Below are 142,514 nucleotides of genomic sequence, written 5' to 3'. Positions count from 1 at the left end.
CAAACTAAATCCCGCAAACTCTGTCCGATGGACACGCATGCGGACCAAGGGGATCATTGTTATTCCTAGGGGTTTTAAGGCATCACCTTTAGATGTGAGATCCAAATTAGAGAGCGGGTAGCCAGCTTGAACATTTTAGTAGAAAGATGCATGTTTATGAAGAAAATTACAAAAATTATAAGGTTACCGAACTTGACGTGGTATGTTAGAAGTTGTGATAATACAATTAAATTAAATCCGCTTGTAAGTTTCATTTTTGCAATCTCTTTATTGGCTTAGCATCGCATTTTATATGATCCAAATCAAGTTGAAGGGTATAATTATTCTGGTTTTCCTCTTTTGTTGTATGATTGAGTTTTGACTCTACCTTCAGGCTATTTTTGTTCCAAGTTGCCACAACTTCTTTTTGCAATACTTTCTTTTGTAGATAGATTTTTACTTATCAAAAAAGATAAGGATGTTTACTGGCATACACCATGAATTCTGTTTCCCAATCTTTAAATTCTCTCTTCTCACAATAATGTATAGCACAGGTAGGAAGCAGATGCATAAGATTGTGCAGGAAGGATTCAGGCATCAACCTGCTTCACCCGCTTTAGATGACAAGAAGAAACCAGAGGATCTTAAAGTAGTGATGCAGGAGCTGCAAGCAAAGGAGGATGGAGTGCAGGAAGACACGAATAAACCAAAGCAAGGAACTAGAGCATCAGCCAAATCAGTCAATGGATCCTCTGCTGTTCTGAAGAAGAAACCAAATGACGGCAAAAAGGGGTCTGATCTTTTAGAAACGGATAAGAAAAGAGTTTTTATTCGGTCTCGGCTATAAAATGACCTTGATAATGATATGCCTAAAGTATCGCAAATTGTACTGCTAACATGTAATGGACATCATACAGGAATGTTTAGGATTTGGGTGTATTGGTGTCAGGATACGTGAGAAAATAACATGTGTATGTGTTTATTTCCATTCCTTTACTATCTTTGTTTCTTTCACTTTATTGTTTCCCTTCGCCACTTTCTCAGATTTCTTCCTCTCAACTGCTTAATCTTGCAAGAAAACAAAGAGCTATTTCATGTTGAAGGCCCTGCCCAAGCAAGCAGTCAACAATGATTGCTTGCTGCTCAACCTCCAGCATCCAACGCCCAGCGCTCAACTGTCCATTGAATGCAAATTAATGCATTCATACGTGAAGCGATGCGCCTATAAATTGAAACTCCATGCGAAAGCTTCAGACACACCCAAGAAGAAGAGAAAAGAGAGAGAGCCCGGAGAGCTCTGAGAGAAAAGAAGAGAGTTGATTTGAGTGAAGTGTGATCTTCCTCCTCTGTAATATTTTCTTGTGTACCACTATTTAAATAGTAAAACTCTTTTCTGTGGATGTAGGCAGTTGCCGAACCACGTTAAATTCTTGGTGTCACTGAGTGCGTAAAGTGTACTCTTTTATTACCGTTTTTATCCATTTCGCTGTGTTGATTTCCCCAACAAGTGGTATCAGAGCGATTGTTAGGAAGAGTTTTTTACAGAAAATTCGTTTTTAGTGAGTAGCTCAGTTTTCAAATTTGAGCATACCACTGTGTTCGTCTCATCGAGACAAGAAAAGCGGTGAAAACCAGAGGCCAGACAGACGCTACACGCTCCCCCACGCGCCATCTGAAGATCGGAGAGTAAGCCCACTCTCGACACGCGCCACACGCGCCAAGGAGAGGCTCAAGCGCATGATACCCACTCTCAGCACGTCCCGCACGCACTCCAGAGAGTCTTGCGCGTGAATTCCACGCGTACTTGAATCTAGAAGGCACGTGAGATACACGCGCCTACGCGTTCCACGCGCACCAGTGAGGTTTCGGCGCGTGAAGAACACGCGCCTACGCGCTATTAGTCGCGCCACGCGCTGCACGAGCGACAATGTTCCTATTTTGGTTCTTTTGCTCATTCATTATGCTATCTGAGTCTAATTTTGACGAAACAAGACTCGTTTCCAACAAAATCAAGCGTTCCAGACACAGCGGTGCTGTCCGTATTACGATATTTCATCTCGAAGATCCTGTACTTGCATTTTGTATTTAGAATCAGTCTAAATCCATGGAGGATTCAGCATCAGGCGCCATGATAAAACTGACTGCCTCAAACTACAGTCTTTGGAGACCCCGAATGGAGGATCTCTTGAACTGTAAAGATCTGTTTGACCCTTTGGAAGATGAAGGGAAGAAGCCAGATGAAGTTACGGATCAAGTATAGAAAAAGATGCACAAGAAGACTATTGGTCAGATCAGACAATGGATTGACCATAGTGTTTTTCACCACGTGGCCCAGGAGACAAATGCATATAACCTCTGGAAAAAGTTAGAGGATATGTATCAGGCTAAGACTGCTCGAAACAAGACCCTCTTGATGAGACGGCTTGTTAACTTGAAGTTGAAGAGCGACACCTCTGTTGCCGAGCACACTAGCGAGTTTCAAAACCTAGTTAACCAGCTCGGATCCGTCAACCTGAATCTTGGCGATGAAGAACAAACCCTGCTACTTCTCAGTTCCTTACCACACAGTTGGGAGACGCTAGTGGTCTCCCTCAGTAACTCTACTCCATATGGCAAACTTACCATGACGATGGTTAATGATGCCCTGTTTAATGAGGAGGCCAGAAAAAAAAAGAGACAAGCATGAATCAAACTCATGTCCTTGTCACTGAGAGTAGAGAAAGGCCTCGAGGTAATGATAGAGGGAGAAGTGGAGGCAGAAACAGAGGGAAGTCTCAACCACGTGGAAGGTCCAGCAGTAGCAGGAACCAGCAGACGGGTAACATGAAGTGTTACCATTGTGGCAAAGAAGGCCACATAAGAAAAAACTGCTGCAAATTTTTAAGGGAGCAAGGTCAAAGCAGTAAGTTGAAGTAAGAAGATGGTGAAACCCTTGTCACTCTTTCGGGAGATGTGGCAATACTCTTCACCAATGACGAGGCGTGTCTGCACGTTGCAAGCCATCATGTTGAGTGGGTGGTAGACACAGCAGCATCATACCATGCCACTTCTCATAGTGAATTTTTCACTACGTACAAAGCAGAAGACTTTGGTACTGTAAGGATGGGGAATGCTAGTTCCTCGAAGATCGTGGGAGTTAGCGAAGTGCAGATAAAAACCAACGTTGGTTGCACCATGGTGTTGAAAGATGTTCGACACATTTCTGACCTTCGGCTCAACCTGATTTCGGGAACAACCCTTGATCGACAGGGCTATGACAGCTACTTCAGCAATGGCGCTTGGAAGCTGTCACAAGGTGACATGGTTGTCGCCCGAGGACACATTTGCGGTACATTGTACAAGACCCATGTGAAGATTGGTTTTGATAGCCTCAATGCAGCGGAAGACGAGGCTTCACCGAATCTGTGGCACAAGAGACTTGGACACATAGGTGAGAAATGGTTGGATACGCTTGTGAAGAAGGCACTCATCAAAGTTGCCAAAGGAATAGCGTTAAACCCTTGTGAGTACTATTTGTTTGGCAAACAACGCAGAGTCTCGTTTAATTCCTCTATGAAGAGAAGATCAGAGTTGTTGAGTCTGGTACACTCTGATGTATGTGGTCCCATGGAAGAAGAGTCATTGGGAGGTAACAGATATTTCGTGACATTCATTGATGATGTTTTACGAAAGGTCTGGGTGTATGTTTTAAAGTTAAAGGATCAGGTCTTCGAGCACTTCAAGAATTTCCACACCCTAGTGGAAAGAGAGACAGGAAAGAAGTTGAAGTGCCTATGAACAAACAATGGAGGAGAATATACTTCCAAAAGGTTCGCTGCATACTGTGCTGATCGCGGTATTCAACATGAGAAGACGGTCCCATATACCCCTCAGCATAATGGTATAGCCGAAAGAATGAACCAGACCATCATTGAAAGAACAAGATGCATGCTCAGTATGACCAAGTTACCAAAGCCATTCTGGGGTGAAGCTGTTCGTGCTGCTTGTTACCTGATCAAAAGATCACCTTCTGCACCACTGAAGTTTGAAGTTCCTAAGAAGGTTTGGTCTGGAAAAGATGTCTCTTACTCTCACCTGAGAGTATTTGAGTGCAAAACCTTTGCACACGTATCCAAGGAGCTGAGACAGAAGCTCGATGTCAAGTTAACTCCATGTATCTTTGTTGGATATGGAGATGAAGAATTCGGATACAAGTTATGGGATCCAGTGACAAAGAAAATTGTCAGAAGTAGGGACGTTGTGTTCCATAAAAACTAGAACATAGGAACTGAAGCTTCCTCAAGAGAGCTTAGTTCCTGTACTCCAAATCCTGCACCATTATAGTTTGCCACAGATAATGAGGATATGCAGAAGTAGAAGAAGCAGCTCAGGGTGTCGAGCAGGGGGAGCGAGAACCCTCTCCACCAGCAGTTGGTATACCACCACAAGGGTTAGATGGTGATGAACCTCCTTTGGTTGATGAAGCTCAACCAAGAAGATCGGCAAGAGGCCGCCTACTGATTCCGTCGAGGAAATATCCAGAATCAGACTATATTCTGCTTACTGATGAGGGAGAGCCGGAGAGCTTCTAGGAAGTTCAAACTCATGCTGATAGAAGCCTATGGGTGCAGGCAATGCAAGAAGAGATGAGTTCTTTGCAGAAAAATCAGACCTATGAGTTGGTGAAACTTCATGAAGGAAAGAAAGCCCTAAAGAGCAAATTGAAGGAAAGAAAGTCCTAAAGAGCAAATGGGTGTTCAAGCTGAAGAAAGATGGCCAAGAAAAGCTGATAAAGCACAAGGCCAAATTGGTTGTCAAAGGATTCAGCAGAAGAAGGAAATTGACTTTAACGAGATATTTTCCTCGGTGGTGAAAATGATGTCAATCCGAGTCATACTTGGATTGGTAGCCAGCTTGAATTTGGAACTCGAACAGATGGATGTGAAGACAGCCTTTCTCCATAGAGACTTGGAGGAGGAAATCTATATGGAGCAACCAGAAGGGTTTGAAGATCCAGGGAAAGATCACTTAGTCTGCAAGTTAAAGAAGAGTCTCTATGGCCTCAAGCAAGCGCCGAGGCAATGGTACAAAAAGTTCGACTCATTCATGATGAGTCATAGTTACAAGAGACTTGTTGCAGATCAGTGTGTCTATGTTCGAAAGTTTCAGGATGACAATTTTGTCATACTCTTTCTTTACGTTGATGATATGTTAATCGTTGGTAAGGATAGGTCCAAAATTAACAAACTAAAGAAGGAACTATCCAAGTCCTTTGACATAAAAGACTTAGGCCCAGCACAGCAAATTTTGAGCATAAAGATTGTTCGTGATAGGAAAGCCAAAAGGGTGTGGCTATCACAACAAAAATATGTTGAACGGGTCATAAGACGTTTCAACATGAGAGGTGCTAAGCCAGTCAGTACTCCACTTGCTAACCACTTCAAGTTGAGCAAGAGTTCGTGTCCTTCTTCAAAGAAAGAGATTGAAGAAATGGAAGCAGTCCCCTACTCTTCAGCAGTAGGAAGCCTGATGTATGCAATGGTTTGTACCAGACCAGATATTGCTCATGTTGTAGGTATGATGAGCAGATTCCTTTCAAATCTTGGAAATGATAATTGGGAAGCAGTCAAGTGGATTCTCTAGTACCTAAAAGGTACATCGAAGATGTGCTTGTATTTTGGGGGAGCTAAACCAGTTTTGGAAGACTATATAGATTCAGATATGGCAGGAGATCTGGATAGCAGGAAATCTACTTCGGGATTTCTCTTCACGTTTGTAGGAGAAGCTGTCTCTTGGCAGTCAAAATTGCAGAAGTGTGTTGCTTTATCTACAACTGAGGCAGAGTACATTGCCGCAGCGGAAGGTGGGAAAGAGATGTCGTGGATGAAGCGTTTTCTCCAAGAACTAGGGGTTAGTCAAGAAGACTACAAGATACATTGTGATAGTCAAAGTGCTCTAAATTTGAGCAAGAATTCAATGTACCACTCCCGCACCAAGCATATTGATATCCGCTATCATTGGATACGCGAAGCGATGGAACAACAACTATTGAACCTTGTAAAGATCCATACGAAAGAGAATCTAGCAGACATGCTGACGAATGTGGTTACAAGTGAGAAGCTTGAGCTATGCAAAGACATAGCTGGGATGGAGAGCATCTAGGCAAACGGGCATGGAGGGGGAGAATTGTTGAAGTTCCTGCCCAAGCAAGCAGTCAACAATGACTGCTTGCTGCTCAACCTCCAGCGTCCAACGCCCAGCGCTCAACTGTCCATTGAATGCAAATAAATGCATTCATACGTGAAGCGATGCGCCTATAAATTGAAGCTCCATGCGAGAGCTTCAGACACACCCAAGAAGAAGAGAAAAGAGAGAGAGCCCGGAGAGCTCTGAGAGAAAAGAAGAGAGTTGAGTTGAGTGGAGTGTGATCTTCCTCCTCTGTAATATTTTCTTGTGTACCACTATTTAAATAGTGAAGCTCTTTTCTGTGGATGTAGGTAGTTGCCGAACCACGTTAAATTTTTGGTGTCACTGAGTGCGTAAAGTGTACTCTTTTATTACTGCTTTATCCCTTCCGCTGTGTTGATTTTTCCAACAATTTCAACTCTTTTCCATTCTTAGCGAGATGTGACATAAATGTGCAGCCTCCTTCCCAATGGCTACTGGACTAAGGGGCTTGAAGGGTCTACTTCAATCTCCCCCCTTCTCTCTGGACCTCTGGTGTTGGGTAAGTGGGGTTTTTCGACTTGTAAGATGATGCGAGTCATTCTTTTCAGTTTTCCTCTTGTACTTTCCACTTGACTTCTGCCATCTTACTTTTCCTCTTGCGATCGAGAGTCAGAGGGATGGCGATCTGGGACTACATTTCCTGCTTGGATAAGTATGTGATAACCGTCATGCTCTATTTTCTTTTGGTAGCAGCCTACAACTAATTCCACTGTCTAGCAAATTTAGGAGCAACAATATTCTCTGTTGCTTTAAATATGAAATATGGGATACATTCATATATGAATTCGAGCACTCATATTATATCGAATCCCGTTTTCCTGGAACCTTGCAACCTTGCGGTTCTCGTCACTGGCCACATCGACCTGGTAACTTTCATCATCGTCGGTTCCCGTAATCAAGCCTTTTTTTGTCCCTGTAACAATAGCAAACGGTTTTGTTAAAGATGTTAGTTGTCTGCAAAAATTTTGCTTAAATCTAAGAAGTTTCAATTAGAAATTTCTATAATATTTATTGATATGTATCTAAATATTTCAAATAATATTGAATTTACAAAAAAATATTATAAGATATATTTATGAATAATTTTATTTAAAAGTCTTTACCTCACGCACCTGCCAGTTTTCATAATTTGATTTAAAATAAAAGATATATTTATATCTATGTTATAAGTACTTGAGCATCAAATGTCACAAATATACACGTGGGTGTGCATGTGTGTATACATGTATACGTTTCCATACCCTTTGTTCCTTAACTATTGCACTCGAACTTTCTTTGGACTTCCACACACAGACAGACGCGCTCTCTCAGAAACTCTTCAGTGAACCGAACACCGATGGCGGTCTGGTAGGCGCCGCTTATCTCGTTCGGCATTCCTCCCCTAAAACGGCTTCCTCTGCTCAAGCTGCTTCCCTTATACATAGGCGCGGTCTCGCCGGAGGAGGCGGTAACCTGTCATTCCTTTTTCTTTCTTTAGGCCATGTTTGGTTGTCGAGGAAAACAAATAAAGGAAAGAGAATAAAAGCGATTATTTTTTTTCAATAAAAAAATCTGACAATTAACTCATGGATTTCAGTTGAATCCTCCGTTCTTTTTTTCGCTGCTCTTGAGGGCTATTTGAATTTGACGCATTCCATGGAATTCAGTTGTCAGATTTCTCTGCTAATATATGAGACCTAGAGTGCATTGATTTATTTTTGTGGTTATAGTACTCGTGTAAACATTTGTTTACTTGGAGCATATTGCAGATCATCAGGGACCTCCAAAGGTGAACTTTTGGCAGGACCCATTGCATCCATCTAGATGGAAAGAAGAACACGTACGTAATCCCTTGCAGTGAACTTTGTTTTATTAGTATTTAAAATATCAACCCAACGAGCTCTTGTTCGAATGAGATTCTGGGAACAAACTAGTGATGCTAGTTAGTCTAATTAGAGGTTCTATATACGTGTGTGTGTGTGTGTGTGTTCAACCTTTTTGTTGTTTTCAAAGTTGGCTGAAGAAATGCTTTTATCTTTTGCAGTTTGTGATTGTCTCTTTTGCAGTTTTCGACATTATATTTGAGCTGACTTGCCATGTTTATTTGCTGGAAGTTGGAGAAAAATCACACTAGCTTTTTTCTGGGGCTGTTTTAGGGGAAGTTCAATGCCCAAACAGTCCTTAAAACTTTGGCATGTAAAAATAAAGAGAAATACTTTAAAAGTAAGGGTAATGAGAGACGGGCCAGTTTGGGCTGCTTTTGGTCATTCTACTGTCTCCAACTAGAAGTTTGAGAGAATTCACATCCTTGCTTAGAATAAGCAAAAAACAACCCAGAAAAGTTATTTTCTTTCCATTCTCTCTATCACGAATTAAAAAAAAAAAAAAAAAAAGAGTAACCATAATAATTATTAAAGATGCAATATTAACATATACTTAAATTGAAAACTTTCGTTTTGAGTATTTTTCATCTCAATGAAAAGAATCAAATCAAAATGCAAAAATATTACGTTATTAACATTAGAATAAAAGATCTAATTCAGATGTGTCTCCTTCGGCCTACTTTAGATTGAGCCACTAGGCAACTCAAGCATCGTCATGAATTAAGAGTCACAACCTTGTACGAATTCATCGACACTTGGATCATCGAATTATGCTTGAACAACCACAACGAAGAAAACGACAACAAATTAATTGTAGCACTTGTTTTTTGTTTCAGGAGACGACTAGCACAGATTTTGCCTTAACGACTAGCAGCACCATTTATTAACTAAACGACCTCTAGTGTAGATTTTCATAGCAAATATGATATCATGGCACTGCCATGCACTTGCCACGCACATAGCATGAACTTTCAATGCACGTTCTCAAAGAAGTTTTACCTAATCTGGTTTGGTAAAACTTGTAAACGGGAAATTAAATAAATATCAACTAGTTTAAAACAAGTCCATGAGCGCCATATTATCATTCAAATTTTTCTATATGCTCACTAAAATATCAGAAAGTATTACACTGGAACAAGACGACCATTGGAATTAAGACAAGGAACTTTAGGCCCGCGAATGATATGCAAGAATACAACATAAGAAACATCACTGTCAAAACTTATATTACAGCTGCGATGTCAGTTTGCTAACCAATCCTCTCAAGCAATAATGGCCCTGTTCATTGAGGGTGTCTCCAGTTCGGTATGACAATATACCTCCATCAGAGGTTCAGGCTATAATGGCTTTAATGGCCTTAGTCTGCATCTTTTACATCTGCTTCAACATCGACAACTGCCATAGAAGAACCTTTCCCTGGAAAATAATGCAGGTACTGTAAACTAGATGAACACATGAAACTTTACATATATTGATCGTATAAACATCACATTTAATCCTCTCAAAGAAAAAGAAACAACTAGCATTGTGGAAAGTACCTTTTTTGGTACGGGAAAAATCCTTGAAAGCCTGCCCAAATGTTGTTGATTGGTTGGAGAACTTCACAGAGTCCCTTACAAACTCATCACCGACCACTGAAATTTAATTGGGATGTCTCAAAACCTGACAGAAATGCAGACATATGTATTCTACATGTAAACTAAGATATATTAATTCAAATGTAGGAGACAGATGAATTGCACCAACAAGGACATTGGTTGGAAAAGTCCATGCTATCCATCTTTATAGATCAATCAAGCATATTCCTTGTCTAGCGTCATATTTTAGGTTCCATGTGACTTTAGAGTTTCACTAGTTTGTTCCAGTCAGGGCCATCTCAAAATTTTAAACAGAACAATGATGATTGAAAAACTTCCATGAGGGGTAAAAAGGCATCGAGAGCTCACTCCACAAATAGCAAAGATATTAAAGATTGTAATGAAGACTTGACTTCTATCAATGCTTGAAGTACCAACTCTAGTTCATGCTTGAAGAGTGATTATTGATGGTGAGAATCAGGTAAGTGGAATTAGCTTGAATCATTTTCAAATGGCACTGGAATTTGGGGCATGTGAGCCCAAGGGAGCACAACAAAAAAGTGTTAACTCACCACCCATAATTGATGACATTATTATGCAAGCTTATATTACACATAATGAGATAGGGATAACTTAAAACTGCAAACACATGTAATTAAAGCAAAATATCATTATGCATTATAAAAATGGCAACATTTGGCAGAAAAAGAAGCCAACTGTAGCTTCGAGAGAAAATTCTAAAAACAAAAATGACTCCACTTGATAGCTCTACAGCTTTGATGAAGTTAAGAGTCCAATGGCTATATACAACTAAAGGACTGACATAGCAAAAATAAGCATTTCTGCAAGTTAAACACCCATTGTCAACAAATGGAGCAAATTGATTAGAGGAATTTCACGGATTTCATCAAGTATAAAACTGAATATTTAACACTACCAGAGAAAGGTTGACTGCAGAAGGGGCACAACTGCAAATCATCATTTAGAGAAGATCTGCAAAAGATAACATTATTGTCCAGGTCAGAAAACTCATTATGCATTCTGATCCACAATAATACAAAGCCAAGTCTCTGCATTTGAGTTTTATGTCGTAGAAGGCCTCGATATCTCTTACTTGAAAACTTGAAAATCATTTCCACAGTTTGGGCACTGCACATACACCATATATGAAAAGGAAAAAAAGAAAAAACAATCAATAGAGGCACAAAACAGAAATGGTTAAATGATCACTCCTTCACATTCTAAAAGTAACACAGAAAATAGTTTATACTTAACAGACAAATTTAAGCTTTTCATGTATTTTGCAATGGATCATTCTTCAAACACAATATCTGTTAACATGGTTTAAGTTCACTCTTTGCATATATGGCCAAAACTCATTTGAAATTAACATGAAGTTCTATCACTAGAAAATTTATACAAATTATGTCATTATAAATAAATATGGCCAAAACTCTTTGCAGATACGTCCAAAACCCATTTGAAATTAACATGGTTTAAGTTCTATCACTAGAAAATTCATTTGAACACAGCTCAACCAACAGGTGTAAGAAATTCTTTTGCTATCCTCAGTAATTGAACAATCTTAGGTCCCAAAGTTTTATAAAGTGCAATATTACGTAATTGGAAGTCTAGACTAAGAAGAAATTTTGAGAGAAAGAAAGGCAAGAGCAGAAAACTAAAGAAGCCTCACAGTGCCTTGAACCATATCCCGTCCAGCCCACCAGAGGAAAGCACCCAAGCCAACGATGGGTAAAAGCACTGCAAAGAGCTGTATATGATAAAACATGAAGCAATCAGATTCAACCATATATATTGATGTCACTTGTCAGAGCCAACAAGTTATAAAATGTCTCAAGAGTCCAAACAAAATTATGCTATTAGACGATTCAGACGTATACCAGAAGAGTATACATATTTATTTTCCCTAGAAAAAAATGAGATTCAAGAACCCCGGACCTTCAAAAGAATCACCAGTAAAGCCACATACGATTATATAATAACAAAAAACAAGCAAAAACAGATTATCTATTGCATAGGCAGATTAGCTTTGTCAAATCCCATAACACGAATACAAGCAAAATAAAACAAGCAGAATAGTACTAGAGATTCGTATTTTAGTTGAATAAATACACAGGGAAGTACGAGAGAGAGAGAGAGAGGTACCCAAACGGAAACAATGGCATCAAGAACCCAACCAAGCTGCCCAGTCATGGAAAGATAAGTCAACCCAATAGCCAAAGCAAGATTTCCCAGAATCCTAGCAGTGGCACCATCATCTCTCCCACCACCGCCGCCGCCATTAAACCCGAAACCCTGATTAAACCTTACCAAAACCACTCTTTTCTTCATCTTCAATCCCTCCTCTCGCACTAAAATCCCATCCTGACCCCTACTTCCTGCTAAGAAAGACCACCTCTCCCTATAGGCCCTCAATTTGAACCTGTTGTGATGCAAAGAAGCAATCTTTGCTCTCGATAAGGAGCAACAGTTAGCGGGTTTCTTGTATGTGCTATAATTTTGTAAGGTTTCCAACCTGAAGGCCGAGATATTAACGGAGATTTGCAACAGTGGCGTCATCGCAAATATGCTGACTACAAACGTCTATAGCAATGGTTTTGGATAGTTACTGGGGATTTCATGGTGGCTTAATAAAACGGAATAGATTTTTCTGGTCGGCCTTTGGTTACTCACGCTCTCTCTGGACATATGCTTTAGTATTATCCTCTGGGATGGATACCACGTGTGCTTGAAGTGAACAGTTCCGTTCGGTTTTTAATTTGGACAATTTGTTCGCTTCCCATTTCAAACTTGGATGTAATCCGTGCGATTTGCCCTGTTTTGTTTTCGTATTATCTTATCTAATTTTTATAATTTTTTAAAATTTTTAAATAAAATATAATAAATAATTCTAATTTTTTAAATTTTAAAATAAAAATTATATTAAAAAAAATTATATTCTAATAACATTTTATCTGTATAATCAAATGAAACTGCTTGTAAACTAAAAAGCAATTTGAAAATAACATGAGAATGTAAATATAAATTTTATTTTTTTGGCTTAAGACGCATAATTAGATAGATGTCACGTTTGTAAAAACTATTTGCAAATTCCTCTTATTTATAACATTTAAATCGGCAGTCTTTTGTTTTAAGCAATTACCCATTTCTTGACGAACGATCAGTATTTCCAGCAGACCACAAAAACGTTTCGACCGAACCAAAATGCAGTGATAATTTATACACCGAGTGTATTGCTTTATGTTTTTCTTTACACAATTAAGAACATTTAGGAATGCAACAAACTCATGACAAATTAGCAAATCAACTTCTGCAATAACACCTATCTCGTCCGACATATTTCGTTTGCCACAATGTATTTAATATCCGATGTCCTTTCGAATCTGGATTTCTAGTTTTTTTTTTTTTTTTTCCTTCCTTTTTTTTCATGCCTACGTGCAAAAAAAGCAATTTCCAATTGATCACCTAAAGAGACAGCATACAGATAACAAGAGCAGAAACACACTTGCGCCTAATATTTCTCAAATGCCTTGGGTTTCTTTCTTCTTTTAATATCCTCTAGCTAAAAGTATAAAAGTCGAAATTATTTAGATATAGGTATAGCATGGGTCATATAAATCTGACTTAGTTCAGTCAATGATATTTATCGGTACATTCAAGTTCTCACCCATATTTATGTAAATTCCAAATCACTCTTTCTTCTTATCTAATTTTGCGCTTGATGCAACATCATCTCTGTATGGCGCAACGTTGTATGCATATTGCTGAAAAGCGGAAAAGAAAACCATCTCCACACACACCAATACATTTTGTAGGGCTTCCTCAATGTTCTCAACATCTAGCCAGACATGATGAGATCGGAATATGCCCAATGCTACAAGAATATCAAGTACAACACCCTGCAAAATCGACCCAAGAACCTGCTTTGTCAAACAGATAAAATAAGTTTTCTCACATCACACTTGTACAGCATGTCAGCAACCTCGTTCCCCATACAACCATATACATGTCCCCTCGTTGGAAATGCCAGTGGTGCATTAAATTTTAATAGAACAGCAAAGGGGGAAACTTTATTCTTGATGTTTGGTTCGAAGACAAGGTTACATGGTGCTAAAAACCTCAAGAACCAAGAATGCTACATGGTTGACACATGCTGCTGGTGATAAGAGCCAGCATGAGGTTTCCAACATGTACCGAAAAGGCACTATGTACATCATTAGATAGCTCTTGGCTCAATGAAAAACACATAGGAACAGATCAGATCAAAGATATTAACACAAATAAATGTGCTGTATCTTCCTTATGGCTAAACACGAGGTAGAAAGATATGTAATCCATACTGACTCAGGAAAAAGCATAGCATTGCTTTCTGAAATTCTAGGTGGATGCATATTTTAACTCAACAATGTTCACTATTCATGCAGACATCCCACATATATTCCTAGTGATCAAATTGTTTGCAGAACAAATTACCTGCCAAAAGCAGAAGAAGACAATCCCTTTGATGCATAAAAACTTAGCAAGCGGTTTATTTGGTGCCAACTCCTTTGCAAACACATGGTAGAAAATGACAAGAGAGTATAAAGCCAGTGACACTGAAATGTTAAGAATGATGCTGAATGTCCAGCTGACCCAACTGGGATAGGCTCCAAGAAGTTGAAGAGTTATCATCAAGATTGAACACAGGGCGAATCACAACAAACTGCCATGTCCAGTACTTGAGAAGCTTCAATGTATTGTGGTTCAGAAGAGCAGTGCGGGGCTGCATTTGGTAGGTTACTACGAGTCAGAACCCAGAATCTAACCGTATGATATGCAGGCTAACCAGATGCTTGTCACACATTGACTAATTTACTCCACCATTTGGAAAAAGAAAGTAAGCATTTGAATATTGGAAAATAATTTGTGAATGGTCTCAGCTTCCATGATTTCCTTGCAACTATTTCTAGTTCTTAAATAGGTGTATTCACTTGTATACTTCCAGTGTACCTGGGCTATTCCTACCTTTATATCAATAAAATAACTTATTACTTATAAAAAAAAATAGCAGAAAATAATTTGTGCAGATTTAGGGTGTGCAAGCCCCGTGCCCCTTTAAAAAAAAGTGGGATCCACCTGGGAAAAAATTACAATTTTTTATTGTAGGTCCTAATCTTTTCCAAAGGGACTGCATGAGGCTTGCTGCCATGCATGCCCTACACCTGTATCTAGTGTTACTGGCTGGTGGTCTCAGTCATAACACAAATTATTTGAGTGATACGCAATTAAACTTGAGTTCTTAATTATGAAATACATGCTTTATAGAAACAGAGGTGCAAACACTTCCACTCTACTGGTTAACCTGAAAAAGCCATTAGCCCAGCTAGCAGCAACTTTATCTAGAAAATGGGCAACATATCCAAGTAGTGTCGATATCATAAGGGCATAGTAGAATTAGAGTTAAAAATGAAGTATATTCGTTGGTCGCTCTGATTAGCGTACTGTTGATGCCATCATGGATGCAACTTAAACATTCTAATTTACAGACATGCCTTTAATCCTTGTTTAATGGCCCCAATTACAACTCTGTATGTATGCTATGGCCCTTCATTAGCAAAAGGGCTGGAACAAGAAAGCCTCTCCGCTAAAGAGTGTGTTTGGGAAAAAAAAGTCCAAATTCTAAGGCGTTATCATGTTGCTTTATCTTATAAAACAAATTATCAGAAAAGAAAGAAAGTGAGAAACATGCAAAGGCAACTGGCTTACCGCACAACGTATGATCCATTAGCTTATCTCATGAATCATCACCCTCATGTCACAGATTGAGATAGGTCTAGTGCTTAGATCTTATTTTTCGTAGAAGAAAAAGGATATCACAAAATATCTAGACTAATAGAACCTGACAATGCAAAGATGTAAAATTATGGGTTTTAGACTTTCAGTAGTCCACAGATGCATCATATGTCTGTCTGAACATGTTTTTGTGTGTGTGTGTGTGTGTGTGTGTGTGAGAGAGAAAGAGAGAGAGATGCCCCAAAAAATGATACAAGTGATTCACCTGAAAAAGAGTCATTGGAAATGAATGGTGAATCTCTCTTCCTTTGATTTCATCAGGCACTATGTTTTTGCAAATGGATATGTTCAAGTAGCTGTACATCAAAGCCAAGAATTTAGCTATAACCTGCATTCAAGAAACTGAAAAACTTAGCAGCAAGACAGCAATTTATTAAATAAGTAATACCCAACAAATCTTCATTAGGAACTTCACCTAGAGGGAGGGGGGGGTGGGGGTGGTTGTTTCACCCTAGATTGTAATCTTACCAAGACCTCGTAACATTCCTTAATTGAGCCCAAGAACATAAAAAAGGCCTTGGTCCCCTGAAGATCTAACAAACCAACATAGGAGTCAATAGCATATATGGGGGCCATAAGTGTGATAATTATAATAGCTTTCTGCTCCTTTGGCTTCTTCCAACAGAAAAGATGTTCTGAGATAAGCTGTGCTGCAAAATGCATAGTAAACATCACACAGATGGTGGATCCCAGCAGGGTAACTTGGCCAGGATTCATAGTAATTATATCGATTGTTTTTTCTTTTCTTTTTTTGATAAGTAAAAAAAGGTATTATTAATCGAAGAATTGATTGTTCACCACAGGGTAATATAGAATTAGTACCTGCAGAAGGAAGCAAAGCTAGTTTAGGTTATCTATGACACATTGAACCCAATACTCTTACAAAGTAAGGTCTACGAGCCTAGTATCATGCAGAAGCCTATTAAAACATGATTCAATAGAATATATGGAACTTCATGACGACAAAGCATGCTATGAAAATTACCACTCGAATATGTTGGTACCCGGAAACTAATTTCATCTCTCTCTCTCTCTCTCTCTCTCTCTCTCTCTCTCTCATATTCACTAGATGTATAGGATACTTTACATCTTACATTATCAACCAACTGAAGCAACAGCTAGCCATTAAATTACGAACTGCGGGGATTAACAACGCATAACATGTAACTCACAATCACTCTTATCCAGGAGGTAGTTCATATAAAGTCACATTGCTTTTCTAAGGCAACCATTTAAGCTCATTAGTCAACAATTGAGCTCTATAAGGGCTGACTATGTGTATACGTTTCAGTTTTATTTCTTTCTCCGAATCCTCAGCAACGAAAGAGAAAATTAGAAAACTAAATTCACACAGGAAGAAGAAGAAGAATCAATGTACCGAATGAATTACGATATAGTAAGAAACAATAGCTTTATAGAAAATCAAGATTCTAAAGCAGCACTCACAGTGGCAACTGAAAGAAAGATTAAAAAAATTTACTTATCATCAAAAGAAACTCAAGCTAAATACATACTCTTCAGGAAATCTTTACAGAGGCTGGACTAACGGTATGTTTGGTTGCTAAGAAAAACGCAGAGCCAACCAGACCAGATTGGAAATGGAACGACTTCTTGTAAAAGAGTCAGTTTTTCCTGCGGTTTCTTAGTAAAAAGAAGCTGGGAATCGAAATGAGAGATTACTTCAGCTAGACAACGATTCTGAATGAATAATTAATGACCGGGTGGAGACAGGCATTGGCAGTGGGACTGTGGGTGGCCCTATGGTAAGAGAATGCGGTCGCTTTCGCTTTCTGTCAGCCATTCGTTTGGAAACCTTCTTTAGGTTTGAATTTGGTTTTAAGTTTGATGGTTTAAATTGCTGAGAGAGGGAACATGCGGGGATAGCTCAGTTGGGAGAGCGTCAGACTGAAGATCTGAAGGTCGCGTGTTCGATCCACGCTCACCGCATTTTAGATTTTATTTATTTCATTGTTTTCAATTTTTTTTCCTCGTCGCGTCTTTCTATCCCAACATGCATATATCAATGCAGCTTCTTTCATACCATGACTTCCACAATGTTTCTCCTTTTTCCTCTAGGATTCTCCCACGTTATCACTTCGAGGAAAAAAGTACACTTGTCGTGGTTTATGGTACAGCACAGATAAGATATAAGGTTTTTTTTTTTTTTTTTTTTTTTTTTAAGCAAACAAATTTTATTAAAAAATAAAAAGGCGATACATGAGGAAGAGGTAGTGTTCCTTAACAAACACCCCAATATAATTTTTTGGTCTCCACCCATGCCCTATAAAGATGGTTTTTAAGTAAGCCACCGCTAGAGGCAGTGTAAGCTGTGGATGAACTGCAATTTGTTGTCTTGAGATATTTTTTGGAGAGATCTACAGTTTCTTTTTCAAGATCATCGATTATGGAAATTGACAACGTAGTAGAAAGATCGACATCAGATGGATTGATCTGCGGCGGATCATCTATTTTTCTGCACCTCTGTGGTGATGCGTGAAGGTCACGTGCCGATGTTTGGAAGGTGAGGTGAGGTAGATCTGAAAGATCGTGAGGTGGAGAATTTGCTGGTACTGTGTGTGTAGCCAGCGAAGTTGTCGGGGAGCGGCGGCGTGTCAAGACCACGCACTGAAGCAAGCTACGCTTGAGGGTCACACGTCGAGATTTTTGGCGCGATTCCGCGTCGTCCCAGTAGATCAGCAGCAATAGGATTGCGTGATGAGGCATGTGTCGACTAATGGTGGCCGGAGTGCAATAAATCTGACGAAAACCGAACCAGTGGAGGGGAGGAGAGAAAAAAATACTGTCATAGAAGCATATTCACACAGTGATAGTAGAAAGGAAATGAAGATGGAGAGGAGGATGAAAAGCATATCACAGCTCTCACCCTCCTCTCCGGCTGGGGCAGTCAGAGTGATTTGGACTTGGACTTTCTAGAGAGAAGGCGAGAGAAAACTGCTAGCCCAGAGTCCTTAATTTGCATGCATGGCTTCAAGCTCAGATAAGATATAACTTTGTCGAAGGCAAATGTTACGATCGGAATGAATGCACACCAAACTAGCAATAACGAACGTATGAAGATAATTCAGGGATAACTTGTGAGAATTTCAGTTCTATATTCTCTACAAGTATACACCGTTCTCATGTTTAAAGGCGACCGGTTGACTTGAATCAAAACTGATAAATAAAGAGAGATTGTTATGGGGGAAAAAATGCATGCCTCCTCCAGCAGGGCTCTTAAGAGTCTTTAACTCTTTATATATGAGTGAAATAACGGCTCCCTTCACAGCTTGCCCCAAAAGAAAGGCCTTCTTCACCGCTTTAGTCAGTATGTGGCACGAGAAACTGCTTTCTGTGCACGGGGGAAAAAATATAATGAATTCTATTATCGCTTTAGTGGTAAGGTTTGCCTTGAAGTAGATGCCCCTCCTGAAAATTCAACAGTTCTGCCATTGTTGGGAGTGGCACCACTTGACAGTTCAACTCAACTCTTTGCTAACAGGTGAAAAAAGAGTCGCTGGAAGATTGTCATCGCAACACCTTGTGTATCCTCATAACCCAAAATGGATTTTAGCTTATATGTATTTTAAAACCTCTTCAAGAACTAGTCCCCACTGGGTCCAATGTGTGCCACCCTGCATTGGAAATCATGCAAAAAGTTTAGGATACAAGAACAATTCAGTAAAGAATAATGCTACGAGCATGGAGAGTTTTCCGCGGAACATGACCACTATCGGATGATGCATAAAGTCATATCTCCCTTCTCATAAAAATCCCCGCATAAGCAAGCATGCAAGAAACATTGGCTCGAAAAAGAATCAACAAGAAACAAGCACTCGCCTGGCAGTATACAGCAAAAGGCTCTCTTAACGGTCCATCACATGAGAGCTCACTGGTACTCCCATCAATGAAGGTTCCATCAGCAAAGATCACCTGAAAAATAACACAGACTTCGTGTCAAGTTACCTCAACAAGGTTTAATAAACATCTTTGTAGATTTAAGTAAGTCTTGAAACCTTTTTTTTTTCTTTGGTCAGAATTATCGGTTGATAAGTCTTAAAACCTAAATCACATGCACCCAATAAAAATATAAATAAATAAATCATCTCTAACGATAACCTGTTAATTGGAGAATTGGCACCACTTTTCACAGATATTCTGTTTTAAGAAATTAACATGGTTGGGCTGCTAAGATATGTGAATCTTCATTCAATTCATGAATCATTCACCATATTTTCTTAGAAGTCGTAACATGATGTAATAAGTCAAAAGTTGGGACTTGCAATTTTTTGACTAATGTCTGCATAGGAGAACTGCAGGTTCAAATTACCATTTACACCATCATATTCCTACATTTATGTGGCTGGGCCAACTATGTAATTGTACATGAATAACTCTAAGGTGCCTCCTTTATGCGAATTGCATTGAAAGCACTTGATGCCAATAAAAGCTTAAAGGAGCTTAAGACATGCAACATAAATTATAATACTCCAGTGCACCTTCCACAATATAATTTAGAGGCAGCTCTTGCACTCACTGAAGCTGCAACTGAGATCTTGCAAGAGGGAATTTCACAAAATGAACACACAAGACATTAACACAATTGAATGTAAAACTTAATATCGCCAGACCTCAGATGCATATCCAGGAGTTGTGCCCGCAACTGGTTTCGTAAACGAGGCAACTGGGGAGCTTCTCTGAACAGCCTCACAGAAAGCAAGGAGACGCTCACGGCTCCCAAGCTGTACAGCCTGCCATTACAGAGTGAATGAACAACTTAAAATATTTTCACAAGTGTTATTATTTTATGGGCTAATCAGAACTATGGAGTCAATTAAATTATCCACTTAGATTCATTATGAGTACTGATTGTTTTATAGAACTCATTGCTGGGTGCATGTGGAACAACTTTCACCCAAGCCAACCCACGATCATTATTCAAGGCACTGGGGACCTTACATTATCATCTCAGCATATCTTATTCTGAAGGGTGTTTAAAAGAACATAAAATGCATGTAGTAAGACAAACCTGCACTACATCATGGCGTTGGACACGAGGAAGCGGCAGCACCTTGTACCCTTTAGATGCCATAACTTCAGCGAGCAGGAAGGTCCCCTTAATTACAGAAGACAAATAATTCACTGCTGCATAGAGGTAACAAAAAAAACGTGAAATAAAAAAAAAAAAAACAGTAGCCAGTACCTTGATTGCTTCACCAACCATTTGAGGTGAAAGGAACAACCCCTGGAAAAAAGCTCGCATAATGTCACCAGGAGTTGAACCACAATCAACCCCAAGCCCTGGTGCAGAGAGGCGAGCAGCAGCTGCTTTCACCCATCTTTCTCTTCCTGCAACATATCCACCACATGGCGCAATGGTTCCACCAGGATTTTTTATTAAACTGCCTGCAATCAAATCTGCACCCTGGCCAGACATTGAAAATATTACATTACCCTTATAAAGAATCAAGTGTGAAAGATATCTCACATACCACCATGGGAGGTTCAATGCTTTCCACAAATTCACCATAGCAATTATCCACCATCACCAAGCAATTAGGATTCTGGATCTGTATTTGTAGAAATGCCAGGAGGACAAGAACAGGGTAAAATATCAATAGTATAGAAGTTATATGCCAGATCGAAAAAATTGATAACATTTAAGCGCCTACTACAAGCAATGAATTTCACCATCTCAAAACGACTACAGATGATGTCCTAGTAACATTCATCTTTGGGGGTGAGGATGTTGGGGCAGGCAGCATTTCCTCCTCAACTTTAAATTCCCAAGCACAAAACCATTAAATTGAACATAATATTTGGTCACAACCCATTGAGACATTTAATTTGGAGTAATACCAGCTTAATTCAAGGTTTCAGTAGTAGCCATATCCAATCAAGTTTCTACCATTTCTGCCAAGGGACATTATTAATGCAAGAAGATAATGCATCCACCATATCTCAAACCCTGATGGGTTTCATTGTTGCATTGACCCCACTTTTACAGACAGACTCCCAATATAATACAGTTCAAATGATTCGTATTGCACATCTGAAGGCTCACCTTAATCATCTTGATTGCCCTCTCTATTTCATTTACGCTTAAACTCTGACGCCATGAATAACCGCATGACCTCTGGATGAGTGCACATCTTGTTTGAGGTTTCACAGCACACACAAGTGCATCCCAGTCAAGTCCACCATCCTCAGCAAGCTGAAATATTATAAGACAGTTGACAATCGCAAGGAAATATTCTACTAATGTTGCTTTTACATAGAAACATACCGGAACTTCTCGGTAGTTCACTCCAAAATCTTTCAGGGAACCTAGTCCCTGGGAGTCTCTCTTTCCAATAACTTCTTCCAATGTATCATAGGGAGCACCAGCAACTGCCAAAAGCTGACGATGATGTTAGTTCAAACCAGAAACAAGTTTTCAACAGAGTGAAAGTGTGGATAAAGTCAAAATAATAGCTCACCTCATCTCCTGGCCTTAAAAGAGCAAACAAAGCACATGTGATCGCATGAGTACCTGAAAAAAACTGATAATAGAGGAATGGGGACTTAAAAAATGAACCAAACTACTTGTAATTAAAGCTCATAACGACAATATGTCACAAACCTGTGAGCGGACTATTGCGGATTCGGCACCAACAATTTCTGCAAAAGCTTGGTCAAGTGCTTCACGTCCCCCAGCTTCTTCATGGCCATAGCCAGTGCATCCGCCAAAGTGCTGATTAAATAGTGAACAAGTATATTTCCTGGAAATTAGTACCGAAGATCACAACTGCCTGACTTTAGTCTTTATAGGCGTTAGAAAATAGAAATGTAGCCTTTCCCCTGTTTGTATTTAACTCTCAAAGTTAGAAAATGAATGCAGGAGTGCCAACAATTATTAGAGGAAGAAAATTGAAACAAGAAAAATTTATGAGCTAGACGATTGATATCCATTAAATTGAAGTGGTAACTTATTGAAATCTGATTGCATGCAGTTAATATACGTTCAAACTGGAAACATGTTATCTTTCGAATTTCCCCAGGCTTGAAAAACAGATCCTCGACCAGAAAATGTTCCCTCACTAGAGATATCAAAATACGGACAATCCAAGTGTTTTCCCACAGCAGGGAACGTATAAGAAGCCTTAAGAACGAGGGAAGTACCTGGCACCAAATTGGCATCCAAGTACCCATGTAATATCGATATCTAAATGAAGCACAAACTTACATGAGACCCAACTCGAGCATTCTGGAAAGCTTTCAGAACACGGGCAGTATTGCGGGCCACCAAATTATCAATGGCTCTGAACTCCGAGTACAAGGAGTCCACTGCTTTTACGACCTGCATTGCAGAAGAATGAAAAAAAAAATCTAGGTATTAGCACCCAACGCAGCATTAAGCAACTTTAAAATTATGGGTTTCTGAAAGCAACACGAGCTGAAGCAATTTAACCTCCGGTACAAAGGGATGGTCCTGAAGATGAAGATCTTTACGATTATTACGGCTGCTGAGGGAGACTGGGACTCGAGAGCTTGAACGAACTGTAGTTATGGGTCTGGAAGCTCGAAGAGAGTGCGTCGGATACGCAGGAGAGGCGCAGGATAAGACCCGCATTTTCGAGCAATTGAAAGGGATGTCTCCAGTCTTTAGGCCTCTCAACTCGAGCAAGCACTGATTTTGTAACGAAAATAAGATCCCCTTAAAATCGACCCAGAAAATATGGGCTCACGCTCAAATGTGAATCCAACTGAGGTCTGTGCTAAGTTCTAACAGCATAGCTAGCCCATTAATTAAATTCAATCTTTTTTTTCTATTATTTTAAATTTTGTATTTATATCCACTCTTTTGAGGAACTGGTAATAATTATTAAGCAATTCTGCAGTATATATAAAGTATTCTCAATCTAATATCACAGAATATTATATAATTAAAAATCAATAGTTATGCTATGCCACCTTATATAATCTTTATCAAATACTCCAGATTTACTTTATAACTATTCCAGATATGCATACAATTATTTCGTCCTTCTAATCATGTCAACAAAAAAATAATAATTTCCAAGGTTTCAGTGTTGACAGTTTTCAATCTTAATTGCTCGTTTCTGCTTAACATTTATTTTAGGTAGTTATTGAATTAATATTTGATCACAATATAGGACATCTTCCTTAAATGAAAATTGAAGATAAGTTGTCTTCGTTTTCATTGAATCATTATTATATTTACATAAATGACCATTTTGATGAATACAAATAAGTCACGCAAGGTGATAGGGGTGGGCGGCGGTGCCCTACCACTCGTCCGCCTTCCCCATCGGCCGACCTCTGCTTGGGCTGCCAGGGTGGGGTGCAGGCCTCCGTCCTAACTAGAACACCCACGCGAGGACGAGGCCTAGGTCTGCCCACATATATATATATATATATATATATTTAAAATAATTATTTTCATTAATCAAACGGCATTGACGTAGTTTTGAAATTTAGTTAAGTACTATATAAAGTAAACAGAACCCTAAATCTCTCTCTCTCTCTCCCCTTATGCCGTTCTCTCCTCTCCTCTCTTCTCTCTCTCCATCTGTCATTCTCTTTGAGTCTCATGTCTTCTTCTTCTTCTCCTCCACTTTTTCTTCTTAAAGCCTGAAGGCTAAAGCTTGTGAGTCTATGACTGCAAGACACCCACGGGCCATAGGGTTGCCGTGGGTCTGAGACAACGAATGGTCGTGTGTTTGTGAAGAGATCCACAACCATTTGTGGCCATGGTCTTGTCGGAGCTTGTGATCTTTTTTGAGTTTATATTTTTCAATTTGTGTTTGTATATGTTGAATGATGGATTTTAGGGATGGATTTGTGATTCTATGGATTTGTTGTTGTTTTCTATTGGTTTTGGATTTTTTTCGTTATTTTTCGATTGTTTTTCACCCTAGGTGGGTGGTGGGCGAGGTGGGGCAGACAATTGTGGGAGCCAATCCGCCCCTAGCATCCAAACGGGAGCACCTTCCTATGAGGAGCAGTGCCAAGGTTCAAGGGCTCAAATTGTCTCCCCGTCCATGCAGAGGCGAAGGGCGGGACAGGGGCACCCTCCGCGCACCCTCCGCCCGGGAGTGTGGATAGCATCCCTATAATGCGATCCATCTCCCCATGTAATATAGTCGAAGAAGCGTAATTATATCACCATTCATGATTTACTTCTAACACTTGCATTTTATGCTTTAAAAAATAAATAAATGCTTCTTAGTTATGGCTAATTGAGAGGAGAAAGTTGTTCAAAACTTTGAAGATTTATCAAATATATTTGCAAGGACTTGACTCTCTTCACTCGCACTCATAAGGAGAAATCAGTAGGTAATTAGGCCATTGAACTTCAAAAACAGCACAAGGAGTTATTTGGAAGCAGACCAATTTTGCTTAAAGTGGCCAAAGGTATGTCTCCAATCGTTTAGTTTTGTTCCTTTTTCTCATCAGTAGTTCAAGATCACTATCTCAATTATATCATGTTTCAAATTGTATTTACTTTTTGCTGGATCAAGTGCTCAATGTAGTTTATGAGATTTTGTCAATCTTTGCTAAAAAGGAAAATGCACCTGTAATTCAGACCTTTCAAAGCAGCATGGTTGATCAAGATCACAGTTATATATTAGGGAAGCAGCAAGAAAGCAGTATTCGTCAATTCTCGTCAATCGGCATGCATGTGAAGATAATCTTTTAATTTTTCACTTTTAATATATAATGAAGGCATGAACTTTATGTCAACATACATGTAGATAGTCATATATACCGGTTATATATATATATATATATATATATAAACAGTACAATATTAGTTCATATTGATACCAAAATATTTCGTTTTAATAGTTAGCTAGTTAAACCGAAACAGTCACTAAACGGAATTTAGGACTTTGGTTTTTATTGATCTCAAGTTATTTGCTTTTTTTTTTCTTGAGTAATACTACATACAGTTGTGGAGTGTACAAACGTCGTGCAGTCATTTTGAAAGAGTAAAGTCTACTATTAAAAAATTAATTTTTTTTTATGTGGATTCTGTATTTATTCATTTTTTTTTTTTGAAGTGATTGTGCAATGCTTGCGATTGCACATTCACAACTGCAACTTTCATTTCCCTTTTTTCTATACCATGGTCATTTGGTCATAAGCATTCATGCATGGTAATCAATTAAAAGTGATGTAGGTTATAGTCTGAACATATTAATTAGTTCGATTCTGTTGGTTGTTGAACAGCGAGGAAGATTAAAGATTGAGCTCATACAGAGCAAATATTCATTGTCTTCTTCTTTCTCATTAATTTCTTTACTCAAAAGGTTTCATAATTAATGAGTTGTAATCCAGCAATAAAGAAGAGATACGAAGGAAAGCTAATGATGATCATGAGCCCCATTCATACATGGACCTTACAGAGAGAAATTAATTAAGTAGTGCATGCATGCAAGCGCTGTCAATTTGAAGCTGTAACTTACCATAAGTGTAGTCTACAATTATGTTGAGACTCTTATAAATACCATGGTATTGCGTTAGCAATGCCTGCAACACACATTAGCACTGAAATATAAGATTAGGATCCCTGATCTTATAAGCTTTTGAAAGAGCTAGCTCTAGCTCTAGGGTTTAGATTACAGAAATTCTAATCCTTCTGGTGAGTTCCCCGTATTACTTTTTGTTGGTGCACAAGCATTTGACCTCGAGAAAGCCTAGCCCTCTCTCAAGCTCACTCATGTCGTTCAGTTTTTTCCAAGTGAACATGCTTGCATTCGCATTCGCATCCCTAACTACTGTGAGCTAGACGACTCACATGTGTATAGTATATATATGTGTTGTTCTTTTTAGCCTTACACACACATGCACATATTATTGGTGAAAGGTTTAAATCGTCTTCTGTGTGAATATAACTCATCAACACAGTCACAGGAGTTAGGGATCATGAGGAGACGATTGCGATCATGTTAAACGAGGAATTAGAACTAAACGACATGAGTGAGCTTGATAGAGGACCAAGATTTCTTGAGGTCAAATGCGACTGCACCAACAGAAAGTACGGTGATTTCACCGGAAGGCTTAGGATTTCTACCTGTGGCCATGTTGTGATCGCTTGCGAGTCCAACCCCAACTGTCCGGAAGGCAAGTTTCTTTGTCCAAATTATTTGTCACCTTTTATATTTATTTGTTCATATTTTCCAGAATGGCAATGGTCTCAAGGTTTTTTTTTTTTTTTTTTTTTTTAAGTGGGGTAATATTGATTACTATATCATGATCATGAATAGTAAGTCGATGCATGCAGTTCTCTACATAATTTGAAGCCTTTGAAAGGCTTTGCGCTATATATGTTTATTTATAAATGTATATTCATTAGCTTATTGTGATGACCAGCGACTTTGACTCCTGATAATTTCCTAAAACATTGCGGGAATGAAGGGACGAGAAGTTGGAAACGCAACATTTGGGTCATCGTAAACGACGAGAAGGTTGCTCTCCAGATCAAGGTCGGTCTACTCCAGTACTACAAAAATGCATCAATATATATGAATATCAGTAGTACTGACTCAAAAAGCTCCGAACGTGAACGAAAATTTCATCGCGATGAATTCATAAAATGTTCAACATGTAATAAGGAGCGCATGACGTTTCGTCTTCGAAATCGTGAGCAACGTCTGATATTGTGTCTGTTTCGGCTGCCTCAAGTGCCCTATGGACTCTGACTGCCGCACATGTGCCTGTGAAATCAAGAAATGGCACACTTGCCTCAACAAATGGGGCCAACACAAAACTTTGAAATATTTAATTAAATAGGTTAAAGTGTAAAGTCAAGGTCGAAATCAGGAACTCTATTTTGATATCATGTAAAATTATCAATTGTTTCAAAAGTTTAAGCTGATGGAAAAATATAAATTTAATTATTTACATTATATTCTTAAGAATATGTATTTCAAGAAGAATTTTGCCTAGTATAGTCATTCTTCTCTGTTTTTTTTTTAATTATTATTTTTTTTATTTTTTTTATCAAGCATAAGTGCAAGATAAAGGAAGTTTTGAGAGCTCAAAATTTTCTGTACTCATGATGCAAAATATCAACGTATGCCCAAAATTAAACTCCTTAAAAACGATTTCAGTAGTAGCCATATCCAGTCAAGTTTCTACCATTTTTTGCCAAGTGAAATTACCATCTTAATCATCTTAATTGCCCTCTCTACCTGATCATTGGCACTTAAACTCCGACGCCATGAATAACGACATGACCTCTGGATTGGCGGAGACCACGATCGAGCATGTTATGATCTCAGTCAAGTCCACCATCCTCACCAGGCCTTAAAAAGGCAGACAAAGATTGCATAATTAAAATCAAATTTGTTTTTTTTTTTTTTTCCCGTTCTATATAGATATCCACTATTTCTATAAATAAATGATTATTATATAATCTTTAAATAAGTGTATTTAATATTTTCAATCTATCACAAGATGTTATAGCATTGAAAATTAGTGTCATGCCACTCAACTCAAACATGAATGTAAGCTCTGATTTTTGTTACAAATTTTTATAAAATAAGATCCGCGTAAAGCCGGCCCATAAGATGTGGGCTCCAATGTGAACCCAATTAAAGTAAGAGATCTGTGCTAATTGTAAAGCTAGCCCATTAATTAAATTCAAACTTTGTTTTCTGAACGAGTAATTATTATATAATTTCGATATATATATATATATATATATCTATAGTATTCGCAATCTATCACAGATTCACAGGATACTAAATCATTAAAAATTATCAGTTACTTAAATAATATTAATGATATAACACCTTTATGTAAACTCACAGATTGCTTAATAATTGGGCCTAGATATATACAAATTTATTTCATCTTCTATTTATGTCAATAAAAACAAATTTGTTTAAATTCCTAAGCTGACGGTAATTGACAGTTTTGAATCTTATTTACTCATTTTTATATGACATTTATTTTGGGTTTTGATTGGAAGTATTTCATCACACATTAAAGAAAGACAACATCTTACATGAACGGTTGATGATCATAAATTGTCTCATATTTGTTGATTTATCATTATTTATACTTACACAAGCAATTATTTTGACGAATACAAATTGGCCACGTGTAATGCAGTCGAGGCAGCATAACTGCACTGCCTTTAATTCTCTTCTAACACTTGGATTTCATGCTAAAGAAACCAAATAAATGTGTCTAATCTGACTAATTAGGAGGAGAAAATTGTTCAAACCTTTGTGTACTTACTAGATATGTTCGTGAGAATTTATTTATAGTCTTATTTAAATGGATGTAGCTCTCTTCACTTAAGCATTAAGAAGAAGGAGAAATCGAAAGATTACACCATTTAAAGATCAAAATTTTCATTTTAAAAAGAGAGACGCTACGTCGATTGAAAGCTAAACTTCAAAACACCAGAAGGATCAATCAGTTCTTTTGAAGGTCAATCCCAAATTTGCTGAAAATGGCTGAAGGTACGTAATAATTAGTCTCCATTCTTGTAGAGTTTTATTGCTTTTTTTTTTTTTTTTTGTCATCAGCTGTTCATCAAGATCTAATACATGAATGTTGAAATTATATGTGAATAATTTCACAAAATCTTTATCTCAATATCATGTTTCAAAATCATGTATTCACTTTTTGCTGGATCAAGTGCCGATCATGTATTATATGAGCTTTTATCAACGTTTTTGTTCCTTTTACGAAGTGATCAGTCTATAATTAATAAAACCTCGAATCTTGATCTAAGTTTAGACAGTCATTCATTAGCACACGTACAGAAGATAATGATCTTTTAGTTTTGATTGTTCTCGAGTTATTTGCTGTTTTTCCCTATAACATGCCCGCCGGCCACTTGATTAATTAGTGATCTAATTCAGTAATTTGCTGTTAAACAGCTAGCAAGGAAGATTAAAGAATAAGCCTATCTAGAAAAAGTATTCATGCTCTTCTAATTTTGAAGTTAATCATGTGCCGCATGCATGGAGCTGGGAATTTACGAACAGAAATTAAGTACCTACATGGAACATTAAGTACTGCAAGTCAATTTGGAGTTGTAAGCTGTCATGACCATAAGCATAAGTGTTGCCCACAATCTGTGTTCACAGTATTAATATTGTTGAAAATTAAACGTTAATTAGAATTAATACTGACTATAATATTGCATTATTAAGACATGCAACAAACCCGCGCATGGTAAATTAGGAATACATATATATATAGATTAGGATCCCCTTATAAAACTTTGAAAGAACTCAAAGATTTATAGAGTTCGATTCAACAATCCATGCAAATCAATATATTCAACAGTTGATCCTTTTGGAACCATTTGAAAAACTGTTGGATATTTTGATTCACATTGTTGAATAAAATTCTTTACCTAGAGTAACAGAGTTCTAATTTTTTACGTAATTTAGGGCATCCAACTATATATTTATATATATATATATATATATATTTCACTAATTCACCATGCGTGTGTACGTTGCATGATGCATGTCTTAATAATGCAAATCGTAACATGCATGATATAATTAATTGAGAAGTGTTACAGTCAAGAAAGGATTACATAAAAATAATCTCACAAACTGATGTGGTTTCATGTGATCTGTCAGATCTGCTTTACAATAAAAGTAACTTTACAATCTAACGAACCACATCAAGTCATTTCAGTTTGTGAGATTATTTTTGTATAATCACTTTGTAGTTAGAGTATTTCTCATATTAATTTAGATCAAATATTATAAGATCGATCTATATATCTTACACGTACTGAGAGTCACAGGAGATAGGCATGCTGAGGATGTGAATGCAATCGTGTTCGATGATGAAGAGCTGAACAACATGAGTGAGGTCGAGAGAGGGCCAGATTTTATTGAGGTCAAATGCGGATACACCAATAAAAAGTACGGTGATTTCGTCGGAAAGCTTAAGATTTCTGTCTCTGGTCATTTTGTGATCGATTGCAAGTGCTACCCCGAATGCTCGGAAGGCAAGACACTTTCTCCAACTTTGTCATTTTTTTATATTTTTTTGTTTGTTCACATTTCCTGAATGCCATATAATAATGGCCGCCTTAATGCAGCTCTTTTTTTCTTTTTCTGACTGGGATATATCATGATTATAATATGAGTTTCACTCTATATATTATATACAGTTATTTTGGCGTATTTTTTGTATATTTTATTGATGTGATTGGTCAAAACAGTTATTTTATATATATAAAAAAAAAAGTGACATAGCCAATCACATTAATAAAATCCGCAAAATGACTGCACATATGTAGAGTTTTTGTTATAATATCGACTATATGATAAATGGTAAGATGCAGTACTCTATATAATGTGAATTATATATTTGCAAGGCTTTGCATGTGTTGTGTGTATTTATGAATTATCTATACTCTCTTACAACATGAGTTAAAAAAAAGTATTAATTAAATAATTAAATTTATCTATTTCCATTCATTTAAACCTGTTTCACCATCTTCTCATGTGATGTAATTTATTGTGATAAACAGCGACTTTAACTCCTGATAATTTCCTCAAACATTGCGGGAAATTAGGGACGAGAAACTGGAAACGTAACATTTGGATCATTGTAAACGACGACAAGGTTTCTCTCAAGAAGACCGTTCTGCTCAACTACTACAGAAATGCATCAAATATCAGTACCGACTCAAAAAACTCCAAACGTGAACGAAAATTTCATCGCGACGAATTCATGAAATGTTCAACATGTAATAAGGAGCGCAGATTTCGTCTACGAAATCGTGAGGAACGTCGGATATACCATGATGCCTTGGCCAATGAGAGGTGGAGATGTGTTGATCGGCCTTATGATAAGTATATGTTTCTCTCCATTTTGACATTATACAATCTCGTTTTAGTTACATAAAATTTTTTGTTTATTAAAGTTGTTATCATGCACATATCTCATTTAAGAAGTTCTAGATAGACTGTCAGACCTGTTGATATAACTGCGTTTTTTATTCTTATTTGTTTAGGATAACCTGCGCTGATGATGAAGAGAGGGTATGCCGTAAAATCTGCAGGGGCTGTCCACGTTCTGCGACATGCACGGGCTGCCCCTCTTGTGTCTGTTTCGGCTGCCTCAAGTGCCGCTTTCCGGACTGCGAATGCCGCACTTGTGTTGACTTCATACAGAATGCAGAACCTTAATTAGGTCTGGTCCCCAGAGTCATCGATCCTTCTTAGCTCTGTTTGTTTGATCAAGTTCAAAAGAACGGATGTTTTAGTTCTCAAAAGTCCTTGATCAGTTTTGTTTTTGTCTTGAAGAAATAATTATTGTGTGGTATACAAAATATAATCTGTCTGTTTAAATTGTTGCGTCAATTAATGGCTTGGAACATCAATGAAAGCATTCTCGCTGCAAGTCTTTCTGTTTTTTTTTTTTCCCTAATAAAGCACGCTTAGTATTAATAGAAAATAAAAATAAATACATAATATTTCAAGGTAGATCATTTCCATCGTCAATATACAAAATGCACTTGGGTAGAATATCTAGGAGTATACGATCAAAAGATAAATTGGTCGCTGCCTATTTGTGCCACTGAGTGCACACGTCGATTTTGTGTGATTGATAAATTTTCTGAACACTCAAATCGCCACAAAGGTATAGATTTTGACGGATCTCATCTACAATTCAAGTGATTTTCCAGAGAATCCGCATTCTCGTTGTAAGTCTACTCTGATCATTGTATTATTCCCATTGACTTGTGTAAGTACCACTCATATTATGATGCAAGAAACGCAACAAAGGACATGGGAAGGGACATAATAAATATAGGTTTTATGCCCATTTTCCCGGTCAATAAGTTTAGAGCCATGTCCCTTTCACGTGGAGGCTAGGAAGTGAAAGGAGCCCTTAGTCTGCCGCTGACACCGGTGTCGCGGCGTTTTCGTGCGCGCAAGTATGGCTTGTTTTCTCAGCCCCTATAACGTAGAAAAGCAAACGAGTCTGGGAGATGACAACGCCTTTGTCATACATACGCGCTTTAACCCAAACCCAAATGATCATATGCCACCCTAGCAACCAAAGAAAAAGCCTTTTGACCACTGAAAGGCAGTGTTAGTTGTCAAACGACTCTTAAATCGGAATTAGATTAAACCCCCAAAGCATTGACCAAGATTTTAAATCCCGCAAAGCATTTAAAGTATCCAACGAGGGCCATGTTCCCCCTCTTCAACTTGAGCTAAAAAAAAAAAAAAAAAGCAAATTGAGAATCTTAAGAAAGAATACTTGGTGTTAAGATAGATAACAGAATTAGAAAAAGTCCCACTTGTTAAAAATTGATCTATAAGAAGAGCATAGATCACGAGAGAGCCAGTCACTTTGTGCCACACCATCCGTAGTATTCTTCTACCATTGAAGACGAAAGTCATGGAGATTTTTAGCAGGAATGGGTTACTAATCATTCTTCTGCTCTTCATATCTGGCGCTGTGCATATCGATGCAGAAACTAAAACATGCACCAGTAAAGGTAGCCCATGCCGATTTATAAAGATGCCCTGTCCATCCCAATGTCCTACATCATCACCAACAAACCCGAAAGCAAAAGTTTGCTATGTCAACTGTAATTCACCCGTATGCCAAGCTGAGTGCAAACGTAAGACTATCCTCGTATTTATCTACACAATTAGTTATCAGCTTTATATATTATGAGTAGTCATTGTTCTTCTTTTTCCATCATATATATTGTCCTAGAACCAAATTATATACCACAAAAGTTTTACTAATTGCAAGTTTTTTTTTTTCCAATTATCATAGATCGCAAAGCAAACTGCAACGCACCCGGATCAGGATGCTATGATCCCCGTTTCATTGGTGGAGATGGCATCGTTTTCTACTTCCACGGCAAGAGCAATGAGCATTTCAGTCTAGTTTCTGATCTCAACCTCCAAATCAATGCCCGCTTCATCGGACTCCGGCCAGCAGGCCGAACCAGAGACTTTACTTGGATTCAAGCCCTAGGTCTCCTGTTTGACTCCAACACTTTCTCTCTTGAGGCCACCCGAGCGGCGACGTGGGAAGACGAAATTGACCGTTTGAGATTCACTTACAATGGGAAGGAGTTAATGATACCAGAAGGCCATCTCTCTGTATGGAGAAGCCCTGAAAACGACCTTAGAGTGGAGAGAACATCCAACAAGAACAGCGTCATAGTCATACTCCCTGAGGTTGCAGAGATATCAATCAATGTTGTGCCCGTAACCAAGGAAGATGACAGAATCCACAACTATCGGATACCTTCAGATGACTGTTTTGCTCACTTGGAGGCACAGTTCAGATTCTACGGCCTATCCTCGAAAGTCGAAGGGGTTCTTGGCCGGACTTACCAGCCGGATTTTGTCAATCCGGCAAAGCCAGGGGTGGCTATGCCAATCGTGGGAGGTGAGGACAAGTACAGAACCACATCACTCCTCTCAGCAGATTGCAGTTCTTGCATGTTCTCTCCGGCTGAGGCGTTGGATCAGAACCACTCGGTAGTGATGGAATATAGCATGCTAGACTGCACCAGCGGAGCCACCGGTGGTAATGGGATTGTTTGTAGGAAATGATTACGAAATTTGGCATATCAAATAATAAATAAAAAGTAATGTTTCTTCCATCGCGTGTGGAGGTTTGTTAGTAGAAACTAGAAACTAGAATGTGAGCTGGTTGATTTTGTGTTCTCTGTGCAATGAATATCCAATTTAGTACTTTTTTTTTTTTTCTTGAAATTTAAAAACATTAGGGCTTATTTGGTAACACAAACCATCTTATCTCAAGATTTCCTATAATTTTCTTCCTAAACATCTTTATTCAAATGCAAACATTTTTCAATTTCAAATTTTCAATTTTATTATCTAATCATTACATAATCATTATAACTTTATCAAACTTCCAAACAAAACACAAAAAATAATACAAATTTTTCAAATTTTTAAACAAAGATAATATTAAAATTTTATTTTCTAATAAAACATCTTAACTCAAACTATTTCACTATTATTCATAAAATATGCCACTATTATCCATAGATTTTTCATCTCATAATATCTCTTAACTCAAACGGAATAGCTAAATGTCTAACATAAAAGATGCGAGTCATTTTTAACCAAAATATGTTTTGAGTCATTACATAATAAATGAAGTCTTCAAAAAAGCATCAATATTTGTAACATAGATGGTGAGAATTAATAATGTGGTTAAAAATGAGCAAAACCCACTTTAGAAGAACTAAGGATCCTATTCTTTGGATTGGACAAGTCTAAACTAAGTGGTCACGTTGTCAGCCTTTTGTTGTTTGGTTTGGGTAGTGAGAATATTTGAGAAGTATTGAGAATATTTGTAAATAGTAATAAAAAAGTAATGATAAAATAATAATTAAATATTAAATAGTAGTAAAAAATAGATGAAAAATAATGAATAGTAAAAAAGTAAATGAAAAGTAATAATAAAGTAAAGAATAATAATGAGAGTACTTGAGCATGCATGCAATGATTGAAGTAAACTGGATGCATTTCAGTATGAATGAAATACCCTTGGAAAAATACTCGGAAAACTTCAGGGCATCTGGATTTCTGATCTATGGATCTTATGTCAAAAGTGGGAAGGACCTATGGAATTAAAAAGTAAACATCAAACTCATATTTCCTACCTGCAATGAGTTCCTGGTAATTTAAGGAAAGTGGTAGATCGTTATTAGAAACGTTAAATGAAAAACATGAAGGGATCAGCAAAGTAACCAACATAATAAAAAGATAAATACGGGGATTACACAAAAATAATTTCACAAACTGATATGGTTTAATGTTATTTGTCAAAATGTAAAGTTACTTTTTATTGTAAAACAGATCTAACGAATCACGTAAAATAACGTCAATTTGTAAAATTATTTTTGTATAATCTCTTTGTAACTGTAACACTTCTCAAATAAAAATGGAAAGAGATCATAACCCGTGAATTATTTTCTATATTCTTTTTTGTGGAAAAACGATAATATAAAGTGCAGATACAACACATCTTGTAACCGCGGAACCCGCAAAGGTAGCCGGAACAGAGATAAGAAGTCAAACCAAGACAACAATCTAATTTTTTATGGTACTTACCGTGCAATTTCTGATGGATCAATTGGCACCCACCACTCAACTATATTACAAACTAAATAAATGGACGAAAAATTAAGGTAAAAAGTACAAGAATCATGAAAATTAGAAGTACCCTTCAACTTCAATCATTCCTTTGTGGTCTTTGGTCTTACTCTACTCGCCGAGATGACCAATGGCCAATTTCTTTCGCAGGACATCCCTTGGCAAGGATCAGAACAATATGAAAGCCATATCTTCTCATCTTCCACGAGGATTTACTAACTGAGAGAATACAGCACTTGTGGCAGCATCTTCTGCATCGTCATTTTCTGTGCCAGAGTTCCCTCCATCAACCATACTTATGCTGTTATCAAATGGTTCGAGCGGTGTTAATGGGATTCCAGAAATGTGGTTTGTGCTGTTATCTTCTGGTTCCATTAGCGCAGATGAAGTCTCCTCAAGCTGAAGTGCATATTCAAGATTCCACAAGACATCTCCCATTGATGGCCTGTCAACCCCATACTCAGCCAGGCACTTCTCAGCTGTCTCACCAAACTTCTTAAGAGAAGCCGGATTCACCTTCCCCACCAGATTCGGGTCCATGATTTGATCCAGCATGCCCTTCTTTTGCCAGCTCATCGCCCATTCTGCTATATTGACTTGCTCCCTGGGGAGAACAGGGTTTAAAGCCGGTCTAGTGCAGAGGACTTCCATCAGGACTACTCCAAACGAATACACATCTGATTTCTCGGTAAGCTGTTGCCTTCTAAAGTATTCAGGGTCAAGGTAACCAAAACTACCTTTAACAGCGGTACTGACATGGGTCTGATCCAGAGCCGGACCAGTCTTTGAAAGGCCAAAATCAGCAACTTTGGCTACAAAATTCTCATCCAAGAGAATGTTGGTAGTCTTCACGTCTCGGTGAATTATGCTTTGAGCTGCACCGGTGTGTAGATAATGGAGCCCCCTTGCAGCACCAATGCAAATTTCAAGTCGTTGCTTCCATGATAAAGGTGGTAGATCTGTTCCATACAAATGGCTCCTGAGGGGTCCATTAGCCATGTATTCATACACAAGAATCATTTCTGACCTTTCATCACAGTAGCCAATGAGAGACACAAGGTGACGATGGCGGAGCTTGGATAACATTTCGATCTCAGTTCGAAATTCAGCAATACCCTGTTCAGATCTGGGGTTCCCTCTTTTAACAGCCACTTTTGTGCCATCCTCTAGAGTTCCCTTGTAAACCCTGCCAAAACCACCTACACCAAGAAGTAGATTTTCATCGAACTTGTTCGTTGCATCCAAAATTTCTTGGAACATGAAGAACCGGCCAAGACTGGAGGAAGCCAGTGAAATACAGCTAGCTGTTCCACTCTTTTGGGAAGCTGTTGACATTTTTGTCATGGTCTGAGAGTTTCCATACAAGGGCAAAGGCAGCCATGGGTGCTCTTGCTGAGTAGTCTTTGGCTTGCGGGCTACCAAGCAACAATAACACAAACCAATTAGTACAAGTACAACTGCAGCTGCAGCTCCTACGATAGAACCAACTATTATTCCCATATTGCTCTTCTTTGAGGGTGAACTAGGAAGGAGACTCTCAACAGATAAAAGCCCATTCAAGCTCCCAACTTCATTGCTGATCCTCATAATCTCTAGCCCATTCATGATGGCATCAGTGGTGTCTGCCACAGTGTCCGGACCAACACTCACAGTCAAAGTATGTGAATTTGCTGGGGAGTTGGAAACAAAGTCTTTATAATAAGGCACACCCAACTCACCAGTAAGAGATGATAGATCAAAACTACGAAGAGCAATATCGTCATTTATGAAGAGATTGAAAACTAGATTGTTTAGAGATTTGCTCACAATATCACAGAAATGTACCCGAACAAAATACATGAAGTTTGGGTCGACAGAGAAGACCCAAGTTATGTTGAAGTTATCATTGGGTACATTTGCGTCTCCCATCGTTTCAGCAGTGGCATAAACCAAATTAGGTGCTGTTTCAGGGGTGACCGCAGCTGGATACATTATGTTTGCAGGGCTGACTGACACATTCTCTGCAGAACTGTTCACATGGAGGTACTTAACATCATTCTCCCAAACCCTTCCAAGGGTATCATTTTGAGCGGTCAGTAAAGGACCCCCCATATTTAGCCGGAAAACAGTTTCCAGAGCAAGTTCAGAGAGGCCATTGAAAGGAGTAGAGGGATTTAGAGCCAACGCCTGGTCCGGGAGCACCTCATCTGGGATAGAGACAACTTCAATTGCATTGATAAACGCAACCGAATTGTTAGAAGGAACGAAAGTGAGAGTCAAGGTATCTGAAGTCACATTGATTGCGTACTCCTTAAACATATAAGAGCCATTGTACTTATTGAACGTGAAGTTGTTCAACAGCACAAAATTATCAGTGACTACAGACATGGAGGCAGAGGTCAAGTTTTCGCCTGACTTTGGAAGAGGGTAAAAATAGAGGCGGACCCAATGCCGACCTTTCCGCTCAATTTCAAATTTATAAGAAGCCATGCCTGAGAAAACTCGGGCAGATTGGTAGATTGGAGGCGGAATAGTAGAATTGGAACTGGCAACACTGGAATTGCCACTTCTTAGGACAAGTGAAGAATGCTCTGAATCAGAAACAAAAGTTCGATCTTGGAATGTTACATTTTTTGAGGAACCACAAGCAATTAAGTAGTTATCGACAGGAGTGAATGAGGCACATGATCCATGACCCATAAAGAGAATCATAGCCAGAACCAGGGGTACCAACTTCACTGCTTTCATCTTCGCCCTATCTAAGATCTCAGATCCAAGAAACCTCATAAACCAAACGGACGCCTGATTCCTAGTTAAATTAGCAAGCAATGAATGGCACGATCAAGTTCAAAACTAATAGACAACCTAGCTCCCACTCCACCGCGATCTGAGAGAGCCCAATTCCGAAAGACCCCAAATAGACCGCAACAAACGCTTTCGGTCCCAAATGCTACAAACTCGGTTCCCCGGTTCCTTATCGCCACAGCCCCTCAACTTCACCAAACACAGATCTATCTAACTGAATGTATAACCAAGATACCCTGCATTTTAAGGAACATACGAAGCACTGCAATCTTTTTTTTTTTTTTTTTTTGAGGAACGAAGCGCTGCAATCTTTACAGCACAAAACGATACAAAAGCACAAACTCTGCTCAAACATTGACCATGCTAGAATCTCTCTGATATAGACAGATAAAGTTAGAGCCTTACCTCTTCAAGAGCGCAGAATGCACAGAGTCTGACGAACAATGAAATGAGTCTATACCGAAGCGGGAAAAAAAAAAAACCCAGCTGTGGTTGCTTGAACCCACCCATGAAAACTCATCAACCACATCTTTTGAGTGCAGCTACCACTTCCTTTTCCAGGCTGTAGATTAGGCTGTCATATACGGAAAGAAGAGGACCCCACAAGAAGAGGGAGAACTAAGGATATGAATATTCAAAGCTCATCCCACTCCCATAAAACCAGCTGTTCTATGAAGGATATTGTAGTTTGATTGTGATTGTCAGAATCTCTGAAAATATTGCAAAATTATAACAGAAAACGCCATGAAAGTTCTGTTACTGTGCTTATAAATAGAAAAATGATTTGTAGAAATTTTAAATAGACAAGTTCTTTATAAAAAGGTAAACTCTATTTTAAAACAGTATAAAAAAAATTATTATATATTAATAAAATTCATTATTTTATAAAAAACTTGAATAAAATTTATCTATTTAAAATTTACATCTAACATTCCTCTTTTAAATAAGGCCAGAGATACTTTTTATATGATTTTCGAGCCTAAGCTAGGATTACATTGCTATGCTGGGTCCAACGACCACTGGGACCCCCTTCTACGCGGCATTGAGAGACATAGGAGGCAAATTTGACGGCGTGTCGTAACAGAATCGAATGCGTTTGGCGACCGCTTGGTGGCGCCCTCGTTCGATGGCGTTAGTCGCGCGAGGTTTTGCTTAGGATCATGGCTTTGGGTAGGGGTGGGGGCCCCCATACCCCACAATCCCATCCCCATCCGCCCCGTCCTGCCCCAACCCCCACATGGCAGGCGGGCTACTCCACTCCATTCATATGGGGGTGGGGGGCGGGATGACCCCAGCGGGACTCCGTCCCGCCCTCCACTCCGCTCCACACATATAAAAAAAAATATTTATATATATAAATATATTGTATACAGGTATATACAATTTATTAAAGATTTGAAATTATATTCAAGTTATTAGACTTAGTAGTAAGTCTCACATTGCTTAAGTATGATTATTGTATTGCATTGACCTCATATATAAAGGTTGACCTAGGAAGTCAAGACAATCCAAATTCTAACTCTAATGAGTTTAAGTTGTTTTGTATTTATAAATTTTAATTTATAATTTTAATTATATTATAATTTGGATCCAAACAAATATTTTTGGACCAAATTTTTTTTTTAAAAAATCCAATGTGTTGGCCTAGGCGGAGGGTGGGGTGGATGGAGTTTTTTCCTCCACCCCACCTTGGGGGATAGGGGGAAAAACCCCACCCCCCGCATGGTGCGAGGCGGCATGCGGGGAAGGGTCCCCTCCGCCCCGCACCATGCGGGAGGTGGCCCTACTTTTGGGAATGAGTAATGATAGTTAGAGCTTTAGGGCATTTGCAGTGAGTTAGAGCACTCTCAATGGCTTTTGTATTATACAAAAAATGTAAATTATTTGAAGAATTGTTCTAAATATGAGTTTCATTCGATTATGTAAAAGGAATTGTAAAATACAATTAGCTATAATAACCCGCTACATGTAACGGGCACTGTTCGTTCTGTAAAATTTTATTATTATTGATATTTTATTTACTCCCTTATTTTCTTTTACTTCGATTTTTATCATGTAACCAAATTCTTTTTATTGTTCATCATTTGAAACACTCATTTCATTTTCTTCTAAAAAATATCTTGGAAATTTTTTAAACCAATTTTTTTATATTTTGATTTTATTTTTAATTTTTATTTGACTTATATATTTTTGTTTTACGTGTACAGGACTGAATTATTTTACATTATATATTAAAAAAATTGCAAATATAAAAATATATATGGATATTGTAAATTTATTGGTAGAAATGAAATATTTAAAAAGAATAAAAAATCATATTTAAACGATAAAGATAAAAATATATATAAGTTGATGGATGACATATTGTAAAAGTCAGTATGTAAAATAAAAAAAATTAAATTTTGGTGATACATTTTAAATTATAGGATAAAAAATCTATTGAAAGTGCTTTTAGTTATAAATAAAATTGAGTTAAAATTTGGCTAGCTAGCTCAAAACATATTTTATAACAAACTACGTAAATAAACAGTAAATCTATCCATTGTTATTTATGCTGACCAACTCTAGTCAGTGAAGTTGAGATGGTCTCAATCTATCTCATTCAATCTTATATTATCAAGGACTGTATACACTGTATTATTAGCATAACTCCTTATCTTCTCCCTCTCGCTCTCTCTCTCTCTATCTCGCCAAAAAAACAAGCATCCAAATTTGATTTTCGGAGGAGGACCTCCTTCTCCCTCTCCTTCTCTCATTTCTCATTCTCCCTCTCCATTTCCTTCGCTCATATCTTGGTTTATTTTTCTTCTTTATAAAAAAGTCAGATCTATAATTTTTCGAAAACTCTCAAGAGACACATCAGCATAAGAAAACTCACAAGCTGCAAATCGTTTGGAGGTTAGTGGCAGTTTTGCAAAAATTATCATGTGTGGTCCTCATGCACTACTTGCAACTGCGTGTGGTCCTCACAAGGCACCCGCCACACATGTCGGATCACCGCAATCGTCACCACCATATCTCTCAGATTTCACTTTTGTGGTTGAAAACAGAAAAGCTTGTGGCCTTCACGGCCGTCGCAGATTTTGAAATCTACCAGAGTTGGTTCAAACTATAATTCATTATTTTTCGTTCTTGTTTTCTTTTGTTTTCTTTATTGTATAGTTAAAATAAAAAACGGAGTTTGTCACTGGGATAGTTTGTCCGCAGAGGTTGAATCCTCAATTTTTATGAAAAGCGAGATTAAGTTTTTGTTTAGGCAGAATGCTATCTCTTAGATGTTTATCCGTAGAGAGTATTAACAATAATGAAATCTAGACCAGTCCAGTAGTATACCAGTGGAGCTCCAAATGGTTGATATGGAGATATTCCCGAATGTATCCGGTCATGGATATAAGTTTCTCTTGATGAATGAATGATGATATTTCCCTTAAAAAAGAAAAGAAAAGAAAAGAAAAATCTCTAGTCAATGAAAGTGGCTAGCTATTTACTTTTCTATCATTATTTTATTTTTTTCACTCTCTCATTTTGGGGCTCTCTCATTTTGGCGCCCCTACCATCAACCAAAGCCTAGATTTTTCCTTTCACATTTCACACAACTTCATCTCTTTTGTAGCTTAACGAGAAAATAGAGAAGGTCGAGCTTAACGAGAAAATAGAAAAGGCCGAGCTTAACGATTTTTTCTCCAATACAATTTTTAGAACAACCACGTGAGTTTGATCATTCTTCTTCCTTAACAAGTTGTTTTGCTATCTCAATTTTTTTTTTCAAAATATGAATCAAGAAGTATCATTTTCCAAAAAAGTGAATGATCTATTGGAAGAAAATGAATAAAACTATTTTATAAAGAAACTTAAGTTGAATAAAATTGTTGAGGAAATATTCTGTTTTATAATAAAAGAATATAAACGTTGGGAAATATATTCGTTAAAAAATATATTCGTTGGAAGAATGCGACCGTGGAAAAATTATATCAGTTAGAATAATTAAAATAAATGAAAAAGCCAAAATAGATATTTTAATGGAATAGTAATAGATTTTAGAGATTTTGTTATTTGAAACTGTTGAAAAATGACTAGCTAAATTACAAAAAATGAATTTTCTAATCAAATTTTAGCTAAAACATAATTAGGCCACTACTAATGCTCTAACAACCTATTCACAACTTACAACTTAAAATAAAAATATATATTTATTAGATTTAATCACATCAAATTAAAAGTAAAAGTTAAAATGAAATTTAAAAAATATCTTTCTATTACATAATTGTATACAAGTTGTTATTTAGTTGGAATGCTATCATTATTAGTGACAACACATTGATTTTATAAAAATTAATTTATATGTAAATTAATTTGATTTTCTGTAATCAATTAGCTACATCTACTTTACAATGAAAGTAATTTTATAATTTAACGTATAATTACATCAACTCACATCAAATATTTATAAGTTTACTTTTATGAAATACTTTTGTGACTATTTTTTTTTTAAATGGTTTTTTAAATGATCAAACAGTTTAATTTATTGTACTCTAATTAATGGAGATTAAAACGAACTAATTAATTGTATGTATGGTTATTTACATAAATCTCAATGAGCTCATGTATATATTTCCATAAACAAAGAAAGGTCTTGGCTTGGTTGTCTTCCACTAATGACTCTAAAACTAGCTTAATTAGTGACCATACAATCTGTCGTTTCAATGACCAATCATGCACGTAGATGATCTGTTCTACAATTTGATCTTAAAATGAGTCGAACAATGTAAACTTAAATGTAAAAGCTAGCAAAGCATGAGCTAGCAGATGACCCAGCCTGAATCTTTCCTTTTTATTAATAAATTAAAGCTGTGCCTTGAGTATGCAATCTTTTATGGTTGCTCAGTCTTTCATATTATAATTAACAAATTTAATAGCAAATAATTTTAAGGTTTCGTTTGGTTACCAAACTCACCTCAACTCATCTCAACTCATCATTACAACTTTTTCAAATCTCAATACAAAATATAATAAACAATTCAATTTTTTCAAATTTCAAAATAATAATAATATTAAAAAATAATATTCTAATAATATTTTATCATCACAACTCAACTCAACTCAACTCACTTCAACATCCACACACACCCTAAGAGAAGATGCTTTGCAAACCGTGTCAAGTGGCCGTACGTTACTTGTTTGGCATGAAGTGGCCCCAAAATGTATGACACCTAGGGCTAATTTGGGTATTGGAGTGTTACGAGAATCTTTTACTATTATTTATTATTTTATTATTATTTTATATATATTTTTATTATTATTTACAATTATTTAATATTTTATCATTATTTTTAACTGTTATTTACAAAATATCTTATATCACCTCCATGCCCAAACGTAATCCTAATCTACTTCATATATGCATTAAGTTAATGTAACTTGTTGATCTATTTCCGCCGCATAGGAGCACATGGCCACGAGCACTATCGTCCTGATTGTCAAGCTTCTATATATATATTTAACAATTTTCAATTTTGACTAATGAAGGAAGCTTTTGTTTTTTATTTATTTTTGGGTGGGTTGGGGCCGGGGGAATGAAAGACGGTCTGGTTTGCTTTTAAGATTAAAAAATAAAATTTTGAATATTTTAAAAACTTTTTATCTCATTATTATAATTTTTTTTAATTTTTATATAAAATAAAATAAATAATTTAATTTTTTAAAATTTTAAAATAAAAATAATATTAAAAAATATTTTTTAATAATAATTTATTTAATTTTATAATTTTAATTTTAATTCATCTCGTTTCATTTCTCAAAACAATTGAAAATATCTAAGCTGGATATTAATTCGCAATCAAATCACGACATAAGATTCTGAACATCGAACATGCGAAAGACAGGCCGATGCAGGATATTCACGTACGCCAGCATGCATTAAGGTGGACCAAGAGCCTCAAATGCAATTTACAAGTGAATTCAACCATGCATACGTAAAAAATAAAAAAAAAATAAAAAAAGTCAGCAAATATTTTTTTTAAAGTACTTATAGATTTTTTATTGGCCGCGCGCATCGATGTTTTGAGATTATGGTTTTTATTTTTTTAAATAATAAATAAACATTGATTGAATAAAATAAGGATATATGAGTCGTAATTAGCTGTTAATTAACGCAAGCATTCTCTAAAAAGAGAGATGGGCACCGTCATTCACGTTGATCAGTTCTTTTTTGACTTTTTTTGAAAGACAGTCATGATTAGCTGTCTATGTAGTAGGACTGGAAAAAAACCGACGATACCGGCAGCTACCGATGCAAACCTCCCAGCCGCATCAAGAACAGACCTGAAACGGTCGGTGTGCGGTAGAAATTTCAAGAAATCGACGCTCAACAGTTCAGTCTCGATTTGAAATTAGACCAGACTGCTGAACCGACCAATATAATAAAATCTTTTTTTTTAATATACCCTTATCGAAACGACGCCGTTCCACTTAAGTTTAAGTAGAACGGCGTCGTTTTAATTAATAAGTATTACAACAGATATTAGAAACGACACCGTTTGACATTAAACCAAACGGCGTCGTTTCAATAAGAGTCTTCCTCTTCCCGAATAGCCTTCTTCCCTAATTCGATTCTACAACTCTATCTCTCTCTCTCTCTATCTATCCTCTGTAACTCTCTCTCTCTCTCTCCTATGCATCTCTCTCTCAGTCTCTCTCATTATTCTCTCAGTAGAATCGTCGAGAATCGACGTCGACCGAGAACTGTCTCGATCGGTGTCCTCCTCCCCGTTGACCGGTTACGATCGGCGCCTCTCCCATTTTTTCAGACGTCGGTAGGCGTCGATTTTGTCCAAAAACCGTGCCGACGACGTCAGTTTTCACCCCTACTATGTAGTACTAATATGTTATCGAATTTTTTTTTTAATTAGTCACTATTCACTATCCCACACCTAATAAAAATATCTTCACATCTTATAAAAAATATATATATATATATAAGTATGAGGTATGAGAGTGAATAATAATTCATGAATAAAATTCATATTTTCTCTCACTTGACATGCACAATAAGCCACCTCTTTGCTAGTGGCTTACAGGCTATCTTGCAACTGGTCTGCAGGTCACCTGGGAAGGGGTGCGTGTAAATGTTTTCTTTTTCTTTTCATGAAACTATGGAGCTTGAAGAAACTCATGGTTTTGACTCTATGGAATACTCAAATGTTTTGTTTTTGTTTTACATTCTATGTTGTCACTTGCCATTAAATTTCTTTTTGAAGAGTAATATTTGCAATTCAAGAGCATATGCAACCTTCCATATTCTCTTTAAAAAAGTGATAAATTTAATAAAATTTATTTTTTAATAACAACCATATTTTTTTCAAATAAATGGATGAAGCCTTGCATACATTATAACTGTATCTAATATTACTATTTATTTTTACTTGGTAAGGCTTTCACTAGTTTATTGAATAAAACAATGTAATTGACAAATCTTACAAATCCATCGAGTAAATTGATAGTGTTGAAATGTAGGAAACCTTCTTGGCAAATGTAGAAGAATATCAAAACGAATTAAGCCGTACCATCAATCTATATTTTAAATATTTCATATTTTCTTAATAGAATAAGATTGAATTATAAAAACTAATAATTTATTTTTCCTATAAACTTAGCTTGGAACTCAAAATTTATTGTATATAACACCCTAAATATTTTATAGTTTTGCTATAGGCAATCGGGGGTGGAACCCCCGGGGAATCGCACGTCAACCGAGATATTAAAAAAATAAAAAATAAAAAAGTGAAAGAAATCAATTAAAGAGAAAAGTTTCAAACCGAACGGATGTTGTTTTTCATTTTACACCCTCCAATGATACGAAGCCACGTTAGCTTTTTAATATCCTAACTATAGACACAAATACACCTGATAAAACTTATTTGACCAACTTTACAAGTCCGTCGTTCTCAAGCTTTTTCTTCCCCATCAGTCTCTCTCTCTCTCTCTCTCTCTCTCTCTCTCTCTCTCTCTCTCTCTCTCTCTCTCTCTCTCTCTCTCTCTCTCTCTCTCAGCTCTATCCTAGTCATTCTCTGGACGTAGAGGTTAGGTCTGAGCCTTGGAATGGTACCGAAGTAGATTTGTATCATGGATTTGTGCCCGTCGTCGATGAATGGGAAGTGTGATATGTACATTGGGTTATCGTTCGTGATTTTCTTAAATGATGGTTTGATCCGAAACTCAAAACTATGGAGGTGAATTAGATAGTATTTGCTCTCGTTATAACTTCGTATTTGTCGATTCATTTCCCATCTCCATGTCTCTTCCAGATCTGCCCAACTTGACTTCCTCTGTACTCACCATTTGAGAAAAAAAAAATGGAGTTGTCTTTCACAGGTTTTTCAGTCGTCTTTTTGCTGAGAAGGAGATGCAAATTCTTATGGTGGGTCTTGATGCTGCTAGTAAGACCACCATCCTGTACAAACTCAAGCTTGGAGAGATTGTGATCGCCATTCCCACCATTGGCTTCAGAAGACATTGGAATATGAGAACATTAGCTTTATTGTTTGGGATGTTGGAGGCCAAGACAAGATTCGACCTTTGTGGAGAGATTATTTCCAAAACACTCGGGGCTTATTTTTGTGGTTGATAGCAATGATCGTGACCATGTGGTTGACGCTCGAGAGAAAGGGAGCGACGAGGGGTTGGGGGGAAGGGGAGAGAGAGAGGAGAACATAGATTGGGTTTGGGGAGGGGGGGAGACAAAATTAAAGAAGTTTCACTGCATGCAATTGTATTGTTAATTTTGTTAGAATCCCTACGTGTCTTATTATTAGTGGTTGGGTGTAAAATAGTGAAAGGCACCCGTCCGACTCCTAGCACCACCCTTGAAAAAAAATGAGGAAAATTTTGTGGAAGACATCTTCGTCTGTCCAGGCCCATTGATTTCTTTCTTTTTGCTTCTTGTATTAGGTTTGGATAATATGTGTGTTTAGTACTTGTGGGAGCTCACGATGTTGCAAGTTTTTGTTTGGGGTCATTGCCAGAGTATTGTCTGTGTAAGAGCTTGCATGTTAGATTGGTGTGGGTTATTCTTGGACAGGTACTTCCTTTTTCTACCCCTTATTTTCTCTTCGAGAAATGTAAATTTATTTGAGATAGAATGGAAACAGCACCTCTTATTCACAAATTTGTAGTCTTGAGGGTTTTATTCCTGATCTGAAGTCTGGTTTTGAGAAAAACTCAAAAACTAGGTCATAAATAAATCATCAAGGTGCCTGAAATTTGACCCTAACCGGAGTCTGGTAGCCGGGAAAGCTCAGAAGGACCAACTAAGGCACGTGGGGGGCTAAGATTGTGTTTCTTTCCCAGTTTAAAATAAAAGCGATGATGAGATTTAATTCTCACCCGTCTGTTGTTTGTAACATATGTATTTAACAACTTCAAGGGCAGGGAGGGAAAGTTTGGTAAAAACTAGATCTACATATTAACAGATTGATGAGTTTATTTGAAGCCTCACAGCTAAGTGTAGATGGAGAAGACATACTCGATAAAGCTGGAAGCTTTTGCGAGCAACTTCTGAATGCGTGGCTAAGACATCTTGGTGTGAAGACGACGATAGGGAGATAGAGTATTGAAGGGGTAGAAGAGGAATGAAGGCTGGAGTCCAGGGGTTGAAGACGAATGGAGTGTGACGAGGTCGGAGGCCAGAATGTCGAGTTTCATTTTCTTAGAGGGCAACGGTTCCCCTACAGTTCCTCCTCCCAGTTGCATATAGTATTTTTCAATATTTTATGTGTCTATATAGAACACCAATCACGGATTGGGAAAACTAAAAAGTAAACACAAATCTAATGGATGTTTGTAGTTTTCGATTTTGTTTAAAAACACATGGGCTACAAAAATTAAGAATTATTTTTGGGATTGAGGAAAAAAAACAACTTTTGCATTTCTTTCCTAATTTGAATTTTTAATCCGGTGGGGAGCTAGTGAGAGCACTAATATTAGACTAGTCAACATTTTGATTAATTTTTTTTTAAAATCAATTGCATTAGAGTAGTTAAATCACTTCAAGTCAAGTTATGAACTACAATAAATAAAAAATGAAAGTCATATTTTAGTGAGTTATTATTCACCAATTAAAAGAATATTTTATTAAAAAATATTCTCTTTCTCTTCTTTTCTTCTTCATGTTAAATAATTTATTTAGACAGTAAAAATTAAATTATTAATTGATATATAAAGTATGTTTGTAAAATATAAAAAAAGTTAAAAAAATATATATTAAAATATATAATATTATATTATTATTGAGTAATTCTATATATAATTGTGAAGTACATAAATATTACGTAATCATTTTGAAAAAAATAAGATTTATTATTAAAAAATTAATATTTTTATATAAATCTTATATTTTATTAATTTTTTTTAAATCGATTACAAGATGATTGCATAATTTATAATTATAAATATTTTATTTTATTATTATTTTTATTTTTAGATAACTAATCTTTCTCTTCAAAAATTTTAATTTCAGTTAAAACTTCACGACAACTTCGCCAATGCTCTGATTGGACCGAAAACATAAAGGGTAACGAAGGGGACAACCTCCTACAACCGTCAGGCAGGTGAATGCCACGTGGGTGATGTCATGCCTATGGATGGCACGTCATCTATTGCCTTTTGATTGTGGGCCCGCTCTTCTCCAACCTTCGGGTACTTCGTCGAACGTAACGAAGAGATTAATTTAACTAAAACTAGTTTATTTTTAGAGATGGGATGAGATAAGAAGAGATAAAATAAGATTAAAATTAAAAAATTAAATGAAATATTATTAGAATATATTTTTTAATATTATTTTTATTTTAAAATTTAAAAAAATTGAATTATTTATTTTATTTTATATAAAAATTTAAAAAAATTATAATAATGAGATAAAATATTTTTTGAAAATAAACGAGACATAAGTTCTAGAAAAACGTCGAAGAAAATCAAATAAAAAAGTTCTGAGAATTATTTGCTAACGTAAACCAAATTACTCTCTGATTGAAATTGATTCTATGGATTTATCAAAAAAAAGAAATTGATTCTATGGATTTTAAATAAATAAAAAAATAGTACTACTTTGTAATACTTCGATATAGCACTAGAGGAAATATAGCTAAATAGTATGGGCTCAATTCGAACCATACCAACCCAAATAAACTTGGGCCTTCTCGTTAGATACCAAATCATATCCTTCATTTTATTTTTATTAAAATAAAAAGTAATGAACGAGAACTTCATCATGCAAGTCAGAGGCTGCCTTTGCGAAATTAGGCCCATCAATGAAATTGGGCCTGAATACTGAAAGGGCTTCACTGGAGACCGTACTTGTTTTCCTAATAAGCCTTCGGCTAATTTATTGTTAAGAGTGGGAAGGAGATTGACCGATTCATGGACGGACAATGGAAAAATTTTAAAAAAAAAAAAATGAATAAAATAAAAAGAGCGTTAAACATCTTATAAGCCAATCTAGGGAAATGAAAAAGACATGACTGCTAATGATATAGTCTTTTTGGACTGAGTGCATTAATCACGCATAAACCCACAAGACGTATGCAGTTAGCTGCTAGGCCGGTATGAGGTGGGGGATGAGTATCGCTTTCACAATTTTAACTGTAATTGAATTATTAATTGAATTATAACAAGCTAGCTAGTGATCAACAATTGCACTCTATGGGGAACTGATATTATTAATTTGCACCCCCTATGATTTATCACATGATAGAATTAAAATTGCTTAACATGACTACCGATGTTTAATGATATTGTTGTGAAATAAACCACATCCATCAACATCGATAATGAGACAGACAGTGAAATAATTATAAAAATACAAGAATTAAGCGCACACATATGATACACAAATTAATGTGCCTACGTTTACAGAGTTGTGCAGAGGATTTAATTGTACTTAAGAATCACAAAATACACTCTGAAGCGAAATCTCGTTGTTCAGAACCCTCAAAACTACTACACTATTCATTAAGTACATATTTATAATGTCACACGACAGAAATCCTAATTTTCACTTTTTTGTATTATTCACTTGAGCAGAGTGTCAAATGCGTCTCAAGCGAACTCTCTGTCCTGACATTTGCTCAAACGAACTCTTTGTCTGAACTTTGCTCAAGTTAGCTGTCGCGCAAATATCAAGTAAACTTTTTGTCTAGCACTTTTCGAGTCGTAAACAGTGCCAAGAATTTCCTCTGGGGCATTGCCCCTAGTATTGGCCCAAGCCGAAGCAAACATGGTCAGGCCCCTTTGAAAATCCATCAAAAAATCATAATGCATCATTGTCAAGCCGGGTCATCAAATCGAATCGACACACTAACAAATCAGACTCAAACCCAACGTATATGTCCCGTCTGATATGAAGAGAATGTAATGTAATGTATTTGTATTTGTAAAATGTTAGTATAATATGTCTGTGCATTTCAAGATTGTTTGATAATTAGTCCCCCATGATTTGTAAAATGCAGTATGGAAGCCTTCTAACTATGTAATTGGAAAGAGTTTCTTTTATAATCTTATCCGAAGTTAAAGGACTCAAATAAAAGGGCGGAGTCATATGACATTAAAAATCTCAAGAAGAATTTTTAAAAGTTGTGTATAATATTTTCGTGAAAGGGGGTATATATGATCTATTAAGTAGAAAGTTTTGGATTAAGACAGCTTTTTTGGGATTCTACGAAGGTAGTTCTGATTTTTAACTTTTTTTCTTTTTGCTTAATTTTGAGGCTGTTCATCATGGGCGTCTTGTGCCAAAATTCTTAAGGCACGTTTACTTCTTCAAGATCTTTGTGGTTTCAACCATTTCAGATTGAAGGGTGCAATCTTGGCGTGACCAGTTAAGCCTGTTCAATATTTAAAAAAAAAAGAAAAAAACAAAAAACAAAAGTTAAAAGGAGGTTGATCTTGTCTCGTGGTGTGCAGCATCCTTTGATTTGGGAGGCAGAATGGATAATTAATGCTGTTACTCTTCTCTAGAGAGAAAACTAGATAGGAGCGAGAATGAAGTAAAATTAATTCGTTTGGTTAGATGAGGTAAAATATTTTAAATAATTTTAAAAATTTTAAATTATGATGAAATGGGATAATTTGTAAAAAAAGTGTATTTGACTAGTGAGATGAAATGATTTTAAAATTTTTAGAGATTTGATAAAGTGGTGAGTTCTACCAATTATTGAAAAGTATTTTTAATTATTGAGTAGAAAATATTATAAACATATTAAAAATAAATAATATCTATTATTAATTTAAAAATTCATAAATATTTTAACTTTTCCAAAATATGATTTTATATTATTATATTATGACCTATTTATTACACTATTTTATAAAATTTGAAATATATTTTTCTAATTATATATTACAATAAAATAAAAATCAAATCAAATAAATAATTATTTTATATATTAAAAATGTGATAATTAGCGTTAATATAGTATATTGTAGAGGCTAATGAAACTCTATAGCAGATCAATTACAGCGATATTTTACGGTACCAATGGCTGAAAAATCGGAAATGAGATAAAATTTGGTTTTCTACCGTTTCGATATATAGACAGATGAAAGATAAAGTAAAGCTCATGTGAGATTGTTTGTATCTCATCTAGCATCCAAACCGGGCCTGCATTTGATCATTCGAAATCTATAAAATCACATAGAGCCAAACAAACGAAAGCTGGAGAGAAGAAGAGGCGGCAAGGCCGCAAGGGTACTTGTAGTTCTTCCAGAACAACCTGGAGTTGATGACATTTTGTATGCCGGAAAGAACCTAGCTCCACAAAAACGCCATGACACTCACTCTGAAAGAACAAAAACAGAAAATGCAAAGCACAAAAAACGTATTAATCAATCACCCAGTTAGGGTAATAATTCCACCTTGATTAATTAATTATCTTCCACGCAGAAAGCGAACTAGAATATGAAGTCAGAAAGCCACAAAGCTCACCGTACAGCTTGAAGTTGTTCATCTGTAAGATTTAAGAATAGCTCCACAGAAAGTACACATGATAGCTTTCCAAGACTTCCAATAAACCGGTACATAACAAAACCGTGTCGCCGTTATCATGTCGCCGACGCTGGCTCCTCCACCGCACCTGGAGCAAGTTCCGGCCACCGGCTTCGTGCTCCTCACCTTCCTCTTCTGATCCACCATGAAACAGAAGCAAACCATCGAACTCTGGGAAAAAACATCAAGCCAATCAGCTAGCTAGCTAATTGCACATGCACGGAGCTCCAAAGTATTGTATACAAGACAACTTAGTACGTACGCATGAGATGGATATGAATTTATGTAAAGATGTTTAAAATAGTCTGATTACCACAGCGTTGGAGCTATCGCTGGATGGGCGACACGTGTGTTGGCATTAGATCATCATCGGTATAGAACGAGTAGCTCGATTTTTTTTGCTCATGCTATATTAGCCGTTAACCGTAAACCTGCGTAGGGGGCTCATGACGAGAGTGTGGTTAACCGCCACGTGTTGTGCGTGCAAATGCGGTAGATGTGGTTCGCTGGGTAAATAGTAAAGAGTAATTATTGCGTGAGATGTTACTCCAACCTACTCCACTCTTTAGACACGTATAGATATTTTAATTTTAAATAATAATCTTCAATTTAAATAAAATTATAAAAAAAATCGTAAGGATGTTTTTTTTTTTTTAAGGATGCTAGCTAGGTAATAAGATTTAGTACAATAATACTTCTTACCATGATTGAGGCTAGGTATGGGTAATAGGAATATTTAAGAAGTGTTAAAAATATTTGTGAATAATAATAAAAAAATAATAATAAAATAATAATAGAATAATAAATAGTAGATAAAAAATAATAAATAGTAAAAAAATAAGTAAAAAATAATAATAATAATATTTGAGATACTCTTGTATCTAAACGTATTCTGAGACACGTACACGAGTCGTATGAGTTTAAGCGAGCGAAGAAGATAGCCATCGTTACGACACTTTCGTGAACCAATGTGGTCTCAACTGTCGTCCCATTCAAATAGGATAAAAGGCGTCGGTGCCATTACTCAAGATGTATAATATTCAGGCGATATTACTGACATGAAAGATACGTGTCATGAATCACTATAAATAAAATTAAAAAAAAAACAAGTATATAATAAAAAATAATAATAGAATTATTATCTTATTATTATCTATTTATTATTCCCTTTATATTTATTCTTTTAATCTTTTATTTTATTTAATGATTAAATAAGTGAATATTAATAAAATTATATATATATTTTAATTTTTTTAATAATTAAAAATATTAAAAAAATACTTAAAAAAAAAATAAATAAATAAAAAAATTTGAAAGTCTTTAAATGATAGGTAAGTAGCAAAAAAGTAATAATCATATCACAATCCTATAATAAATTCTTCACATCGATCGATGTGCCGACGCAGATATTATTACTGCGATATTGGGCCATTGGCCTTCAGGAATGGTTCTTCGATCTGGCCGGGCAATTAATGAGAGTCAGTTCGTGGCTGGTTTGTTTCTAACATTAAAATCTAAAATTTTAAAAATCTCTCATTTTATTATTATAATATTTTTAAATTTGTACATAAAATAAAATAAAAAATTTAATTTTTAAAAATTTTAAAATAAAAATAATATTAAAAAATATAATTTAATAATATTTTATTTAATTTTTTAAATTTAATCTCAATTCATCTCATTCCATCGCATCTTATTTCGTACCCGAAAACAAACGAGATTTAGTCTATAGTCAAGATAACTTTTCCTCGACTGTCCAGTCGACCCGAATATTTCTATCTCACTTAAGTTCTTGATCTATTATTCGCTTATATATAAAGATTTTATTTTTATTTTATTATAATAAGGTTGTATTGTTCTTCATTTTTATTTATTTATTTTTAAATATGAGCATTTACATAATTAAATGAAAATAAAATATAATAAAGTATAACATTTACCCTGCATTCGTATTTTTGTTTGCGTGTTTATTTGATCATGTGTAACAGTATATAAGATTGAGAAGAATAGTTGTATAATGGATAGTAGTAATTTGTATTGAATCAGATCTGTAAAATAAAAGGGATAATGCTCTCTTCGAGGGGGAGCTCCTCCAAACAGCGTGAACAGTAAAATATTCCAGAATAGTCTCTCTACTCCTCACAACAGACTCATATACTAGTATTATGAAATTACTATAATGTCCCTAATGTCACTAGGCCTAAGGCCACTTGGAAATTAACTAAATGTCTAATAAGGCCTGCGGCCTCATGGTCCACGACCCAGGTGCTATCTTAATCTTCCAACTACAAGGCCCATGGCTCCCAAAGCCTTCACACTATGCCTCAGACATGAAGACACGAAAACATAAGCTGACTTAGGGTTCACTTCAACAACAACCAGTTTCTTCTTCTCATTCTATCGGCGCCGTGTGACAACTCTCCTCCCCTTCACAAAACCTTGCCCACAAGGTGAGGAAAATTGGAACAAAGGACATGGTAAGGCTCCCACGAAGCATCTTCTGCAGACTCTCCATGCCATCGGATCAATAGTTCCACGAGAGGTTTGTTGTTCACTTTTCTCATCCTTCGGTTTAAGATCTCTTCCGGTTCTGGCTTAAAGCTTCCATTTTTATCGATTTGAGGTAGTGTAGTGATGGGGCTAATGTGCTGACCCACCTTCGGTTTTAGTTGAGAAACATGAAACACGTTATGGATCTGGGCGGAAGGGGGTAATTTCAGTCGATATGCAACCTCACCGATTTTTTTTTTTCTATCTGATAGGGCCTATAAAAACGTGGTGAAAGTTTGAGATTTTTCCTTCGGATGAGTGACGACTGTCGATATGGCTGTAGCCTCAAGAAGACCCAGTCCCCTTCACGGTAGTGTCTCTCCTTTCTTTTCTTGTCAGCGTATTTTTTCATCCTATCTTGGGCCTTGACTAAATTTTGCTTCAACAGGTGCCACAGTTGCTCTCGGTTTTGCAAGGTCAGCTCCACTTCTTCTACTCTTGCCGTGCCTTTAATGTAATTGCATAGCTTAGGGGGTGCATAACCATATAGCGCTTCAAAAGGGAAAATCTTTAGAGATGCATGTTGACTGGAATTATAACACCATTCTGCAAGTTCGACCCATAGTGCCCACTCTTTAGGTCTGTCTGATACATAGCTTCTCAGATAATTCTCCACCCACTTGTTAACAGCCTCGGTTTGCCCATCTGTTTGAGGATGATAGGCAGTACTGAAGGCTAGTTGAACGCCCTGTAAGGCAAAGAATTCAGTCCAGAATTTGCTTGTAAACGTGGGATCTCTATCCGATACAATAGAGATAGGCATCCATGTAACTTAAAAATGTGCTTCAGGAAGAGTTGGGCTACCCCCTTAGCTGTATAGGGATGGGACAAGGGCACAAAATGGGCGTATTTTGTAAACCTGTCAACAACGACCCACAATGTATTGAACCTCCCTGAGGTTGGTAAGCCTTCCACGAAGTCCATGGTAATTTCAGCCCATGGTCGAGATGGTACGGGTAAGGGCTGCAAAAGCCCACTTGGAAGGGTATTATCCACCTTTACCACTTGACACACATCACAAGCTTTCAAAAAATTTTTTACATCAGCTTTCATGCCTGGCCAATAAAACTCTCTTTGTACGCGATGAATGGTCTTGTCAAAGCCCAAGTGCCCCCCCATGGGGCTGCTATGCAACAAGCCCAACAGCTTGTCAATAAATGGGTGGTCAGCTGGAATATACATCTTGTTTTTGTAAAAAATGATTCCATTTCTAACTGTATAGGGGTTGTTCAAGTCATCAGCTTGGTACTTGCGCAGCAGCTCTTGTGTCACTGGATCGGCCCCATATAAGCCCTGAATTTCTGTGACCCAATCCCAACTTGGTAGTGATAACATCGCCACTGTCACTTCTTCAGCGCTTTCTTGTCGTGAAAGGGCATCGGCCACAACGTTCTCCTTACCCTTCTTATACTGAATTAGGAAGTTGTACCCCATCAACTTAGAAATCCATTTTTGCTGCATATTTGTGCCTACTCTTTGATCCAGCAGAAACTTTAGACTTTGGTGGTCAGTTTTAACTACAAAAGTCTGCCCTAACAGATAAGGCCGCCATTTTTGCACAGCTGAAACTAGTGCAAACAACTCCTTCTCGTATGTCGACATTGCTAAAGCCCTTCCTTTTAAGGCTTTGCTGAAAAAAGCTATCGGCCTTCCCCCTTGCATTAACACCGCTCCAATGGCCTCCCCTGAGGCATCACACTCTATAACAAAAGGAGATTGAAAATTAGGTAAGGCTAGCACTGGTGGCTGTGTAACAGCCTTCTTTAATGCTTCAAAGGCAGATTGGGCCTCATTCCCCCATGTGAAACTGTCCTTTTTTAACAAATCTGTTAAACGGGCAGCAATGGCTCCATATCCCTTAATGAATTTACGATAGTACCCCGTCAACCCAAGAAAACCTCTTAAGGCCTTAACGGACTTTGGGATGGGCCAATCCAACATTGCCCTCAATTTTTCTGGGTCGGCACGTACCCCCTGTCCAGAAATGAGGTATCCCAAATACGACACTTCTTCACAACAAAAACTGCACTTGCTCAACTTGGCATAAAGTTGATTACCCCTTAAGGTGTCAAAAGTGGCTTTTAAATGACCCAAGTGAGCTGCCTCATCTTTGCTGTAAATAAGAATATCATCAAAAAAAACTAAAATGAACTTTCGTAAGTAAGGTTTAAAAACCTGGTTCATTAAACTCTGAAATGTGGATGGGGCATTTGTTAGGCCAAACGGCATCACTAGGAACTCGTAGTGTCCCTCATGTGTGCGAAATGCCGTCTTAGGAATATCTTCTGATTTGACTCGTATTTGATGATAGCCCGACCTTAAGTCGAGCTTGGAAAACACCCTAGCTCCATGTAATTCGTCAAGCAGCTCTTCCACCACTGGAATAGGATATTTATCCTTTACTGTGGCCTTGTTTAAGGCCCTGTAATCCACACACAGTCGCCAAGTTCCATCGGCCTTTCTCACCAAAAGAACGGGTGAGGAATAAGGGCTTTGGCTTGGGCGAATAACCCCTGAGTCCAGCAACTCTTTAACAATCTTCTCAATCTCGTCTTTTTGAAAATATGGATAGCGATAGGGACGCACAGAAACTGGTTGGGTTCCGGGTTGGAGGGTAATGGTATGGTCATGGGAACGAGTAGGGGGTAAGCCTTTTGGTGTGGAAAAAATTTCTGGGTATTGATGAAGTATTTGCTGAATGTTTGGTGGTATGGTAGGCTGGCTGATTTGTGGGTCAATTAAGTGTAGCAGCACCCCTTTGTTTTCCATTTTATTGTGTTTTTGAACTGGTCCTTCTTCTATCCATGTATTCATAGTGAGCCCTTTTAACTGTACAACATGATTTTGGAAAGTAAACTGCATAGTGAGCTCCTGAAAATTCCATAAGATGGAGCCCAATCCTTGTAGCCATTGTATACCAAGTACCATGTCACATCCCGCCAATGGTAATACATACATATCCAGCTGAAACATTTGCCCTTGAATGGCCACATTCACCGCCTTTACTTTCCCTTCACTGTCTAATAAGTCACCATTAGCAACCTTAACTCTCACCTTTTCATCATAAACAGGGAGTGTAATGCGGCCCAAAACTGCTGGGTCAAGGAAATTGTGGGTGCTTCCGAAGTCTATGAGAATGGTAACCCACTGACTTCCCAACTTTCCCTTTACTCGCATTGTTTTTGGACTTAAGGATCCAATAATTGCATGTAATGATATCTCTGGTGACTTTTCAGGATTCAAGCTGCCCAACAACTCCTGTGTGTCCCCTATTGGTGCAGCAACCTCTGCTTGTTCCTCGATGTCTTCCTCCACCTCCTCAATCAGATAGAGCCGTGGTGTTTGGCAACGATGGCCAGGATGCCACTTGGCCTCACAATGGTAACATAAACCTTTTTCTCTCCTTGTTTTCATTTGGCTTTGGCTGATTTTGTGGACTGGAACTACAGCATTACCTTGGTAAGTGTTTGGGGCAATAGTATGATGGTTGGTGTGTGTTTGGCTTGGTCTTGGCTGGTATGGATTGGGTAACAGTTTAAGAGATGGTGGGTCATTGTAATGGGGTTGTTGGTGTCGTGGGTTTAATTTCTTATGGAGAGAAACTTTCTCCTCCTGAATTCTGGCCAGCCCATAAGCTTCCATTAAACTATTTGGATTAAACATCCTAACAGTTAATCTGATTTCATCCTTTAAGCCACTGAGAAAGCAGCTTAGCTTATAAGACTCTGATAATCGCCGTAGCCGATTAGACAATGCTTCGAAATTAGCCTTATATTCCTCCACCGTATCCACTTGTCTTAGCCTAGTTAATTGTTCCATAGGATCATCATAACTAGAAGGCCCAAATCTTAGCAATAAAGCTGTCACAAACTCCTCCCAACCAATCAACAAACCTGATTCATCTAAATCTTGAAACCAAACTAGTGCCTTACCCTCCACATGAAAGGACACTAACCGTAAACGGTGTTGTGGAAGTGTATTGTGGAAGGTAAAAAACTGATTCACCTTGTAGAGCCAGCCATGGGGATCATCCCCATTGAAAACAGGAAAAGCTAACCTTACAGCTCGAGGTTGAACATCTCCTGGGTGATTTACCAGCTGCTGATTTATGGAACTATCTCCATTGTTGCTTGGTCCAGTTGATAATATTGTGTTAACTTTATGCAGATCTGACGCCATTGTAGAAAATTGCTGCATCATAGCTTCCATCTGCAGCCTCATTGCCTGCATCTCCACGCTGATTGTAGTAAACTGGGAATCGGTCTGTTGGATGTGAACTTCTGTCGAACGCTTGAAGGATTGAAAGCCTTCATTGAGATCTTTGAGTCTTGTGCCTTCAGCCATGATTTCAAAAGCAGGAAAGGGGCTCTTGATACCACTTGTAACAGTATATAAGATTGAGAAGAATAGTTGTATAATGGATAGTAGTAATTTGTATTGAATCAGATCTGTAAAATAAAAGGGATAATGCTCTCTTCGAGGGGGAGCTCCTCCAAACAGCGTGAACAGTAAAATATTCCAGAATAGTCTCTCTACTCCTCACAACAGACTCATATACTAGTATTATGAAATTACTATAATGTCCCTAATGTCACTAGGCCTAAGGCCACTTGGAAATTAACTAAATGTCTAATAAGGCCTGCGGCCTCATGGTCCACGACCCAGGTGCTATCTTAATCTTCCAACTACAAGGCCCATGGCTCCCAAAGCCTTCACACTATGCCTCAGACATGAAGACACGAAAACATAAGCTGACTTAGGGTTCACTTCAACAACAACCAGTTTCTTCTTCTCATTCTATCGGCGCCGTGTGACATCATGCATGTATAAGTAGTACCGTTAGTTGAGTCGAACTTATTGGGTTCAAAGATCAAACTTCAAATCTGTGCAGCTGTAAAGCATCGAGCAGTACACGCATAAATTTCATGAAGTAGATGTGGATTTTCACTTTTCGAAAGAGGGTACGTTTGGATGATAAATTTATTTTAATTTATTATTATTATTTTTTTATATTTTAATATAAAATATAATAAATAATTTAATTTTTCCAAATTTCAAAATAATAATAATATTAAAAAATAATATTCTAATAATATTTTATCATTTCAACTCAATTTAACTCAATTCAGTTCAACATCCAAACGCAACCTAAATGTTAAGTCTTGTAGCGTGATTGATATAAATTTTCAATCTTTAAAATGGAAATTTTGGATTCAAAATCACCGCTCTCCAAATGTATTAAAAAAAATATATATTTTTCAAAACTAATTGTATTCTTTCTCCCTCTCTTCCGACCAAATATCGATTAAATTAGTGTCCAAAGTGTAAATGGAAGAAAAAGAGAACTATCAATTATTAGTGTTTAAATTCATTTTTCAACTAATTAATAATGCTATTTTATTATTATTATTATTATTATTATTATTATTATTACTATGTAATCATAATTATTAGTATGATCACATATTTTAAATAATTTTACAAGTTAATTATTAAAATAAAAAATAAGTTAAATTAATATGACACATTGATCATTGTAATTGAAGTTGACATAATTGATAATAAATAACATTTTTCTTTATCAATTTGCATGCCATTATAAGCTGCGGCCACATGTTACGAGATTGATTACACATGAATAAATTATAATATTACTACACATATCTTTATCACGTGCTAAACTTTCACATTAATAATTAATTGATATGCTCCTATATGTTAAGGAATGAACTTGCAACTAGATTTGTTTTATAAATTATAAAAGCTTGTACATATTATAAATTATAATCGTGCAAGTCCATTCATTCCACATAAAACGGTAAGCATGAACAAGCTGATTTGAAAACTCACATGGTAGGACATGTCCAACCCAAGCGAACGTGCTGAATGCCATTCATAATAAGCAGGTTGCTCTAGAAATGCATCAAAGGCTTGTACAGTTTCGTGGGCCTCAGGCTGGTGCCTCTGCCACAGGTAACCTCTTTGACATGTTGGTGGTGTTGGTGTTCGCAGTTGGCTCTTGACAATTGGAAAAAAACAGCGACAAAGTCGAACATAATGTCCTTTCTATTCAGGAATGGCAGCAGACAGAGTTTCACTTGGAAATCATCACCACAAAACTTTAAAGAAAAATGCTAGATGTGTCGCTGGAGCTTTCGCTGGGTCTAACAATTTATTTGTATGTATTTTTTTAAATTTTTTTATTATATAAATTTTTTTAACAATTTTAGATATTTTAAAAAAATTAAAAAAATCATAATATTATTAAAAAGTATATTCTTAATCACGAAGTAAAATAAAAAATTATAAGGATTAAGGAATTATTTTTTAATAGTTTTTTTTTTTTTACTTTCAGATTAAGAAAGTGTTTTTTTAATAATAATTTTTTTTATTTTTTTTAAATATTTAAAAATATTAAAAAATCTATATAAAAAATAATTTGAAAAAAACACATATAAAACAATACCCCAGCGGGAAATGTAGCATTATCCAACTTTAAAAGCTTCTCCTTCCACGCTACAATTAAAGATTCATTCTCAATAATAATAACAATATGCAGAGACCATAACAAAGAAATTCTAGAGATTAGAGCAGGAAAAACTCATACCATAAATCTCTTGATAGTCGAAACTTTAACAGACTCCTAACTTCCAAAATAGCATCCCAACATCAGCAAATCCTAGCAATAATAGAAGGTGACGCCCAATCCGTCATCACAGTGTGTCATTGAAAGCACAGACTCAATCCCGCATTGGCAAATTTTTTCATTAAAGACATTCAACAAATCTTCTATCATCACTAGGTATGAAAAATAGTCAAAATTCATCCGAAAATCGATGTGCTCACTCGGTGGCGTAATGGACAGTAACCAATCTAGTTTTTGGATGCATATCTTACCAGATATTTCTTTTTATTGATAGTAGAAATAATCTACCTTGAACACTTTATGTTTTGATTTTTATAATATCATGCATGCTTGATTTGGGGGGGGGGGGGGGGGGGGAACTATTTGTTTTCATTAATTTGTCATAGACGTATAGTCTTGCAAACAAATGATGAGTTTACTTGATATTTGTAACAATTAATGTTTCAAAAGGTAGTGGTAGATCAGGCTTTTTAATGAGTTTGTTCCAAAAATCCGTATCATTATCTTGAATTGGGCAGATTTTTCTCAATTGATAACATAATTTGAGCACCATTGTTTACTAAAATGAAGACTAGACACAGCACGAAAGCATTTTGGGCAAGGCCAAGCTAACTCGCACCTAAATAAAGATAAAGGAGGTGGGGTATTTCGGCATTGGCTATGCTCCAAATTTCCAATCAAAGTTCAAACCCTTTTTTTTTTTATTTTTAATTTATAACAAAGAAAAAGAAAATTGCATGCAGCTAGCGGCCAACATTCAGGTTTTGATTGGGTTATGCTATTATATATATATATATAAATATATATATATAGCACAAAATAAACAGGCGGTTAAACCGGCCATATGCATGTATGCGTATGCAAAATCAGTTGTAATAAACATATAAGCTTTATTAAAATTAACAAGCTTAAAGTAATTACAGGTGCAAGGTAGTGCAGATTTGCACTTACAGAAATCAGGGTAAATAAGGAGACTCAAGAACAAGGTTGAGAGGGTCAGGTTTTCTCTCGAGTGAGTTCTGGTTTGAGTTCCCTTAGCTCAGAACAAGGTTCTCCTTTTATAGAAAGAAGGAGTTCTTGTTTACAATAATTAAAGTAAAACAGTGTATCAACCCGTGAGTGAACAGTGGGAACTGTTTAGGCACGGGGCTTATGGAGTCATCATTGTGTCTTCCAGCTGTCCTCGTGGGCGACTGCTTTGGGCGCAAGATGACAAATTAGGATTCGGTCGTCTCTGTGTCTTCCAGCTGTCTCTGTGGGCGGCTGCTTTTAGGCGCAGAGTGACAATCATCTCAAAGAGGACTATGGTTGGTCTTCTTTGAACTCAAGTAGTAGTCAATCATCTTCCAGCTTTGGAATGCCTTCTGAATCATGACAAAAAATATTACTGTATGAAGCCTCAGATGATGCTTCTGAATTGTCTTCAGAATTATCGCTCGTAGACTTAGACAGTTGTTGTTCCAACAGTTTTATCAAATCTTTTTTACCGAGTCTGTTGAGGATATTATCTTTGGCAGACTTGGAAGATTTCTTTGAGGATGAGCTGGCGGCTTTTCCTCTTGATGAAACAGTTGGTGAATTAGGGGCCTGAATTATCAGGGGATATTCAGGAATTGGTGAACCAGACTTGATTGCAGGAAATTCCTTCTTGTCTTGTAGATCAGGGGCGACTTGAGGGAAATCTTTAATCATCTGGTTAATTATTTTTTCAGTAAATCCAAACTTATCCCACCATTTTGTGAAATAAGCTCGGTCCATTATATCAGCATTTTTCTCATAAGTCTATTTGAAGATCCACAGTAGTTTGTAGTTCTTGCAAAAATGGAGCTCATAAGGAAACATCTGTGAATGCCGGTTCAGTTTTGTACCAGCAACCTGTTGATAAAATGTAAAAGCTCTGGCGAGCTGCTCAGGGAGATTCTATGGAATTAATCCAAATTGGTCCCACCATTGGAGAAACCAATAAGGGAAGGTTCCTTTGAATCTTGTATCAAAATTAATGAACCAGAAATGACTCATATCTGGTACCTGAAAAAATATGAAGCGTCCCCAGGCAGTTATATAATCAAAATAATTATAACTCAGTGCAGAGTCTGGGAGTCTTTTGAGAGTCCATGGGTTAGTTCCCCATTCGGCTTCTGTTATGACTCAGAGAATATAAGCACTGTGGTAAATCAATTTGGTGGAGTCATTCTTATCATAGATAGGTTTTATGATAAGAGAGTTGGTGAGAATCAGGATACTGGAGTAGTACTGGAGATTTTTGGAGGAATCTTCAAGTATCAAGTGGAAATTAGGGGGAAAATAGGAAGATGCTATTTTGAACGGATCTGTTGAATTAGAACGGTTAGGTTCTATATGGAACAGATGGGTAATAAACTAATCCTTGAGTTCAGCTCTAGTGATTCAGAATATCACTCAGAAACTGAATTCCCACATTCTACTGGTCCTAAGTTAGGTTACAATTGTAACGATACTTGTTGCCAGAATATGGGAAAAACAATTCATATTTTGACAAAATCTGAAGAACAAGAAAATCTATTGCTAACCTTGATTTCTCAAATAACAAATCCTGAGCTTAAAGAAGAATATCTTCTTAAGTTAAGAAATGTTATGGTTCGCCAAGAACCATAAACCCCTAAGCAAAGGATTAGTTTTCAAGAAACCTTGGAAAGATTTCAAAAGAAAAAACCCAAGGAAATTTCTACTAATGATTTACAACACGAAATAAATCTTGTTAAAAAAGAAATCGTTGAACTCAGATCTGAGGTTAACAACCTTAAGTCTGAAAATGAGATTTTAAAACAAGAATTTTAGTGTTTAAAATCGATAAACAACTTGATCAGGATATTCCTTCTGACAATGAGCAAACAAATGATTCTGGTTCAAGCCAACATGAGTTAGCTGCTGATAACCAGATTTATTTGATCCATCATACCATTCCTCCAAAATGCTTTTCAAGGGTTACTATTGTAGTTACCCATGATTTTCAATTTTCTGTTGTTGCTATGATTCATCAGACCTGAATTGCATTCAGGAATGACTCATTCCTAGCAAATATTTTGAAAAATCCTCTGAGAGATTGTTTTCTGCGAATGGCTCTCAGATGAAAATTACTTATGAGCTTAACAACGCTCATGTTTGTCAAAATAGTGTTTGCTTTAAAATCCCTTCTGTTTTAGTCAAAAACATGTCTGACAAAGTGATTTTAGGCATTCCTTTTATTTCTGCTTTATATCCTTTTTTGACTGAAAATGATGGTATTACTACCGATCCTTTTGGTCAAAAGCTCAAATTCAATTTTGCATCTCGTCAAGAGATTAATCAAGATAAAGGTTTGAAATCTTTGCTTTCTGCAAAGCAAAAGCATCTGAATTTCCTCCAACAGGAAATAAGATATAAAAAGATTTCTGATCAATTATCTTCACCAATTTTGATTTCAAAAATTGATGATTTTAACAAACGTCTTGTTTTTTATGTTTGTTCTGATTTACCAAATGCTTTTTGGCATAGGAAGAAACACATCGTTTCTTTACCCTATATCAAAAATTTTGATAAAAACACAATCACCACTAAAGCTAGACCAATTCAGATGAATAGTCAGACTTTAGAGTTCTGCAAAAAGGAAATTGCAGATTTAGAAGACAAAAGCATAATCAGGAAGAGCAAGTCCCATTGGTCTTGTCCAGCCTTTTATGTCTAGAAAAAAGCTGAGCTAGAAAGAGGTACCCCTCGTCTAGTCATTAATTACAAACCTTTGAACAAAGTCTTACAGTGGATTAGGTACCCTATTCCCAACAAAAATGACTTAATTCATAGGTTGAGTGATGGTGTAGTCTTTTCCAAATTTGACCTCAAATCTGGGTTTTGGCAATCCAGATAGTCGAGTCAGACTGGTATAAGACTGCCTTTGTAACCCCCTTTGGTCATTACGAATGGAATGTGATGCCATTCGGTCTCAAAAATGCCCCAAGTGAGTTTCAACATATCATGAACGACATTTTTAACTCGTTCTCTGCTTTTACCATCGTCCATATAGATGATGTCCTTACTTTTTCAAAGTCTATTGATGAACACTGGAAACATTTGAATTCGTTTCTAGATATCATTAGACTCAATGGTCTTGTCGTTTCTGCAACAAAGATCAAATTATTCCAAACCAAGATCAGATTCCTTAGTTATGATATATCTGAAGGGAAAATCAGGCCCATTCAAAGAGCCATTGATTTTGCCGACAAGTTCCCTGATGTCATTCTTGACAAAAACCAGTTACAGAGATTTTTAGGATCTTTTAACTATGTTGCTGATTTCTACAAGGATATGAGGAAACAATGTCGTCCTTTGTTCAAACGACTTCTTTCCAATCCTCCTCCTTGGACAGAAGTCCATACTAAAATAGTGAGGAAAATCAAAGCACATGTCAAGACTCTTCCGTGCCTTGGTATCCCCACTTCTGATTCATTTAAAATTGTGGAAACAGATGCCTCAAACATTGGTTATGGTGGCATTCTGAAACAATCTGTTTCACCAGGTTCTTCTGAACAAATTGTTCGTTTCCATTATGGAACCTGGAATCATGCACAAGAAAAATATAGTACTATTAAACAAGAGATTTTATCTATAGTACTATGTATTTCTAAATTTCAATCTGATTTATTAAACAAGAAGTTTTTACTTCGTATTAATTGCATGAGTGCTAAATTTGTTTTAGAATAAGATGTTCAAAACATTGCATCAAAACATATTTTTGCACGATGGCAATATATTTTAAGTGTTTTTTATTTTGATATTGAATACATCAAAGGCACTGATAATTCTATCCCTGATTTTCTTACCAGAGAGTTATTGCAGACACCCAACCATGAGCGTAAGCAAGAAGAAAGGAAAAGAGAAACAGAGAGTGAATCCCCCACCTCCAATACCCAGTATAAAACTCATCAAGAATGAGTCTGGATCCTCCATTGTGCCCAGTGCCGTCTCAACAGCACTGGATATTGCCAATAGGTTCACACCTCTTGGTAAAATTGTGCAACCGTCGACCTTCGCGTCTACGGTTTCTACACCTTTTGATCCATATGCGAAAGCAATTGCATCAAAAGGCCCTACTTTGATTACTCCTCAGTTTTTCCTCCCAAAAGGAAAATCTGAATATATGAAGAAGCCATTTATTACCCATCTGTTCCATATAGAACCTAACCGTTCTAATTCAACAGATCCGTTCAAAATAGCATCTTCCTATTTTCCCCCTAATTTCCACTGGATACCTGAAGATTTCTCCAAAAATCTCCAGTACTACTCCAGTATCCTGATTCTTACCAACTCTCTTATCATAAAACCTATCTATGATAAGAATGACTCCACCAAATTGATTTACCACAGTGCTTATATTCTCCGAGTCATAACAGAAGCCGAATGAGGAACTAACCCATGGACTCCCAAAAGACTCCCAGACTCTGCACTGAGTTATAATTATTTTGATTATATAACTGCCTGGAGACGCTTCATGTTTTTTCAGGTACCAGATATGAGCCATTCCTGGTTCATTTATTTTGATACAAGATTCAAAGGGACCTTCCCTTATTGGTTTCTCCAATGGTGGGACCAATTTGGATTAATTCCAGAGAATCTCCCTGAGCAGCTCGCCAGAGCTTTTACATTTTATCAACAGGTTGCTGGTACAAAACTGAACCGGCATTCACAGATGTTTCCTTATGAGTTCCATTTTTGCAAGAACTACAAACTACCGTGGATCTTCAAATGGACTTATGAGAAAAATGCTGATATAATGGACAGAGCTTATTTCACAAAATAGTGGGATAAGTTTGGATTTACTGAAAAAATAATTAACCAGATGATTAAAGATTTCCCTCAAGTCGCCCCTGAACTCAAACCATAACTCACTCGAGAGAAAACCTGACCCTCTCAACCTTGTTCTTGAGTCTCCTTATTTACCCTGATTTCTGTAAGTGTAAATCTGCACTACCTTGCACCTGTAATTACTTTAAACTTGTTAATTTTAATAAAACTTATATGTTTATTACAACTGATTTTGCGTACGCATACATGCATATGGCCGGTTTAACCGCCTGTTTATTTTGTGCTTGCATAATTTAATTATTGTGCAATATATCTGTTCATCTTCCATCCATTCCTTCTCTTCTTCTTCAGTCAGCTTCGGCTTTTCCTTCTTTTCGCTGTCTTGGTGTCCTAGGACAAAATGAGTTGGATGAATAGATCCAATTCAACAATTAGTTCCAGGTCGGCTATGCCGCCTGACATAGTTAATGAGGAAGACTGTGCTTTTGAAGCAGCAGAGTCGTCTGTGCTGGGATCATGGAAGATTCTAAAACTTGATGTTAGTAAGATTTATCGAACTAACTGGTTTGAAAGAACACTACATAAGCCCCGTGCCTAAACAGTTCTCATTGTTCACTCACGGGTTGATACACTATTTTACTTTAATTATTATAAATAGGATCTCTTTCTTTCTATAAAAGGAGAACCTCGTTCTGAGCTAAGGGAACTCAAACCAGAACTCATTCGAGAGAAAACCTGACACTCTCAACCTTGTTCTTGAGTCTCTTTATTTACCTTAATTTTTGTAAGTACAAATATGCACTATTTTGTATCTGTAATTACTTTAAGTTTATTAATTTTAATAAAATGTATATATTTATTACAACTGATTTTACGTACGCATATATGCATATGGCCGTTAAATATATAATGGTTGGAACTTGGCCCAATAAGGGTTACCTCCTACTATTTTTCAAACACATCAATAAATGAATAAACATTCAGTCAAGAAAAAGGAATTTAAGATGGTTCTCACCGGACCAAAAGATCAAAAATGAAAGTAGTGGTTTCTTTTTTTTTTTTTTTTTGTTTTTTGTTTTGGCGACTTGAATCTTTCACTCTCATAGCAAAATGATAAGACCGTAGTAGCTACGTACTTTTATGACTTCTTGACTTTGTTGTCTTGAATGATGCGATCCATGAAAATATTGCCCCAACTGGCCTAACCTTTGGTTTAAGAAAAATAGAAAATATTTTTCATAATATTTTATATAATTATATTTAAAATGAAAAATATTTTTATAAAATATCTTATAAAAGTAACATCATTTTATAAAAAATATTTTCATCTTATAATATTATTGTAAAATATGTTGTAAAAATATATTGTATGTGTATTATTAATTATTTTTTTTCATTTAAATCACTGACTTATAAAATTATTTAAAATATCATGATTTAAAATGATACCACATGGTCATGAACTTCACTAACACAAACTATCTTTTATCTCCCGCTAGAATTTTAGATGGCAAGGTTAGCTGCCCCTCTCCACTTTCTTAATCCTCCCCCTTTATAGACCCAACCCATAGACTACTTCTATAAGCAAAATGGAGAGACATTAGTTAGTTATAAAAATGTGTGGTCCTTGGTCTATTACAAAGGGTACAAAATTACCTAAAAAGCGGACTCCTTAAAATACGTGTCATAATTCTTTATTCTTGTTTATTATATACATTTATGCCCACGTGAAGCTGTGACCCGAAATCCTTAAGCCAGTCCAGCACCTTGTATTAAAGGTGATGCTTTCGGTACGTAGTCAAAGGACCCACCTAATTGGCACTCTAAAAATATGACGTGGCAACCTATTATTGGCTAAAGAAAAGGTAATATTTCTCCGCAGAGACCCCAGTTGTGGCTCTCTGGAAATCAAAATATATATAAAATAAAGAAATTTGCATATTGCATCAAACTTTCGCCGATATTCCTTCGTTTTTCCTCGAACCAAACACTCCTTAGCTAACACCAACACCAACACCTAAGATGCAATGGATTGACCCAATTTTCGAGGGAATGCAAGTGATATAGCCAGAACCATACGCACCAAAATTCCCTCCTGTCTTGAACCATAAGAAGCGTCAAGAACAACCTAGAAAAGAAAAACCATGTAGAAACATTTGATTTGCAAGGGTCTCGAGGTGGGTGTCTCAGGAAAACATTGTTCTCTCCATTTCATCTGGGTTTCGTTCGAAGGTTGTTGAATCTCAATAATGGAGAGCGACAAATACTCTAAGGAAATAGATATAGCCGTTAGAGTGGTGCACATGGCGTGCTCTCTGTGTCAGATGGTGCAAAAGGGGCTGGTTTCTACTGACAGTGACCAAGTTAAATCCAAGGACGACGATTCTCCTGTGACTGTCGCAGGTATGCATTTGCATTGCATTCTCTGCTTTGAACTCTGTTTTCTTGAATTTGGGTATTGTTTTTTGATGGGTGTGCTCTGTATGTATTGCATTTTGGAATGTCTCATCTGTGATTGGCATTTATGTTGCTCTTGTGCCTGTATGGTTGTTGGGAAAACTTTGTATACGAAAATTAAGAATATCGAGTTCACGAGCCCGATTGAGAGAAGCCTCAACTTGGCCAAGCCCAAGGCCCTTCCCACTTGTTTGGTTGCTCTTCCTACGAAGGTGACTTGTTTTCTTTTAAAAGAACAAAAGAGAGAGGATTCAATGGAGCTAGTGGTTTTGGCAAACGGAGATAAGCTTACCCATAAAAATATTTATTGTACTTGATTGGCGAATGAAGTTTGCTTAATTCTGCTTTATGCAGATGTCTCGGGGGATTCTTTGCATGAATTATGAAATTATGTACTTATGTGGCCAATAAAGCAATGAAAGTGCTGGTGTCTGGGATTGCAAAAATGCATTATTGTTCCAGAGCTGCTGTGCCTTCTTGAGAAATTGTGCAAATGGCTGGTTTTATAATGTAGCAGTGAGTGCGTGAAATCAGTATTAAATAGTGCTTAACGATCATGTAAGGTTTTGTAACATTTTTATATGAGTTTGGTTGGAGGGCTGCCACATCGTGCAAAATGCATTCTGTGAGGTAGTTATGCTATTCTATCTTCAATTTGGTGATGCCACAGCATTGTATTCTTTATGTTTTCATTGTGTCAAGTTCTCTTCTTCTCCCAGTAAAAATAAGTCTTGAAGGAGTTACTGTCTTCATATCCTGTCCGACAGAAAACCAAGTCCAATATACATCTTTGCAGCAAGTAGTCGAGTCTTTTTTTATTTCAGAAGAAGGAGCGAGTATGATGAATGCCTGTAAAGGTTTCTCTTGGGTCATATGGCCTAAAAGTTCAAATTTTTCCTTGTGAGATTCCGATGGTCACCATACAAAGCCCTGGTTGAAAAAGTAAAGCATATAAAAATGGTATTTACTCTGTTTATGCTATGGTTAGTGTATATGTCTAAGATTTTGTTATATTCAACCAGAAATAGGTTAGAGCTGCTCTTAAAAGAATATAATAATGACTCTGAAGCTGAAGTGCGTCATTTCTACCAATTCTATTCCCCATTATATGCTAGGATTTTGCTGCAGTGATAACGAGTTCAATTTCTGGCAATAAAAAGTTTCTTTTTTACCCTCAATGTATAATCTGATCCATATATATCTGAGTGCAATTTGTATCACGGTTATCGAGTTTGGTTGGCTAATTCTCTTGATGTCTCTGTGGAAACAGATTGGAGTGTCCAAGCAACTGTTAGCTGGATACTTTCAGAAATTTTTGGCAGTCAGAATGTCTCTATTGTTGCCGAAGAAGATGTCAAAACTCTTTCCAAGGCTGATTCAGCAGATTTGTTGGCAGCTGTGGTGAACACTGTGAATGAATGCTTGGCAGATGCACCCAAGTATGGTCTTCAGAGACCAGACAAAGTCCTTGGGGCTCTACAGATTCTAGAAGCCATCAGTCGATGCAACTCAACTGGGGGCCCCATGGGAAGACATTGGATACTTGACCCGGTTGATGGCACACTAGGGTTTGTACGGAAGGATCAGTATGCCATAGCTTTAGCCTTGATGGAGGATGGACAAGTTGTTCTTGGCATTCTTGGATGCCCCAATTATCCTATGAAGAAAGAGTGGTTAAATTTTCATCATGAACACTATCAAAATATGTACCAATTGTCTCCACCCAGTTTAGATTCATGGGAAGAAGGATGTGTTATGTATGCAAGAAGAGGCAGTGGTGAGGCATGGATGCAACCATTAGTCCATGGAGATAAGAAGTTTGAATGGCCAAACTCTGCTAGACGGATTCGTGTTTCATCCATTGATGATCCGTCATTGGCAACATTTTGTGAGTCGGTAGAGAAGGCAAATTCAAACCATTCCTTCACAGCAGGGGTTGCTCATAGTGTAGGCCTCAGGTCTGTTGTGTGTGTAAGATATAATAAAGTAGTATATATGCAATTTCCTTGTCAATTAGAAGTTTGATTATTTTTTAGTTTCCTGCACAATGACAACTTGCAAAAGTAGAAGGTAACTTAATGTTACTATAGAGGGGTTTCGGTTTTAATGTTTATCTATGCTCATCATTGGAAGTGTACTATTGTAGGAACAGGATTAGTTGTCACAAACGCTTGCCCTTGCTTTGCAGTAATAGCTAGACTGCCTTGCTTAGCTATGAGTTAGTGTGTTGGGTGGTGTTTTCATGGAGGCATCAAACTATTAAGTTTTCATGAATCTTGGACCAAATAGCATATATCTTCCACATAAGGGTTGGAGATGAGGTTGTAGATTCAATCCCATGAGTTTTATTTATCTAAAAGAGATACAAGCTAAATCTATGAGGCATTGCTGTAGATTAGCTGAGTTTTGTTCTCATTTTTTGTCACTCCTTTGTCATTTCACCTTTTCCGATTTTAAACCCACAACAAGATTTTGAGTCCCTTACTAATTGGATGCCAATGGCATTGGTATTAGAGCCTTATGAAGTTTTTTCCTTTTACTTGTGCTTTTATTTGTCCAAAAAAAAGGTTAAAGAAAAAAATAGAAAGAAAGCTTACGTTTTGTTATGTCTGGATGTTCATGGAATGTTTTTCTCACTCTAATGGCAGAAAGCAGCCCTTGCGTGTTTACAGCATGGTGAAATATGCAGCCATTGCTCGGGGAGATGCTGAGATATTTATGAAGTTTGCAAGATCTGGGTATAAAGAGAAGATATGGGATCATGCTGCTGGTGTTGTCATTGTAGAAGAGGCCGGTGGTGTGGTAACTGATGCTGGAGGGCGTCCCTTGGACTTTTCAAGGGGAGTGTTCTTAGAAGGTCTTGACCGGGGAATAGTTGCTTGCTCTGCCACATTGCATGAGAAAATCATCGGGGCTGTTTATGCTAGCTGGGATTCCTCTAATTTATGAGACTTTCATATCATGCCAGTGCACTGTGGAGTCATTATATTTGGACTTTTGCAGGGTAAGGTTATTGCATTTTATAGTATTGTAATATAATAGGAAACTAATCAATCTGGGATTTTGGTTGGTCATACCTTAAAATAAATAATGGGAATGAGTCTGTATGGTTGCATTTAATTTCACAAAATTATCTTCCATTTTTCTTTGTAATCTCTTCTTGTTATCCCAAACCGGTATGTGGTTCAGTCAAGTTTTGCTCTGTTTTCCTAGAAGTTGATCGACAGGTTGACAAGTCTGAGAACTCTGTCCAAGTTGGTTTGAGATCAGGTCATCATTTTTGCAAAGATTTAAAACAATTCTCTTATGGGTTGCTTCTTGTATTAATTTTGAGCTCTTTACAACAATTCAGGGCTAGCAGATTGCCGAAAAGGGTTGGTTATGGAGGTCACCCGGATGTACTCGAGTTTGACAATGCTCCATAATGTTTCTCCATGTCTAGCAAAATTGACACGTTGCTTCGGGGAAATGAGCCATGACCAAGTACAAGTTTTACAGCTTTGCTAAGTATATTTACATATTTACCTGATCTAAATAAAACAATGGCGTCTCATTTTAGTATATATTTTCATTTTAATTATGTTTGATTTTTGAAGAAAAATCTTCTTAGTTCAAGAATGTACTGTTCGATATGACTTTACCGCCTGGATAGGAAAATGTTTGATAAATCGAAAGTCTAGATTATTAGATACAGGCCCACGGGAAAAAAAAAAAAAAAAAAAAAAAGGTAGGCCTGACCGATATGACCCACAGATTTACTGTGAAAGCCCACCAGAGGATAACCTGGATTATTGGCAATAGGAAACCACGAAGGCTGTAAAAGGTGGAAATCTACTCGTGCTCAAAAGGCATTAAAAGATAAAGGGATTTATTATATATCAGTCATTATTTATTCTCATATTTTACACTTATAATTTTTTTAGAAGGTGTATGAGTATTTTTCATAGGGTGGGATATGAGGTAGTGAATAGTAACTGATGAGAATAATTTTTCAAAAATAAAATTAAGAGAAAAATAAAATTTAAAAGGGCGTTAACCAGAGGATCTCAGAACAAAAATGCTTTGGGACCCAAATAGTGTCTCGAATGAGTTTTTTTTTTTTTTTTTTAGAATTTTTGTAATGATATTATGATTTTTTTTAAAATGTTTATGAGAATTAAAAAAATACATGAAAATAAATGAAAAATTGAAATGTATTATTCGGTGACCCTATTTGGGATGACCGTAACATCGCTCATCTCAGAAACTAGGCCCGTACTTGAATTCTAGAAGCTTATATTATCGGTAAAAAAAAAAATAATAAAAAAAGGGAATCCCAAACTCTGTGGGTGCGTTTCTAGCTGATTTTGAATTTTGGACATTTTCCTAATAAAATAATAATACACAGACCCACATTGGGGCGTGGCCAGCTGCTAGTCAAATATTATTTGTATTTATTTTTTTATATATATAATAAAATAATCTTATCAAACCCTTGGTCTTAGTTCAAATGTCTCTTTAATGTAATAGTTCAATTTCTCTCATGCTCAATTAAATTCTTACTATATTTATGAAACAAAATTCTGGTTTTAGGTGGTATCATTATCTTGTACAAAAATAGCCAAATGGGTTAGGTAGCTTTCTTATCGCCAATGGGTTTGGCATTTGGCATTTACAAACGTTGACAATGCCTACTAGGATCCACATCATCAACATCTTTCTAGTAACGCTGTTCATTGAGTTGGAAGAGTTCAATCTATGGTATATATTTAAACTGTTATTGCACTTATAACGAGTGCTAGCTAACAAGTAAAGCAACAGAGTCAGTCTAATCTTCTCCAACATTTGGTCATGTTAAATATAAACTTAAGGGCTCGTTTAAAAAAAATGTTGGTCAATTTTTTTTAAAAGAAATAGTAATTACGTAGGTTGCGCCTGGGTAGTGAGGTATTATGAAGTATTTTGTGAATAATAATAAAAAATAATAATAGAATATTGAATAATAATAAAATGATAAATAGTAATAAAGTATTTTCAGAACCTTAGTATCCAAACTAGGCTACTCGCAAGTTCAATATGATGGCATTGTTCTTGAGATACATGGCTAGAATACATCTCCAGCTCATGTTGTCACTCTTCACATAGCAAAAAAATGGGGGTAAATATTCTTTCCAACCATTGTATGCTCTTAGAACCTAATCAGTGGATGAAAGTTGCATAGAAACCTTACTTGTTAGGCACCAATTAAGCTACATACTAAATACAATTGTCTTTATTATTTTGACCAAAGTTTCTAATCTTATCTTCATGATTTTTATATTGATATGTGACTGGTCAGAATTACCATATTTACAAGTTGGTTACTTTATAATAATAGCGTATTTAGTGTGTTAATTAATAAACTAATTTGTAACTAATTTTTTTCATTAAAAAAACGTAGAACAAAAGGAGAACTTGGAACCGCCTAGTTTAAATGATTCTGATACTTATAATTAAAGTTTATTGTTCAAGTTATTGTACAAATTAATAACTAATTTGTAACTTTAAATGCAATTGGGAAAATTATTATATGGGTAGAGATCCACAAGCTAGGGCCAAGATTTTCTAGGTGACTTGGAACCGCGTTGACAAGAGCGAGCATGCTAGTGTGGAAAGAACGCTAATCTGGATTATGAAAAAAAAAAAAAAAAAGACAGAGGGTAGTTGGGTCACTTTAAATAAAAAACAAAGGAAAAGGGAAGGATTCATGAAGAGGAAAAGTCAAGGGCCACCGGCAGTGACAGTGAACAGAATATGGGACCTCAAATTTGGTCTAAATATTTTCATAGAAAAATTATATTCAAAAGCGTACACACTGCATACTTATTTTTTTTTATTTTTTTTTCTTATTAAATGTATAGTATATGAATAATGAGTAAAAGAATTTAATTATTTTTAAAAAAATAAAATTAAAAAAAATTAAAAAAGAAAAAAAAAATTGTAGTGTATGATGTTTGGGAGCTTATGAATAGTAAAACTCATTTCTATAACTAGAAAAAAAAAATACAAACACTATTTATTATCACTAGAAAACCATATCAATTAATAAAATTTTTAATAAAAATTCTACATATTACTATAAGAATTACCGTTAGAATTATGCAAATCCAAATTCTTGAAATCGATCGAATGTATAAAACTCTGTATTATTTAAGAGTCTAAAATCTCAGTTGTTTAATGATTATTTTAAACCATGCTATTAAACAACAAATTTTAAATAATTTTATGGCAAATATGAATCCATTGTACTTGTAGATGCTGGGATGCCTTGTACAAGAATATTTTGCCTATGATTTTGTTTAAGAACATGATTAGTACATCCCCACAAAAAGAAAAAAGAAAAAGAAAATTAAAAAACTAAGCAGCAAATAGACATGAAGACTAAGGCTCGGTTTGTATTCACAATCCATCTTAATTCATCTCAACTCATCTCATTACTATTCAGTAACTTTAACTCACAAATCTCACTACTATTCACAACTCAACTCATTACTATTCATAACTTATTTTAACTCATCACCGAATCCAAACGATACCTAAAAAGGAAATGTGAAATAGCCCGTTTTGTTTGGAAAATTAGACGTTGTTGTAGATGGAAGATTAGTCAAACAGTATTGCCTTTTCTTCCCATTCTCAAAATGTAAAAAGGATCTCAATTTGTGTCTGTCTTGTTCTATTTTTTAACTTCTTTTAGAGGCAACCTTACTTTCACATAACACTTGATATATGATGAGATGATTTTATATGAGTTGAATAAAATATTATTAAAATAATTTTTTTAATATTATTATTTTAAAATTTAAAAATATTAAATTATTTATTATATTTTATATGAAAATTTAAAAAAATTGTAATGATGAGATGAGATGAATTGAAAGTATTTCTATATCTAAACAGACCATACAAAAGTTGAAGGTTTTATTCACAGTATGCTCAATTTGTTTGATTTGTTCAATTTCTCAGATTTCTTGATTCCTCCTCATTCACAAGTTTCTCTAAAAAAAATTAAAAAAAAAAAAAACATGGAACTCTTCCAATCTGCTTATATATAAATATATAAATATATATTAAAAGAGGAAAAAGAACACACCAAACTTGTTCAATCATTGAGTCATTGGCCCAATAAATTAAATGCCACGGATAGACGTGGGTACGAAGATAAGTAGGGTCTTGTAAAATGTACGAAACAGCTAGACTCGGCCATTAACAAGCTTGGCATTTTGAAGTTGTGACGAACTGGTCTTTCAAACATAGGCATTTTCTTTTGTCAAACCAATCAATCTCTGTATATTTTTTGTTTTTAAATGTTTCCAAAAGATAACCAATTCAAATCCTGATTGGCCGGTCTTACTACTGATAAAAGTGCCACCTAATTGGCATTTCAAAGACCCACTTTTAGATACAGTTGGGAAAATCTCCACCCAAAATTCAAGCTACCGGCTGAGCCTATTCAACCGGTTAACCCCTTCCCGTACACTATAGATAATCATGATCGCACTCCCCAGTTCCTGAGTCCGTACAGATCCACGGCCAGAAAGAGGGGGTGTGTGTTTGTGCGCCATTTATTTTTTATTTTTTATTTTTTGTTTGGAAATATCTTTGTTGATGCTCAAAAGGTCGACGCCCCATTTGGAGCTTTGCTATCTTCACTTTGAGAATTTCAACCAAAATCGTTAACCGACGAGCGAAAGCGCGTGAATTTGCTGGAGATGATAACATCGTCGTCGTCGTCGTCGTCGTCTTCAGTGCGCCACAGTTAACACTTGCTCATGTGTAACTGTGACACTCTCTTTCTCTTTCTCTTGGAGATGACTTTCGGGCGCTCAGTTATCTGAGATCTTGCTTTCCGTGTTGGGATCGGTAAAAGATACTCTCTGCAGCTCCTGGATCAGAGGGTCTGAGCTTGTTCAGAAACTTCGTTCACTGTGAGTATATAAATGTAGCGATAAGAAAAGCCCCGTACTTTGTGCTACTATTTGTCTGTTTGCTTGCCCCAGAAACGAAGGGAAATTTCCAAAAGAAATGCGTTACTACTATTTTCTGATTTTAGTTAGACTCTAATCTACTCGTATTAATTTCCCACCAATTTGTCGCCACGTAATTATTTTCTGTCGTACAATAAGTTTTTAAACTTTCTACCGTGCATTCTTTGCCTAGTGTTTCTCGGTAACCAAACAAGAAAGGAAATTGCTTGTTTCCCGATTTCTCACCCTGATTCCTTCTTCTCAACTGGCAGGTTTTCATTTTTCTCGAATTAGGTTAGTGGACGAACCAAAAGAAAATGGCTAAAACGACGAGCAGAGACTGGACCCAGATTTATGCGATCTACGGCTTGGACCAGTGGCAAACTCTACTCTTCCTCTTATTCCACGCGCTTCTCTTCACCGTTCTCTCCATCCTCTACCTCATCTATTTCAACCCGATCCGGGGCTTCTTCGAGTCCATGCTCACTGTCACCGCCTCTGGAGTTCCAGGTGGCGCGGCCAGATTTGCCGCGGGGTTCACCGGCTCCGTCACAGCCCTCTCCGCTGTCTGCCTTTTCTTCGCCGCGGCCAACTTTTTCTACTCCGCTGTACCGCTCCACCACGACATGGCCCTCCGCATGGTGAGCGCGGTGAACGACTGGTCGACGGTGAAGCACGCCCTGGACCTAGGCTGCGGCCGCGGGATCCTCCTCAACGCCGTGGCGACCCAGCTGAAGAAGGAAGGTAGTTCTGGCCGGATTGTCGGGCTGGACCGGTCGAAGGCGAAGACGCTGCGGACCTTGCGGACGGCGAAGCTGGAGGGGGTCGGGGAGTACGTGACGTGCAAGGAGGGAGACGTGAGGAGGTTGCCGTTCGGGGACAACTGCTTCGACGTCGTGGTATCTGGGGTGTTTGTACACACGGTGGGGAAGGAGCACGGCCACCGGACGGTGGAAGCGGCGGCGGAAAGGATGAGGGTAGTGGGGGAGGTGGTGAGGGTGCTGAAGCCGGGTGGGGTCGGGGTGGTGTGGGACCTAGTGCACGTCCCGGAGTACGCGAGAAGGCTTCAGGAACTGAAGATGGAGGAAATAAGGGTGTCGGAGCCGGTAACGGCGTTCATGGTCAGCAGCCACATCGTGACCTTCCGTAAGCCCAGTCAGCACGTCGTGGGCCCCGGTGAGGTCAGGCTCGAGTGGAGATGCTGATGCAAATAGTAACCAATATTAATTGAAAAAAAAAAATGAGAGAAATATATATTGAGAGAATATTCGGTTTGGGTTTAATCAAATTTCTGGGAAGGCGAAGCTGACCTGGATTTTTTTTTTTTTTTAAAAGGTATGGGAATAATTGTTGTCTAGTTAGTTAATTTTCAGTTTTGTACAAATCAAGGAGATAAGTATTAAGAATATATACATATATATATATATATATATATTAAGTTTTAGGAATTGCCGTATATTAGTAGTTTATATGAAAAGTTTTATTTATTTTTTTAACTATGATTACTTGGTATTGTCTATCAATTTTCAAATTATTCTTTGAAAAAATAATATTCAAAAGTGATAAAAGGGTCACGATTAATATAGTGACATAAAAGTAGTAGAATAATGTTGTGGCACATAACATTACTGTTGTGAGTTATCATTATTTCTTTGTTGATGATGTTGCCAAATATCCGGCCAGAAAAAAAAAAAAAAAAAAAAAAAAAAAGAAAGAAAAGTCATGAAAGCAAAAGATGTATGAGTTATGAAAAGATTATGAAATTTGGTGGGATGCGGATGCAAGTCTGTGGAGCAAGTGAGGTGATGTAGGGTTTGTTAGCGTTGGGTGCTGTTGTTAAGTCGTTGTCGTAGATCCTGGATACTGGATAGCGAGTGATGATCTATCGTCTGTTTGGGTGAGTGGGGTAGGGTACGAGTATAGATTAAAATGAATTACCCATTATTTCTTTTGTGGGAAATATCTCTTGGATGAAAGCTCAAGCGTGAAAACTTCACATCGTACGTACAGTGTTCTTTTTACATTTTTATTTTATTTTATTTTAAAATTCTTCAGAGAATCTAATGGGAAGTTATTCTAATCTCTAATGGAAGTTTGATCATTAGATAAATAAACAAAAAGAAAAGGTCTTCTTCGTGTGAAGAGACTCAGACATAATTTTGGTGCAGTGCACATTATGTCGTGCACTCTTTGCAAAAGGTTGATGCTACGTTGTTTCGAGTTGCTTCTATTAACGGTAATTTTTTTTTAAATGTTAAAAAAAATCAAAATGACTAATTTAAGGGAATAACTACAATGTAGGAGGTGTTAGAATATTTTAAATATGGGTTTCATTTGATTGCACATTTTATAAAACGGGTTAGACATATATATAGCTTACAATGATATTTTGTTTTAACCCACTAATTTGAGTGATCATTTGGAGTTTGTTGCACTTTAGTAATATAAGATTATATCATATTTATATTGTGGTATAATTACGTATGTAGGTCTGGAAAACTAAGGGTCTTGATTATAGAATTTTTATAGACCCATATTAATTTGAGTCCTTAATAGGTGGACTCCATTAGTTTTCTTTTATAAGAGGCTAGGTCCTTCCTCCTCTCCATATGTCCATTGGCTTGCCCCATTGATAGCTGATAATTTGTGAGGAGCAAGGAGGAAAAGATCTACCTATATGCATTCTGTAAACATGGCTTCCGCAGGTATATTTTCACCATTTTTGTTTTTAGCATTGCTATCTTAGATTTTGATTTCTAGCATGTATTTTCGTGTATTTTTTACATTAGTAGGCAGTGTGATTAATCCTTTTTCCCTTTCAAATATCTTTAATTATCGAGAACCGTTCTCGGTTATATATTATGTTTTCTTTAGATAATTTATTTATTTTTATATATATTTTTGGTCTTATTTTTTTAGAAATAATTTGGGATCCAAATAGTGTCCCGAATGATTTATTTATTTAGTGATTAAATAAATATTTTTTAATAATATTGTAAATTTTTTTATTTTATTTTTAAATATTTATGATAATTAAAAAAATATGTACTATTTAGCATACTTATTAAATTATTTTTTCGATAGCCTTAGTACTATTTTTTATTTTATTTTTATCAAAAAAAGTTTCCGGCCATATGTGAAAAGATAGCAGGGATAATGTTTGAAAGGACAGCGATATTTCTAATTCTGGCAAAGAAGCAACTCTGTAGAGTTCGTTGTGAGCTGATAGACATAGATGCATGTAGGGTTGGGCTTCTGTCAAGCCTATATCCTTTGTTACTTTATAATAACGAAACTTCCAACGTTCAATGGTTACGATTTGGAATGAATTGAAGCACTTTCGTTGCATTATTATGTTTGGATCAACTTATTATTATAATTTTTTTAAATTTTAATATAAAATATAATAAATAATTTAATTTTTTTAAATTTTAAAATAATAATAATATTAAAAAATAATATTTTAATAATATTATATCATCTCAACTCAATTCAATTCAATTTAACATTTAAATACAATTCACCTTTAGGCCTTGATATTATTTCAATGAATTCACGTTTATCGTAGCGAAATTCTATATATATATATATATATATATATAAACAGAGAGTAGCTTAAAAAAAATATAAAAGAAAGGCATCATAAAAATTACTCAAGACTCAAGAGTGTTCCTTAATAGGTCCGTCGTACGTGGATTCATAATAGGCCGTGGATTATTCATTTATATTATAATATTTCACACGTTTTCGTCAACTTAAACTCCATTTAAATAGTAGAAATATTTTATCTTATCTTATCTCATATCATTTTGTCTTATCTTATCATTATAATTTTTTCAATTTTTTATACAAAATATAATAAACAATTCAACTTTTTCAAATTAAAAAAAAATAATATTAAAAAATAATATTCTAACAATATTTTATTTAACTTTTAATTTTTAACTAAAATTATCTCATCTCACTATCTAAATCACACGTTAAAGTGAATTGAAAATTTAGGTAATTGTCCCAATTTTAATTTTATTTCATCTTTTAGAAACTATTTTGTTTTTTTATTACAGGAACAATATAATTAAGAAGAAGTATCCGTGCTTAATTCGTAACTTGTTTTTAAGCCAAGGTTGAAGGAGGTCGGACTTCTGTTACGTATACAAAAGGTTGCGCTTTACGTTAAGATGAGTTGAGTTTTTTATGAATAGTAATAAGTTAAAATTATTGAATAAGTTTGGTAGAATCCACTTAAAATGAGTTTAAAATGTGTTTGAATATTAAAATAAGTTTAGATATATTTATAAATAGTTGTAAAAGAAATAGGTCTCACTATTATTTTATATTATTCACGTTACAATTAAAACGAAAATGCTTTCTTCATTTGGCGCCAAATGCAGCAGAGGAAAACAAAAAAAAAAAAGATTTGACACTGTAGCTAGGCGCGCCAAAGAGAACATGCAAAATGGAAATAAGCTGTCCATGCCATCGGGTTTTTTTTTTTTAGAATTTTCATGGGGGATGACTGTGGGTTCGGTAGGTTTATAAATTTGAAGCTCAAGGTTGCAATTGGGAAATATTTTAAAGAGATTTTTGGTGCAGTGCAGTCGCTGCCAAAAGAGATATTGATTTTACTAAAATGGGTTTATTTTCTTCTACGATGGATTGGGAAAGAAGAAGGATGGGGAAAGAGAGACGGAGAGAGAGAGAGAGAGAGAGGGAGGAGGAGCTATAATGGTCCAACGGAAAGTAAAAATATTTAAAAACTGGCAGCAGAGTTCAATCAGAAATATCTGTAAAGTGGACATGTTATGTCCATCTATAGTGTAAATTGGGTTCAATGACAAAACTCAATTTAAAAACACGTTTGGATGGCAAATTCAACTTAAATTCAAACTGAGCTGAGCTACTTTTGACTTTCAAACGAAAAAATGTCTTAACAGTTAAAACTAGAGAAAAGAATTAAGATAAATGTTATTTCTGCAGTGAAGTACTGAAGTTAATCGTATGAGGTTGGAAATGACTCTAGAGGGTATATATAACTACTTTTCTTATAGAAAGTCATGAGAGGTCCCATGGTCTAGTGGTCAGGACATTGGACTCTGAATCCAGTAACCCGAGTTCAAGTCTCGGTGGGACCTGTCCATTTTGAAATTTTGAGTGAAAAACTTTTAAGAATCGTATGAAAAATCATGCACAAAACCCTTTCTCCTTATAATATATTATGATCAATACTAATCTTCCCGCTGGGATTTATTTATTTATTTATTTTTATTTAGTGATTAAGAAAATATTTTTTAATGATGTGAATTTTTTTATTTTTTTAAAAATATTTAAAAGTGTTAAAAAAATGTATGTAAAAAAAGAAAAAAAAAAAATTAGCAGGAGCTCCCAACAGTGGCTGTAGAGCTACTCCAATATCATATATACTCTCCTTAAATCAAATGACTTTTGTTCCTCTGTTAATGCCTAGTAAATGACTGACTAGCAAAAGGAGTAGCAGGCATGTGTAATGAAGGCCTTGGAATAAGAGATATGGGGAACAATGTGTCAAATGCTGTGCTCCAGTGAAACATATTCACATATGGTTCCAGAGTAGTTTCATTTTCCAAAACAATAAGTGACTGAAACTAAAGATTTTCTCACTTTTTTAAAGAATTTCTTAACGAGAAATCGGACAAAATGTTCGTTCCCCTTGAATTCATCCTTTTAAAAGAACCAAAAAAACAAAGGACAATGAGATGATTGCACAAATTTCAATCATATAAAATCATGCATCAGAAATTGAAGAATTTATACGCTTGCTATGCTCTACAATGTATTTTACATGGAAATAAAGTACCGAAACCTACTGTACATGAGCAGGGATGCAAGATGTTTCGAAGAATCAAAGAACAACCTAAGCCAATCTAAATAGAACAAACTTTTCTGGATTTTCCATTAAACTCAACAAACACAGCTTCACAAACATCTCGGTAATCAAAATCGGGTGCCTAGAATTATCAGTATAACCGTAATTCTTGATTGAACGGAAAAACTTGTGCAACCATATAGTGTGGTAGATTGTAATGACCTGGATGGACATTTGAAATTAGGGTGCCAAGTAATCATGCTGGAATGCAGAAGGAGGAGCTGAGAGCTGGAGGCAAGACACAGACAAGGTGGGGCCCGGCAGGATTGCAACTTATATTTGCCTCATCTACATCTGGCAGTCCGAGTTGTGGAGGACGAACATAACCAGCCACCAGTGGCACGCACAATATTGTGATAACTATTCTTGAACCTGTCAGTAATAGGAAAAAAAAAAAAAAAAATAGATGATCAAGATGCCACTGAAATGAGACATGTAAAGTCATATCCATCAACTATAAGCTACCACATTATTTTTTATTTTATTACTCATGAAAAAAGAAATAATCTAATGAAAACATATAAGTTGCAAAAGATATTGGGAACCTTGCTTCATGGAGAGGGACGCATGCCCTCTTTTCCTACCAGCAATCATCCAATTATCTGAATTTGCATTGACTTCATATAACACCTCGTCCTGTTTTACAAGCAACAAAGACAATATAAAGCATTTGAGGCATGAATAGAAGAGTAGTTGAAAGTTTCATATTCATGTACTAACTAATAGCTCGCCAAAGTACTATCCAGATCCTAAACTAACAATTTCCTCATTACAAAAAGAAAAAATAAGTGGGGAAGAAATTGGAAAACAATACAAGGGTAACATCATTTGAAGGGTATAAAAATTGAGCTAAAGCTTATTTGAGGGTATGTTCCCCCTTTCTCCTCTCCAGGTATTAAACATTGAAAACTTATAATTGGAAAGTAATAATTTTCTTTCCCCAACCTTTCAGGCAACCACATAAAGCAAAAGAATCATCCAGAAAAATAAAAAACTATGTCCTATGAAAGTTGATTGGGAATTTAAGCAATGCAAAATGAAACAATTTATTCGAGCTGCACCCTGTGTCTTTTAATAGAATCTTCGATTGCTTATCAAAAACAGAAAAAAAACCCCTCAAGTTCAAGACCTAAGACAGCAACAGAATTATTTGGACAATGGTTCTTCAATGGAATTGATGCCACGTCAAAATTTAAAATTTGAAAGGAAAGGGTGATATTCTAGAATCCTAAGTTTTAACTTTGGTTAGACATTGTTGAGAAATAATGGGGGACCATTCCTTGACTTACATCGTCTTTCAAAACTTCATTCTCCTCGAAGTCTTTTAACCTCTCAACCCTCCATTTCATGTTAACAAGTTGACCAACTCTGAGGCCACCAGAAGGAAGAGGAAGAAAACCAACAGCCAGGCACGGGTCAAGCACAGGCCTCTTCAAAACAAGAGCACTCCTGAACATCAAATCCTGTCTAACAACCTCAGGTCCAGGAGATTCTACGGCAGGTGGATGTGCTCCAATAGTTCTATCACCAGAAATTCCATATCTGATATTTAATATGCTATCAGGTTTTGGTGCTTTGGCTTCCTCTGCAAACCAAAAGAAACATTCGCTTCATTAAGTTTAAGACAAATGTGAAAAGATTTGCTATTATATCCATAATCTTTCTCAAAATTAACCATCTTCTCCTGAAGGTCCAGCAAAATCAGAGAAAGTAGAAAGCTGACATCTTAGCTCATTCCATGGTAACACAAAATTAAATAACTTGTGGCTCAAAAGTTCTTCAAAGATGTTTGGATGTGACATTTACTCTGTGCATTAGATTATTTTCCAGGCTAATGCATCTGACGTTTTCACAAAAACATTGTTTACAAAAATAGACAATATTCTACACCAAAAAACAGTTGAATAGACAACCTGTATTTTTTTTAGATAGGTTGTATTAAATATTCTTTGAACTGCCAAAATTGTAAGAACATGAGCATCTTTCCAAGGAAAAAAAAATTCAAGAACGAACTTCTAAACAATGCATAGGTGAATCTAACATAAGTAATTTGTTCTTAAAATGGTCTTGTAGCATTTTTTTGCTTCTAATAGTAAGGCAACACATGCTCCCATTGGGTATTGAACCCACAACTTCACCCTCCATCACTTTATTGGGAGGGGAGAAAGTGTTAATTGAGCTAGAGCTCATTGGCTTGAGGCAATTTTCATATCCAAAACAAAGCTTCTGTTATTCTATAGAATGCTTTCTTTCATTTATCAACTTTTTTTTTTTTTTTCCTGAAATACTTTTTAACTACTTAAAAAGTAAGTAGTACGAACCTTAACTTCATATAGACTGTTCACCACACTATAAGTCGTAATGGATTCAAAAAGGCCCATTATGTATCTATGTAAATATTTTTTATAAGTCTATTTAGATAGTTAACACAATGCCAAGTCCAAGACAAGTCCTTAGTCCTTTTTATTCTTCAATTATTTAAATATTTCATTCATAATCACAAGGGGCAACGATGCCTGGACAACATCCAGCCATTGCAAGGCCAAGGCATGGTCTTACAAGCAAAAAGTCATGCCAAACAAATCTTACGCACATCAAGTACCAAACTTCAACCCTGAATTTGAAGCCGTTTCACCTTTCACTGCATAACTATAGTTCAAAGCTAGAGAGCTTTAATGTACATAAGCATAAGAACATGAATTTGTCTTGAACCCAAAATGTATGGGCATGAGGACCTTGGCCACAATTTATGAATTTTATAATCAGGACCTCAGAGATAACAAGTCAAGCTGTGATACCCCATTCTTATAATATAAGAGCTGCACTACTGTGCCGCTTGCAGCTTACGCTGCAAGTGACCGCTAGTGTAAAAGTCGTGTTTTTTTTTATTCACATTTTTTTTATCATTTTTAAAAAATATAAAAAATACATCAATACATTAAAAATTACTTTCTTAATCATTAACTAAAAAAAAAAAATTCATTGAGCGGTCAAATGGAACGGTAACAATTGGGTGGCATTGTAGTTTTTTTCATAATATGTAGGTGGTGTATGAGATTCCACATTGCTTGGGAATAAGAAGTTTTTGCTCTTTATAATGTTCTAATGGGACTTCAATGTATCATTGACTAGTCCTTTTGGAGTATAGGTCATGTAGTTTGGGCTTTCCATTGAGGCGTTACAAATGGTACTAGAGCTTATTCCAATCATAAATGTGAGACTTGACCCATGTCACCTACAACGAATTGGTCAGACGAGGGCATCAGAATTATAACCCGGGGGGGGGGGGGGGGGGGGGGGGGGGGGGAGATTGTGATACTCCAATTTGATAAAATAAGGGTAGGTGGTGCATGAGATCCTACATTGTTTGAAAAATTCTTACTCTTTATAATGTTTCAATAGGGCTTCAATTGTATCATTGACTAGTCATTTTGGAGTATAGGCCATGTGGTTTGAGTCTTCCATTGAGACGTTACACAAGCTATGTCAAATTCACCCCATGAATCATGTTCGCATCCTAGGTGATATAGAGTTCACAATTAATACCTAAATCACTCTTAGGAAATTAAGAGGACCTTCGAGAAACCAATGCGGCAGGCATATCAAAATCAGCAGTGAACTATTGCTGAACATACATGAGTACCTAAATGTTGAAGTAAGGTGGCATTTAAAACCAAACCTCATCCATAAAAATAGAAGGGAAGCATGTAACAAGAAGTTAATATATTATAGTAAATAGTAGATGGCCCTGATCTGGCACGGTGTTAAAAAAATGTTTGGAAGGTAGGATTACAGAGAAATCACTCTCCAACTAGGGTGGGAAGTTTAATTGAATATCTCTTTTACTTCGGGTGCTGATATGATTACCAGTTATCAAGCCCCTTAATGGTTTTCTGATGACCTACGATATATATGACAATACTGCATATTAATGTTAATGTGAGAGACATTGATCCACAATAGATGCATCTACTCCTTTTTCGACTCCAGTTTGAAAGTGTACAAGTGCCGAAGTTTATTTGCACAATCAAATGAAATACCTTCTGCATTTGACATGTCAAAGCATATGCTGAACAGGATTCCAGCTCTAGAATTAGGAGAAATGACAAGCGGGATGAAGCCTGGATTTGGCCTCCCATCACCTTTTCTAGTATGAGCAAACCCATCTTGAAGATCAAGCCAAGCATCATAAATGGTCAATGTGGCCTTCACTTCTGACTGTAGTATCACCTGGAAGTAACATAAACCAATGTGGACTTTATTGAAAAATATAGATCATGTCAACAGAATGCCATAATTATTGTTTTCACAACAATGAATGTGAACTATTTTCTTCAAGTATTGTATTGAGTATCTTCCATTAAGCTATGTGATTCATATTTATTACAGATTGGAAAGAAGGCAATTCTGTTGAACATCACTTCTAGGTGTTGTTCTTGTATATGACCCGTGTACTTGGGCTTTGCCTATTCTTATGATCAATAAAATTTTATTTAATATTAAAAAAAAGGCAATTCTGTTCATGAAATTTGACACCGGTTCTTCAAAATCAAGCAAACACAAAAATAATGCTTTTAAAAAATTGAGCACAAATTACCTGCAGAAGCAAAGTTCCATCATTGCATTTATCTGCAATGCGTGTGTTCACATGGAAAGGATCAGTAAAATGGACGGCTAGGGTCCTGCACATTGGCCAGGTGATTATTTAGACAAATGCATAACAAATAAAAATATCATAAAGTTGAAAAAAGAATAAATTAAAAAAAAAAAAGCAGCATTTGCACTGAAACTGGAAGAGTGATGGAACATGACAATGCCTCTCAAATATCTGGTTGTGAGATACTCCAAATTCAAGCTTTAGAGCTATTGTTCTCATTCCATCCACAATACTCTGCCTCTGAGGGGAAACTGCCCATAGAAAACAATGTCATATACATGGAAGCAGTTGGATGCAACAAAAAATATACATCAACACATGAAAAATGTGGAAACCACCAGAACTACACATCCTAATCCTAACCTGAAGACGATCCTCTTGCAAGCCTGTCACTAATGGCACGTATTGGAATCCACAAAACAGAAGTAACATTGTTTGCCCAACCCGGAAACACTATCCTACCATCATGGAGTCTCAACTGCTCAAAATGTTTATCAATGGCCAAAGAACCATTTTTGTGAGCAGCATCAGACTTTCCCACGTCAGCAGCACTCTGTGACACATCATCATAACTCTCCATCTCAATGACATGGGACTTTTCAATAGCTAGACCTGGACCGGTATCTATCTGCAATACTGCATCTTTGAGGGAGTAGTCCATTGGCCGTACTATGATTCCAACCCACTGAGGTTCATTTATTAGCAAAGCAGATGAAATAGCTGACACAAGATCAACCAGAGCTCTTGGCTTGAAAACCTATGGAAGAAAAGGTTTTGTTAGATGATTAAAACAGTCCCATTCTGCTTCAGTATCTGAATCAATGGTAGGTGTACAATATAAGAAGAAAATCATAGCTGTAGACACAGTTCTTGTCTCATCATCATACATTATCATCCAAACTTATAATCAACTCTTTAACTACATGTTTTATCTTCAAGCTTCAAGACACAGTACCTTCAAGATAGGTCTAGTAGGCTTTTCATAAATCATAAAATCGTCGCTGTCTACAGGGGCACCCTTGGAAAAACTATGAGATCTAAACCGCAAGTGCCCAATCTGCCCAGTGAGAACTCCCAAGACATAGGAACCTGGTTTTTGAGGGGGTAGATCCAGGGTAATATTATTCCGACCAGGCTCTAGAACAGTAGCAGAAGTGCTCCTTAATGCCTGACATATTAGATGAAATGATTGTAGTCCAATATATAAATTGCTCCAACTGTAATGAAAATGAATAACATTATGCCATGAAAATCATACCTTAACACCCTCATCGCCATTAGATGTAGCCATCAACGTGAGACTGAGTGAATCAAGAGTTATATCATCAGGAAAGCCACTCCAAACAGTCACAGATAAGGTACCAGGATCCCCATCACACAGCTCCAATGGGGGCCCAGGATTGCCAGAAAACGTAATTAAAGAAGATACATCTAAGGGTACAGGGTTCTTCATTTCGCTGTGTGCAAGATTAACAACTTCCAACTGAAAAGCTTGGCGTTCCTTGGACGAAAATAAGCCTTTGTCTAGTGAAAGCAATCTCACACAAGATGATAGGTAACCAGCTTCATCATTAAGTATCTTCTGACACTCTGCTAAATTGGGCAGGACCTCAGCCAATAAATCCTGCCATCCTTCACCAGCATACAGGGCACAAACCTTCTCATATGATTTTGCTGCCAGATCAATATTTCTGTGTTTGAAGCAGACAGCCGCTATTTCACCATCAAGGACAACTCCATGTCTTTTCCACCAGGAGCGATGGTAATTATCAGCAGCACCTTTAGTTAGCTCGAGATATTTTTGCTGCCAGTACCAGAGTTTTAAATTGAGCAGAGAGAGAGAGAGAGAGAGAGCTAATCCAGAGAACTAGAACATTAAAATAAGATGTAAAAGCCTATTTTAGATTCCAGCTTTCAGAGTGAGACCTATTTAAAAGAATAAACCGTAAATCAAATATCATTTAAAAGTATCTATCATATTTAAAGGGAGGGATTATCAATTGATGAAGCAGAGGTTGTAGTACCGCTAAAAAGTTACATAGAAGAACTTGTGAAGAAAAACTCCTTGAGGGAAAGAAACTACTACCAGAGGTGCATGTGTGTGTACGTGTGCAGTTATGCACTTGTTTGGCCTGATATTTATACCTCAAACTCCTCTAAAGATGATAAAGATTTCCTTAGACTGGGATTAGAAATTGTATGCTGCAGAGCATGCTCGGCAGCAATATAAATCTCAGCAAGTCTCATAGGTCGGTCAATTGAGCTCTCAAAATTTCCTGGTGAAGAGTTAGTGCGCGACATAGCACTTGAATGGACTTTTTGTGATGGGGACATCTTTGTGGATGCTTCTGAACCTGATCTGCCAACGTACATACCAACAAGATTAGAACTAGAAAACCAAAACATGAAAGATAATGGATTTAAAAGATTAATGAATCATTTCCAGTACCCTTCATTAAAAACTGGGCGACCTTCAAACATTTCGAACATATTTCCAGCAGAAAGAGAAGCCCTTCGTCTATTAGCCTCACGCAAAAGAACGGAAGGTTCAAGAGGCAATGGTTTCCTTTGAATACCGAAGTGCTTGACTCTATGAGTTTCTTGGAGAATCATCTACACAAAGGAAAACATGATCAGTGGTTTTTTTTTTGAGGAAAGTAAAAAAATAACAACACTTTTAGCACATTAACACAGTCTGTACCTGGCCTATCAAGTATCATGGAAAAAAAAATATTGTTATATGGACTGCTTTTATTGATAAGTAAGAACAAGAAGGTCTACAAGGACTGCTATAAGCTCATTGAGATGACTTAAACTTACCTGAAATTGACCAGTCATGAAAAAAGATTTGCTTACTCAAAGTTATGATTGTAAATTTTCCTCGGTGTCATCCAAGTTTAAGTTCGAAATAATCAAGATAATCAATTTTCTAACGAAAGAGTAGATTATGATGATAAAAATATGTTAGAGGGACAACCAAACCAACATAATTCTAAGTAACAATGCCAACTATGATACCAAAAACTACCATTTGTTTGGGATCCAAAAGTTTCACCATATAATATGAATTTAGCCTAATTGAGGACACCATGTATGCCTATTGATTACCTTGAGCTGTCACCTGTAATGACAATCTTTCTTGTGAGCAAGAGCTCTATGATTAACCAGTACAAAAAGAAAACACAAATATCATGTGGTTTTCGAAGAAAGTGAACATTTCAATTGTATGTTTGCTTGCACATCCTAGCATACGGCATATTGATAACTTACCTTTTCCTTAGTAAAAACCTCAGATAAAGCATCAGGTGGGACTGAAGGCCAAATTGCTGGCTTAGGCCAAGGAAGCATGCTGAGTGAAGCACTGCTCCAAAGAAAAGATAAAGCTTAAAGAAAAGTAAGATTCCAGAAATTACTTATACCAGAGGGGAAGAAGAGTCTAGTCATATGATAGACTTTTGCTCTTAGAAAAATCTTGTAGGCAACCAAATTTAGAGAATGCTAAACTGGGGTATTTAAACTAAAATATGTACCTGTTGACAGGACTTCTTTCTATCTCTGTTCCATAACCAATTAAATATGCAAGCCTCATGCACTGCCAAAATCATAAATACTCTGAGTCGGGCTAGAAATAGAAAAAGTGAAAACATTTTGTAGTAAATGTAAACAACCACCAAAAAGGTTGTCAAACACTGAATCAATGCATTCAGACAAATTTCAGAATATTAAAAAACCACATTCCCAATTCAGTGAAAAATTTCGTAGTAACTTTAGAGAAACTGGTAAATCACCAAAAAGAATACTGAATCAGACGGAATATGCAGTAAATTTATTAACACAAAACCAACCTTAATCCGGCACAGTGAATAAAGGTCACCCTGAAGTCGGTAGAACTCCTTTTCTATATCAGGTGCCACAAGTCCATCAATATAATGAGAAGCAGTTGCATTGACTACATCCAAGCAAGCAGTTATTACCCAAACTTCACGCATACAAAAGGGTAGTATATTCTGATAAGAAGAAAAGAAACAGGACAGGGAAGCACTAAGAACCAATATTCTTCAATTGAAGCTCAAAAGGAGTAACATATATTAACAAACACATAACTAAATGATTATCAGATACCTCATGCAGTGCCAGGGCCTTTGAGAAGCTTATTATGAATGAATAACCCCTTGACGCAACCTCAAAGGCGCGATTCAGCTTAAATAGAAGCTGCAATTTGATATATCACTGAGATGCAGCACCAGTGTGTAATTTCAAGAAACAAAATCTACCATGTAGACCAAGTTTTGAGAAAACAAAGGCTCAAAAGCAACTTTATACAACATGATATGTGCATTGTTGAAAAACCAAACAAAGTGATATCCTTAAATACAACTACTATCTAATTAAGTTTGCTCTATGTACAACCATTTAAGCACCACGTAAGGGATTCTCAGTTTTGCAAACCTTTGATTGACAGGCAAAGAGATACTGTCTAAATTCAAACTCCCGAAACGAGTCATCTTGAACAATTTGTGTCAACGGTTTGTTTCCAGGATTAAGCAATACTGCCTGATCATCACCACGGTCTACTCCTCCAAAGTCTCTCTGTTTCCCAATCATATTGACTGCATAAAATTGATTTAAGTTTTGATCCTCTATTTTTGAGAAGTAATAAGAAAAGAAAAAACTTATTTCACCAGTAAATAGAAGCATAAATGAGTATGATCAGATTAATAAGCATATTTCTTTTGATCGGGAATGATAAACAATTTTTTTATATATTTTTTTTATAATTAAAAATTTAATTAAAACACAAAATTAAAATTAGGATATATATAATTAGGATAAAGCACAAATACCAAATATATATCCATTAAATGTATAGATGTGGTAAATCAAAATCCTGAATTAGAACAAAAAGGACATTACCAATTCCACAATCACCCATAAAAATCTATCTTATAACTCATTTTATGAGAACCTGATAGAATAAATGAAACAGGATTGTTACTAAATAGGACTGGCTTCACACAAGGAGAATGATCCCTAGAATTATTATTTTTTTGATAAGTAAAAATTTATTAATGCCAACAGGCGTAGCCAAGTACATCCCCTTGAATTATTACTCTAATGTGATTGAAAAGAATAGTTTTGTAGGGGTGAAACAAGAGACTACCTAATCATGTAAAGGATATAATAGAGTTCCTAATATGACAAATTAAAGGTTAGAGAGATTGAGAGAGACAGACTGATGGACAGAGCAGCATTATCAATATAAATAAATAATTATGCCTTATATAAACCACTTGAACTCCATCTAGCACCAAATTAAGTTTGTATAATATAATCTATTGACAGGATAAGTGATATGTATGATTGAGGACATGACAAATTTGAAGTGAAACAAACACAAAAACAAAACGAATTAAGCACCTGAGTGTCAGGGTCAGCATAGACACCCCTCTTATTCTAGAACAAATAAATCAATTAAGCAACATAAGCAGAATAAACCTGTGCACGAGGGCCTACATGCTTATAAGCCAGATAAAGGTGATGCGTAGAGTGTGTATGTGTATATCAAACTACTACATATATTGAAAAACATGATGAGGGTCAGTATCTTGACAGCAGAAGTAAGAATCCTTACCTGTTTCCAAATAGCAGAGTTCTAGTTCATCGTACTCTCGTAATGCATCTTCAAAAAGATGAGCCATCTCAAACATAAAAGCCAGGCTTTCCTGTTAAAAAAATAAAAATAAAAAAAGAGGAAGGAAGAAAGCTATCCTCAGACACTTATAATGTAAGCAGATTGCATGGTCCCAAGGACACAGAACTTTTGAGACTAGTGTCTCCACATCTTTTTTAGTGGCAAGGATGTGGCTTCTATCATGTACTTCGATACAAAAGTAGAAGAAGAAACTTGAAGTTATGCTATTTTGTACAATGAAATGTACAAGATTAATAGAAGGAAAAATACGAAAGTCAACAATCCCAATTTACAATCAAAACATTCCTCCTTGCGTACATAGCAACCTCCACCACAATTACTAAATTCAAAGATTCAGAGAAAGGAACAACCTTCAAGATAAAAAAATTACAGAAGTTCCAGACTGGCATGAATCTTTGTTCACTGAGTTTGCGTATCTCATCCTCATAAAACTGTGCACGCCTATCCAAAGTATTTCTGATGGATTCCATAATCTTGGACTCCAGGTCTTCCCAAAAACTTGCTTCAGGGCAGTGTATATCTAATTTGCAGCACCTGAGCAAAGCATATTTTAGAAACAATAGAAAACAAGGGAAGAGCTTTGATAATATCAACCCTTTGCACCGTGTCATACACATTTTTTACTCGCATCTAGATCTCTAAATGCCCCCCTCCCCAAAACAAAATGCAAGAATGATGGTGAGGTAGCCAATATATGATTTTTTTTTTTACATTAAAATTCTATCAGTCATATGTCACCAATGACTTCAATTGATTGAAGAAAAATATACCACCAATGACTCGATGCAATATATTCACCACCTTGTCTTCTACGAGAAAGAAAAGAAGATGGGAACTATGATTCAAGAAGAAAATGATAATGATAATGAAAAAAAAAAAATCAATTTTCTACTCCCAATATCCTGATGCCGTGCTATTAACTTGCGAATGTATAATAATTTGATGTAATGGTACATAAAACATATATTCAGCTTGTGTGGAAATAAGTGGAAGTAACTCTCTTGCGACAAACAGAAGAGGAGCCCAAAATGTACCAAAATTTTGGTGAACTATTATACTCCAAACACATTATAGAGAGATGTGAGCATACCTTTCTCTCTTTTTTGAACTAAATTCAACTTCAAGTCTGGCATATACTTTTTTCGCCGATTTGGTGGCATTCTCATTATTTGGGTGAGCTTTAGACACAAATACAATAAACCACTCCCGCTCATCATTCTGGACAATCAACTTCAGGCGTGGTTTAAGAATTGTTCTGAACTCATCAAGATCCTATGGGAAAAAATGGAAGTACAACAACAGAATTACATTAGCAATAAGACGTTCAAAAAGAAAAATGAAATAAATCACCACATAATATAGAAATTTAAGCACACCAGTGGAAACCATGAAATTAAGATTTAGAGTGTTTTCTCTTTTTTTGTTGATCTACTACATTCCACGTGTAGTAAATCTGCATGTCAAAACCCAGGTCAGGGCAAAAATAAGCTATGCCCATCTCCTTTGGAACAAATCACACAATCCCAAGAAAAATTCTGGTACTATGTATGGAATAATAGCAATCACTCAATGTGCCAATAAAAGGTCCAAACTGGGTCATAATCATGTTAGGTAAGATTTATTGACAAAAGTAGGGAATTTTGTGGTTTGGATTGACTTGAAAGCATTGTCAACTAATGCAAAGTGATAAACAAGTTCATGACCAAGCACGCTAGCAAAAGGTCATAAACTGTCACCCCATACATAGACTCACATGAATGGAACCTCCCTTAAAATAATGTATATGATGTCTAAAGTGTGACACAAGGACTATTCCAGCACATTGATAGCATTGTAGGTATGAGTAATATATTCCTTACTCAAGGAGATGTTGGTGAGTTGAAGGGTGCAATAACACCTATATCATATGTCCACATTTAACTTAAAAAACAACTTGTACAGCTATACAATAATTAATACTAGAAAAAGTGGATGAGGTTATCTAGACAGCAAGTTACCTCACAGGTAACAAGAACAACAGTTGCATAAGGCTCCCGAAACCAAAATAACAATTGCTCCTGTGGGAAACGGCTACGAAGTCTTGAATCTGTTGTTAATATGAACTCTGCAGCCAATTTCTCCACAAACACGGGATTACGGGTCTTGTTGTTTAAACATGCTCTTTTGAATGGCAACCGCTCCTCAAACCCATCCTTGACAATGGGCCACAAATCACTCACATCTTCCACTGAAAAGCAGCATAGCAGAAATTAGTATATGGTCATATAGCACGTAGAACACTAAAACGTTATGCTATTCAGCTATTGGATAAATATATAGAATATATTTCCTACCAACATTTTTTTGAAGGCTGTAGTTCATGACAACTGAGAACTCACAATGAAAGTTATTAGCTAGAAGGACCACAAGTGATTCTCATCTTGTGAATAAATAAGGGCACAAAGATGAAGTATGCCTCTTGCCATGATAATTCTTCCAACTAAAGCATATTATATGGTCCAAGGCATACACGGACACACAAATACACGTCCACACCCGCTCCCCCCCGACACACACACACACACAGAACTGCATATTTTGTTATAGAATCTTCACCAGTAACACTTCTCAATTGCATTCGGTGGTTTAAATAAAAACCATCAGAAACCGACCATTCCCATAAATTCCCACTCTCAATTCCTGAAACAGCACATTTACAAAAGTATTCAATCGGCTGAACACCTTTGAAAACAGAGCACCGGATGCATTTTCCCACCGAATATTGATTCATATGACCCGCAATGATCATTCATAACAGAGACTTCACAGAGCAACGCTACGCATACTAACAAATAGTACAAAAATTCAGACAAAGTGATGTGGAATAGACTCCGCAAGTAATGTTATGATAATGTACATCGGGCCATAATTTACAACAAAAGGTTTGTAAGATTAATTTGTAAGAACAGCATATCCGGTTTCGCAAATATATATCACTTAGAGGTATAAACCCAGTATTTCCATCTCTGGAGTTAAGCCGATTCCATCTATAATTTCAATCCAAATCTAAAAGTGTATGCCACGGAAAAACTACGAATCTTGAGAGGTTAAGATTTTGCGATCGAGATCAGAAGGTTGCAAATTAAGCCAAAATTTGAATTCGACCAAGAATCTCAGCTTCAATTCAGTATCTGAGAGAAAATTTAAAAAGCACAAAGGGGAAAAGTAAAAAGAAACTCAGAGGCTCTTGAAACCTGCAATAACGAGGTGATCACAGGAATTCTTGATCGTCTGGAACTGAGCTAGAAAGTTCGCCATCCCCGATCTATACGAAGAGAATGCAAATCATAGATCCTTGTACATTCATACGTGAGAGAGAGAGAGAGAGAGAGAGAGAGAGAGAGAGAGAGAGAGAGAGCTTCACTGTCTTTAGTGTGTAGGGAGGGAGGGGATAGTTTGGACTCTGGAGGTTGGGGCTTGGGCAGTCTCCCGGGGATGTAGTGCTTCGCGTGGTATCACGCTTGATGTTGGAATATCTCCGCTGACCGTTAGATCACATGTTCTGACTGCGCCTGTATTTGTAACTAAGCTATACAGTTGGTGGTGTTTGGTTGCCGAGATAAGTTATCCCACGCTGAAATCAAGATTTTGAGCACTCCGGCAATGACCGCACGGTTCAGCCATTAGCAGAAATAATACTAAGTCGTGAGCGCATAAATGCTAAATGATTATTTAAAAAAAAATGAATAATTACGAGATTTACATAAAAATAAATACGAGATTCATGTTTATGTATTTACATAAAAATAAACTAATGTTTTAATAATAGATCTCTTTCTTTTTTAAATGACTACATAATATTTACGTATTCTACAATTATATGTAATATTACTCTATAAATTAAAGAATCTCAATCACCATGAAAGTTACATAAAGAAGTGGAAGTTACCCTGATATTTTTAGCATGGATTGAAATCATAAAATTAGAGGAATAGAAAGAGAAGTTTACATAATTAAAAGTGTGAGGTTTATGGGTTATTTAATATGTTTTCTATTAAGGCAATCAGTCTCAAGGAAGAAGGTGTTGCGAACTTAGCAGCAACATGTTCTCTAGATGCTCGGCAAATAACATAATTACATTCCTCTGAAATATTCTCTGACAATCAACCAATTGCACCATGACACATGGCCTGAGTCTAGAAGATCTTTTGGAATATTCTCTTATATGTAATCACATGTATTGTATAGGTCTGCTGTGAAATGTGTATAAAAAATGCAGAATTGCTTGTAAATGTAGAACAGTAAATAATGAAAAACAGAGTTTGAAATTTCAATCCTCTCATTCTGGCATTCTATCGAACAGCCTGTGTGCATTTCTATTATTCTATGTTTCTTTATGGTAATCAGATCCTCTAAAAGACCATCGTCTAGTTCCTATCTCTGCGACTCACCATGACTACTTCACAAAACTCCAGTCTCTCACATTTGTCTCATTCAACCACACCTAACGCTTCTATTATTAATTCTTCTACTCATTTTGTCACTATTAAACTTACACTTGAAAATTATTTGCTCTAGAAGGCGCAGATTGTGCCCTTTCTTCGTGGTCATCAGCTCTATGGTCATGTTGATGGATCTATCCCAGCACCACCTTCCATGGTTGCTAATCAACCCAATCCTGCGTATACTCAGTGGTTACAACAAGACCAACTCATTGTTTCTGCCATTAATGCTTCCTTGTCTGACTCGGTTTTAGCCCAGGTGTTATCTTGTACAACCTCCTCAGAGGTTTGGTCCACCTTACAAATCCTTTTTGCTGCTCCACAGCTCACATCATGCAAACCCGCTATCAACTTGCCACTCTTAAGAAAGGGTCTTCCTCTATATCCGAATATTTCAACAAAGCCACAACACTTGCTGCTACAGGACAACCATTACCCACCTCTGAATTTATTATTTACTTGTTAGCTGGTTTGGGTACAGACTATGAGTCCCTAGTGACTTCACTTACCACACGGCCTGACTCCCTCACAACACCCCAGGTTTATAGCTATTTGTTAAACCATGAGTCGAGACTCACTCATCAAACTAATCATCTACTTTCAGGGACTCAGTTGGCTGCCAATGTAACTACCACAAGGAATTTTCCTCCCAACTCTGATCGTGGCAAAAATTCCTTTAATCGTGGGCGAAGAGGTTGTGATTCTGGCAGGGGAGGAACTTCACAAAATCATTTTCAAATCGATCTGATAATAGGCTTCTTTGCCAAGTTTGTCACAGACCCGGACACATAGCCTTAACTTGCTATTATCGCTTCAATCATTCATACCAAGCACCTCCACCATCATATTTTACAGCTAACTATACAGCCTTACCCAACTCTCCACCTTCACCAAATCTCTGGTTTCTCGACATTGCCACTACCCACCATTTTACCTTGGATTTTTCGAATCTCAGTTTGGACTCATCGGTTTATCAAGGCTTCGACCAAGTTAGCATCAGTGATGGTTCGACAGTTCCAATTCAACGCACTGGGATCGGTCAACTCAACTCTTCTTCTGGCAACTTTCTCCTATCTCAATTATTTCATGTCCCTTTAATCACTAGAAATCTTCTGTCTGTTTGACAATTTTGTTTGGATAATCCAGTTTTCTTTGAATTTCACTCCGATTGTTTTTTTGTGAAGAATTTACAAACCTGGGGTGTTCTTCTTCAGGGCAACGTTAGAAATGGTCTCTATGAGCTACCTACTGGTGTCACGGCTTATTCTTTGCAACATTATTCTGTTTCTCCACCTCAAGCATACTTTGGTGCACGCACTTCACCCCAAACATGGCACAATTGTTTGGGCCATCCATCACCAAGGACCACGTCTCTCACCATCAACAATTTTCAGCTTCCAGTTTCTTCCAAGAAGGCTATGTCCATCTGTGAAACCTGTCCCTTAGCCAAGTCGCACTCCCTTCCTAATCCATCTAGTTCATCTAGGTCCTCCCATCCCTTTATGTTACTGTTTTTGGATGTATGGGGGCCGGCACCTGTGTCGTCCTCCGCTGGATGTAGATTCTATCTATCAATTATGGATAATTTTTCTAAATTTTTATGGATTTTTCCTCTTCAATTTAAGTCAGATGTTACTACTATTTTCTTAGCATTTTTGAATTATGTTAATAATTTCTTTTCATCAAAAGTGGCTTCTATACAGTTGGACTGGGAAGGAGAGTTTCGGCCCCTCTACAAAATTCTCCAAACTCTTGGCATAAAACATAGAGTCACTTGTCCATATTCTCATCCTCAGAAAGACGACACCGGCACATTATTGAAACCGGTCTTGCCCTTTTAGCTCATGCTTTCGTTCCTCAAAAATATTGGGCCGAAGCTTTTCAAACGGCAGTTTTTCTTATCAATTGCATGCCTACCCCAATTTTGCAAAATATCTCTCCCTTTTAGGCTATTTTTAAAACTCCTCCAGATTATAATTTTATGCATACTTTTGGTTGCCTATGTTGGCCTAATTTACGTCATTTTAATAGACATAAATTAGACCTTCGGTCCAAACCTTGTATTTTTATGGGCTATAACCCAGACCACAAAGGCTATAATTGTCTTAATATTTCCACGGGTTGTGTCTACTTGTCCAGGGATGTTATCTTCCGCGAGGACATCTTTCCGTTTGCTGTGCCCAGCCCATTAGCATCATCTTCAGTTCCCTTTGTCACCAACAGATCACAGCAGGCTCATCATTTTATCTTGTCTTAACCCCTCGCAACACCTAGGTCCATAAGTCCATCTGAGGCCACTCCACAATCTGAGGCCCATTGTCCGAATTCTTCCTCTTTATCTCAGATAGCATCCAGCCCATATACTTCATCTTCCACCTCTAGGTTTTTATCTTCCTATTCTTCGACACATCCTCTACAGTCGCCTCCTTAATCCCACAAGGTCTCTCCATGTCTTCTTCAGCCATCCATACATTCCATGCAAACTCGTTCAAAAAACCAAGTCCATCGACCCCTTCTCCTTACCAACGGTACAATTTCTTGGCCCAAATCCAAATCTTCACTCCCTCTCTCAATGTCTTCTTCAATACTCATACATGAGGAACCTAATTCCTTTACCGAGGCATCTAAGTATTCCGAATGGAGGGAGGCGATGTCTATTGAATTTCAAGCCTTACTTCAGAACCAAACGTGGGACTTGATTCCGTATTCTTCTTCTTACAACCTTCTCAGTTCAAAGTGGGTTCTAAAAACTAAACGTCATGCTGATAGTACCCTTGAGCGTCGCAAGGCACGTCTTGTGGCTAAAGGGTTTCATCAGCAAGAGGGTTAAGGATAGAAGTTACACGTGATTCTAATGGTTTGTCTTTGTCCTAATCTAAATATATCTCTGATTTGCTGAAACGGACAAACATGCATAATGCTAAACCAGTGTCTACTCCTTTGTCCACATCTGTAAAATTATGTGCTTTCGAAGGGTCCTCATTTGAAGACCCTCATCTCTATCGCAGTATTGTTGGTAGTCTACAATATCTAGTGTTTACTCATCCAGATATTTTCTTTGTAGTGAACAAAGTCTGCCAATATATGCATTGTCCTAAAATATCTCACTGGCAAGCAGTAAAACGCATCTTTAGATATCTGCGGTTTGACAAACAATTTTGGTATAAAATTTTCTGTTTCTTCTTCATTTTCACTATCTGCCTTCTCTTATGCTGACTGGGCTGGATGCCCTAATGACGTAAGTCCACTGGAGGATTCTGTGTGTACTTTGGTTCTCACCTTATAGCTTGGGGATAAAAAAAAAACCAACCATTGCCCGTTCATCAACTGAGGTTGAATACAAAGCTGTGGCTAATACAACTTGTGAACTTCTTTGGCTACAATCTTTACTAAGTGAACTTGGCATTTTTTTATCGGATCCTCCCACTTTATGGTGTGATAATCTTGGTGCGACTTACCTTTCAATTAATCCTATTTTACACTCTCGCACCAAGCAAGTAGAACTTGATTATCACTTTGTACGTGACTGAGTAGCTGCTAAGGCTCTTAAAGTTGCATTTGTCTCCACTAATGATCAAATAACAGATATTTTTACTAAGCCATTATCCACTGCATGGTACAACTTGTTACGATCAAACCTCACCATTTCATTGGTGCCGCTTGACTCGAGGGAGGCTATTAAGGCAATCAGTCTCAAGGAAGAAGGTGCTGCAGACTTAGCAGCAACATGTTCTCTAGATGCTCGGCAAATAACAGAATTATATTCCTCTGAAATATTCTCTGACAATCAACCAATTGCACCATGACACATGGCCTGAGTCTAGAAGATCCTTTGAAATATTCTCTGATATATAATCATATGTATTGTATAGGTCTGCTGTGAAATGTGTATAAAAGAATGTGGAATTGCTTGTAAATGTAGAACAATAAATAAAGAAAAATAGAGTTTGAAATTTCAATCCTCTCATTTTGGCATTCTATCGAACACTGTGTGCATTTCTATTATTCTATGTTTTTTATGTTTCTTTATTTTCTGATAAAAGAGAGGCTTAGAATGTTAAGAAATGATTTACACCCACCAATAGTAGAAAGTATTTTTATTCATAAATCTTACACATCACACGTCACAATTTTTTTTAAAATTTTTAATTTTTTTTGTTTTATTCTTGTTAAAACAATTGAATTATTTTACTTATCATCTATATACTATATATTTGGTAAAAAAATAAAAATAAAAAAATACGAAAATAATAATGTGTGGTGTATAAAGCTTATAAATAGAATTTTTCACGATCTAGGTAGCTTAGAATGTAACCGGCCTCATCTAACCCAGGCCCTAGCCCGTCCCTTCCCGTCGCTCTCTCTCTCTCTCTCTCTCTCTCAAGTGATCACGTACAATATCTCCAAAACCAAAGGCCATGAAATTAACAAAAACAAAAAATCTTACAAACCAAGAATTGACATTTCCAGAAGGCCAGCAAATTAAACAATCAATTAATCCAAAACTTCAAACAACAGCTCTATTCTAAAGAAAAAACTATTTTGCCTTTTAATTTGACTGCTTGGTAATTTTTTTTAAAAAATTAATAATTAAAGAAGTAATTTTAAGTGTATTAAAATATTTTTTTAATTTTATAAAAATATTTAAATATATTAAAAAATATAAAAAAATTAAAAAAAAATTAAAAAATAACAAACGGTCAACTTGAACGAGTGTAACAAAGTAGCCGGACTCTATTCTAATGGTATTTCTATCAAGGCTTGCATTCTGACACATAATGGTCGAAAGATTTGTGGCGTTCAGAGATTGGACATTTTGCCCCAATGATTATATCCCAACCAAAAAATACAAGCAAAAATATAAACAAAAATTAAAGAGAAAACAAACATATTTGATTAGGGTGAGTTTAGATTTCAAATTCATTTTAATTTATCATTATAATTTTTTTAAATTTAAATATAATAAATAATTTAATTTTTTAAATTTTCAAATAATATTATTAAAAAATAATTAATAATATTTTATTATCTTAACTTAATTTAATATTCAAATACAACCTTAAATATAACAGTGTGAATCATAAAAGCAGACTTTCAGCTTTTGGTGACCTATCGTCCTGTCAATGAAGGGTGTAAACCCCCACTTAACACATCATCACGTTTGAAGAACTCTTATACGTTGAGGTTCTTTACATCCCGTTCATTTTGGAGTTTTCTCAATAATTTAAAAAAATGTTATCCGTAGGAACTGAAAAAACATGAAAGATTTAGTTTATATAATCATAACATTTGAGATCTTACATCACTCTTTATTCTAAAAATGTAAGACATGTAGGATGTTTAATCGAGTTTAAATTAGGTTCAAATGAGAAAAATATGAAAATATTTTTAGTTGAAAATGAATTGTTCTCCAACATTTTCGAAAATATTTCTGGTTGTTATAAAAAAAATTAACTATTACCACTACCTAAGATCATCGTGCCTCTTTTTTCAGGTAGGAACAAAAATTATGCTATTATCGTAAAAGAGATATTCTGCTCATCAGTCGTATTCTTTTCGCACACTTTATGTGAATTTTTTTTTTCTTTTAAACATGGTGTGCTGCGGCTACAGAACACAATAGACTGCAATAAAAATTTTTCTATCATAAAAATGTTAGAAACTATGCTCAATCCCATTGGCCATTTGCCATCGTAGATATCATGGTTCTCGGACCCTCACCCCTCATCCCAACTAGATCCCCTCACCCGAGATTCCCCTAAATCCAATCCCTTCAAGTTGCATTTAGATGTTGAACTGAGTTGAGTTGATAAAATATTATTAAAATATTATTTTTTAATATTATTATTATTTTAAGATTTGAAAATGTTGAATTGTTTATTATATTTTATATTAAAATTTGAAAATATTGTAATGATAAATTGAAATGAATTGAGATGATTTTAGTTACCAAACGAAGCCAGTCTCTCACCCCTGAACTCCTATAAAATTTCTCCCTCACCCCTCATCCTAGCCCCTTCGGTCTCTCACCCTAGAAATGAGCTCACAAATTTCGCCCCCAACGAAAACCCCAACCCCTTCAGTGAAAATGCTAGTGATGATCCTGGTAACGCTGATGAGATGGAGTTTGCAGTTGGTACGAGAATCCCAACACAGCCCGACACTAGAAGGAATAAAGAGTAAAGGCAAGATTATATTTCCACTGTAACGTGCAGTCATAGTTTCATTATTTCAAGAAAAGATGGTTTATCAAAACATTCTGATAAGATCTTGCACCTGTAAAAAATTATTTCGAATTTCCCTTTGGTCTTCTTTTCCTTTAAGGTGTGATGAAGCTTAAATATTCCAATTTGAAGTTTTTCGAATGCTATGCAGAAAAGGTTGTGAATGAGTTCATTTACATCTATTATCTAATGCTCCCTGCTTGCCATGAATTATGTAGATTGCTTTTTTTGGGTAGTCTATCTGTGTTTACAGTTCTTGACCATTCTTATGTTGCTACAGACAAAAGCTGAGACGTCTAGATGTAGCCTTGATAGAACATCGTGAATCCCTTGAAGAGTGGGGAATCAAAAGTTTGGATGAAATTGAGAAGAAGGTTGCTATCTGTCTACAACAGCTACAATTTGAATATGGGTTATTAGATTCTAACGACGGTTCTTCAAGGAACAGTAAGTGCTCTCATTTTGTAAGCAGGCAAGATTTAACATGGTTGAATTTGTGTATCTCTGTCCACTCATATTGTTTTGTTTACCATTCTCTGCAATATATAGGTTTATCTATTGCCTTTCATGCCTTTTATTTCTATTTTGACAATTTGCTAAGAAAAACAAATTGGATTTCGATGAGCATTGATCATAGATTTTTATTTTAGTCATTGTTAGCCTTTGTTTAATGGTTCTTTGCAAATTGCAAGACTGGATTGGATTTGGTGTTTAAAATGTTCCAGTGAAAGCAGCCTATTCTTTGTGATGCTCTTGTTGATTATGTAGTTTCTATTATAATTTTGTTTTTTTTAGAGCAATTTCTATTATAAATTAAATGACTCTTAAATATGTTTTTTTTAACTATTGTCATTTGATTTGATCTGTGCTTAGTTGTAAGCATTGTAATTTGTTTTCTTAAATATTGCACAACACATATTCAGGTCAAAACTCCTAATGTTTCATTCTCAGGGCTATTTTAATAAGATATTCTTCGTTGTACTTTGAAGCTGCAACGAGAACATCCTTTGAGAGGAGGGACATACATAATTATGTCTGAGACGCTACAAGAAAGTGGCATCGCAACCAAAGCCAAAGTGAGAGCACACCATGGAAATCTTTAAACTGAGACAAGGAAAGGGAACATGCATCAGACAGGGACAGGGAAAGGGAAAGGGAAAGGCATAGAGATAGAGATAGAACTCATGATTTTGCAAATGAAAGAGGGAGGGAGCGGGACTGTGAGAAGAGTGGAAGCAAGGAAAGGGATGACCATGAAAGGGATAGAGGCAAAGAAAGAGACAGAGATAGGTATAGAGGCTTCGCGTCGGTGGACTGAGGGCTTCGTGTCGAATGACTTAAGGACCGAGGGGCTTGGGGACTGATCTCCTCATGAGGGCTGAGGTTGTGGTGGGGAGGGATCTGATCGGTGGTTGTGCTTGGCTTGATTGTGCTGAGATCGAATAAGACAGAGGAGGTTCGGGCGAAAAATTGGAGGAGGAGATCGAAGAAGGCTGAGGGTTGAGAGACGTGCATTTAGTGAACTCAGTCCAATGCGTTTAGTGAATTTAGTCCAAACGTCAGGTGTGTGTTGGCTGCTCCCAACAGTTGGCTAATGGGAAGATTTTTCCAACAATGATATGGCGACCAAACCAGGTTCCCACGTCAGTGTGTGGTGTGTGATGGACCAACCGAAGGATGAGCATTTAAGAGATAAAAAATCAATAATTTATTTGATGCATGTGATGTGGACATTTTACAATCAAGTAAAAGACACATTGCATGCATTTGTACTATCTCATCTCATTTTATATAATCATTACAATTTTTTTAAATTTTTATATAAAATATAATAAACAATTTAATTTTTTTAAATCACAAAATAAAAATAATATTATAATAATATTTTATTCTAGTTTTAACAAAATATTTTATCTCATTTCATCTTAACTATATAATCAACAAAGCCTAAATTGGTAGGGGTAGATAATCTGGCTACTGTTGTCAGTTCCAAAACCAAAAGAAAATGTTGCGGATAGACTATCTGCTCCAAAATCTATAGATTTCCAAACCGAATTTCTCTCCCCAACCATTTGGGCCATTTCGTGATTTTCTCCAGTCTAATGCTCTTAGCAAAGATAGGCTGGGCCGCGCCACAACTCCTTGCTTGTCCAACAAAATTCTTCAGGATCAGTTTGGTTTTAATTTTGCCCCATTTTGTATTATTCTCGAGTAATAATACTCGCATGGGTTTCACCGTTTTGGTACTTTTTATGTTGTGATCGAATGACTAGGATTCCAATTGTGTCGAAAAATATGTAGTTCGAGGGAAGATTTTATGCTTCTTTCGTAGTTCGAGAGAAAAATATGTAGTTCTTTTTGTATTGATCACATAGTTCTGTCGAGCAATGTATCTTGAAATGCCTATGACAAACCATACGTGTTGCATTTGTGGATATTATATGGTCTAATGCAGGACTGTTCATCTGGGTTCTGACCCGGGAATCCCGATATACTCGGACCGAATTAGCCCGGATCAGAATCGGGCTAGAACCCAGATGAATCTGAGTATTTTTAAACCCTTTTTTTTTTTTTTTTTCAATTTCAATGTTTTGAATCTTTTGATGTTTACGTATAGCTTATCTCCATTCTCCATTATACCGATTGAAAACGTTTGACTCTAGTCCATTGTCCATCATTGTCAATTCACCATTGTACCAAGTGAAAGCTTTGTACTACAGTCTATTGACTCTATCCCTAGCACTCTAGTCTCTAGAGTATCAAAACACAAAATTATAATATATGAAATTACATATCAAAAGTGGATAACATAGAGCCACCAATACATTTTTTTTTTTAATTTTTTATAAATAACATAGAGCCACCAATACATAATATATCTGCTTCATGCAATGCATTCCTCTACAGTTGAATTTAGTTTTTGCACAAGAGACAGAACATAACTAAGATAAAAGTAAGTAAATATCTCAACAAAGCAACCTAGTTTGTATCTTTATGATAATAAAGCATTGCAACTATGAGAATGAAAGCTGGAAAGCTTGCATGACTTTCCAAACTCAAAGGAGTATTCTTTCATTCTAGTTAATGCTTAAACATTCTGATGAATTTCCTGTCTCAGAACAACTATTGTTGGTCCAAGCTTATCTGCAAGATGTATTCAACATAAAGGTTTGTGATTATCTGCATGTATGTACATGTTGAAACAAAATCATTGTATCATCTGAATTATTACAAATTATTAATAGGCCTGTTGATATTTTAAGTAAAGATATCAAACCTAATCCTATGACTTAAAGCTACATTAATTAACCAAAAAATAAAGGCGAAAACTGCAACTCTGTGGCATGCAAGATATTGGAGAATATGGTAGTACCAAAGCCACAAGAGAAACTAACCCAGTTCATGAAAAGGTTAGCCAAACCATCTACACAAAGGAACGGGAAATGAGAAACCAACCCCATCATTATTATCATTCTATAACTAGTAAATGAAATAAAAGGAACAGTAAATGCAGGATATTTTATTACTTTAATTTACAATAGATGAGAATAAAGAGGGTTTAAAAGTTATGAACACGAGAAGACTTCTACTTTAATTTGCAAAACTTTATTATGGAGGATTAGAGAAAATGCAGGATATAAAGCTAGAAAACTTTTACTTGCAAGCTTGTTTATTGGCATACTAAACATATTATTATAAAAATACGTAGTATTATAGTGACTATTGTGAACAATGGCAAACTTGTGAGGGTCATTAGAAAATATTTTCATTACATAACAAATGATTTTCCTGAAATCTTTACTATGCAACTAGAAAATTAAGTATATAGTTTTTGTTAGGCAGAGAGAAACATGTGAAAATGTAAAGATACAAATATCACAATTTTCAGCTCTCAAGAACACAACTGAGTCCCTTGCAACCAATTTCTTATGGTTCATGAATGTGCTCCACCCAGTCGTCAACAAAGCATAATGATATAAAAGAGTTTAGATAGCAAAATAACAAAAAAAATCCTATGTTTAACAACATCTACTTTATACCCATATTTAACAAAATAACAAAAAAAAAAAAAAAAAAAACCCAAATCTATCAAAGATTCTTCCTTTCAAACATTTTCATCATAACAGAACCAAATTAACAAAGTAATAAAAGGAAAAAATCCTAAAAAAATTGTTACAGAGAAAGCAAGCCAAAACTAGTACAACTTGTTGCTCTGAGGGTTTTTTTTTCCCTTGTCATTTTCTGTACCACACTCCATTCTGGGTTGTTTTCATTTCATTTTCTACACAAATGTTACAAAGAAGTATTTCCTTGGTTCTTCATTTTCTACACAATTGTTACCCAAATCACAAAGAACAAACCTTGGGGTCAAAAGGATGACGGCGAGTCGGTGATGAAGATGATGAGGTCACGAGGATGATGGTGTTTCTTTGATCGGTACTAAGGAATAGAGCTTTGCTCGGTAGAGATGCTACGGTTTCAGCGTGTGAGACGAGAGAGAGAGAGAGAGAGAGAGAGAGAGAGAGATGAAGCGGCTTTTAGGGTTACAACTTGCGTCTTTTCCAATTTATACAAACCTGGGTGGTATAGGTTGTTTATTATGAAACCCAGCTTCAAACCCGGGTCAGAACTGGAAGAAATCGGTTATTAGAATGCGGGTTTTGGCTCGGATTGGACCCAGGCTGAAAACTGTAACCGAAATGTGAAAAAATCGGGTCCAGATGAACAGTCTTAGTCCAATGTGCATGATAAATTGGCCCCTTTTAATTACTTGCTAAGTATTAGAATAATACTAAATATAGTTTTAAACGTACACGTTTTATGACTGTAAAAATTATTTTTATTTATTAACAAGTCTCTTTTCGTCCACATTTTCAATAAGAAAAATTATAGATACAACTGCTTGGTGCAACCTACGTGTCCATGTCACCCGTTTTATTTTTCCCTTCCTCTCCCTCTCCATTTCGTTCCCCTTCTCCCCCTCGAAATTTCTTTTGCACGAACAAAACCTTCCAGAGTCTTCAACTTCTTCGCACGTCTCTTCCTCTACCTCAAACTAGAGTCTTCAGCTTTTTCGCACAACAACTCGTCTTCTCCCAGGTAGCAGAACCTGTTTTTCCCACAAACCTAGTCGCACTACATTTCGGCCACAAAACAAAAGTGCATTTTGCTCTCATTCAAACTCATAACAAATCTTCTTCTCGAGGTAGCAGAACTGCATTTCTCCCACAAATCTAGTCACATTGCATTTTGCCTACAAACCCAGCATATTGCATTTCTCTCTCTCTTTCTCTTTCTCAATTCTTTTATTGGACCAAGACTCGAATCTTTTTCATGATGTTGTCTGCAGATCAAGAGTTAAACTCTGAACCTACAAAGATTAAATTAGTTGAAAATCCAATTTTTTCATTTAATAAACCTCTACAATAGATCATAGAATTTAGATGTTTTTACTCTTCCTAAGGGTATGTTGATTGGTTATCTTCCATGTTCCCATTTTTGTCGATTCCTCTCTTCCACATGATTTTATAAGAAATCTTTCAGGTTTAATAGTCACTCAGAACTCTGGTTTGAACTCCTAAATTTGATATGAATAAATCAGGAAGGAGAAAGGAAGGGAGGATGGTTTCCGTCGAAAAAGATTTCCTCCCGTGGGTGAAGCTTGCTTGACTATGGATTCCCCTCCCGTGGGCTCTGCTTTGCTTCAAGGGGATTTCTTTCCCTTCTCGTGGATGAGTGAAGCTTTGTTGAGGCTTCTTTCCTTCCTCCCATGGGTGAATATGTGGAAAACGAAGGGTATTTAATGAAATATGAGAGTAAATTTAAAAATAGAATTACATATATATATTTTTTAAAATCATCTGAGGTGGCAAAAAGATTGCACTGCGGTTTCCCACCGCGATTGTACGTAGCAGCTTTGTTTCAATAAAGCCAACAAAAACCTGAGCATTTTAAACATAACGAATGGTGCAACCGTGCAAATGCCCAACTAGATATATGAAGCTTCACTTGCCTTTGAACTGGACCACAAGGTGTAGAAAAATCATATACCTTACGTATTTCTAGAGTTGTAATAAATACATTCTTTTAAAAGTAATGCTATATATAGTCGTAAAATATATAAGTCTCGCATGCTTTTTTTTTTTTTTTTTAAAGTAAAGTCTGCTATTAAAAAATATATATATTTTTTTATATAAGTTATAGATTTTTTATTTTTTATTTCAAATGAATACAAAACTTAGAGTGTAATCATCATTTTTCTTCATGCATATGAGTTTAGTGCATTTGGGTAGTGAGCTATTTTGAGGTATTTTGTGAATAATAGTGAAAAAATAATGATAAAATAATAATAAAATAATAAATAGTAGTAAGTTATTCTAAGAATATCTCATAAATTAGGAAAACTTATACCTAACATTAGTCCATCTATACTGTTGTGACATATAAATTGAAATATAGAAAAAATTTGGACGCAAAAAAAGAATTATAATAAATGATCCGGTATGATGCCTTTATCATAGAAATCTTTACAAACTAGCCTATCATATTCAGTTACAAATTAATTTGTGTGATTCTACTTATCGATTCTTGTACAAGGAAACATTATCTTCTTACATAGTCAACTTCAATTATTTATTTATTTTTTGTTCATACTTTTGTTTTCTGTTTTGTCGGATTTTCAATTTTAGTAGAGCAAAGGAAAGAAATTTTTGTAGCCACCATTTCTCACGTGGACAATGTTCATCATTTAGATTTGGGAACTGAGGGAACCTGCGTCACGGTGCACCGTAATAGTCTACCTTCTACCGTGCCAACCGGCCTATCTTGAAGCAGAAAAGAAGTCAAATCTAGTGTGGCCTGATATTATACAACGCGATGCACCGAAGTTTTCCCTCTTCCTACATAAACCACTCCCTTCCATCGTTGCAACTCAGAGAACAATTTGTTAGACTAAGCTCGGTGCTTCCCCAACTCATTCTGCTGCTACAGAGTGCAGTCATAGACTCATAGCCATGGCGTCCTTACACTCCATATCTACCCAGAGCGTTCTCCCCCCTTCCAAAATGAAACCAAAATGCGGACCCGTCTCAAAGTCTTCCCAGACCCTAGTTTTAGAGAGAGAGAGCAAAAATAGAGAACGAAGTCGTGGGTACTACGCTCCGCGGTGGAAGAGCTGGACGTGATCCCTGTATAGAGTACAGAAAGTACGGACTATCAAGAAGGCTTGGTGGTGGGCCAGGTAGAGAGAGAAGGCATGTTGGACGCGGAGTTGGTGAGCGGGTTTGGAGCGAATGAGGAGCGAATGAGGGAAGGCTATCGTTAGAAGGGGGATGGAGTTGGGAATAGAGAAAATGAGGATATGGAGTATTAAGATATATACCTCTGTTTTGGACTCTGCTACATGAGGAGAACTTGTCACAAACACATGATGTGCAGCAGAATAGAAAGGAACCGTAGAATACGATGAATTTCTGTTATTCTCTACGGTTACATTTAACAAACTTTTATTCCTTTTTCTCTTGTATATATACACCAGTACATCAATACAGAAAACTACTGAGATGAATTTCACTAATTCATGCTGCGTCTAACATGGCATCAGAGCCAACAGACCACTAGTCATTCCGATTTTGCTTCAATGGCGAACAATCCGCCTACCTCCCATTCCCCTCACTCTTCCGCTACTCCATGCTTTTCTCACATTGTTTCCACCAAACTTTCCACTGATAACTATCTCTTATGGAATGTTCAAGTTTCTGCCTACCTACGTGGACATGATCTGTTCTCTTTCGTTGATGGTTCTTCCAAACCTCCATCGGAATTTCTTCTCGATTTCTCTCAATCTAACCCAAAACCCAACTCTGATTTTCACTCTTGGAGGTGCACCGACCAGCTTGTCCTTAGCATTCTATTATCCTCTCTTTTGGACTCTGTTTTAGGTCATGTTCTCTCCTCCAAAACCGCTCATCAACTATGGACTTCTCTCTCGTCCATGTACTCATCTCAATCCCATGCCAAAGATTTTCAAACTCGTTTCCAACTCACAAATCTGTCCCAAGGTGAACAATCCATTTCCAACTACTTTGGCAGAGTTTGTCTCCTTGCAGACTCTCTTGCCACTTCTAGAAGTCCTTTATCAGATAAAGACCTTCTTACCTATCTGTTAAATGGACTTGGTCCATCGTATGAGTTGTTTGTCACCTTTATCACCACTAGACCCACTCCAATCTCCTCTCATGAACTCTATCAACTTCTTTTAATCCATGAATCTAGACTCACTCATACCAATCGACCCATTTCTTCTTCTCTGGAATCATTAGCAAACTACACTTCAAAAGATCAGCATGGTAGTGGACCCAATTAAGGAGGACGACAAGGGCATAGCAGGGGACGCTACCCTTACAATGGTCGTGGTGGCAGACCTCCCTATCCCTCCAATTCATCTCAGCAATACAATGCTCAACGCCCAACCTGTCAGGTGTGCAACAAGGCTGGACATGTCGCACTTCAATGCCGACATCGATTCAACCACTCGTATCAATATGAAGCTCCCACCAACTTCTCTGCAAATTACACAGCCCAGACTCAACCTTCGGACTCTTTGTGGTATCCAGATCAGTGTTTTGAATTTCGTACCATATCGGCCGGTACGACCAAAATGTTCTGTACTGGCCGTTGGGTCGGTACAGGTATCCTATATGTTTCGTACAGGCCTAAATACCGGCCGGAACCGGTCATTTTGGTCTCAATTTCGGCCTGTACCGGCCGATATTTTGGCCTTCATTTTTTTTTCATTTTTTCAAATTACAAGCTTATTTTTTGACCCCCAATTTAGACTAGGCTATTTATAATTTATATATATGTGTTTATATATAATTTATTCATATATAGACTATTATTTTAGAATTTAATTTATATATATTTATATATATATAATTTATTCATATATTGACTATCCCTAAACGGTACCGGTACTGAAATATTTCGTTCCAGTGCCTTGACCGGTATGGTATTCAAAACATTGATCCAGATTCTGCAGCTACACATCATCTTACAAATGATTTTTCTAACTTGAATCTATCATCTGAAGCATATGTAGGAGGTGAAACCATTAGAGTAGGAGACGACAATGGATTTTCCATCGAAAATTCTGGTGATACTTCTCTTTCTTTAAATTCATCCAACTTTCTTCTCAAAAATATTTTGCATGTTCCTTCCATCACAAAAAAATTTAGTTTCAGTGTTTCAATTCTGTATTGACAACTCATGTTATTTTGAATTTCACTCTACTCATTTCCGTGTAAAGGACAAAGCAATAGAGAAAATCCTCCTCACTGGCCCAACCTGTGATGGACTCTACCATTTTCCTTCTGCTGCATCCACTTCGCCATCTCCATCAACTCATATTGGTGAACGAACCTCCATGGATCAATAGCACTGAAGACTTGGGCACTCCTCCTTAACCTTGGTCTCTAGTGTTCTGCGGTCTAAGCATTTGCCAATATCTCCCATTGACTTCGTTTTCTAGTGCTCCGACTGCCCCTTAGCAAAATGTCATTAGTTTCATTTTCCTTCAAAACGGGCCCATTATACTCAGCCTTTACAATTGTTATGTGCTGACCTATGGGGTCTAGCCCTCTATGTTTCAAGAAATGGCTATAAATATTATCTTTCATTTTTGGGTTCCTTTACACGCTTTACATGGATTTTTCGTATAAAGTTAAAATCGGATGTCCTTCAAATTTTCTCAAATTTTTTACCATTCATTGAAAGATGATTTAATACAAAACTCATTACCTTGCAAATCGATGGGGGAGGTGAATTTAAACCTCTCACCCCTTTATGCAATCAACTCGGTATCACTCACAGATTTTCTTGCCCTCACACTCACCAACAAAATGGTCTCATTGAATGAAAGCATTGTCATATTGTAGAAATGGGCCTTGCTCTCTTAGCCCACTCCTCACTTCCGTTCTCTTATTGGGTTGAGGCTTTTGAAACCGCAGTGTTTCTAATTAATCTCTTACCCACTCCGGTTCTACACAATAAATCATCCTACTCTTTCGTCTATCATCAAGAACCCGACTATAAATTTCTTGAAGTGTTTGGATGTGAATACTGGCCCAACCTTCGACCATATTCCTCTAATAAATTAAATTTCTGGTCCATCTCATGTCTTTTCTTAGGTTAAATCTTTTCCATTGTCCAAAACCCGGTCCAAATCTCTCTCTGAATCATCCCCCTCTCTTACGGTCCTTTTACTAATTCTAACTCCCTCCATTTTAGGCCCACACCCAAGCACGCAAAGCCCACCCGTTATCATCAACAACAACCCAACTACCTCTCCTCCTAACTCCAGCCCAATGAACCCGTAATCTTCATCGTTCCTCTGATATTTCTCCAGAACCTTCCCCTGTTTCGAACAATCCCAATCCGTCTCTTATTCCCCCACGTTCACCTATCATCACTCAGTCCCATACAAATTCTTCACGTCCCAGAAGAATTAATGATGGAACCATACTATATCCTACTTGAAATTGTTTTACTATCTCTGCAGGTGTACCGGATGATCCATCAAGCTTTTCTGAAGCTGTCAAACACAAAGAATGGAAGGAAGCCATGGTCGGGAGCACGATGCTCTCATTCAGAATCACACATGGACCTTGGTACCTCCTGTACCTCACACGAATGTGCTAGGATGCCTTTGGGTTTTTCGCACCAAGACCTGTGCAGATGGTTCTTTTGAGAGATGAAAGGCACGTCTTGTTACCAAGGGTTTTCACCAACAACCAGGTGTTGATTTTCATGACACCTTCAGCCCCGTAGTAAAACCTTCAACCATTCGTTAATTCTATCCATCGTTGTTTCTCGTGGCTGGTTCTTGCATCAAATTGACATTGAAAATGCTTTTCTACATGGTGTGTTCACTGATACTGTCTATATACAGCAACCACAAGGATTTGTAGATCCCTCTAGGCCCTCCCACGTCTGCAAGCTTGAGAAAGCTATCTATGAGCTTAAGCAAGCACCACGAGCGTGGTTTGCTCAGTTAAGTTCGTGGCTCCTCGACTATGGTTTTACCGCTTCTAAGACAGACCCATCATTATTTATTCTCAATCACTATGACAAGTCACTCGGATCATCCCAACCAAATTAATGATTTTCAACTCGATTCTTTTATTAAACAAATTATTTGTGATTATGATCGATTAAAATTATTAAACGTCAACATGAAAGAAAAGTAAACTTCAGTAATTCGTATAAACTCATATAGTTTCATATTTTTATTTTTATAGTTTTATATTTAACTTTACAAAGAGAATATCTTGAGTACTTGAAAAGAAATCATGATTTAGCTACATGGTGTTTAAATCCTTATCTGTCTATGGTTTTATCGATTAATAAAATAAGCAGAAAAGAGAACAATTCAGAGAGATATGCCTCTAGAGTACTATACTGGGATAGGCGGAGATGATAATTTGTCATAAAAAGGTAACATATTAACAAAGAAATATCTTCAATCCTCTGGATAATTACAAAGAAGTTAAAAGTCTAGGACAACACTCTTCAATACCCAATCTTCTCTCTCTCTCTCTCTCTCTCTCTCTCTCTTTCTAAGCTTTTCGGTACATATCGGAAGTTCTGCAACCATCATGCATGGATATATCTGCAACCAAACTATCTATCTCAAGTCAAACCTGAGGAGGATCAACACAAGTTAAGCCACAGACATGTTAGAGAGCCGACTCGGCGTTGGCCGGAAATTCCACCACCGAAGGCTCAACCTACGAGTAGGTGGCGTCAAGGCCCTCCTGACCAAGACCTCTTTGCTCCCGTAACGCCTCCTTGACGTCGTTTCAGGCACCGCGTAACCGTGCCGGGTACACCTGACTGATCCAGGATGGTTGGAACACGTACAACCCGACCGCCCGGCTCTAGGAGATGCTAAGACATAGTTGTTCTTACGTCCCCGATTCCCCGTCACCGTCCTCGCCGGTAGTACTTGTTGTGCCGGAATTTGTGTAGCTTGTTTTTGAGGAGTACTACTCTGCATCTTGTAGAAGAACTAATCGAAGAAGCGGTTTTGATTTGAGCGAGATTTGAGATGAAAATGGTCGGTAATGAAATGCTCGAGTCTCAAGTTTTATGGTGTCGGAATTTATGGTCATTTAAATTGAATGCATATGTCATGAGTGACGAATTTGGAACTTTTGATTGGAAGAACAGGACTTTCTTCGTTGAGAAAAGTTGGGCAAGCTTGGAGTGCTTGACCAGTTCAAAGACTTGGAAAGAAAGGAAGAAAGAAAGATGGTCTTGGAGTCCAATGGCGTTTGAATGTATGGAAGCCGCACTTCCTGACCGGGTCACCATGCAGGCCACTGGGATGTGATTTACGAAAGATCCAAGACATGTCGCTCGATCCCTCTAAATTATAAAACAAAATAAAATGTCTCTCGATCCCTCTAAATTATTTCTCAAACAAAAATTATATTTACAAATCAATTGTGATAACTTACCATCAATGTCATATAATGATTTGATTGCAATAAATTTTTTTAAATTAAATATTCTTATAAATCAAATCATGATACGTCGATAATAGATAAAGTATATTATATTGATTTTTTTTTCTTTAAAAGAGAGACGGTATCTTAATTTTATTAATAACTATCTTTTGTGACATTTTATAATCGGCGTAAGAGTTTTGAGAGTTACATAAATTTCAAAACCAAAACTCTTGTAAAAACCTTTCATTTGAAGAAAAAAAATACTACTTACATTAACTCTTCCAAAGTATCTATAACAGAAATAAAACAAATATACAAAAAAAACTATTTTCATCTAAAATTTGGTAAACTAGATTTATGAATAATACTAAGCTTGAAGCTAGAAGATTAACTAATGCGTCTACCACACCATTACTTTCTCTGTATATATGGCTCACATCAAAACTTATAATCTTGTCAAAGTCAAGTATATCTTTCCAAATATTCAAAATATTTGCACTGACTTTTTTCTATTTCTATACCAATTAATTACCAGCAATGCATCTGATTCAACAATGACAACATAAAAATCAAGCTGGTAACAGAGAGAAAGACCAACTTTAACTGCAAAAATCTCTAAAAAAATATTTGTATCAACCTCTAAATAAACAGATAATCAATCCATGTATAAACTGGACACAAGGATCTCAAATAATACAACTACAGCCAGCAAGCTCCAGGTTGCCCTTTGGGCTTTGAGGCCCCATCAATATTACCCACCGACTTCATAAGTAGATAGCTTGTTAGAACAAGTGTCGATATACCTTCTAAACCGCCACTAGGTTCCGTTTTACAGAAGTGTCAATTTATACCAAAGAAGTTGCAATAACTTATGAACGAAAAATGTAATTATTTCGAAAAAAGGATAAGAATGTGTGGACGTTTATCAAGTAGAGTAGGGATTACTTATAAAAACAAAATCAAGTAGAGTAGGGCTACACAAGGGTGTAGTCCAAGGATATGGGTCTCGAGAACGCCAAATCATCTTTTTATTTATTTTTAAAGATTTTTTTATATCTTTAAATATTTAAAAAAAAAAATTCATAATATCATTAAAAAACACATCTTTAATCACTAAAAAAAAAAAAAAAAAGTGTCCAGACCCATGTCGAGACCCAACTCTTGATAGCTCTATCATTTTCCTTTATGAAGTATTCAAGAACTACATATTGTTAAGATGAAAAACATGACGTTTGTGGCATCGTAAGATGGGACTGTTCAGTTTGTTCAGTTTGTTCCTTTTGTTCCATTGTGCTTGTGTGTATACAGGCGCGTAAATTTTCCAAGCTGGATAAATAAGAAAAACAAAATGAGGAGGCCAATAATTTTATGTGGGCCAGCTATCTAAACCCCCTTTGATATTTACTATTTAAAACAAAAAACAAAAGGGCCCACTTTAGATATCAATGTATCTGCCAAATTGAGCCCATTTGCATCTGCGTTTGTTTTTTTATATAATAACTACTTGTTTTGAAAAGAAAATTCTATACACCATACTATCATTTCACTTTCATTTCATTAAGTATGATGTGACACATTTATTATTATTAAATAATCATTTATTACATGTTTCTTTATCATCTAATGGTAATAAATATGCTACATACCACTTAGTATGATCAAAATATGATGAGAATGTGGTGTATAGTATTACTCGTTTTGGAATAGCCTTAATCTTGTCTATATTTAAAAGGAAAATTCTATACACTATACTATCATCCTACTTTCATCCCATTAAGTATGATATGACACATTTATCACCATTAAATGATCATTTATTGCATGCTTATTTATCATCTAATGGAGATGAATGTGTCGCATACTACTTAGTATGATCAAAATAGGATGAGAGTGTAGTGTATAATATTACTCTATTTAAAATAAGCAATAGTATCAAAGGAAAGATGTTCTAATTGAAGGTGATAACAGTTCTATTCCCAATGCCAATCCATTTCTATAAGTCATAAATTTCTTTTTTTTTTTTTAGAGAAGATGATAGTACGTCAATTTTATTGATACTAATCATAATTAAACTTATCTTTTATATGTAAAAAAAAAAATAATACAATACCCATGAAGTCCTTATTTTTGCAGAATAAATTATGAAGAATTATAAATTCTTAATTCCAAAATATTCTGAACCATGCATACCAAATGCAATTATTGTTGGTATCAACCATCTTGTGTCCAAGAACCTACAAACGTCGATCAGTCCCAAATTGGACTTTTTATGCCACTTGACACTTTATTTTCCGATTAAATTACGCAATATGGATCCCAATTTTTGTTTTAAGCTTTAGTTGGCTATATATATATATAAGAGCTCATCAATGACTCCCTTCTTTTGTGCTGATGAAAATGAAACCTCTATTATCAACAGGTCAGATGACTACTTTGATTTAGCGCTCTCTCTCTCTCTCACACACACACGCAACTGCAACTCAACTTCTTAATTGCTTTTTGATTGTTATGATCAGATGGGCATGAAAGAGATTAAACAGAGAATAGATCAAGGAATTAAGTAGTGCGTCAATTCTAATGTTTGTTTGTACGTGTTTTTTTTTTTTTTTTAATCTCTTAGTGGAGCATACGCGTGTATTTACGTATTCCTACACGTATATATGCAACTTGTATTGGTCGTATCTAAATAGAGAAGAAGGAAAAAAATATATACATCTTTTAATGTGTACCAGTACGCGGATTTTAAGCTTTGAATTAGGATTAATTCGCATAAGCATCATTCTAAAAGTAGATTGAGATAATATCTTGCGCATTATTTTCAATATCGCTTTGATATATAAATCTATTCCGAAATTGAATACATGGAAAGATAAAGATTTATAAAGTTGATTTGTACTCTTTCCTAAGAAAGGAATGCAATTAATGGCTGGCCTATTTAATTGGTATGGTTTTAAGATAATGATTCCTTTAGATGATCGATAGCTGTGAGATTAATGGTCCCATAAAAGTCAGCAAGAAAAGAAAGCCGACCTCTTCCTGTCATTATGTGACACCTCAATGGACATGGAACATACTTAGCTACGTCTTATCAGTGCGATGAAGAAAATGACAACCATTATATATATATACACCCAAATACCCATATATATATATATATGTACGTATGAGTGCGAGACAATATTGCATAAATAGCATAGACAAAAAAGATTCCGATCGAGATTGAATTATCATCAGCTGCATCATGTGGGTACCTTTCATGAAGAGAAGATGCATGTGTATCTATATATACAAGCTCTTTGTAATTGCTTAGAGATTTGGTTAATTAATTTCAGGTTTTTATTTTTTATTTTTTTTGGAGCTAGCGTAAGGCCTAAGCTATATTTAATCCTAATTCATCGTGTTCTTTTGATTGATCATATTTATATATGTGTCATCATGTGTATCTCGGAAGACATGATCATAAGAAGTTTTCATGATTAACCTTATTTTCTCTTGAAAATTTCATCTTAATTCGAAGATATATGACGGCCGTATGTCACACTACCTCTTATAAATTAATGGCTCTTTGTATAAAAACTATATAGAGTGGAGATCAGTACTTTATCAAGGATTAGTTCTTTCTTGACTCCAAACAAAACACTAACTTGACATGTATATTCGATCATATACCGTACGTCTATATCTACGGATTATAATTTTCAAACAAATTAGGATGCGTTTCTTTTGTTTAGCAACACCTACTACTCTCTCCTATGATATAATTAATTCGTTAAATAATATATCCAAATATATTTAAAGTTATTAAATTAAAGATAACCACATAAATAATCATATTAATTTTCTTAGTCATAACACATCATGTACATGTAATTCATTGTTTGTTTTTTAAAGTACTCATGCATTTTTTGTTTTATAACCAATACTATAAGATTAATAAAAAATATTATATATTTTTTTAAAAAAGAAAGTGCAAAGAACATGTAAGTGATCGTTCTTATAAAAAACAATTGGTCATCTCTGATCTCTCTCTTAAGCAATTAGGTTTGCGAGATTTTCCTTGATCACAAACATGAAAACAGATCCCTGATCAGTACCAGGAATATGTTGATGATATTATATGTTACATACAAATTATAATACACACACGTACATACATGATGATTTATATAAACAATTAATTAATCGTTAAGCATGGGATTAAAAGCTATGTGCATCCTTCACATTGGTGAACAAGTTCATTCATATGTATTATCCTTTTCTTACAATTAATCATTGTGATTTAATATATGGCAATCATGTTAATGATTTTTGTGATACTTCTATTTATCATTTTAAATAAATGAATTATTATTTGAGTTGAAATTAGACAGGCTAGTATTAACCATATAGCATTATCATCAGAATATATAGTCCTATCATGCACAAAACTACAAGGGAATATAAATTACAATGCACATGATTCTTCCTTACAAGATTCCCCACAGACCTGGGTGGAAAGAAAGATAAAGATAATGGAAAGAAAAAAGATCTCTTACCTTCTAGGGTTTATCATGCAGTACTACTGGCAGCAAGAACTGGCACATGATATACAGAAGCCAAAAACCAAGCACTGACGTACTATTTTTATGTACAACCACAAAGCTAGCAAAACTTGGCCACAATCCTAGTCAGTGATCACGATCAACACACATTATCATACGTTGATCACAAACCATAATCATTTTATTAATTATCTCTCCACAAAATGCATCATGTACAGCATTATTGAAGTTCTGCAATAGACCGATTGATCTCTCTTTCTCGATCTGATCTCTCTTTAAATATACATATGCAGACATACATACAACAACAGTACCCAAGGATCATATTATTGTAGCCTTTTATTTTTATCTGCATTAAAATTAAGATATATAGCATCTCTTCTTTTTTAATTCTTTGCATCTCTAAATAAAATAACCAACTATATATATTAAGTACATATATATAGAACACGTAGAAACTCTATGCCAATTAATACAAGGGCCTCACCTGAAATTGGAGCTGCCTCTTACATGATTTAGAAGACTTCCGAGGCCATTTTAGAAGTCTCTAGGTACGCTAGCTCTTTAGTCTGGTAGCTAGCAGGCAAAATCACAGTACCTAATTAATGTGATCCAAATCCAACACTTCGCAATTTGATCATGAGCAGCAGGTAGATTACATATACAGACTACTGGCAATCCACATGGGAATTAAGCTGATCATGATCTGTATGTATATATGTAGTCTTTAGCTTCATCACAATTCTACTTATGCATATATACATACATGATTTGCCACCATATAATAACCCAGTAGTCGATTAATATAATTAAGAATACCAATTCAATCCAGGGTGCTGACTGCAAGGTGCCCGAAAAATGCCGTCTCCAATAATAGATCCCAGCATCACCTGTTGGTGCAATGAAGGATTTTGTGGGAGCTGGCTAAGCAGAGCGGCAATAGAAGTAGATGGATTCCCACTTGCTGCGCTTTCAAGATCACCATCATCCAAGTGCATTGATTTCTTGCTCGATGAAGATCCTGTTGCGTCATCATCATTCCAGTACATGGAAGGGAGTGTCCGTTTCAGAGGGAAGCTGCTGGGGGTTACCATGGGCAGCTCAGGCTTGGAAGTAGTATTTGAAGAGGCAAACCGGCACATAGCGCTAGCAGAGTTACTATCATGATCACCGTTTACTATTCCTTCAAATTTATTCTGGTAATTTTCGAGGGGACCGTAGTTTGCGGCCGCATTTGCAAGTTGCAGTTTCACAAGATGATGTTGTTGGCCCACTGCTATTGAATTTGAAGGTGGTGGTATGGGTCCAATCATGTCATCCATCGAATCCTCCCTTTCCTGATGATCCATCATCGGTCTTTGGGTGTTGTTCTTTTTGTAGATTCGACATAGGACCCAATCATCGAGCTAAACAATAAACAATCAAATCATCGCCAATATTTCAAATATTTCTGCGTTTTTCAGAAAATATCCCCAATGATCATATATCACCACAAAAAAAAAAAAAAATTAATTTCAAAACTACAATTGGAAAATTACCCTCAATGAGTTTTTCTTGTTGCCTAAGTCATGACATCCTGGAGGCTTATTACAAGCCTTGTTATCGGCAAGCCGGTACTCATGCATGATCCAATTGGTCTTGATCCCTTTGGGGGGCTTCCCTCCATAGAACACTAGGGCTTTTTTTACACCAACCTTTTGATTACTCCCCGAGCTTATCACAGGCTTGTCTGTTCCTGTTGCCTTCCAATACCCAGATGTTGCCGTCCTGTTCGGTCTAGCCCCGTTCGGGTACTTCCGGTCCCTGGGACTGAAAAAATACCATTCTTGCTCGCCAAACGTAGCCTTAGCTGAGACAAAATGAATATATATTTATATATATAAACCTAAGACTTAACTGCGATATATACTACAACCCATGAAAAATTTACAAAAAAAAAATGCAAAATTTTCTCGTTTTTAATTATAGCTTTAATTAATTGGGACAACTCATATATAGATATTATTGTACCTGGAAGTTCCCAGGGATCAAACTTGTAAAGATCAACTTCAGCGATTATTGCAATTGGAAGGGGAGCCGAGATGGTCTTTTTCTTGAGGTAGTGAACCACGAGCTCTTCATCTGTGGGGTGGAACCGGAACCCCGGCGGGAGGTTTGGCTGTTGCGAGACGTTGGATAAGTCAGTGGTCTCCATGGCTCACACAATTTTAAGCCGTCTTAGTATTTCAAACCTTTGTGGGCTTGAGTTCCGAGGGAGGGCATATGATCGGCGAAGAACATAACGGAGAAATTAAGAGAGCTTTTGTGAGATGGATGATTGTTCAAAGACTGTTGCAGTACATGAATTGCAAGGCCATCTTTTAAATGGGCAAAGGAGAAGAGGACAGACTATATACTGTGGATGCATGGGTAAGGGTTACGTACATCTGCACTCTGGATACGGTTTTCTAAACAATCAACGATTGCGTGCCACGTCATGGTATCAGAAGCAGATTAGTCATTTAGATAACTGCATTGGTAGAGTAAAGAAATGGGGTGGTTGGCAAATGAATGTGAGTGATATGGAGGTGATGCACTGATGGCTACCTGACGACGACGAGAACTGAAATTTAGGCCGTTGTGAACGTGACACGTGTAGGTTGCAAATGTGGGATGGGATGACACGTGGGTGAGGGGTCATCTGGGGGCCACAACCCACCCACACAAGACAAGGAAGTGATACAAGGACAGATAAGTGTGGGGAGGGAACAAACTTTACGCTTCAGATGTCATGCTTTTGTTGTGCAAATACCACCAATGAATCTCTAGAAACCCCATCCATTTATGCCACCCGCGGCTATATACCATGAGATCAGTCATTGATCTGGCCAGACTCATGCATGGATAGAATTCATGGCTTTTAGCCACTTATTATATATATATTTGAATTTTTCTAATTAATTATATGTAATATTTTCTAATAATAATGTTTTTGCTTAATTTCATCTCCTATATGTATAGTATTATTTTGGGGGGCTAGCTTTTTCTCTTTAACGATTAGCTAGCTAGGTGCTCATTCTAATCTCAATTGATGAAAATTTTATTTGCAAGTCGATATATATAGTTGCATGGCAAGCCTTCCCACATGCCGTTGACATGATAGATATATAGTACGTAGGATCGATCTTATTATTTACGGGAAAAGTTTACATGAATTAAATTCTAATCCTTTTAAATCAGATTTTACGGCATTAATGATATATATATATATATATATATATAAGTTCGTCTTCAATACCAACTTATAAATAAAAGAACTTATTTAAGATAGCATTCAACCACCGTATCATGAGTTTGTTAATTTAGGGACAAGGCGGAGGATTTAAAGTTTCTGATGATCACATAGATCAGGCACTGCAAAAATGAAAAAAAAAAGGAAAAAAAAAAAAAAAAGTATTCACCTGTTGCATGTACTAACTTCTGATCAAGGAGTAGTAAATAATTAATTATTAAGATGGTGTTGTTTGTCATAAAAACTTGATATTGATCGAGGATGCAACCGGGGCGGCTAGAAATTGATGGTCAATATTGGATGTCTATTAAAGAATATAACTTGTCTTTTTCTCCATGTCACCTTCGATTAATAACCGGCACAAACAGATTCTCAGATGAGTTAATTTGATCGTGAAATATACAAATGTTGTATAATTATTTTGAAAAAAAAAAAATCTAGTGTTAAAAAAATTATTATTTTTTATATAAATCTCATATTATTTAATTATTTTTTTAAAAAAATTATACGATACTCACGCAATACAAATATTATTTTTCAAATGATCACATGCATGCAGTGCTTTAAAATTATAATTTCCAAGCAGACAGTAGTACTGCATGTCCTCAATGATCAGAAGGTTAAATAAAGGTTAATTTAATTTTGTGGGTCCATATATATATATATATATATATATATATATAATGGACCAGAGATGATGAGAGGTATAGGAGTCAGTATTTCTTACAAGTCTATCTCGTACCATCTGGAGGCCGCCACCCTCAACGTACATACATTAATATCCTTGAATCAGAATCTTTATCATTTTACGGGCGAATATATTCCGGGGTAGCGCCTACCCTCTCATAATACATCCAATCTCCAGTACTGTATATTACAAATAGATAACTCGGCATAAATATTATTATTATTATTTTGTTGCAGGCCAATTGTCCCTCTTTATTTTAATTATATATATATATATATATATATATTATATATCCGTAGTCGTCAGCTTGTGCGATTTGTAAATATATAACCAATTAAGTTAAATCAGCAACAAAATATTATATGTAATTTAGTTAGTATTTCTATTTTTTTAGTTTATATTTTTTTTCAATGTACGTCGTAATAGTCGAAAAGTTCACAGGCTTTGATCGAGTAGTACTGGAAAGAGACGAAATCAATTATGTCCATGATCAAGAACATGAATAAGCTGTTATATTCAGGCTCTTTAATTTTCTTTAAAATTCAATAAACTTCATGAATTCATTTTACGTAAGAAAAAAGTTTTAGAATGACTAAAGACTCTTAAATGAAAATCTCTTTCGCAACTCAATATTTTTTTATTTAACATTTTCAACTATAATTAGATAATTAATTTAATTAATAGTAATTTAGTGACATATAATGAGCTGAGTGGAGGATCATGCCGTAGCTAAATAGGAAGAAAACTTGGAGAATTCAAAGGTCATTATTTTTTTAAAAAGAAAATATTTTAATCATAAATAGATTTCACAAAAATAAACTCATAAATTGATATAACTTGATGCTCATATTGTAAAGTAGATATATAACGTATCATGATTTAAACTCACGTCAGTTTATGAATTTATTTTTACAATTTTATAAAAATCACTCTGTAATTATAATACTGTTTATATATATATATATACATATCATTTTAAAGATTGATCAAGATAACCTAATATTTTTTATAGAAACGAAAACTGAACGTACGTTTTATATCGGGCCGGCCGGCCGGTAAAATAAAAGTAACAAACAATTATAACGTCAGGTTAGATTTGATTATGAAATGTTTTAAGATTATATATTTTAAAGAATAAAAAGTCATGACGAGAATATATAGTACGTACTACAGTAACGTGACTCAAAAAAATTAAAATTACTGCTTCAAAAAATGATCATACTAATTGTATATGTGATCGTGAATAATATCTCACCCACCAAATTAATTTCTATTTTATGTGCTAAAAGAAAGTTTCGACATTAATTATCTAATAAATGTATGTAATTCGTCCCAACGAACTGATTAGACATTGACGTGGAATAAATACTACTGATTAGAAATTGGCGGGGGCCATTCGATCGGGGTACACAGATTGGGACCCCATGCATGCACCACTGATCTTTTTTTGTTTTCTTTGGTTTGTAGTTTTGCGTTTTTTGTATTTATACGTGTATGAGTTTCAACCTTATTAATTAGTAATTGGATGGTCAGAATAAAACATTGCAAACTTATAATTAGGTCGAACTCAGCTTTCAATATTCATTGTTAAGCTAATCGCCTTGAGCATAAAATGTAGTTTTCGTTTGGTATGGAGCATACATAAAATCCTGTATATATAATAATCACCATATTGAGAAATGTACGTAGAAGCTGATGCATGCTGGTAGCTTTCGAAAAAATGTCAATATTAATCTCTTTGCAAAGCATGTGGGTTGCATGCATGAGCGTTAATTGAGACCATAAAAAGATATCATATCAAATCAATATATATATATATATATATATATATATATATATATATATATATATATGATATGCACAATCTTAAGATGTGCAAAGCCAATTAGCATATATTGTATTAATTTTTTAATTCTCACTTACCTACACTCACTTGCACTGTAAGTTAGAGAGCTCTTTACTTTATTTTCTATTTCAATATAAATACTATCTATAAATATTATTCATTTAATATAATGAGGTATTTCACAATTCTCTTTTTTAGTTTCTCTCTCTTGATTTTTCTCTTATCATGGTATCAGTTGTGATGAAACCCTAACCCTAGCCCATTGTTGCGCCGTCATGACCAATCCGACTTCAGAAACGTCTTCTGCTCCTCCTCCTTCTGTGGATTATTCGAATCCATACTATCTTCAGAGTGGAGATCATCCCGGCGCGATGCTCGTCTCCCAATCCCTCACCAGTGATAATTTTTTCACATGGAACTGATCCATGTCCATGACCCTTATTGCCAAAAATAAACTGTTTTGTTGATGGTGTTTTGCCCAAACCTTTTGAAAGTGATCATATGTATCACGCTTGGATTCGGTGCAATTTTGTTGTTCTTTTTTGGTTGCTTAATGCTTTGTCCAAAGAAATCGCATCCTCCGTTCTTTATATTGATTCTGTAGAAGAGATGTGGAATGACTTGAAGGAACGGTTTGCACATTTATTTAAAAAAAAAATGAATAAATTTTGGATCCACATATAAAAACTTATTTTTAATGGTGAGTCCCATTTTTTTAAGTGTGCAAAACTTGCACATCTTATTTTTTTTATTTAGAACAATTTGCACACCTTAAAACTATATTAGCATCATCACTCATATATATATATATATATATATGAATATATATGGTTGTGTTTTGATCAATGTTCATATATATATATATATATCATGAATTAAAACGAATTAACACGGCCTTATGTTTGATGAAACAGAGCAATATGTAACTAATTAACATATATTTTGAACAAGAAAAATATCTCAATATTCGGCCTCTACTTTGCTCGATGTTTTCTCACCAAAATTAAACGCTCCTTGCCCATGGAGTATTTACAATTTATTACAAGAGTACTACTTTTACAAACTTGGTAGTAGGTACAGTGAACTATATACGGGATCATCTCTGGTACTATATACCATTCAGAAATTAATTAATGATGGATTGCATGCATCATCCACACACACACACATATATATATGCAGATTGAGTAATGAATGTATGGATTATGTTGGATTCTATTATCCATGAACATGTGAATAAGCTAGCACGCACAATGAAAACATCTCGGCCGGTTTCATTAATTTTCATAGAATACATGTCAAGTACTACATAATTAATGTGGGAAAATTTACTTTTTATAATTTACATATGTGGACGGTAGTACTCATGTTGTACGTAACTGTCATTGACATTTACAATTACCCGAAAATATTGTTATTTCATTCAACTTTCTTTCGGCCTGCAGATTAATTAGAGTCTATGTTTTTCAGTTGATCGCTGTTATTCTGCCACGACATGATGACTTGCTTAATTAATTCTCTCCTTTTCCAGAGGCTGGGGGTTCTTAATTAATTCATGAGCAAGCTGAACAAGTTTCATGATCATGCATGATCTAATTATAAATTATAATTAAGCTCTTAACAAATTTAGACAAAAGTAACAGTTGCATGATCCATACAACATACATCATGTGATCGCCACTTGTTGGGTCTGTTGGCAGACATGAGATTCCATTTGTCACACGAAATTACAAGCTAGCTAGTTGGATACGTACTATTATATACTGTGAACCAAATTTTCCAACAAATTAAAACGTTCATGTAATGTGAGAGGTCGGCTCGATCCAAACCGCCACTTCGGAAATCCATGCATGTCTCCAGATTTCTCTTGTTCCAATTCGCTTTTATAACCGTACGTAACCATGATAGAATTGCCACGCGGCAGGCAATTCTATTGCGGTTCATGGTAAAGTAATTAGTAGTTAATAATTGAATAATGGATTGTGATTTTGGATCTTTGTATTTTAATATTGGTTCCTGGTCACTACTGGTGCACGTTTTTGCATTAATAAAAGCATCAAATTGTCAAAAAGATATGGTTGATGTCATGTAGCTACGTACAATACCATAATTATCTACAGGATTAATCTCAATGGTACTGTTTTCCATTAGAGCTAAAAGCTGTATAAAGACCTTTTCTACACATTGTTCTTGTGGCATAAAGCCGCAATCTGAGTTACACGCCTGGGTACTTACGTATGTACTACCTACCTACCTACCTAGCATGTCATATAATAATATGAATCCCAAATGTTAAAGATGGCCCAATCTTTGTACTACTTACCCAAAACAATTAGCTAGCTAGATTAATATATATAATAGAGTAGTGCTACAGCTATGTACAAATTAAGAGATTTTATAATAATAAATTCTTAAATTGATGTGATTTGATATACTATATTATATTATAAAGTAGATCTATTGTATCATATGAAATCATATCAATTTATAGATTTACTTTTGTGAAATATTTTTCGTTTTAAAGCATTCATGTATATAATATGATTTAGGCCTGTGCAGAAAAACAGCATAACCGACCCGACCCGTACGATAAATGCGGGTGAAAAGTATTTTTGGGTTGAACCTATAAAACTCCGGTTTCAACCCGCCTAAATTCACACCCTAGCTCTCTCATTACCTTTGTCGACTCTTCCTAACCCAATCCACCCTCTTCACCTCTCAATTTCTCTCATTTTTCTCAACTTTTCTCTGTTTAAGGATTGAGGCCGCAGAGGACGCTCCATTTGACGAGTTCACTGCTGATGAGATTGAGGCCGTCGACATCCTGCTCCATCTCCCTCAACTATTCTTTGAGTCTGAGAGTTGTTGCAGATTTCCTTCATGGGGTGCCACAAGAAAGAGATTTCTGGGTCTCCAATTATCTAATAGTGCAAGCAACTGCATGAGCCCAAGACGTGAGATGCTCTTTCATGGCTAGATTGTTGTTGAATGAAGACAGTAAGTTTGGATGTTGATCTTTGAACATTGGATGCTGACATGTTTCCTCAAACATCCAGGACTTGTGGTCGGGTCAGACGATTTGCAAATATGATGTCGTTCTTGGTGAAGCATTCTTCGACAGCAGAAGAAGAAGATATGACGATGCAAGATCGGGAACCAAATTTAAGAGAGAGGATCGGACCGTATTGCAAAGACAGGGTCTGTAATGTTTGGTAGAGGGGTGGTTTAAGGAGGTGTAGGTGCCCGATTATGGGTAGAGAAAATGGACTGGGTGGTGCATTTTGGTTGTGCTTGTATACAAGCTTGATGATAACAATAGAGATCAGGAAGAAAGCAGAGTAAGACATTAGGTCTCCTCAAAAAATAACAACGGGTTGACCCGATATCAAGTCGGGTCGGATTCAGATTTATCCATATTCACGCGGGTCGGGTCAGGTCGAGCCCATATATCAAACGGGTTGGTCGGGTTGCAGCCCTAATATGATCATGTCATGGATGTTTGTCGAGGTTATATATGTATTTTCAACACACACACTTAGTAATAAGTAGGAAACCGACGTCGTCGGTACGGTTTTTGGGCAAAACCGACGTATGGAAAAATGGGGGAGGCGCCAACTGTAACCAATCGATGGGGAGGAGGACATCGATTGAGGCGGTTCTCGGTCGGCGTCGATTCTCTGGTGGTTCTACTAAGAGAATAATGAGAGAGACTAAGAGAGAGAGAGATGCATAGGAGAGAGAGAGAGAGAGATGAAGAGATCGAATTCTGGAAGACGAGGATTCGGGAAGAAGAAGACCAATCTCGAAACGACCCCGTTCCACTTAAGTTTAAGTGAAACGGCGTCGTTTCAGACTTATTATTTTTGTCTTACGTCCTTAATAAAATGACGCCGTTTGGTTTAATGCCAAATGACGTCGTTTCCATTATCTGTTGTAATACTTATTAACTAAAACGACGCCGTTCCATTTAAATTTAAGTGAAACGGTGTCGTTTTGATAAGGGTATATTAAAAAAAAAAGATTTTATTATATCGGTCGGTTCAACGGTCCGGTCCAGCTTCAAACCGAGACCGAACCGCTAAACGTCGATTTCTTAAAATGTCCACTGCACACCGACCGGTTCTCCATTAGTTCCTGACGCAGCCGGTTGATTCGCGTCAGTGGCGGTCGGAGGCGTCGGTTTCTGTACAGCCCTAGTAATATGAACCTTAACTTGCTGGTAGCTAGATTTGTGAGTTCTGTGATATATATTTAAAAAACTTTTGATGTGATTTATATTTCATTGAGTTTATGTTGAGCTTCTAAACTCAAGCTAGCTTGTGACTTTTGTCTTTTGCTCAGCGAGAGAGGCTCATATATCCTCCAGCTTCCCAAAAAGTTAAAAATCGGCCAAATGGGTTGATTTGGGTTTCAACAGACCCCGTTTGAGGCCAAATTAAAGTACGATTTTTTTTAGCGTGCAAAGTAAAAAAGAAAAAAAAATCAAACATCGTCCAACTGCATGTACAGTTGGGCATGCTCTCAAGACGTGTAATTGCATTTTTTTTCTTTTAAATATTAAAAAAATACATAAATTCACTAATAATCTCTTTCTTAATTATGGAAAAAAAATTAAAATACACCAACAGTTTAAAAAAAACCATGGCACAACCTAACATTTCCCATCGGTATAACTGAGTTTACGGTCAGGGGTTGCACACACTTTTTGGAGGTACCAACCTCGAATACAGAATAAATACAAGATATAGTACTCGACAGGCCGGAACATAGTAAGTGGCTTTAATGGATAAAGCAATAAGTTGGGTCTCTGATGATATGGGCCGATATCCATTCATTATGCGCGTCTAAGTATGACAGGCTCAGATCTGTGAGCCCAATTTTAGTGTGCCACCAATAATAATTAAATAACAGGATAATTCAAACTTATTTAACATTTAATATCACATGAGAGACTCATATATACCGTACACCCAATGAAAAGCTCCCTAAATATTTTATGTTAACAAACAATCAGATTGATTATGGTAAAAATAATAAATTGATCTCTTTATCCTAAAAAGGAGCACATCTTATTAATTTATAATAAAAAAAATAATATTTACAGTTTTAAAATATATAAACTTGATATAATATCTTTAAAAAAATTAGATAAATTTAGAATTCAAGTTAAAAAAAAAAAATCATTTTCGTTATCCAAAATGGAGAGAATTTTTTTGTCCTTGTTCCTGATCTGGGCCTCCGGCGTGCATCAAATGTCGAGTCAAACTAACAGCTCATCAAACAAGTCATAAGTGAATGACGTATGAGGTGGCGAAACAGTCGTAAAGCAGCTCTTTCATCCAATCCCTTTGAATGAATTTGTGACGTGTGTATAGTATTTTTTTTTAAAAAACAAATTCATGGACGCTGTGGAGTCTAGGCCACCAAATGGTCACGTGTGAGTCACGCTTTTGCTTTGATTAATTCCCACCGGAAGACAAGGCTGTGAATATATGACAAAAAAAAAAAAAGAGAAAAAAAGAATCATTCTTATATCACATATCTATTTTTTTAACCGTATGTATGATGTAAAAATCATGAGCAAGGAACTCTGCAACAAATGGCAGAGCGAATCCGGTGGAACGACATCATGCATGACAATATATACGTAGATCCTACTTAATAAATCATCTAAAATATGGCGATAGAAAATATATTAAATTATGAGTAATATTACATAAAGTAGAATATATATATATATATATATATAAACGTGGTATAATATTTTTGACGTGAATTTTATGTATATTTTTTTTAAAAAAATTATATAACATTTGTGCATTTCACAAACACAAATATCATTTTACTTGGTGCAAACGTTTTTCTCCTTTAGCTCGGTTCGATGTCGATGTCGATGTCGATGTTTCAGACATTAACGCTGATCTATGACGTAAGTGCATGCGTTAGTAGTAGCCGCAAGATAGGTCGCTATATGTATATTGTCGTTTCTGTTCTCTTTGCGTAAAGATTCAAAAAGAAAAAAAAAAAAAAATGGTGCCACCCACTTTTTTCCTCATAGGGAAAAGATGAAAAAAAAAAAGATATAAAAGCGAGCCGAAGTTTTTTTTTTTTTTTTTTGGCCAAGAGACAAGCTGGAATCCTCATATATCTATATACCGTACCGCGTTAACTGAAATTAATAATAATAAGAAGAAGAAGAAGAAGATCATGAGTGAGAACACGTACGAAGCAAAATGCTCTTTGGTGTCTAGATGATCTGCATGCAACTGCAAGTAGGACCGCTGGCTCGATCCATGATGAGTGGTAGCTAGTCCAAGTAATATGATATGAAAACTGATTTAAGGACACATGATGTCGATCATGCTCCCAAATCATCGGTTCATGGGACAAAATTGGAACACTTTTCATGATTCTAATTGTTGCAACTAACTTGGATGGTGATCTTTGTCATCTATCTCCCCACTTTTTATTGATGTTTAGTCTCTCACTTTTTGTAAAGAAAGTGGGCATGCATGCGGTATATGCTAATTATTGTAAGTGGCAAAAGATGAGGCTGTTTTCAAAGATTATTTTATGTTCCTTTTGGAAAAGTAGTGGGTACAATTCCTACCCAATAATGTTGACTTTCATTATACATAGTGCTTGCATCTTATCATCACCATATAGCTAAATTAATAAATATTTTTCATGGATTTGTATTAATTTGGATAATAATACAATTATATAAAGACTTATAATTAATCATCAAGATCAGATCATCATGTAGTGTTAACTTTATATATAGTTCACATGAAAGCATGACATGATTATTAATGTACGTGCATGCTAATAATGAACAATTCAACCTAAGACATGAGATTACGGCGACTCATGTTGAATTAGGCGATGCTGATAAAAGATCAAAACGTTATTGTTACAAGAAAATTATTTATTTGTGACCAGTTATTTCTTATAAAAATAATTATTTCTTACAAAAAATAATCTGTTTTCGTCATAAATAGTCATTGACTCATTATCGTCGCAAATAATCTATCACAAATATTTGTTTTTCATGTTTCCTTCAAATGTTGGAAAGATAAATTAAGTATCTTTAAAGCAAGCAAGCATAATTAGAAAGATTCTACGTACGTACGTAGGTACTACCTATCTATCTTGGATTAATTGGAGAAATCATTTATGTTAGTATATTCTACTAATAATTATCTACACTTTATAAATCATATTAGTTAATTGATCTAGACATAATATAATTATTATGTTGTATAAAGTTAAGAATTTTGAAATTACAAGACTCTGCGCTTCAAAAAGTACTTCAAATCCGATGTTATTTTCAGATTCTTTTTGCTTTTGATATTCGATCATGATCAGAAACAACAAAAACAGCTAGCCCACTAATTCTAATGGATAAGGTTGTTGGATCGTAATCTTTGGATACACGCAAATGAGGTACTTGTCCAATTAATTACTAGGCAATAACTTATACGAATGAAAGTCATAATTAATAGTAGTACTAGTTTATATTAAAAAGATAGAAGTAACAGAAAATTATATAAGTGACTGTCAAAGGGATATTATTTAATTATGAGTTTGACTACACGTGCAAGTAAAGAACCAAATAATACATAAGCCGTCAAAGCATATCTATCTGAAAGCCTGAAAAAAGTTCTTTGGCATCTGAGAGTAATATTCCCTATGGAACAATCTGACTGGACGAAGATTTCAAGTTTCAAACCTAGTACTTATCTTCTAAACTTTTGGCCGTACCGATCTCGACACTTGGCGAGCATTGTGGACGTAGATTCTCGAGGGTTATTAATTTGCATTTATCTCTTTCCTTAAGTTTGTAACAAATATATATAAATCTTACTGATTTTTTTAAATTTATATAAAATATAAATCTTACTGCTTTTTCTAGTAAAATAGAATGCCTTAATTTCTAGAGGAGGAGGCGACCCGAGAAAATCTTATTTCAGCTTGTTTAGAGGGAGACATTTTTTTAAAAAAAATTTTAGAGTACGTGTACGTAGTACTCAATGTTATATATATATATATATATATAGTCGGATCCTTAAATTATTCCTTTTTTGCAGTTTCATCCGTCACTCCGACCTTAAAAAAATAGTGAAAAAGGAATTGTGTCGATCCATCAGTACTGTGAGAGGAGTAATTCCCTGGATCTGGGCTGGACCGAAGTAAACTGGCTCAGGTCGCTCAGGAGGCATGAACCAGGTTGGCCCAAAAGGCCCATAACGGGAAAGGGGGAAAACGCGCCTTGTGTGGAGACCAATCAGGAGAGCAGACTGCTCCTGACCACCCACGATCCAAGTGTCAAGATCATATCAAGGTGTCAGAAGAGATACTGACACCCAGGCACTGAAGATAGCACAAACAAAGCCCCTTGTGCTCAAGTATTGACGGTGGGCTTACCTAACATGGCTATGCCGTATTAATGAGACGGAGGTAGGCAAACCACGATAGGGAGTCACTCAGCATTTAATGCATCCAAGGGCTCGGCATGCCACGACATGCCTTTTGGGGTGTTAGTGTCAACCGTAACCAAGTCTAGCAAGTCTGTATCGCGATAGGGAAGAGGCAAGGACACCCAACCCCTATACGAAACTACACACCCACGATCTCCACCTCAAGGACCAACCCAGCCAGGTATAAAAATCCCCTCCCACAGCCAGAGGATGGGTTCACACTCTTGAATACTTCAGCTCTCATTCTGCTTAACTGAATCTCTCTCTCCTTCTCAATCACTAACTTAAGCATCGGAGCTATCACGCCCTCCGAGCCCCCAGTCTCCATTTCAACAGGAATTAGATCGAGTCCAGTTGCTTGGAGTTACCCAAGCCGTGAAACAAGACATCAACAAGTACATTAGCAACTTAATACTATATAGTTATTTTTTTTGTTTATTGTTCTGTATTTTAATTTCTCTTGAGCGAATACAACTAGTGCTGCTTGAATAGGGTAGATTGGCTCTCTCTAGACCCTTTTTAAACCCATGCATTTGAGACAATTCTTTCTATTAATTCATCATCTTCCCCGAGTAGCCTTTTTTTGACACATGAATATAATAGACAACTTAAATTTCTTTTTTTAATCTCTGTCGGAAATATCTATATAATTACATGCATGATTTATAATAATTAATAGTATCTAGTACTTAATAAGTACTAATTTTCAACATCACCATTAATATACCTTAATTTCTAGACCTTTTGGTCAATTTCTTTTTTGTAAACACCACATAAATAGTATATTATCAGTAGCTTTCTGCTTCCAATTGAGTTGAATAGAGCCTTGGGATGGAGGCTTGAATAATTTTCACAATCCTTCATCATTAATTAGTTATAGGTCATTACTTTTCTGATTTGAAAAGTTAGAGAAATAGTCAGGATTCAAGTAAGAATATAGCATAAGCATAGTCTAGAATGCAATTACTTTCATTCTAGGGCACTCATTCTATTGGACCATAAAGTATTGCTTCATACACGCCCAATAAACAAATACATATATAAAAATATATATCACAATCCAAATGTGTGATGGAATATAAATGCGCGCAGCCTCAAAAGAAATGACTACTCAAACGTGTCAAGAAAAAGAGCAGGACAAAAGAGAGAGAGAGAGAGAGGAGCCTAATTATTTCATTGTCCTCATGCTGTTGCAATACCCATCACTCCGTGTTCCGATGGCTTTAACATGCGCTCAACACTACTTCACAGCCATTGCATATCCAACGAAGTCTAATCCACATTGATGGTGAGGAGCGCCTTCAAATACCGACCGACCACAATAATACATGACCTACATATGTCCTTTGAACTAAAACCATTATCATTAACATGCCCTACCACGTTGTCTTATAAGTACTTGCTGTCTACTTTGCTATCAAATTAATTAAATTCAGAAGTCACAGACTCACATGCAACATAATTAATGAGGCCAAAATGTTGCAAGACAATATGATCATTATCCGTCCCCAAACAAATATTTAAGAAAACCAACGAAAAGAATTGATTAATGTAGATTTCGGAACTCTTACTGGAAATAATGTTCTAATTAATTTGCATTTAAATTGCAAAAAGGTAAATATATCTTATTGTCGTGCACATTTTGAAACTGAGCCCTATGCCGCCCTCCCCTACCACCAGCAAAAAGGGAACAGAATCAGATTTTATCATTGCCGTCTTGATTTGACTCTACATGAGTACCCTAACAGTGAAGTTCCAACTTTCCTCTTTTGGAATCTAAAGCCAAAATGTTTGCCCAAATAATCCCAAAAAAATATTTACATATAATCCAATCCCACTGTTCTAATTAAAAATTCACTAAATGCACTTTTCTCACTGCCGGAACCCGAACCCACTCGGCTGGTTCGGGTACCTAAACCCATTCGGGTCAAACGAGTTAGAAAAGTTCTGAGTCAACAAGTTCGGGTACTGCTGGAAAAAGAACGAGTTATCGATCGGCCGCTGAATTCTGGATCCACTCTGAACCTCCTCATCCACCGTGTTCCGGAACTTCTCCGGCGGGGACTCCACGTGGCAAAGTGGCGGAATGGAAGGGACATAAATGTCATTACTTGTGCAATTAGTTTGAGCCTGAGCTTGATTTTCCAATGCGTGTTCCGGCACCGTGTTGACGCCTAAAAGGCTGGCCCAGTCGAAATTCCCGGAACCCAGATTCTGAAAGTTGAACTTCTCATCGTGTTGTTGGTTTCTCAGAGAATTCATGCGCTGCAAGGCTAAGAAGCGGTTATCTATCTCCGGCAACGACTCCAACACGTCGTCCAAGTGGGACGAAGACGATGAATCGTTGCTTTGTTCTTTGCTCGAAACGCTTGTCGTAGGCTTCTGAGAGTTCGAGTGCTTCTTGTAAATCCGGCACAAAACCCATTCATCCAACTGCAACAATAAAAAACCAAGGAAAAAACAGATCTATCAGAAGAGAGCACAAACACCCAACACAAATTTATGAGAACTAGAGTATATATCTTAATTCTTAAAAGCTTTTTTCGTTACCTTAGAGCTTCCGTTCTTTCGTGAGTGTTCTATGAGGCGATACTCGTGCATGATCCAATTAGTTTTGGTTCCTTTGGGGGCTTTTCCAACGTAGAAAACCAGGGCTTTCTTGATGCCAACTTTACGACCCTCTGTGGTGATCACCTTGTCAGTTCCAGTAGCCTTCCAATACCCAGAACCCGCAACCCTGTTTGGCCTTGACCCGTTTGGGTACTTTCTATCCCGGGGGCTGAAGAAGTACCATTCTTTTTCACCAAATATGGCTTTACCTGCAAAAAATTAAAAAAATCTAAAAAATTTAGTACAGCCGTAAAAGATTGAATTGTCGTTAACGGTTTATTGGTACTACTGTATGGTGAGCTTAATCTTACTTGGTAAAACCCATGGATCGAATTTGTACAGATCAATTTCAGCGATAATTTGCAGATCGAAATGATGTCCTGCTACTTTTCGACATAGATACTGCACCAGAAGCTCCTCATCCGTGGGATAAAAACGAAATCCAGGAGGCAAACTTAGCTGAGAAAGCGGGTCCATTTCCGGCAGGCCCATTTCCGGCAACGATTTTGCAGAAAGAGAACAGTGTATATTCTTAGAGAGAGAAGGAAATAGCAGCTGATGTTTTGAATTTTATTTCCTTCTTTTTTTTTTCAAAGTTGAATGTGTGGGGGTTTATTTATAGAGATTTACAAGCGACTGGAAACAGAGATAAGTACGGTCGTCATCATCATACTGTTGATTGAGCGGGACCCTCTTCAGTTCATCACCATTCAAAATACCCCACGTGTCCATCGTAATTCCAAGTTATCGCGTAGCCGACCTTATCTGTTTCGAGTACGATGGTCGCTTTGGTGCATGAACCGTCACGAAATGACAATAGATGAGTCATCCCAAAAATATTTACCACGTGTCATTAAACCACCACATCTTCTAGAAGCTTGAGAGGCAAAACGGGGGGTTCACCGAGCCAATTACCTCGTGAGAAAGCGTTTTTCACGGCTCAGTAAAAGCGGGGAGAAAAAAAAAAAAAAAAATGGTGGGTTCATACGTGGGAAGTCCACGTCAGCAAGGATCGGAAGTGCACCACCGCGGACACACGTGCTGATAGAGTTAGGCTGCAAACTTTTTAGAAAGAAAGACGATTGAAAAGTGAAAATAAGGAAAAGCCAAAAAAGGGCTATCATATGGTGACACGTTAGCAAAAGAAAACTTTTTTTTTTTTTTTTCCTTTCTTTCTTTCTTTTTGGTGGGGTTATAGGTTTCTTCCACTCCTCAACCTCTTTTGGCTAGCTTACAAGTGTATAAAAATACACTCAAGATTGGACCATTTGGTGGTTCTCTCCCAAAATGATATTGTCAATGATGTGGTTGGGTCAAAGTTAATTTTGTGGAGTCTCGTGTACTAGATTGTTCTTAATTGTTTGATTGGGGTGGATTTAGAATATTGTGGACGTGGATATTCTACGGTTGGATAGGGACAGAGATATCATGTGTGTGTGTTTTTTTGTTGGGATTTCGGACTTGCTTAGGAGATCAATATATAAGAATTCATCCAAAAAACAAAAAAAGATATGAGAATAAAATGAAGCATAGAATAATTGTAGGTTACATGAGCCAAGATGATCATGTAGTATTTAATTGAGAACAGTTTCCGTCTAATGTCGGGATATATAAGTAGAAAATTATGATTAAAGAACTCATGATCAACAACGTCATAATTAATTCTGTTAAATTCGCTTTGTACTGATATTTACTTAATTTACGTCACCTGCGATATTTTTCTAGGTGGCACCACAGGAATGGCCATGCCACATAACTATATTGGAGCTTGGAGCTAGCTAGAAGAACACACGTGTCATGGCGGTCCACCTACTTCGACTTTGCTGCATAAATTTTACGAGTTGCAGTCTTCAAATTTTACGAGTTCATGATTAGAAAACCCGCCAGCCAAAACACTTTGCGTAAAGTCTGTTCCATATTTCCTGATCAGAACCGCATTTTAGGATCCAACCTTGAAAAAACAAAATAAGTTTAAAGCTTTTTAAGGTAAGGTAAGGTAAGGTAAGGTAAGAGTCAGTTTTTAACTACTTTATATAATGAACAAAAAAATGACAATTTTAATTCATCAATTTAACTCCAAATTATAATTCCTTGTCAAAGTAGTTACCGTCACCTATTTTATTTAAATATTGTATTTTAAGCTAAACTATATGCAAAACGTTTTCAAAGTACTGGTTCATGCTTTGAGAATCATTTATTTAATTTTAATTATTATTGCTAACTTGGATCAACATTTAATAAAATAAAGATCGACTGGTTTTGTTGGATGCTATATATGGTTTAAAATTAAGATTAACCTAGACTTTCTAGCTGAGTTCTAATGACTAGACTTCAAGGGAAAGTGATAATTTGTATATTATTATTTTGAAAAATGATACACATACAATCATTTTCACAACTCTATAGTAAATTAAGAGCATTTCTAAATTACAAATACTATATTTTTAAATAAATATCTCCAATTTTAAACATAGTTATATAAAAAGATATAATATTATGTATCATTACTCATTTATTTATGCCACGTGCCATAATCTGATTTGTAATATTTAAAATTTAAAATTTATTCTTTAAATCAAATTATACTATGTAGATAGTATGTGGTGTAAAAACTTTTAAATAGAATTATTCTTTATTTATATTTGTATGTCTGGCCCCTTTCAGATACAGTGAGGGCGTCAATTTTTCAAAATAAATCAACATTGCATATCTTAGGAGTCAGGCTTTATTTTCTATTAAAAAATAACTTCTATCCTCCCCTAGATTTTTTCTTTCTAAATAAAGAAAAGTATACTACTATATACGACGTTTCGGGCAAGGATGTATTTTCACATCCTTCAAGTTGTAAATGTCAAATTTTCATCTTATTATATAATATATATATATATATATATTATATATATGCTCTGTAATAATATATATAATTTTCTTTCGAAATGTATATTAGTTTTCAAGAAGAGCTGTTTGATCACATGCTTTGTAAATGTCAAAAAGCACGCTCACGTCACAAAGAGAAAGTCATATGATGATCAATTCTTTGCCATTTTAATTAAGCTGATAAATTTAATTTATTTTTAAGTTCTTGTTAATGATCACGTTCATATATATCCTATATTTTGAAATTAGTTATAATGTGAAGTTAGTCAGAAAATGTATATAATCATTAATTTAATAGAAGATTATCATTGCTTTTGGCCGATCGTACGTACGTAACGAAATGCAATAGAATTGCGGCTGGTTGATCATACATTCCACTTGCATGCATGGCTGCATGCCTGCCTTTTTCTCTCCTCTTTCTTTGAGCGGCGCTCTAAACCCGTGTGCATACATGAAAATCGGCATGCATTTTGAATTTTTTAATCTTTCTAACATTTTTTTAATTGATTAATCCCAAAGTTAATTCAAGGCATGCATTTTGAATTTTTCTAGGGTTGATGGCTTTTTTTTATTTCCACAAACATTCGGCGCCGCCCAACAAATTTGCGAATTCAGTTTCAACTTTGTATGATCCTGACCCAAAAACATAGTTTGTCATGTGCGTGTGAACAGCCCCATGGGAGTTTTCAGCAGGGCTTGACTATTAACATTAGAGTTTAGACCGTTGTTTTAATGGCAGCCTTTAATTTTCTGAGGTTTTGAACAATCTTATATATGATGACGGGCTTCGTGTGAATTTCATGTGCT

At 36.1% G+C, this 142,514-nt stretch overlaps 15 protein-coding genes, 1 long non-coding RNA gene and 2 other non-coding genes across 22 annotated transcripts in view; 9 read left to right on the top strand and 9 right to left on the bottom strand.

Moving 5' to 3' along the window:
- The window catches only part of LOC121235929, a 1,735-nt gene extending 768 nt beyond the window's left edge, over positions 1–967 (top strand). Inside the window, exon 2 of the mRNA XM_041132368.1 lies at positions 534–967. Within this exon, the coding sequence (XP_040988302.1) occupies positions 534–826 (293 nt within the window). The 3' untranslated portion in view covers positions 827–967. The remainder of the gene's footprint in view (positions 1–533) is intronic.
- A 6,455-nt stretch (positions 968–7,422) lies between these two features.
- On the top strand, positions 7,423–8,231 carry LOC121235245. The gene is made up of 3 exons (XR_005934549.1): positions 7,423–7,633; positions 7,935–8,005; positions 8,210–8,231. It is a non-coding gene; the product is annotated as an uncharacterized LOC121235245 (long non-coding RNA).
- A 947-nt stretch (positions 8,232–9,178) lies between these two features.
- Positions 9,179–12,367, bottom strand: LOC121235284. The gene is made up of 6 exons (XM_041131607.1): positions 11,792–12,367; positions 11,319–11,396; positions 10,740–10,774; positions 10,563–10,618; positions 9,587–9,682; positions 9,179–9,464 (listed from the first exon to the last, which is right to left on the bottom strand). Exons 1-6 carry the CDS (start codon positions 12,203–12,205, stop codon positions 9,406–9,408), a joined length of 738 nt encoding a protein of 245 aa, XP_040987541.1. The 5' UTR covers positions 12,206–12,367; the 3' UTR covers positions 9,179–9,405.
- Positions 12,368–13,163: 796 nt separating this feature from the next.
- On the bottom strand, positions 13,164–16,195 carry LOC121235579 (transmembrane protein 184C-like). Its single transcript, XM_041131920.1, is given in 5 exon segments — positions 13,164–13,545; positions 14,120–14,330; positions 14,332–14,408; positions 15,684–15,806; positions 15,947–16,195. Coding segments are annotated over 5 exon segments (870 nt in total). The 3' UTR covers positions 13,164–13,335.
- Positions 16,196–17,352: 1,157 nt separating this feature from the next.
- TRNAF-GAA lies at positions 17,353–17,425 on the top strand. Its single transcript has one exon. It is a non-coding gene; the product is annotated as a tRNA-Phe (tRNA).
- Positions 17,426–18,571: 1,146 nt separating this feature from the next.
- LOC121235132 (uncharacterized protein YnbB-like) lies at positions 18,572–23,166 on the bottom strand. 3 transcript variants are annotated; one of them, XM_041131386.1, is made up of 12 exons: positions 22,926–23,163; positions 22,701–22,814; positions 22,098–22,208; positions 21,955–22,017; positions 21,762–21,875; positions 21,540–21,689; positions 20,968–21,045; positions 20,679–20,900; positions 20,505–20,591; positions 20,107–20,226; positions 19,316–19,408; positions 18,572–19,110 (listed from the first exon to the last, which is right to left on the bottom strand). In XM_041131386.1, exons 1-12 carry the CDS (start codon positions 23,085–23,087, stop codon positions 19,051–19,053), a joined length of 1,374 nt encoding a protein of 457 aa, XP_040987320.1. In that variant the 5' UTR covers positions 23,088–23,163; the 3' UTR covers positions 18,572–19,050. The 3 variants fall into 3 exon arrangements, with proteins under 3 accessions (XP_040987320.1, XP_040987322.1, XP_040987321.1); XM_041131388.1 differs by having other exon boundaries at positions 22,098–22,236; positions 22,926–23,067; XM_041131387.1 differs by lacking the exon at positions 20,107–20,226 and having other exon boundaries at positions 22,926–23,166.
- Positions 23,167–26,307: 3,141 nt separating this feature from the next.
- Positions 26,308–27,266, top strand: LOC121235577 (protein ULTRAPETALA 1-like). Its single transcript, XM_041131919.1, has 2 exons — positions 26,308–26,692; positions 26,855–27,266. Exons 1-2 carry the CDS (start codon positions 26,428–26,430, stop codon positions 27,181–27,183), a joined length of 594 nt encoding a protein of 197 aa, XP_040987853.1. The 5' UTR covers positions 26,308–26,427; the 3' UTR covers positions 27,184–27,266.
- A 1,680-nt stretch (positions 27,267–28,946) lies between these two features.
- On the top strand, positions 28,947–31,808 carry LOC121235576 (protein ULTRAPETALA 2-like). Its single transcript, XM_041131918.1, has 4 exons — positions 28,947–28,956; positions 30,267–30,473; positions 31,002–31,326; positions 31,488–31,808. Exons 1-4 carry the CDS (start codon positions 28,947–28,949, stop codon positions 31,660–31,662), a joined length of 717 nt encoding a protein of 238 aa, XP_040987852.1. The 3' UTR covers positions 31,663–31,808.
- Positions 31,809–32,712: 904 nt separating this feature from the next.
- On the top strand, positions 32,713–34,123 carry LOC121234929. The gene is made up of 2 exons (XM_041131070.1): positions 32,713–33,110; positions 33,272–34,123. Exons 1-2 carry the CDS (start codon positions 32,885–32,887, stop codon positions 34,060–34,062), a joined length of 1,017 nt encoding a protein of 338 aa, XP_040987004.1. The 5' UTR covers positions 32,713–32,884; the 3' UTR covers positions 34,063–34,123.
- A 1,316-nt stretch (positions 34,124–35,439) lies between these two features.
- Positions 35,440–39,191, bottom strand: LOC121234928 (receptor-like protein kinase THESEUS 1). Its single transcript, XM_041131069.1, has 2 exons — positions 38,827–39,191; positions 35,440–38,657 (listed from the first exon to the last, which is right to left on the bottom strand). Exon 2 carries the CDS (start codon positions 38,401–38,403, stop codon positions 35,833–35,835), a length of 2,571 nt encoding a protein of 856 aa, XP_040987003.1. The 5' UTR covers positions 38,404–38,657; positions 38,827–39,191; the 3' UTR covers positions 35,440–35,832.
- A 12,779-nt stretch (positions 39,192–51,970) lies between these two features.
- On the bottom strand, positions 51,971–52,878 carry LOC121234106. Of its 3 annotated transcripts, XM_041129918.1 has the most exons (3): positions 52,770–52,878; positions 52,397–52,627; positions 51,971–52,250 (listed from the first exon to the last, which is right to left on the bottom strand). In XM_041129918.1, exon 2 carries the CDS (start codon positions 52,619–52,621, stop codon positions 52,415–52,417), a length of 207 nt encoding a protein of 68 aa, XP_040985852.1. In that variant the 5' UTR covers positions 52,622–52,627; positions 52,770–52,878; the 3' UTR covers positions 51,971–52,250; positions 52,397–52,414. The 3 variants fall into 3 exon arrangements, with proteins under 3 accessions (XP_040985852.1, XP_040985851.1, XP_040985853.1); XM_041129917.1 differs by lacking the exon at positions 52,770–52,878 and having other exon boundaries at positions 52,397–52,710; XM_041129919.1 differs by lacking the exon at positions 52,770–52,878 and having other exon boundaries at positions 52,402–52,710.
- Positions 52,879–69,398: 16,520 nt separating this feature from the next.
- LOC121236071 (PAP-specific phosphatase HAL2-like) lies at positions 69,399–73,802 on the top strand. Its single transcript, XM_041132564.1, has 4 exons — positions 69,399–69,872; positions 71,197–71,884; positions 72,575–72,930; positions 73,279–73,802. The coding sequence occupies exons 1-3, from the start codon at positions 69,719–69,721 to the stop codon at positions 72,873–72,875; spliced, it is 1,143 nt and encodes a 380-aa protein (XP_040988498.1). The 5' UTR covers positions 69,399–69,718; the 3' UTR covers positions 72,876–72,930; positions 73,279–73,802.
- A 3,537-nt stretch (positions 73,803–77,339) lies between these two features.
- LOC121235863 (aclacinomycin 10-hydroxylase RdmB-like) lies at positions 77,340–79,352 on the top strand. The gene is made up of 2 exons (XM_041132291.1): positions 77,340–77,869; positions 78,181–79,352. The coding sequence occupies exon 2, from the start codon at positions 78,226–78,228 to the stop codon at positions 79,111–79,113; it is 888 nt and encodes a 295-aa protein (XP_040988225.1). The 5' UTR covers positions 77,340–77,869; positions 78,181–78,225; the 3' UTR covers positions 79,114–79,352.
- A 3,616-nt stretch (positions 79,353–82,968) lies between these two features.
- TRNAQ-CUG lies at positions 82,969–83,040 on the top strand. The gene has a single exon. It is a non-coding gene; the product is annotated as a tRNA-Gln (tRNA).
- Positions 83,041–83,644: 604 nt separating this feature from the next.
- On the bottom strand, positions 83,645–97,711 carry LOC121234479 (trafficking protein particle complex II-specific subunit 130 homolog). The gene is made up of 21 exons (XM_041130422.1): positions 97,414–97,711; positions 96,178–96,407; positions 95,271–95,452; positions 94,531–94,714; positions 94,100–94,190; positions 92,917–93,077; positions 92,590–92,679; positions 92,313–92,474; positions 91,998–92,059; positions 91,738–91,828; positions 90,917–91,080; positions 90,613–90,826; positions 89,726–90,271; positions 89,423–89,635; positions 88,831–89,224; positions 88,628–88,718; positions 88,408–88,492; positions 87,851–88,040; positions 85,100–85,395; positions 84,356–84,446; positions 83,645–84,182 (listed from the first exon to the last, which is right to left on the bottom strand). The coding sequence occupies exons 1-21, from the start codon at positions 97,475–97,477 to the stop codon at positions 84,007–84,009; spliced, it is 3,777 nt and encodes a 1,258-aa protein (XP_040986356.1). The 5' UTR covers positions 97,478–97,711; the 3' UTR covers positions 83,645–84,006.
- An 18,675-nt stretch (positions 97,712–116,386) lies between these two features.
- LOC121268796 lies at positions 116,387–117,183 on the bottom strand. Its single transcript, XM_041173058.1, has one exon. It carries the CDS (start codon positions 116,938–116,940, stop codon positions 116,605–116,607), a length of 336 nt encoding a protein of 111 aa, XP_041028992.1. The 5' UTR covers positions 116,941–117,183; the 3' UTR covers positions 116,387–116,604.
- Positions 117,184–122,404: 5,221 nt separating this feature from the next.
- Positions 122,405–124,308, bottom strand: LOC121234534 (NAC transcription factor 56-like). Its single transcript, XM_041130498.1, has 3 exons — positions 123,946–124,308; positions 123,474–123,784; positions 122,405–123,341 (listed from the first exon to the last, which is right to left on the bottom strand). The coding sequence occupies exons 1-3, from the start codon at positions 124,127–124,129 to the stop codon at positions 122,745–122,747; spliced, it is 1,092 nt and encodes a 363-aa protein (XP_040986432.1). The 5' UTR covers positions 124,130–124,308; the 3' UTR covers positions 122,405–122,744.
- A 13,433-nt stretch (positions 124,309–137,741) lies between these two features.
- Positions 137,742–139,445, bottom strand: LOC121234536 (NAC domain-containing protein JA2L-like). The gene is made up of 3 exons (XM_041130499.1): positions 139,142–139,445; positions 138,771–139,039; positions 137,742–138,653 (listed from the first exon to the last, which is right to left on the bottom strand). Exons 1-3 carry the CDS (start codon positions 139,320–139,322, stop codon positions 138,093–138,095), a joined length of 1,011 nt encoding a protein of 336 aa, XP_040986433.1. The 5' UTR covers positions 139,323–139,445; the 3' UTR covers positions 137,742–138,092.
- Between the last annotated feature and the right edge of the window lie 3,069 nt (positions 139,446–142,514).

The sequence above is a fragment of the Juglans microcarpa x Juglans regia genome, chromosome 6D (assembly GCF_004785595.1).
Source record: "Juglans microcarpa x Juglans regia isolate MS1-56 chromosome 6D, Jm3101_v1.0, whole genome shotgun sequence".
In the NCBI taxonomy this organism is placed as follows: domain Eukaryota; kingdom Viridiplantae; phylum Streptophyta; class Magnoliopsida; order Fagales; family Juglandaceae; genus Juglans; species Juglans microcarpa x Juglans regia.
Note: the sequence above shows the minus strand (reverse complement) of the source record. Positions and strands in the feature narration are given on the sequence as shown.

What these genes read in the sequence shown, in the direction of transcription:
- LOC121236071 (XM_041132564.1), top strand. Translation starts at nt 69,719, where the DNA reads ATGGAGAGCGACAAATACTCTAAGGAAATAGATATAGCCGTTAGAGTG. An exon ending in TTCTCCTGTGACTGTCGCAG is followed by an intron (nt 69,873 to 71,196) that starts GTATGCATTTGC and finishes CTGTGGAAACAG; the next exon opens with ATTGGAGTGTCCAAGCAACT. An exon ending in GCTCATAGTGTAGGCCTCAG is followed by an intron (nt 71,885 to 72,574) that starts GTCTGTTGTGTG and finishes CTCTAATGGCAG; the next exon opens with AAAGCAGCCCTTGCGTGTTT.
- LOC121235863 (XM_041132291.1), top strand. Translation starts at nt 78,226, where the DNA reads ATGGCTAAAACGACGAGCAGAGACTGGACCCAGATTTATGCGATCTAC.
- LOC121235576 (XM_041131918.1), top strand. An exon ending in CTACCCCGAATGCTCGGAAG is followed by an intron (nt 30,474 to 31,001) that starts GCAAGACACTTT and finishes TGTGATAAACAG; the next exon opens with CGACTTTAACTCCTGATAAT. An exon ending in GTTGATCGGCCTTATGATAA is followed by an intron (nt 31,327 to 31,487) that starts GTATATGTTTCT and finishes TTATTTGTTTAG; the next exon opens with GATAACCTGCGCTGATGATG.
- LOC121235284 (XM_041131607.1), bottom strand. Translation starts at nt 12,205, where the DNA reads ATGACGCCACTGTTGCAAATCTCCGTTAATATCTCGGCCTTCAGGTTG. An exon ending in GGGATATGGTTCAAGGCACT is followed by an intron (nt 10,775 to 11,318) that starts GTGAGGCTTCTT and finishes GTGTATGTGCAG; the next exon opens with TGCCCAAACTGTGGAAATGA. An exon ending in CTGCAGTCAACCTTTCTCTG is followed by an intron (nt 9,683 to 10,562) that starts GTAGTGTTAAAT and finishes ATTAAATTTCAG; the next exon opens with TGGTCGGTGATGAGTTTGTA.
- LOC121234106 (XM_041129918.1), bottom strand. Translation starts at nt 52,621, where the DNA reads ATGGTTTGCTTCTGTTTCATGGTGGATCAGAAGAGGAAGGTGAGGAGC.
- LOC121235577 (XM_041131919.1), top strand. Translation starts at nt 26,428, where the DNA reads ATGTTAAACGAGGAATTAGAACTAAACGACATGAGTGAGCTTGATAGA. An exon ending in ATGGTCTCAAGGTTTTTTTT is followed by an intron (nt 26,693 to 26,854) that starts TTTTTTTTTTTT and finishes TGTGATGACCAG; the next exon opens with CGACTTTGACTCCTGATAAT.
- LOC121235132 (XM_041131386.1), bottom strand. Translation starts at nt 23,087, where the DNA reads ATGCGGGTCTTATCCTGCGCCTCTCCTGCGTATCCGACGCACTCTCTT. An exon ending in GGGCAATCAAGATGATTAAG is followed by an intron (nt 21,046 to 21,539) that starts GTGAGCCTTCAG and finishes CTACAAATACAG; the next exon opens with ATCCAGAATCCTAATTGCTT. An exon ending in GCATTGAACCTCCCATGGTG is followed by an intron (nt 20,901 to 20,967) that starts GTATGTGAGATA and finishes ATGTCTGGCCAG; the next exon opens with GGTGCAGATTTGATTGCAGG.
- LOC121234928 (XM_041131069.1), bottom strand. Translation starts at nt 38,403, where the DNA reads ATGAGGTTTCTTGGATCTGAGATCTTAGATAGGGCGAAGATGAAAGCA.
- LOC121234929 (XM_041131070.1), top strand. Translation starts at nt 32,885, where the DNA reads ATGGAGATTTTTAGCAGGAATGGGTTACTAATCATTCTTCTGCTCTTC. An exon ending in ATGCCAAGCTGAGTGCAAAC is followed by an intron (nt 33,111 to 33,271) that starts GTAAGACTATCC and finishes CAATTATCATAG; the next exon opens with ATCGCAAAGCAAACTGCAAC.
- LOC121268796 (XM_041173058.1), bottom strand. Translation starts at nt 116,940, where the DNA reads ATGCAGAGTAGTACTCCTCAAAAACAAGCTACACAAATTCCGGCACAA.
- LOC121234479 (XM_041130422.1), bottom strand. Translation starts at nt 97,477, where the DNA reads ATGGCGAACTTTCTAGCTCAGTTCCAGACGATCAAGAATTCCTGTGAT. An exon ending in CATCTTTAGAGGAGTTTGAG is followed by an intron (nt 90,272 to 90,612) that starts GTATAAATATCA and finishes TGGTACTGGCAG; the next exon opens with CAAAAATATCTCGAGCTAAC. An exon ending in TGACATGTCAAATGCAGAAG is followed by an intron (nt 85,396 to 87,850) that starts GTATTTCATTTG and finishes TTTGGTTTGCAG; the next exon opens with AGGAAGCCAAAGCACCAAAA.
- LOC121234534 (XM_041130498.1), bottom strand. Translation starts at nt 124,129, where the DNA reads ATGGAGACCACTGACTTATCCAACGTCTCGCAACAGCCAAACCTCCCG. An exon ending in TGATCCCTGGGAACTTCCAG is followed by an intron (nt 123,785 to 123,945) that starts GTACAATAATAT and finishes ATTTTGTCTCAG; the next exon opens with CTAAGGCTACGTTTGGCGAG. An exon ending in ACAAGAAAAACTCATTGAGG is followed by an intron (nt 123,342 to 123,473) that starts GTAATTTTCCAA and finishes TTTATTGTTTAG; the next exon opens with CTCGATGATTGGGTCCTATG.
- LOC121234536 (XM_041130499.1), bottom strand. Translation starts at nt 139,322, where the DNA reads ATGGGCCTGCCGGAAATGGACCCGCTTTCTCAGCTAAGTTTGCCTCCT. An exon ending in CGATCCATGGGTTTTACCAA is followed by an intron (nt 139,040 to 139,141) that starts GTAAGATTAAGC and finishes AATTTTTTGCAG; the next exon opens with GTAAAGCCATATTTGGTGAA. An exon ending in GAAAGAACGGAAGCTCTAAG is followed by an intron (nt 138,654 to 138,770) that starts GTAACGAAAAAA and finishes TTATTGTTGCAG; the next exon opens with TTGGATGAATGGGTTTTGTG.